General features: G+C 32.7%; 5 protein-coding genes across 8 annotated transcripts; 2 read left to right on the forward strand and 3 right to left on the reverse strand.

The window, feature by feature from the left end:
* The first annotated feature begins 10,658 nt into the window (after positions 1-10,658).
* LOC115889721 (flotillin-1) lies at positions 10,659-25,481 on the forward strand. 3 transcript variants are annotated; one of them, XR_004051492.1, is made up of 11 exons: positions 10,659-10,913; positions 10,983-11,058; positions 11,116-11,206; positions 11,263-11,526; positions 11,650-11,658; positions 11,783-12,079; positions 14,539-14,725; positions 14,788-14,918; positions 14,977-15,141; positions 22,536-22,631; positions 25,067-25,481. XR_004051492.1 is itself a non-coding variant. In XM_030909788.1 (10 exons), exons 1-10 carry the CDS (start codon positions 10,862-10,864, stop codon positions 25,085-25,087), a joined length of 1,293 nt encoding a protein of 430 aa, XP_030765648.1. In that variant the 5' UTR covers positions 10,659-10,861; the 3' UTR covers positions 25,088-25,090. The 3 variants fall into 3 exon arrangements, 1 of the variants encoding a protein (XP_030765648.1); XM_030909788.1 differs by lacking the exon at positions 22,536-22,631 and having other exon boundaries at positions 25,067-25,090; XR_004051493.1 differs by lacking the exon at positions 11,650-11,658 and having other exon boundaries at positions 10,660-10,913.
* An 11,410-nt stretch (positions 25,482-36,891) lies between these two features.
* On the reverse strand, positions 36,892-45,655 carry LOC115889730 (sulfhydryl oxidase 2-like). The gene is made up of 4 exons (XM_030909794.1): positions 44,511-45,655; positions 44,212-44,459; positions 37,189-37,689; positions 36,892-37,093 (listed from the first exon to the last, which is right to left on the reverse strand). Exons 1-4 carry the CDS (start codon positions 45,488-45,490, stop codon positions 36,906-36,908), a joined length of 1,917 nt encoding a protein of 638 aa, XP_030765654.1. The 5' UTR covers positions 45,491-45,655; the 3' UTR covers positions 36,892-36,905.
* A 444-nt stretch (positions 45,656-46,099) lies between these two features.
* Positions 46,100-47,742, reverse strand: LOC115889731 (ataxin-3-like). Its single transcript, XM_030909796.1, has 4 exons — positions 47,491-47,742; positions 46,917-47,374; positions 46,646-46,849; positions 46,100-46,452 (listed from the first exon to the last, which is right to left on the reverse strand). Exons 1-4 carry the CDS (start codon positions 47,512-47,514, stop codon positions 46,341-46,343), a joined length of 798 nt encoding a protein of 265 aa, XP_030765656.1. The 5' UTR covers positions 47,515-47,742; the 3' UTR covers positions 46,100-46,340.
* Positions 47,743-47,848: 106 nt separating this feature from the next.
* LOC115889732 (cold shock domain-containing protein E1) lies at positions 47,849-113,899 on the forward strand. 2 transcript variants are annotated; one of them, XM_030909797.1, is made up of 14 exons: positions 47,849-47,936; positions 57,424-58,121; positions 71,471-71,687; positions 76,820-76,961; positions 81,591-81,770; positions 88,462-88,661; positions 91,605-91,812; positions 91,906-92,132; positions 96,810-96,952; positions 97,011-97,203; positions 100,621-101,192; positions 104,170-104,361; positions 109,789-110,056; positions 112,321-113,899. In XM_030909797.1, the coding sequence occupies exons 2-14, from the start codon at positions 58,022-58,024 to the stop codon at positions 112,487-112,489; spliced, it is 2,811 nt and encodes a 936-aa protein (XP_030765657.1). In that variant the 5' UTR covers positions 47,849-47,936; positions 57,424-58,021; the 3' UTR covers positions 112,490-113,899. The 2 variants fall into 2 exon arrangements, with proteins under 2 accessions (XP_030765657.1, XP_030765658.1); XM_030909798.1 differs by having other exon boundaries at positions 81,591-81,767.
* Positions 113,900-124,210: 10,311 nt separating this feature from the next.
* Positions 124,211-134,564, reverse strand: LOC115889734 (protein crumbs-like). The gene is made up of 4 exons (XM_030909799.1): positions 134,421-134,564; positions 134,222-134,362; positions 126,826-126,957; positions 124,211-124,568 (listed from the first exon to the last, which is right to left on the reverse strand). The coding sequence occupies exons 1-4, from the start codon at positions 134,461-134,463 to the stop codon at positions 124,504-124,506; spliced, it is 381 nt and encodes a 126-aa protein (XP_030765659.1). The 5' UTR covers positions 134,464-134,564; the 3' UTR covers positions 124,211-124,503.
* Positions 134,565-144,179: the final 9,615 nt, after the last annotated feature.

The following is a 144,179-nucleotide window of genomic DNA, read 5'->3' on the forward strand; positions in this document are numbered from 1 at the left end:
TTCTTATTAAATTATCCACGTTGTCTTGGGGTATGTTTTCCCATTATGCTAAAGCTGTGCTACCTTCCCGTTTGGGAGGTGGGTTCAAAATTGTACCTATATAAAACACCAAATTTTAGTTCAATGTAATTACACAATAAAACACAGATTAACAAGACAGACGTTTATTCAGAGTAGGGTAGCTCATCATTTGAAACAATACAATTTAAAAATGGTTTAAATAATTATTACAATAATATAGGAAATTAAAATGACTATATTATAAATTAAATATTTGCAACAATTGATAATCCTGGTTACCCGTTAGATGACCAGTTAGTGTAACCTAGACTAAAAAAATTACCTACTCTACTAAAATTTAATATATATGAAAAACGGGGTACCCACGATATAAATGATACTTAAATTACTAAATAAATGGTCTTTACTAAAACTAATCAGAAGCAACAAAAAAAAATAGGTACAATATTTATTAAGTACGCAGGAACGAGAGGGAGCTAATAAAGAGTTTGGTACTTAGCTTTTATTCGTAAGGGTCCCAAAAAAAATCCCCTACGCCAGGATCTGCCGCACAACCAGAAGGCCCAACCACGTGGCTTCCCCTTAGCTGATCAATTGGTTTGAACAGGAACCTCGCTAGCCAGTCGTGAAAACCCTCGTGGAATCAAGTTGGTGCGTAAAAAGAAAAACCAGACCAAGGTGCCTAATTTAAAATTAATCCAATAAAATTTGTCCCACGTGATAATTAATAAACCAAAATTAACTTACCCAAACTGTGGGCGATTTCCTTGGAAATAATACAAAAGATGCAACGCTATTAGTTTCGTCTCAATCCAGCCGTAGCTGTATGATATAAATAATATCAATTAAACGTAGAAAATTATTAACCTTTCCCAAAATCAAATGAAAGGATTTTTCAATTCAATTAAAATAAATATAAGAAAATTAACTCCCCTTTAAAATATATAACCGTAACAGCTGCATCAATAAGCTGTGCGAGCTTTCCTGGATTGTTTCGACGAGCTGTAACCCTTCTTTTGAGTTAGTCCCACAAGTGTTCGATAGGGTTTAGATCTGGTAAATAGGCAGGCCAGTCCAAAACTATGACACCTTCCGTTTCAAAACATTCTCTAGTCACTCTGCTGGTACGGGAAGGTGCACTATCGTGCATGAAGTTAAAATAATCCCCAATTGCAGCTCTCCAAAGACTAACGATTGATTCTGGCACCAAATCAACATATCTCCGACCCGTTAAAATTTGTTGAAGTGGTAAGAATGAAGTTTTTTCTCCTAGTATAATACCTCCCCAGAACATTACAATTCCTCCTTTATATCTTGGTACAGATTAGGCAGCCTGAAGTCTCGCACGTCTTCCTGGAGCTCTAAGAACCCGAATTCGATGGTTATCTGATCTTAGGCCAATTCTGATCTCATCCGAAAAAAGAACATTTTGCCAATTCTCAGTTGTCCAGTTTTGATGTTGAAGGCATCAATTTAGCCGGTCAATTTTATTTTGCCGAGATAACTGTGTGATCCGTAACTCTCTCCTACTGTAAAACCCTCGTGCACGAAGCCTTTTTCTTATGGTTTCAACTGAAATGTTCACACTTGTAGCTGCCAGAAGTTGTCTTTGTAGCTCTGGATGAGAAAAATTGGGATTTATTCTAGCAATTTAGCACACAAGGCGGTCTTGTTGTTCAGTTGTGACTCTTTGAATACTTTGTCTGGGCCTATCCTTGTGTGTTCCTAATTCCAAGTACCTTGCATATGTTTTCGATACAACACCCTGGGTAACGCCTACTATCTCTGCTACGTCTCCCTGGAGCATTTTTTGTTCGGTGAGAGCAATAATTCTTCCCCTCTAAACATCTGTTAATCCAACATAAGGCATTTTTTAATTTTTTTGGATTGAATGAAAATTACCGGACAATCGTGATTTTACTACTGATCACAAAATTCAAAAGAAAATAAATTGCAGAAGTCGTTTATTCTTTATTATCATGTTTATTTACAACAAAAAGCCTTATCTTAAAGTTGTATACCAATTTGTATCCTTGCAAGAAATTTAGTCAGAAATAAAGAGCGATTCCTTATAAGTTTGGTTGTGTGTAGTTCGACCCCAGAAACACGCCCATGAGGTTTTTTTGCGAAAAAAATGTTGACATTTTCCCGAAAATATTGAAAAACTTTTGAGTGCCGCTTGTTCATTTTTCGTAAATTTGTTTATAGTGCTTCGAGAGAATGCATTGTTGCCACCTCCTACGTTATACACATTCTGTATGTCTATGTTACTGTAAATGTCCGAAATGCGGTAAAACCTAGGATAAGCGCGCTAAACCTAGGATTTGCCAGAAGCATTAACTAATTAGGTTAGCCTGGTTATTTGAAGGGTGTTAATGCATTGGTTAGCCTGGTTATTTGGAGGGTGTTAATGCATTGGTTAGCCTGGTTATTTGGGGGGTGTTAATGCATTGGTTAGGTGGTTATTTGATCGGGTTGGTTGGTTTTTACTACCACTTGCTTTTGGTAAATCCTAGGTTTTACCGCATTTCGGACATTTACAGTAACATCTATAAGTTAACATTTTTAAATTTCTACCAAAAAATACTTGAATTAATTTTAATCTCTGTAGATTTTTTAATCACTGTAGAATACTATTAAGTATAGTGCAACGTCTACTTTATTTGAAATACCTTTTTGACAGTTTAGTAAATTGAAATAATCAAACTAAATAATGAACAATTATAACAGCTTTTCAGCAGTTCAGAATCAGCCCCTTCTATTATAGGCAAATGTAAGATAAACCTGTAAAAATACTTTTATTATTCAAATAGAAATATCAATTACTTTGGTGTTTATTCACTAAAACAAGAGTGTGAGATATAAAAACAGAGGAGTTTAAATTTTCAAACAATTAATCCTTAATAATTCAGACGCGTAAGTTTAGAGCTGTCAAGAATCGCAATGAAATGAAGTATTGTTAAGTGTAGAGTTGCGGTTTTTGGTAAAGTGATAAACGACGCTCTAACCTAATTACATCGATTTGCTATCTGTTGGAGTCCCGTTGTCTAATGTTAAGTAAGTTTTTTACTTTTAATTTTAATTTTCCAAGTAGTTTATTATAAATCATTCTAGTCGATGTGTTAACACTGGGCGTCGAACAAACTGAGATTCTGGTAATTGCTTGGTATTTGCGGCTGATTATCGGTTATTGCCGGCGGCTCTGAAAATGTTATGTCATTATTTTGTTTAAAATTTCAAAGTTAATTAACTCGGTTATTATCAATAATTTATTTTACAAATAGTAAAGAGAAAATATGTTTCTTTTGGCCAGATCTACTAGTGATGTGTCGGTATTTGAGTAACGCGATTTTGGAGCGGTATTTTTTGTAACGTCGTGTCGCGCTCCACAACGAAACAGGAACCTGTTACCGAAGAACGACGATCATAATGACGACAAAATTATAAATTATTTATAATTTGCAAATAAATTATTTATAATCGCACTTGAAGTTAGCTCGAACCGTAGTAACCGCATAGCGACGTGTTTAGCTCCAGCCGTCGCGATTTTGTCGGTCGCCAACAGTAGTATCTGTAACTGGTATGTCCGTAGCGCCGCGCGATCTCGATCGGGACGTGTTCGCTCTAGCCGTCGCGCTCCTAGAGTTGTAGTTCCCTGTCGCGAACAGAAGTAACTGCTGTAACTGGGCATCGACGCTCGACCTCGGCGGCGACCTACTTCGCGCTCCAGCCGTCGCGCTCCTAGAGTTTTAGTTCCCTGTCACGAACAGAAGTAACTGCCGTAACTGATTATCGACGCTCGACCTCGACGGCCACGTACTTCGTTCCAGCAGTCGCTGGAGCGCTTCTAGGGTTTCGGTTTTGCCTGTCGCGATTTGGTCGGTTACTATTGTCGTTGGTACTCCCGTCGCGCGTCGCTAACGTTACTTTCGAAATAGCGATTTTTGGTATGTATACTAGGCATGGTATAAAATAGTGTTGTTTGAAAGATGAAACGCAAAAGCAAATAAAATAAGATAAAAATATTTTATTTGCTTTTATACATTTATATAAGTTTTACTGTTTATATCTATTTTTAAGGTTAGGTTAGACCAATAAACAATTTTTTTTGACAGTGGTTTGGACTTTGTTCTTGATTTTAACATTAAATATATTATATTGCAATACACATAAATATGAGCCGTTCATTTTATTTAAACGAAAATTGACAAAGAAAAAAAAATAACAAGGAATGTCATCGTTTTTCTAAAAATGAGATCGAGTGGCTATACACAATTATAAACTCGATATTTGGAAAATGAGTGGCGGATAAAAGTTACATTAATCTACAAATATAGATATATAAGTTAGATATATTTTTAGCGAGGACCGCAACATTTTGGAAGTCGGAACTTCGGTTACAAAATCGCGGTATTTTTCTGGAACGGTCGCTATTGTAACGCGACTCATGTGGAACCGGTATTCCCATCACTAAGATCTACCACCTCTTAAAATACTTGCACTTATTTCTGGAATTTAAAAAGGCGTTCATTATTCTGAATATATAGGGTGTCCCAGAAATAAGTGCAAATATTTTAAGGGGTGGTAGATCTCGATAAAAGAAACATATTTTCTTTATCGTTTTTCAAATAAGTCCAAAATAACGGAGTTATTTTATTTTGAAAATTTCCAAAAAAAATATTTTTTGCTAAAATTTTGAGAACCACTGGATCTTTTCTGGATTTTCTATCTTGTAAATTTAATATAATACCTATGTTGCCATATTATCAAGAAATTATGTTTTTTAACTAAAATTTTCAAAAAATTTCGAATTTTCAATTTTTTTTTTTCGAAAATAACTTCATAAGCGTGTTTCTGAGGTCGAACTATACTACCAGTTAAAATACCTGCACTTATTTTTAGCAGTTGGTCAGGAGAACGAGCGACTCAGGAAGGAGCAAAATGTATTAAAAGGCAAAGTTAAGGGTCTCGAGGATCAGGTTCATGTGCTACAACAAAAAATAGATAATGAAGAACTTCAGAAAAAAAGTTGTAATGTGGTCGTTGTTGGGTTACCAGGCAGCCCTACTGATAACTTACGAAAAGTGTTCCAGATAGAAGTGAGAGTGCTTGATACTAAGGATTGTGGAATAGACGGAGAGACGAGGAGAATCTATATAAATGAAGACTTGCCAAAAACGACAAGAGACTTATTGAAAAAGGCCAGAGAGTTGAAGAATTTTGGTTACAGGTATGTTTGGTGTAAGAATGGAAGGATATTTGCTAGAAGGGATGAGGGCGAAACTTTAGTTAAGATTAAGGATTTAGAGTGCATTAATAAATTAATGAATAATTAATATAACAATTTATGTTTTTTGCTGTGTACTTTTTATTTAAGAATGGATTCACTTAAAAAAATTAAATTTGGACACGTAAATGTTCGTTCTCTGAACCCTTGTATAGATGACATTGAGGAACTGTTAATGGAACATGAAATAGATTTTTTGGGAATAACGGAAACTTGGCTTAATCATAAAGTAGATAGTAAACTGGTGGATATTTCCACTCACAAATTTCTTAGGCAGGATCGTGGCTCTGGGCGGCGAGGAGGTGGTATTGGAGTTTTTATTAGGGATTGCTTGGAACATCGTATCGTTCAAGAGTATTGTAATAGTGACGCTGACTTAGAACAGTACTGGGTTTTGCTACAACTACCAAAAATTAAAATGATAGTTGGTATAATTTATCGGCCGCCTAAGGGTAGTGTTTCTAATGCACTTAATAATTTGGAAACATCGCTCTTTAGCATTTTACCTCAATGCGATGAAGTGATGCTTATGGGCGACATAAATATAGATATGTTGTCTGAAGGTATATACCAGAATCAGGTTAACGATATACTCAATGCCTTTCAATTAAAACAACTAGTAGTATCACCAACTAGAATAGTCGAAAAAGTAGTACGCTTATTGATATAATAGCTATGAGTAATATTAATTTGTCTGCTGGCGCACCTGTCCACGTAAATATGCATGATATTACAGATCACCAAATGATATTCCTTAATCTAGGAATAAACATAAGTAAAGAAAAAATTAAATTTCATTCTTATAGAGATTTTCGGAATTTTGATGAGACTGAGTTTAATAATGACTTGCGTAGATTAAGTTGGCAAAGAATGTTTCATACTAATGATAATGATAATAAAATTGATATTTTCACTAATTATATGATGGGTCTCTTTGAAAAACATGCTCCCTTTCGACGAGTAAGGTTGACAAAACCAAGAGCACCATGGTTTAGTACGGAACTTCGTCTTTTGAAAAAAGATCGTAACCGTGCCTTTAGTCGGTATAAAAAAGCATTAAGTCTGGAGGATTATGCAGTTTATAAGAGAGCTAAAAATAAGTTTACACAAGAAGTGCGAAGAAGTAAATATGAATATCTCGAAAATACTCGAAAAAGTCTCAGTATGCGTGAAATATGGCAAGCACTTAATAACTTAAATGTACATAAGCGCAATAATACTAAAAAAATTCCAGATAATCTTAAAGATGTGAACACAATAAATAGCCATTTTGTAGACTCTATAGAGGCTCTGAAATGTGTGACTGATCCTGTCACTGTTAACTTTTACAATAATAACACATTAGCGCACGTGAAAACATTTCAGTTTGATAGCATTAATGAAGCAGATCTGCTTGATGCCCTTGCTAGCATTAAAACCAATGCAGCAGGCTGCGATGGTATATCTCTATTAATGGTTAAATTGTGCTGTCCTTATATTGCCCCTACCTTGCTCATATTTACAAATTGCTGTTTAAATAATAGCTATTTTCCGATTAGTTGGAGGGTGCAAGTCTGCTTTTATTAGATTATACTAAGGCATTTGACACCTTGGGGCATGACCTTTTACTGGCAAAGCTTCATTATTACAGGTTTTTGGAAAATGTTGTGGAATTGGTTGGCAATTATTTGTCTAATAGATGCCAGTGTGTAGTTCTCGATGAGGCTCAGTCGGATGCTTTACCGCTTTCTAGGGGTGTACCTCAGGGTTCCATTTTGGGACCACTCTTGTTCCTTATTTACACCGCTTATTTGAAAAATAATGTTGTGGATTGCGAACTGCATCAATTTGCCGATGACACGCAAATATATGCAACTTACACTGCTGAAAATGCAGCAGCTGTTTACAATAATATTAATTCTGCTCTTGAGAAAATAAGTAAATACTCATTGAATCATGGTCTTCAGTTGAATCTTGGCAAAACTCAAATGATTTGTTTTGGTAGGGTACCCTTAGCAAAGGGATTATCTGTTAAACTGAATAACGAAATAATCCATCCATTAAAAACTGTCAAGAATTTGGGTTTGGCTCTAGATTGTGATTTGAGATTTCGAAATCATGTCAATTCGATTGTGCAGAAAAGTTATACAGCATTGAGGGGATTGTATAGGAATAAAAATATTATGAGTCAAGCATTGAAACGTAGCCTATATGACAGTTTGGTTCTTAGCCATGCCAACTATGCTGACATTGTCTATGGTCCTTGTCTTGACGTGCACTCCTCTTCCAGAATACAGAAGATTCAAAATTGGCTTGGCTTAAAGAATTGAAGTGGCTTAATATGTATGAACGCCGTAGACTGCATTTGGCTACCTTTGTACACAAACTAATTAAATTACAGACACCATTATATTTAAAATCTAAATTAAAACTGCGCCAAACTGTTCATAGCAGAGACACTCGAAATGTTAATCAGTTATATCTACCTCAATATAAGACCTCTTTATATCGACGATCATTTACGTATTCTGCGATCTCGTTATATAATTCCCTGTCAAGTGCTTAATAGCTAAGTCCCTCGGTTCATTTAGATCGGGGTTCAGAGATTTATTATTCCATAATGTGAGTTGAGTATTCTTTTTGAAACCAGCCTCTCTCTTCATCAACACCAATACATGCCTGTTGCCTTATGTTATTGCATAATGGACTTATAAGTATTAATTGTTCTCTATGTGTGCTCTATGTGTTACACTAATAGTTTTGTTAATGCTTTATATTTTTTATATTTTTTTGTATTTTTCATTGTTTTTTTTTTTGTTATTATATTTATACATTTGATATATTAATTTAAGATAAGGTAGTAGATATTGATATTATTTGTTAGGTTGTACTGTAATGGTACTCGGTTAACTAAGCAGTTATTTACTGAACTTCGCCGAGGATTATTAAAATAAAGACATATTATTATTATTATTATTTCTGAGACAACCTGTATAAGTGAAAGACAGAAAAAAAATTACTCAGACCGAGACCTTCCGAGTTATATCATAGATAAATGAAACAAGTTTAGATTGGAAAGTGCCCATAAGGACAATGTAAACACTATTTGGGGCTATTCTTGCAACGGTCGCGACCCAAAACTTTTGAAAATTTCGGAGCGGTTCGGCTTTTTCCGGAATTATATCGCCAAATATTGTTTATTCAAATTTATTATTATTTTCGTTTAATTATATAAATAAAATACAGTGTGTTGCATACAAGAAACTTTATTTTATATAAGGACGCATGTATGAAATACCTATGAAACATTGGAAACCGACGTTATGCCACGATCATGTGCCACGATCCACGATCGTTTTTGCAGTTCACAGTTCACAGCACATTTTTTTAAGTTTTTAATGCCACTTTTTCACAATTATCACCGGTTGGAGTAAATAAAACTTGAATTAAACTCACAAGATAGCAATAATTACTTTGAAAATGGACGTTATAAACATTTTTCGGAATTTCTTTTATGAGAGCGGTTTAGATTTTGAAAGATTATTATGATTTTTGAAGATTCTGACTTTGACAAGAGAAAATTATTTCTGTTTTTGTTTGCCGTTGTCCTTAGCGACCGCTATAGCAGCGCCAGATCGCGTATAACGGTCGCGACCCAAAATAATTTCACGACCCAACATTTTTACGGGCTTTCCAATCTAAACTTGTTGCATTTATCTATGAGTTATATTTCGTCTGTTTTTAACTTATTTCTGGGATACCCTGTATAGGGAGATTATTCTCTCTGGGAGTAAATTCTCTTAATACAGTAAATCAAAGATATATTTGTTTTTCCTAGGAAACATGCTTCGGTACATCAATTGATAATAAATTGTGCCATTTTTGATATAACAATTGCTACCGTGTCGCAAATTTGATAAAGAATGTCAATTTTGTGCAATGTGCAGTTAAGCAAATTTTTCCTGGTATTTTTAGTAAATCAATCTCAAAAAAGTATCTAGAAACTTATTGAAAGCATAATACTGTCGTACAAAATTATCCCAAGTAAACTTATTTGTTTTAGGTGCTCATTCTCATTTCCTTAACGTGGATATCAGTCGACTTAGTTAATAGTAATCAACGGCATCATGGTAATCAATCGACGCTATTTATTTCAGTTTAAAAATGAGAAGAAAAAGAAAGGCAAATATAGATTCTAAAATAGACATGGACCATTGTATACCGTTTATCTTCATTATTTACCTCACCTCATCAATCAGTGAGAAAATGTCAAATAGGTAATATGTAAAAAGCCATCCTTTTTGTTTTAAAAAGCCATCCTATGTGCAGAACTTATTACATTATAGATATTTTTCAAAAACCTGTCCATTTGGTAATTATCACTTAATACTCTAAACGATTGAGAAAAAAAATGGTGTCAGTGTGGCTATTGAAATGAATATCACTGAAAATGGGTGTTGCACTGTTCCCTATATGATATTTAATTAAAATTGACGTAAAAAATAGTTAAAAATTAATATTCAACAAAAAGAAGTAAAAATGTTTTGAGACGCGTTATTCATTTCTGCGCAAATTTATTTATTAAACAATTTTTATTGAAAATATATTTGTGAATTAAATACTGGTTTTTAATTTTGATAAGAGTTTTGACACTAATTTTTGATAAATCAACGATAAATGACAGATACATAATAAAGACCATATAGAGACTCTGATAGAGATCGACCCGACAGAAAATATTAGCATTTAAAATTCCAATAAGCCACCTTGACGCCGAGTTTTTGGTTTATATCGTATATACACTTATTACCATACTGTATAGTCGAATCATTAATATGGCTATGGTAAAAAGGGTAAAACTATTTGCAATAATCCTTGATTAATCACTCCAATTTACAGATAATTTGAAAATAGGATACTAAAATAAAATCCTAAAATTAATCAAACACGGTAGGCAACCAAATATACAAACAAATTTACTGCATTTTTAAATATATGTATACCGATTTTTCAAACCCACCGGCATTGAAATTTACGAATATTAATGTTATTCATTATAAATATGAATCAATAATAGTTCCATTTATCATTTTTATGAACTATATAGTATTCCATGCTAGTATTCTGTAAAAATAATGAATGTTTATCCAAACAATTGAAATCAATAAATAACCGACACACCCCTCGGCCCAGTTACCATTGGCGTAAACAGAAATCATTAATAAAATATATTTTTTAAATACGTGTTAATGTATACTCTAAACAAGATAAGAACCTGTTTTTAAGTAAACAAGTTCGTTAAGATTAACTGCATTTTTAAGTATATTAGCTTTTTTTCTTTATAGATTGTTTTAATTAAAATATTACTGATACTTTTGTAAATCCAATGGCATTCACATCCATATCTACGCCGCTGGTTGCATCTTGCATTTCTGTCATTTGAATATTTTTAGATAATTTGTGTTTATCTATTTGTTTTTTTTTTCGTTGTTGTTACCGTGAAAATGTTGTAGAGTAGCATAATATTATTTGAATGATATTTGTCTTAAAAAATAAGTTTGTGAACATACAAAAATGACGTGGGGCTTTGTAACTTGTGGACCAAATGAAGCTCTAGTCATTTCAGGTTAGTTGCATTTAAAAATATTAAAAAATTAAGAATTATCAGGGTAAATATATACAAGTACCTTTTTAGGATGTTGTTATGGCAAACCCCATTTAGTGCCTGGTGGCAGGGCATTTATATGGCCTGGCGTCCAAAGAATACAAAGGTAAATATTCAAGAAAAATACTTATGCAGCAAAATTTCAGAACTCATGTTTTTGTAGAATTTCTTTAAATACCATGACACTAATCGTTGATAGCCCCACAGTGTACACTAGCCAAGGTGTTCCAATTTCTGTCACTGGAATAGCTCAGGTAATATTTCATAATAATAAATAATTAAATATTTTAATTGTTTTAACTCTTAAAAGGTTAAAATCCAAGGACAAAATGAGGAGATGCTCTTGGCGGCATGCGAACAATTTTTAGGAAAATCCGAACATGAAATCGAACACATTGCTTTAGTTACTTTGGAGGGGCATCAGAGAGCTATGATGGGTTCCATGACAGTCGAGGAAATATACAAAGATCGAAAAAAGTTCAGTAAACAAGTGTTTGAAGTGGCTTCCTCTGATTTAGTGAACATGGGCATTACAGTTGTTTCCTATACAATCAAAGATATCAGGGATGAAGAGGTATATACAAGTTGCCACTAGACTATTTAATTACAAATATTTTAACCCTAAGTTAAGCTTATTTCTCTTTTGTTTAATAATTCTTGATATAGTTCTTTTCTTTTTTCATATTTGACGACAAAGGGTGCAAAGGTATGTGATGTGTGTGGTGTGTTCACATTTCATGTGCTTTCACTAATCTTATATGCATTGTTTTGTTAATTAATGTATAAATATATAGATTTATTAGATCAAAAATTCAATTTAATAAATTTAGGGATATCTGAAAAGTCTTGGCATGGCTAGAACAGCGGAAGTGAAGAGAGATGCCAGGATAGGAGAAGCAGAAGCTCGGGCTGACGCACAAATTAAAGAGGCCATCGCAGAGGAGCAGAGAATGGCATCGGTGTTTTTGAACGACACAGAAATTGCCAAGGCGCGACGAGATTTCGAATTGAAGAAGGCAATCTACGACATTGAAGTACAAACGAAAAATGCTGAAGCAGAATTAGCTTATGAACTACAAGCTGCCAAAACCAAACAGAAGATCAAAGAAGAGGAAATGCAAATATTGGTAAGTAATTGGACATATTTCTTCTATACAGGGTTGTTCAACCTATTTGACACGGAGTATTGTAGCCAAATGATTAGATTTTTAGAAATTGCGAGTCATTGGAGTCAGGATTTTATTTTCAGCCCCTTACAATAGATTAACATTTCGTTTTTAATATAATTAATCATTTTTTCAGAACTAGTTACCAATATGTATTACTTAAATTCCACTTAAAAAATATATTTATATTCATATCCATGAGAAAAAGAAAGAAAAAAAAACTAAATACATCTGTATATTTAATGTAGTTACTTATTAATGAAAGTAACACCAAGACATCTAAAAGACTGAACGCTCCTTTCACATTAGATGTAAACAATTGTTCACTTATAACCATTTAATTTTAGTTATATTTTTAAATGTTCTATAATTTAAAAATATCTGTAATTACCTGTGGTAAAAATATTATACTTACATTATAATTAGAACTTAGTTACAAGAACTTAATACGCAAGAAAAAGAAACTAAAAATTATCCTAAAGCTTCTAGATAAGATGGATAATATCTTTAAGATGGATTTAGCAAATGGATAAAAAAAATAATTTAATCTATAATAAGTTTTAGAGGCCTCAGGATGCTGTTCTATTTTACTTGACAGAAGAAGTCTTGGTAATCTCTTCCTATATCCGAGAAAATTAGTAGAAGGTGCATGACATTGTCGATAAAAAATGTTGACTGAATGATGATGCATCATAGACACATTGACACGTCTTTGTAGTTTATATTAACAATAAATATTCAAAATTAATGAAATTTCTAATAATATTTATTAAATTTAATCTCATATAAGCACAAAACGAATAAAAACTTAGGATTAACTGGGAAAAGCTAGTTAAAATTCCACATTAAAAAATTATTTTTAAATTTGAATACCTTGTACCGAAAACTAAATTGAATAAGAGAAAATATGTTACCAGTTTCCTTTCTAAAACTAATTAAAAATAACCAACAACAATATTTTGCAGCACCTAAGAAACACCCAGTAATATACTGTCATACGTAATTTATTTTGGGAAACTAAATCATGGTTTTCGGGAGAGTTAGGCAACCAAAAGGGTATTTGTAGGTTAATGTTGGTAATGAAACTTCGTAGTTATGAAGAAAAAAGGCTAATAATTGTAACCTACATCATATTTTTTTGGAGCAATTTGGAGCATTGGTGCATTTGGAGCAATTGTATTAGCTTACCTAAAATGTGATTTTAGATTAAGCAGTTCTTAATTACATTAAGGTGTTGAATTTTTTTTATGGTACCAGGGAACTCAAAACTAGAATTACCATGAGGGAAAACAGTTGAAAACATTGTACTTTCTCAAAGTACCATCAGTTTTTAGCTAATTTATCACCAGCGTTAAACGCACTAATTTTATTTAATCAAAATATTTTAGCTTCAGCTAATAATCTTATAAGCTCGAACATTTCTTATCAGGGATTTAAAATGGGCCCGTTTTTATTCAAAAATCTTCGATTCTGAAAATATGGACTATTAGAAAGAATATGAGTGAAATTAAAATTTAAAAAAAATACTTCCGATATTTTGATTTTTTGCCACTATTGGGAACTTCTGCATCACTGTGCATTGGTCGACTATTAGAGCTACAATTTAAAATTATTTTCAAAAAGTACAGAGTGTTCCAAATACATAAAATATAGTAAAGTTGTATTTTTTTAAACGCAACACCCTGTATATTATTGCTTATTTAGTTTCTCCGGTTAAAATAAAACTAAATTTGATTAAGGTTTACCGCATTTTAATCTTACCGTTTTTGAAATATTTACGATTTTTTGAAAAAGTAGTAACAATTTTAATGTTTCATTTCTCTAGGAGTATTTAACTTTTTAAAACCAAATAATACACTGAATTTTTTTACTAAATATTGTGTTGCAATAATAAAACCAATACTAGTTTATACGGCACACCTTGTATATTTTATGTGCATCTGTTGCACAATTTAATAGTCTATTAAATTTTATTACACCATTTTTATCTATCTGTTCCGGTTTTTGTAGAAAATGTATATTATTATATTTCAAATTTTATTAATCAATATTTATCAATATACCCATAGGATCTTGACATTTTAGATTATTTGTTTATTAATATACTGATTTCTGATTCAAATCCACATTAATTTAGAATAATTTATTAACTAGCACCTAGCACAATTAAGTATGTAGTTTATTAATATTTGGGCGGAAATAATGGTGGTATATTTAACTTAACTTAAAAATACTCTCTTACATAGATTTAAATAGTTTTTTTTCTAAACAAATGAGCTAGCAATATTATCGTTTTTAGCATCTGCACATGTGAATTTGCTTCTTGTTTCACAAAAAAATCTAAAATATCAAAATTCCTTGGGTATATTGATAAATAAGTTCAAATTTATTATCATTTTAAATATATTTATTCTTTTTAGGTGGTGGAAAGGACACAACAAATTGCAGTACAAGAACAAGAAATGGGACGAAAAGAAAGAGAACTGGAAGCCACTGTCAGACGCCCAGCCGAAGCTGAAAAATATCGCCTAGAGAAAATAGCTGAGGCGAATCGCAAGAGACTTTTGCTTGAAGCTGAAGCAGAAGCGGAAGCTGTGAGATTGAAAGGTAGTTATCGAAATAATTCACTAACATTTTTGATACCTGTCATTGTTTTATTTAAAATTCAGGTGAAGCTGAGGCTTTTGCCATCGAAGCTAAAGCCAAGGCCGAAGCTGAGCAAATGGCGAAAAAAGCGGAAGCCTGGAAAGAATACAAAGAGGCAGCTATGATTGACATGTTTTTGGACGTCTTACCAAAGGTAAGGCAATGTTTTAAGGTCTCAAACAAATACGCTATAATTGTGATTATGTTTTTAGGTAACGGCCGAAGTGGCAGCTCCTCTTGCCCAAGCTAAGAAGGTCACCATGGTATCGACGGGTACTGGTGACGTCGGCGCTGCCAAACTGACCGGCGAAGTGTTGGACATTGTCAGTAAAGTGCCATTGTTAGTTAAAAATATGACTGGCGTTGATATTACCAATGTAAGTAATATAAAACAAACTTGCCACAATTATGAATTAAACGTGGAACTAATATTTTTAACATTAAAAGTGAAGTTTCGATTAAGATATACAAAAAGGCTTGAAGCCATATGAATAATAAAGATCTCTTCAAAAACAATTCTCTGTGTATTTCGCCACTTGCACTGTAAGAAAATCTACAAAGTAAAACAGTTATTTTTTGTAAACACCGCTGAGTTAATCCAACGGAGACCAACTTGTCAGCGGTGGTTTACAAATAAAACCCCCAAATGTGCTGTAGCGTTTTTTATAAAACATTACCACTGCGAACGGCAGCTTTTCATCGGAGAGCAGTCGTGGATAAGGTATTTCACTAGAGAGAAAACTAATCAATAACAATAAACAAAAAAATATAGATATTGGGCGCCAGGCATGTACAGAGAAAGAAAACACAGTTGTATATTACTTAAAACTAATGGCTATATTTATTCATGATGAATTCTGATGGTAAATAGCATTGTACAATTTTAATAATTATTATAGTGGTTAAATACTATTACAAGGCGTAATGTAATGAAACCTAAAATCTAAATCATATTGTAACTACTAAATTGATATAAATGTTCTTAATAATCTAACCACTAAATATAGTCTGTACAATATTATTTAAAATGTACGTTATTAAGTTAAGACTGAAAATTGACTGAAAACCAGAACCTAAATCTACACTTAGATGTTCTTGAGGCAATCCTGTTTCGAAGAGTAGCAGCGTGAGGTGGGCTCATATCTCTGTACTGTCTGTCGGCGATCCTGTTGGCCAACACAACAAAAGGGGCCAGAATGAGGACACCATGAATCAATACAGCCGTAGCTACTAACTAGGCTTAGAAATGGGAGCGAAGCAGCATGGGGCTTATGCTGTATCCATACTGTGGCAATATGGGGACACTACCCGTACCTTGGAACACTACTAGGACCTTGGATAATGTCCGTAACTTGGACCATAACCTTGGAAACAGTCCGTCCATAAGATAACGGTACAGGGGAACACTACCCGTACCTTGGACACAGTCCGTCCTAAGGCCCTAAAAATACGAAAATCTTGTTTAAAAAACCAAACAAGGTCTAATAAACGAAATAAACCTACCTCGAAACACTTCCGAGGGCTCAATAATAAACAAAAGAACTGTCCTTTCTTCCATTTAACATTCTGGAGGACAACAGCAAAAGTACACCAACGTGTCAGCAAAATACAAATACGAGTTAAGGTGGGTCAATCCAAAACTCTACCCTAAAAATATTCAATAATAATATCGAATCTATAAAAGATAATAACTCATCTTTACCTGTAGCTTCGAAATGGCAGCTGATTCAGATTTTGCAGCAAGATTTAAATTGTCATTTCTAAAAGCAGGATTTGCAACCGTGCCGCAAACCGGCCAAAAACAAAGTGAGGTTAAAACGCAGAGAGGCGCCTTGAAGGGATCTTGACAGCGCGCGCCTCCACAGAACAGTGAAACGATAGCAGGGTTGGCGACTAGGGAACGTAAAAATTACGCCAAGCGTGCCAAATAAATTATCAGGCCTGAACGATACGGAATCCGGTGATGATAGGCCAGATATCATATATTATATATAAAAAAGACATGTAACGAACTAAAAACGTTACAGTGCCTACCTTTGAAAAAGAAGACTAAGGAAGGAGCATAATGCTATCCATGTATTCATGCATGGTGGGCGGAAAAAGCACTCTAGGGTGGGGATCCTTGACAGTTCTGTTTGACGATTCATTTGACACATTTGAATTTGATTTGAAATTTTGTGGGTTTATCAGGCTTTACGGAGCTTATTTTATGTTATTTATTATTTATTCTACTACTGATAGTTGTATAAAGGTACTAAATATAGATGGAAACTGTGGCAGAACTTAAATTAACAGTGACACTATCGCGATTTAACGAAAAAGACTCTAAAATAGTTGGTTGTGTAGTGTGCGGTAGATCTCGGCAAAAATGTGTGAAATAATGGAACAACTTTTCGCTAGTAAGTGACTATATAATTTACATATGTGTAGTAAACCGATCATTTATGAAATTCACTTAAATTAACTAATCATATATTTTTTCTTGCATTTTTGCTTTTATTTACTACTTGTCAAAGATTAGATGCCAAAGAATTTAGATACGTCAATTTGACTTACCTGCTTCAGTAGCGTATCGGATGTTTATGGTTATAAATAATTATTATAACTTAACTTTTTTTATTAGAATTTTATATTTTTATAACAATTTTAATAACTACCAACATTTATTCACAACGTAAAATAAAAAAAAATTATTGAGTCTCTCCCACGTCTACCCTAAATCATAGTTTTACATTTTTTAAATAAAATTAGAACGGCACTGATAAACCGGAATTTAAGTCGGCCATATTTGAGGCCCATCGCGGTGGACCTAAGATTTTTGTTATATGTTCCTTCCTTAGTCTTATTCAAAGGTGCCTACGGACAAAAAAAATCCTTAACGTTTCGGGAAGTATATCTCTTCCCGTCGTTGGAAGCAAAAAAACACAAAGAACAAAGAAAAAGACTAAAATATAACTATTCAAGAACACCTTAGTTTTTTTTTTCCAACAGATACGGTCTATTAAAAACCGCTGACGTTCTGTTAAAATGACATTATATCAAGTTAAACTTCAAAATTAACAATTAACTACCACTACCAGATAAAAATTGCTATATGAGGTGAAACCTTTGAATAATATAATTATATAATATATAATAAAAAGACTTAGGAAGGAGTATATCAAAAATCTTAGATCCTCCGCGATGGGACTCAAATATGGGCGACTTAAATTCCGGTTTATCAGTGCCGTTCTAATTTTATTTAAAAAGTGTAAAAACTATGATGAAGGGCAGACATAAATTTGTTGTTTTATTTTACGTTGTGAATAAATGTTGGTAGTTATTAAAATTGTTATAAAAATATATAATTTTAATAAAAATAGATAAGTTATAATTATTTATTAACACAAACATCCGATACGCTACTGAAGCAGGTAAATCAAATTGACGTATCTAAATTCTTTGACAAGTAGTAAATAAAAGCAAAAATACAAGAAAAAATTGAAAACTTACAATGGCTATAATTTTAAAACCAAAAAAGATTTCAAAAAAATAAAAAATACCGTTTCTATAATATCGTGGGGGAATACATATGACGTAATTTTTGAACCATCCCGACCTACCCCTTAGGCGGCACCCCTACTCACTTGAAAATCTTAAATGGTAACACCTCCCACTTTTGGCGCCTTTTTGGAAAGCCCATGAAAAATGCTAAACGATGATCATAAAGTTTTTAGGGTGAAGTTGAAAAACTACCCCTAACACGAAAAATTAGGTGGACATTAACGAAAAAAGTGATTTTTTCAGCATAAGTTACAAATTGGGACCCAGCTAAATGAGGTAAATAAGGTATTTTTCAAACCACCCCGACCCACCCCTAGGTGCCACCCCCTCACTTCTAATTTCATCAATGCCATTTTGAAACCATTGCCATTTTGAAGCTAAAAAAAATGTAGATAATAAAAAAGGCAACACAAAGATGTTTCACTAATCGTTCAACCTAATTTTGCGATAACGCAAATTCTTCCTTATCATCTATTTTTTCACTTTCAACAAACAGGAATCTTAAAACGACATATCTTTGCGTTTTTACACTGTCTTCTATCGATTTTCAATCGTTTGCAAATTTGGTGGTATTAAACCTTTATTTGATTCGCTTATTTGAAAGAAAAATTGTTTATACTGTGGAAGAAAGAATTCAAATAGTTTTTCTTTATGGTTCTGAAGGTATGTGCTATTTGAGGCCCGTGCTTTCAATGAGAGAAATCCGGACAAAAACGTAAGTCACGTTTATGTTAGAGATTTGATTCTAAAGTTTCAAGAAACTGGATCGGTCAAAAATAAAAAAAGGACAGGGCCCAGGGTACTGAATGAAGAAATGCAGATGGAAGTTATTGGTCAGGTATCGGTCAATCCAGAAGCATCAACACGCCAGTTGGCATCAATCACAGGTATACCTCGAACATCTGTCAGAAGAGTATTGAAAATGCACAAATTCCATCCCTACAAAATGAAGATTCTGCAAGAACTTGGCGGCGACGATCCAGATAGAAGGATTCAGTTCTGTGAACTATTGGCCGAGGAAATTCGAAGGGAACCTTCAGTCACTAAAAATATTTGTTTTAGTGATGAGTGCTCATTTTTTTTAAACGGAAATGTGAATAAGCAGAACTGTAAATACTGGAGCGATGAAAATCCGCATATTGTTGTTGAAGGACACACCCAACATCCCCAAAAGCTCAATGTTTGGTGCGGAATACTATGCGATAAAATTATAGGTCCATTTTTCATCGACGGAAATGTGACTGGTGATGCTTATGTGGAAATGCTGAACAATTTGATAGAGCCAGCCATTGTAAATGAGGTTGAAAATCAAAGAGATTTGGAAGGAAATTTAACTCTTAATGAAGACCTCATACACTTTCAGCACGACGGAGCTCCTCCGCATTATTCTATTGTCACAAGGCGGTGGTTGGATAGATATTATCCAAGGCAATGGATTGGCAGAAGGGGTCCAATCGAATGGCCGACGAGGTCACTTGATCTCACTCCTTTAGACGTTTTCTTGTGGGGTTACACTAAATCCATAGTCTACAAGACAAAACCAGGTTCGCTGCAAGAATTGCGGCAGAGGATAACTGAAGCATGTCGAAATATTCCGAGAGAGACTTTCCAAAAAGTGAGAGAAGAATTTGAAAATCGTTTGTATTTTTGTATCGAACAAAACGGCTGTTATTTTGAGCAATTGTTAAAATAAATTATCATTTTAAATTTCTTTCAAATTGTCACACCTACATTTCTTATTACTACTTACCAGTAATTAAGTTGAAGTCTGTATGACCATCGTTTAGCAATTTCAATTAGCTTTCAAAAGAAGTGTCACAAGTGGGGTATTGCTATCTTGAGATTAGAAGTGAGGAGGTGGCATCTAGGGGTGGGTCGGGATAGTTTGAAAAATACCTCATTTGCCTCATTTAGCTGGGTCCCAATTTGTAACTTATGCTGAAAAAATCACTTTTTTCATTAATGTCCACCTAATTTTTCGTGTAAGGGGTAGTTTTTCAATTTCACCCTAAAAACTTTATGAGCATCGTTTAGCATTTTTCATGGGCTTTCCAGAAAAGCGCCACAAGTGGGGGTGCCGCCTAAGCGGTATGTCGGTGTGGTTCAAAAAAAACGTCATATGTATTCCTCCTCGATATTCTAGAAACGGTATTTTTTATTTTTTTGATATCTTTTTTGGTTTAAAAATTATAACCATTGTAAGTTTTTAGTGGCCCACCCTGTATGTTGTAGAAAGTAGTAGTGTAGTCTTTCTTAAAGCCCTGAGACTGTATGATGAGTTATAACTCGTTATAACTCAAGAAAGGGGAACACACAATAGATCTATAAGGTCGCGGTGATTAACTCCCCTCCTAAACATTCCCTGTATGTTACGCTCAATAGTCGAATTCGGGTAATGCCCGAAAAAATACGTAAATCTAGTTTTGAGCAAGGAATATTTCCCAAACCCGAAAAACCAACTAACCAATGAATTAACACCCTCCAAATAATCACGCTAACCAACTCGCCAAATAACTAAACCAATCCAACCAAAAAGAGTGAAACCAATGCAATCAAATCACACTATAAGCAAAAAAAAAATAATCGAATAAAATTAATTTTTCGGGTTTGGGAAATATTCCTTGCTCAAAGCTAGATTTGCGTATTTTTCTCGGGAATTGCCCGAATTCGACTATTGAGCGTAGTATATATAATATAGTCACTTACTAGCGAAAAGTTACTCCATTATTTCCCCCGATTTTTGACCGAGATCTACCCCACGTTACACAACTATTTTACAGTCTTTTTCGATAATTCGCAATAGTGTCACTGTTAATTTAAGTTCTGCCACAATTTCCTTCTAGATTTACTACCTTTATACAACTAGCAGTAGTAAAATAAGTAATAAATAACATAAAATAAGCTCAGTAAAAACTGACAAATCCACAAAATTTCAAATCAAATTCAAATGTGTCAAATGAATCGTCAAACAGAACTGTCAAGAATCCCCACCCTAGAGTCCTTTTTCCGCCCACCATGCATGAATACATGGGTAGCATTATGCTCCTTCCTTAATCTTTTTATTCAAAGGGTGAAACCAAAAAAAAAACCGTGACAATTTTTTTGAAGAGATGAATTCACCACAGAGGTATAGACATTTTTTAATAATAAAGATATTTTTATAAAAAAAATTGTGTCCTAAATTGCTATTTTCGAAATACAGTGTGGTTTATTTTACAGAAAAAATGTTTGAGGCACTGGGATAAACTATTTACTTTTTACTTTCTTTTAGTATCTAAGAAAAATATAAAAGCCCTTATATTATAGAAAAGCAGTTATTCATTATGTACCATACAACAAAAAAGGTGTCGCAGTAACCTTTGAAATGATGATAGATTATATAGATACATTATGATCGAAAAAAAAAACGGCGTCAGCGATGATTATGAGATGAAGATCGCTGTCATTTTATATGGGAAATGTCATCGATCGTCATTTCTCAGCCAACTTGACGGTTTGTTTTTTTCGATCATACGGTATTATTCCCTCAAAATATTATTTTTATAGCATACCTACCTACAACCACAAGATTATTTCTACCCAATCATTCTTTTTTCTCTATTACAGTATAATTTTTGACAAGTTTTTAAATCAATTTTCAATAAATGACATAAACATAGCGTGTTTATCTGTACAAGAGTATCATAGATTCTGCTGTTTATTTTCGATATTTCAGTATTTCTAAAACGAAAGTAGTAATTTAAGACATACATTGCAACTAAAAACTTTTGATGATCCAGAGAACTTTTACTTGACATATCAAAAAATTAACGTAATTTCCATAAGTTTTTTTAGCTGCCATTATACAAAGCATGCTTCATAAACTTTTTGATCATATTTGTATGATTTTTTTATCTAAAAATTATCTGAGATATTTAGCTTCAATTTTTATGTGGTATTATTGCTTTTGTTTTATTTTATATATCGTTTTTTTTTTTAAATTTTACAAACAAAAATATTTTTGCATGTTTATAGTCGGATTACGATCTTTGGCAGTTGACGTTGGAGGTGTAAATTCAAAATTATCTATAAAATTAAACTATTTTTATATAAGCAAATGAATTTGTATTATGAAAAAATATTAAGCCATTGCTCAAGGATTGATCCAAAGCCAAAGGTTGAATTCCGATCATAATTTATGTTTGCACTGGCATTATCACAAACGCATATTTTCATTCCTCATTTACAGGTAGTTAAGAAATCAAATAGAAGCATTGGCGATTTCTGAATCGACTCGTTCATTTAAAATTATCATTAACACGTCCATAAAAACACACTAAAATAGGTACTAACGTTACGTATTTTAATTTTATTTTAAATGCTGATAGTTAATTGAAACGATGTCGATGTAAATATCAACCCAGTTTTTTGTGGCATCTCTAAAAATTATGATTTTGTTTACTCAGGGTTATGTCTTGAAAATTTTATTCAGTATCTGCAGTTTTTAAATGCAATATAGAAGAAATCCCGAAAGATTACTTGTTCAGATATTTGACATGGTGTATGGCAATACTGACACTTAAAAAATATATACCTAAGCCATGGAAACAAAAATGCGTTCTGGGATATTTAAAATATTAAACGCACGCTCTCCAAAAGTGATCACATTTGAACCATCAACATTTAAAATAGTCAAATAATTTTAATTCATTTCACATTTCAAATGTCTATATTTTATGTTCAAGCCCTAAAGTTCCCAACCACGATAAAAAATGTCTAAATGAAGAAATCTTTTGGATTTCTACTATATGTATATGAGAATAACTATAGAATTAACTAATGTACAGTGTGTCCAAACTAAAGATGCTACACACATATTTGTCCTAACTAAGTTTAATAGAGGGCGAATTTGAAAATTTTGCATTTTTTGACTCCCCTCATATCTCGATTATTCTATAATTTTTCGAAGCGATGAAAACTGTGAGTCCAATAGAGTTTTTCACATAGAATTCAGTGACGTTAATAGATTTTCGCTTGGAGCTGTCACTTTTGAAATATGACTCAAACTTATTTTTTTAAATGAGATACCCTGCATATTATTCTTCTATTTTGCTTTGTTATGAGCTTCTAAAAATATAATATACTCCACACTTATTTTTTTAAACAACTTACAAAAATGCATTATTTAACTTTATTATTATAATTATTTATGCATTATGCATATACCGGGTGCGTCTCAAAAGTGGCTCACCCCCATAACTTTCTTATTTTTTCGGATAAAAAAACGAGATTTGGTATGTTAGTATATGACATAAATTCGGATTGATTGACGTATTCAATTGTTTTTGGTCACTTCTTGTTTCACTGGAAATGACTAAAACTTTTGATTTTTAAATGGTACCCTCGGTGTTTTTTTACTTTATTTGATAGAAAATGACATTCTGAATAGAATGACATATCATATGTCAACTTTTGACATTCTCGCTTAATAAAAAATCGTATTTTAAATTTCAATCAAGAGTACCATGGCTATGTTAAAAACACTAATTCTTAATCAAGGAGCCTTGGAAAAATAAATTTGATCGTCGTAAGGTTTTTAGTGCCTTGTCCTGGCCAGTTAGAAATTGCCCAAATCATATTTTTAATCATATCTCAATTTTTTCAAATGAAACGAGGGTGGCTCATTAGCATATTTGGAAAAAGCATTTTTTTACGAATAATTTGATACCACACACTTGGTATTTTGAGTCAAATTTTCGTTACGAACCGCAAGTTATAGTTTCAAATAAATCGTATGCGAAAATGTTAAAAGTTAATAAAAATACCGAGGGTGCCATTTAAAAATCAAAAGTTTTAGTCATTTCCGGTGAAACAGGAAGTGACCGAAAACAATTGAATACGTCAATCAATCCTAATTTATGTCAAATACTAACATACCAAATCTCGTTGTTTTAACAGAAAAAAATAAAAAAGTTATAGGAGTGAGCCACTTTTGAGACGCACCCGGTATATTAAAAGCATTATTTAACTATATAATTAACTAAAATAACCAAATAATTTATTTGGCGTCAAATTTTGGTTATTGGCGATTCCACGCTAGTTTGTGTGTGTAGAATTATTGCACAAGTGCATCAAATATACTAATAACTCTGGTTGACAGTTTGGGTTAAATAAAAGTTGCACAAGTTCATTTCCAAGGCAGTTTATTAAGTAACTAATAGAAACAATAGAAAGCAAAATTATCTGGTTAATTTAAATTAAATAAAATTATAATACTCTTTTAAAATATGTTGATTTTTGTTAAAAAGTAAAATAATACATCTTTTTACCTTATTTACGAAAATAAGTATAGAGTATATTCTATTTTTAGAAAGCTCATAATAAGGCAAATAAAATTAAAAACTACAGGATGTCCCATTTAAAAAACACAATTTCTGTCATATTTCGAAAATGACAGCTCCCAGCGAAAAACTAGTTACGCCACTGGATTTTACGTAAAAAACACTATGGGACTCCCCTCTGTATATCCACCCTATATTTCAGGAACTAAGTGAGTTAGAACAAATCCGTGCAGGGTGTGTAGCATCTTTAGTTTCATAAAAAAGTAGCATAGTGATGTATAAACCGCATTACACAATAAGAAAATAAGACACCCTGTACACTGTAAACATTATTTTAATTATCAAATTCAATCTATGAATTAAATATCAATAAATATCAGCAACGTTCAATTGACATTCGGTACATAAAAAACAAATTGTATATTTTGATTCTTTTTAGACGGTGAAAGTGGCATCATAGGAGCAAAAAATCAGCACATTCCAAAGATGTGGATATATATAATGAAATAAATATAAAAATATTTTTATGGCTTAAATTCTAAAAGAAAATCTTCAAGGCGAGATATAAACTGTTTTCTAAAGTTTGACTCATCTCTGGTTTTTCTGAATGTGACGTGTCGATATAATTAGTGTTTTATTTTAGCACGTAAGCACTCTTGTTTATTGTTACCACAATATTATTTTTTTACTCTATAGCATAGCTTTTCTAGTCAAGCTAGTATTATTTGCGTGATGTAAAAATGGATTTATTGTTTTTAAGATATTAGATTTGATAAAAATGATTGTCTTAAAAAAATAACTTGATATATTTTTAAAGATTATTTGTGTAGTAAATAAATATTGTTCTTACAAAATGGTCTTTCATTACTCCATAACCCTTATTACAGTTGGGGGTTGGAACTTTTGGTGTTCCAACAGCAAAATAAAACACTAATTCACCATATTACACCAACACTCTTTACTTCTGAACTGGACGCGCGTTTCGCTAAACATGTTAGCATCATCAGCAGATGATTAAAACTGTTTTAATCATCTGAACATGGTTAGCGAAACGCGCGTCCAGTGCAAAAGTAAGGTGTGTTGCTGAATTAGTGTTTTATTTTTCATAACCCTTAATTGAATGTAATAATTAATGGATATATAATCTGTTCAAAGAGAGGATACATGACAGTAACAGTTGCGTCGGTCATTTTAATTTTCGCAAGAAAATTCTAATTAATTCGCAAGAATTCAAATAATTCGCAAGAAAATTCTAATTTCTGTCATTTTTTTGGATGTCGTCTTTCATCAAACTTGAATTTGGTGTGAAGTTTTATTACGTACTTATTACCAAATATGACACGTTGTCAAATATTACAATTATTGACATGAACAGTATGAACACTTATGTACAACCTTATAAAAATATTAAGAATGGTGAATATTTTTTAGAATTTCGACTAATAGAACTTGAAGCAAGGTGAAGCGTGATTTTTCCTGAAATCAGATACTATCCAACACACTCTAATATACAGGGTGTCCGCGTCCTATTTAATAAATATAGTTTATACCAATAACAAACATTTGCAGTGTGTGGCTCTTTTGATAATACACAATAAAACTTGATTATGACCTTAGAATTCTTGTTTATTTAATAAATTTTCTATCTCGAAAAATATAATAAAGTTAATATAGCTTGTTAAAGTTTGGACAAAATAAAATGCTCGTACAAAGAAGCAATCTGTATTAATGGCCAGCTGACCCGGCAAACGTTGTTTTGTCATATAAATATTTGTTATGGGACAACATTCATTTCTATTCACGGAGTTGAAAATTATTGAATTACAAATATCGTGCTATTAAAAAATAGGTGTTTATGGTAGAAGGTTGAAAATTTAGAGTTCTATGTATTTTTTAATGCCACATCATAAAAAAATACAAATTAAAAATTTAGTTCAAAAAATAAAAAAAAATTGGGGTGGACCACTCTTATCACTTATCTATTTTTTACCTCTAAGTGATAAGGGCGGGTAAAAAATAGATAACAACCTAATCTCAGACCTACCGATATGCATATAAAATTTCGTCAAAATCGGTTAAGCCGTTTCGGAGGCGTATGGTATGGTAACTAAAACTATTAAAAAAAATTGGCGCCAGGAGGCACGTATAGCCGCCCATACTGAAATATGTTAATATCTCGAAAACTGCGACTTTGGCTGATTTTGATGTTATTACAAATTTTGTTGCAATATTATTCCTTATCTTAATTTGAAAACCGCGTTTCGCTAGCTACTGTAATTTTGGAGTTACGATTTTTTAAAATTTTTAACCCCCTCCCATACCCCCTTACCAACCCCCCACCCCCACCAAAAACTAATAGCTAGATTCTCGGGTGCCACAGTATTTTTGTGCCAAATTTGGTTAAAATCGGTTCAGCGGTTTTTGAGTTATTGTGTTAAGCCCCCCACAGACTACGGTTAATCTCATTCTTTCGCAACGCCGCGATCCGAAACTTAAAAAATTAACAAAAGGTATATCACACAGCCACCCCTAGATTTTTTCAAATAATAAAGATCTACTGACGCAAAATCATAAAAATTAAAATATATAGGAAAATCTTTGCAATCAAAAGCAACCTTAATAATATTTTGAAGATATATAAATTCCCCATTAAACACCGGAAAAATATACTGGGTGTTCCATTTAAAATAAAGGAGTAACTTGCTTTTAAAAGTGACTAATGTCATACTAATTTTGTCTCACCCTGTATAACTTTTCGGGTCAAATTTTAATTTGGTTTAACATACAATGGTTACACAAAGTCAACTAAAATTTAGGTACCTCTTATCGTAATTTAAAATTTACTCTTCATTTTCCGAAAATGTGAAATGTGTCAAAATCCTTAGATTTTAGGTATATGCTTCTTTTATAAAACTCACCTTTATTTTTTTCTTGGAATGCGAAAATCAATTATTATATAGGGGGTTCTATTAGAAAAAAACATAACTTTGATGTGTAAATTTTTTTGGGGACACCCTGTATAATTCTATATATTTTTATAAAATGCTTTCAGTTAACCTACATATGATGCCAAAATTTCATTTCGATATAAACTACCGTTTTCATTGGAGCTTCCGCGGCGTATGAGAAGATTATACCCGATAAATAAGATTCACCCCGTATGTTAAACAAATTATTAATATATTTCTTTAGAACTCAAATTCTTCATGAATCTAAATCTAATATATAAAATTCTTGTGTCACAGTTTTAGTTACCATACTCCTCCGAAACGGGTTAACCGATTTTGATGAAATTTTATAATCTATCTATATTCATTAGATCTGAGAATAGGTTGTTGTAATACCCGAGAATCCACCCCAATTTTTTCTATGGACAGAATTTTTTATTCTTATTTTTTATGATGTGGCATTAAAAAATACATACAACCCTAAATTTTCACCCTTCTACTATCAACCCCTATTTTTTAATAGGGGTTGTCTAAGGGGTTTTAAAGATCGGCAAAAAAAAAAGTTTTTTTAATTTCACTCAAAATGAGTTATTTGGGTCATAAATGACCTAAATACAAAATATTTTCATGGTGTCTGTCTGTCTGTCTGCCGTCTGTAAAGCCCCCCACAGATTACGGTTAATTTCATCCTTTCGCAACGCCGCGATCCAAAACGTCGTGAATATTTTGCTAAAAACTGATGTATGTGGGGCAAAACCGTCGTGTCGCATCGTCGATAAAAATTTCTGCTGCCGCTTGATTGAACGACGCGACGTACAGTGGAACGAGCTTATGGGAGCTGTTGGACATGAGGTTTTCTTCTCAACACTTTTAATCCAAAAGACGAAAAAATGATTTTTATATACCGTAATAATGTATAAACAGAACAATTTTAAACTTTAATGAAAGAAAGTGGTTGGCTCGTTACAAACCATCTACAGGGTGACCTAAAAATATAGTATGTTTTGGAAAAATCTTACATGTTTTAAATGCTTATAAACTTTGCCAAACTGTCGTGGAATGTTTTAGTTTTGATCCTTTTAAAAAGAAATAGCTTTAGATTTTACCACTGAAATCTAAGACTACTGATAGCGTGTTATAAAAATATGGTAATTAAGGGCTTACATATATTTTCCTATTTAATATAACTTTGCTAATATCTTCGATTTGAAAGAAGATATCAAGATGCGGTTTTCACTGACTTTTTAAGCTTTCATTACTCTTTACTATCAGCTAAAATGGCATATACCATCGCATTTATTTTTTTTTTAAAAACGCGCAATGTTTGTTAATTTGTAAGACAGCGCCCCCTAGCATCTACGTTCAAAAGCTTACTATTATTGTTTATATGGTATAATATAGAGTAAGAAACGGTCTTTTAAACGAGCCCCCGTTAATTGGATTCCGTCCATCCAGTCCGGAATTATTAATACTTAAATAAAAACAGATCTAACCTTCCCCCACCACTTTATTTTTGCAGATAGGGGAAAATGGTTCTAACAAAAAATATTCAGAATTTACTGAAGATTATGAAGCTAATATTTATAGTACCCCTTATCTCGGCAAAGTTGTGTAAAAACTCCATTTTCTTATTTTTTATAGCAGTTGCGCCCTCTAGCGGCCATTCTACAAATTTGAAAATAATTTCCTGCATTTTCTCATGGTCTCTTTAGTTATGAATATTTTTTCCGCAAGCCTCACGGCTAAGACTTTCCGAGATATAGCCGAGAGCTATTCTTACTGGGACACCCTGTACAATAACTTTATTATAAGCAAAGAATATAACAGTAAATCAACGCACTAGAATATTTTTATTACAAACAAAAAACTTCAACACTGCACTTTAACCCTCTTTCGTTTTCCAATAGTTTATAAGTTTTCCATATATTTGTAGCACCCTGTATCTGTTTTTGATTTTAGCGTCATTTTGTATTTATCCAATTAATAATTAAATATTAATAAATTTATAAAAAAATAATTATGACTCTAAAAATTTTAAATTAATTTATTGGAATTGAAAAGGTTTTTGATTTTAGTATAACATGTATTAGTAATATATTAAATGGAAATTTTTAGAGGGGGGCAAGCTGGGGCAAGATGTTAAATTAGTTTCGTTATTAGAAAGGCTTAATCTACCTTGTGATATATATAAAGTCTTGGCCAACTTTGGTCATTTTTTATTTTTTACATACACATTTTTTGCTACTAAATATAGTATTTGGCAAAAAAAATGTTTATGTGTCTCTTATATACAATTGTTCTCCCAAACTTTTGTGACTATATATATCTTTTATTTTAAAGTGAAAACAATCGTTTGCACTAATATGTATGGTTAAAAAAATTATTAATATCTTTGCCAGTTTTTATAAAACTAGGTTGTTTCACAAGAAATGAATACCATAATTAAGTCACTGTAATACTTCATTTGAAACTTTTCAAACAGACATATAATTAAAAATATTTTTTTGAGTTGGATAAAATATAACGGTCTGGACTTTAAGTAATTCAAATCTTCTACCAAAATTATTTAATTTAAAATTTTATTTTTAAGTCAATGTCCAACATTTTATATTGGGTCTTTCCACCGTGCGACGGTTCGACGCGTGGCGGTCCAACCTGATAGTGTATGGGAATTTCGTTCCAGATCGTCGGTTTTTTTTGCATTAGCGGAGCATAGAGGAGATCGACAGCAATGGTTCATATTGGTTCCATTCAATAATAAAACGAATCTTCTGGTGCAAATTTTAAAAAAAATAAATCCTTCGTTTCAATGGCCACTCTTTAACCCAAATGGATCTCTGTTTCTTTTTCCTTTTGTTTATAACCGAAACCGCATCTGCCACTGCTAGCAAGTGCTTTCTTTTCATGACGTAACCAAAAAACGTTGTCGTAGCTCCCACAAAACTGAACTGTCCGAATTACCTGATAATGTGGGGGAAAAAGAGTTCTGCGATTCAAAACGTCGTTTTGAATCGCAGAACTCTTTTTCCCCCACAAAAAATAAGAATAAAAAATTCTGTCCATAGAAAAAATTGGGGTGGATTCTCGGGTATTACAACAACCTATTCTCAGATCTAGTGAATATAGATAGATTATAAAATTTCATCAAAATCGGTTAACCCGTTTCGGAGGAGTATGGTAACTAAAACTGTGACACAAGAATTTTATATTTTAGATTTAGATTCATGAAGAATTTGAGTTCTAAAGAAATATATTAATAATTTGTTTAATATACGGGGTGAATCTTATTTATCGGGTATAATCTTCTTCTCATACGCCGCGGAAGCTCCAATGAAAACGGTAGTTTATATCGAAATGAAATTTTGGCATCATATGTAGGTTAACTGAAAGCATTTTATAAAAATATATAGAATTATACAGGGTGTCCCCAAAAAAATTTACACATCAAAGTTATGTTTTTTCTAATAGAACCCCCTATATAATAATTGATTTTCGCATTCCAAGAAAAAAATAAAGGTGAGTTTTATTAAAGAAGCATATACCTAAAATCTAAGGATTTTGACACATTTCACATTTTCTGAAAATGAAGAGTAAATTTTAAATTTCGATAAGAGGTACCTAAATTTTAGTTGACTTTGTGTAACCATTGTATGTTAAACCAAATTAAAATTTGACCCGAAAAGTTATACAGGGTGAGACAAAATTAGTATGACATTAGTCACTTTTAAAAGCAAGTTACTCCTTTATTTTAAATGGAACACCCAGTATATTTTTCCGGTGTGCAATGGGGAATTTATATATCTTCAAAATATTATTAAGGTTGCTTTTGATTGCAAAGATTTTCCTATATATTTTAATTTTTATGATTTTGCGTCAGTAGATCCTTATTATTTGAAAAAATCTAGGGGTGGCTGTGTGATATACCTTTTGTTAATTTAACAAAAAATAAAGATTGTAGAGTGAAATACTCAACGGTAATAAAAAGATACACGTTTAAGACATATTTTAATTTTTACAGAATTAAAACTAGATATAAACCTGTTACATATGTTTTCTAATAAACTGACCATACTGTATATGGTCAGTAAATACTTTTTTGTAATTACATTTAATTGTCTCTTGAAAAAAACTGTATAAATTTTTAAAATAATTAAAATATATATTTTTCTTACTTTTTTTTAAGAAAGTTGCATGAGAAGTATAAATTGAGTTTTAGATGAAGTAAAAAACCGAAAAACAATTAAATAAATTTATTAACAATGTCATATAATTCTTAAAAATCACAAGAAATGTATAAAATGTGTTAAAAATACTAATAATGTACATACATACATATTTACAACCTTACTTTGGTGTATATTTTAAACTTTTGAAAAAATAGACTCTTACAAAGAATTATGTTGATAATATGAAAGAACCAAAAAGACTTGAACCATAAATTCCTAAAAATCTTCTAAAACAGAAAAAATATCACTTTTGTCAAAGAAAAATACAATTAACAATCTTATTTAGTTAATAACAATGGAAAACGTGTGAAACAGAGATGTAGGTACTAATAAATCTATAATAAAATTGAAGACCACGATTTTAGTTCCCACCAGAAATTACTTGGACCTGACAAATATGGAAGGTTAGTAACAAATGTTAGTATATCAGTCTTAAAATTAGTGTTAACGGTTTTTTAGTATGTCATAAAGTTTCTTTTTTGTAAAACTAAGAGATTCAGATAAAAGTTAGTTAGTAAACTACAAAGAAAAGGAAATAAGTCAAAATATATGTCATGCATGTTAAAGAAAAATAATATCAAATCTACGGAAATCCATTAGGGTAGAATACCAGAGAACTACTATTAAATAAACACTAAAGAAAATTACTATTATGTACTGATTTTAAAATACAAAATAATGTTTAGATAAAACATAATCCATTTTTCGCATTTTTTTTAAATTTTGATATCTAATTAAGTTGTCTAGTTTGCAAGCCTATTTTTGTTTGTATTTGTATATTTATAAAGAATATCAAGAATAGTTCGATATCTGAACTTGACATAGGTCAAGTGTACAGGTCACATCTACTAGCCAATATATATCTCTGTAAATTATTAAATGTAGATTTTTTTTAAATTGTATGTCCTAAATCTGATCCTTTAGTGGAATATACAATTATTCAATGTATTCTGTCCAACAAGAACATGACAGTGACAGTTGTGTGTATCATTTTAATTCACAGGCAAATTGCATGGTACAAAGAAAACAAGGTATGATTGATAGCGGCCCCAATTTCGTTCAGTTTGCGCATATAATCTGTGACGTCATATGCATACAAAAAATATCCATATTGTTCAATTGTCACTAATAAAAAAAGACCTAAAATAGGGAAGAATTAGGACATAACCCCAAAAGTTATGTCGAATCATCGAGCTTGACATTTGAAAAATTATTTTCACATTTATTATGTGTCATCTGTTTGACAATTCGAAATTGGCGCGCGGAGCTTGCCGACCAATGGTGCCGTTTATCACCTATTATGTAGTGACCAACCTGCGCAATATCATATCTTGTTTTCTTTGTATCATGGGCAAATTGTATTTAATATATTTGTCATCTGTTGAAATCGTCCGTCCCTCATTGGACAGACTTTTTAAACTTAAAACCAATGAAATTTCATCTCCATTTGTTGCGATCTTTTTGGTACACACTGTATAATACTTCAATACAGCACACTACAGTGATTAATATTAGCAAATATTAAGAAGTTATTATCTAAGGTCACTTATTATTAACAAACACCAGTATCTAAATTGTTTTTTTTTGTTTTTCTGGGTTACAAAGTATAAGCATACTTTCGTTTATTTTTAAACATACGGTTTTTAAACAGATCTCTGAATTAAAATTAAAATAGGTATAGATAGGTATAGTCTGTTGGGCATAGGAAATCCTATTTTTTCCCATTTTATTTCACGGAAAAATGTATTTGAAACTTTTTAAAGAACTCCTTATAATGAAGCAAGTTGTTCCTTTTGAATGATTTATAGGAATTCGTTCTTGAGTTATGAAAGATACAAAAATACTAAATTAATAAAAAAAATAATACCGCCCTAATTAGAATAAAAAATATGCCACCTTCAAATTCAATCTTTTAATGTCAAACTGAATTTATTGTTTCCAAGAATAATAATTTTAAAAGAAGTTAATTTGTTAAAATCGTAATAGACCGTAAAGGATTTATTTTCTGTATATTTCCCAAATGCGTCAGACTATAAATGCAGAAGAAGAATTCCAACACGAACAGTTATTAAAGGATATAAATATAAAATGAAGATTAATATTGATGAGGATCATGGAGAAAAAATAAATGAAAATGAATTAAATATTCTGTTTATTTTAAGTGGAATATGCAAACCAAGTAAATACCAGAATACTTGAAGAAATAGTCGAAAACATCGTACTACTGTTTGGCGAATTTGAAGAAGCATATTTTAAGTCATTTAAATATTCCAAACACCAAGAATTATTGGACGGGGATTTTTTTATCCATTTTTTAACTATTAAAAAGTACTTAATTTGGTGAATTGTCTAGTATTTAATAAATAAATATTCTCTCTGTTTTAAGTGGAATATGCAAACCAAGTAAGTACCAAAATACTTGAAGAAATAGAGGAAAACATTGTACCACTGCTTGGTGAATTTGAAGAAGCATAATTTTAAGTCATTTATTTAAATATTCCAAACACCAAGAATTAGTGGACGGGGAGTTTTTTTATCCATTTTCTATTAAAAAGTACTTGATTTGGTGAATTGTCTAGTATTTAATAAATAAATTTTCTATTGAAGCAGTGTGTTTACTTATCTATTTTTAAAAGATTCTCACATGTTTACAGTGTACTTTTTCGTTACTTTACATAGAGAATATAACTGAGAATATTTTTGACAGATTTCTGTAGAGGAAAATCGTAACAGATTTGTCATATTGTGACATAACCTCTGATTGTTATGTTTGTTTGATCAGCACCGCAAAATTTTAAATGTATTATTGTATCTCTCATAACTCAAAAACGAATTCATATAAACCATTCAAGATGAACAATTTGCTTCATTTTAAGGAGTTCTTTAAGAAGTTTCAAATATTTTTTTCTGTAAAATAAAATGGAGAAAACGTATTCATCATTTTTAAAATTTACATGGGATTTCCTATGTCCAGGTCGGAGCGGCGATGCAACACAAGGTATATTAATACCTATTTTAATTTTAATGCAGAGATTGGAAAATAGTTCAAAACTCCAAATTATTACATTTGCTAACAAATCCAATTACTAGGTAATTTTTTATGTAGAAAAGTTTTGTTATATTTATAATTCTGTAATATGTAAATTTGCAATATTTATATTTAGACCCTCATATAACTTGTTTAAATACCAGAAAAATATTAGGGCAACATAATTATTTTTTACGTCCATCAAAAAATATTTTACTAAGAATCCATATTTTTGAATTCGTTATAAAATACTGCAAAATTAAACCATTTCCACAAAAAAACTTTTTATAACAAATTGTTAAACCACTAAACAATAAACCATTATGTTTTTATCACCTGTTTTTTACTTATCTTTTAGCAATTAAAAAATGTATTGCTATTAATAAATTTGAATTAATTTTGTCCTTCATTACTTGGCATTGTTAAGTTTTGTTTTTTGATTTACTGATAGCAAGTGACAAATGGATTCTTCACACTAATAATTGTTATATCAGCAATAAATTTAAAGAATGACATTGAATATGACTCAATCAAGACAAACTATTGAATTAGTCATGTTTTCTAATAACGTTTGTGTAATAACTTGCTAAATATGCAGCAGTAAAAAAGAAAATTACATTTCTGTAACCAATTAGTAGTATACAGTGTGGTCTAAATATTTTATGATTAAACCAGCTTTGAATATGTAATGACAATAATAATTTGTAATTGGAAAGTACATTAGAGTTTGAAAACTGTCAACGTTCATAACAATATGTCTAAAATTTTGAAAATTATAGCATGAAAATATACTACGCCACTAAGAAGTTTTATGACCAAATAATGGTTTCCGACGACTAAATGATTACTAAGATATTTACGAAAAAAGATTGATATTAAAAAGTTTGTCACCCTGTATCTTGAAAAGAAAGACATTTCTTGACCTACATATATTTATATAAACTTTAGGTCTTAAAATCACTCAAAGAAAAACTCTGTGTATTATATTTGAAGTATCAGCTGTCAGTGAAGTTCATGTTATGAAATCATTTTTGTTTATTCAGTTTAAAGACAGTTGTTTGCACTAAGATACTGTCACCGTCAAATTGTGTTATACACTCACTAGCCCAAAAAACGTGCACCTTAAAATTTTTATGTATTTTAAAGTTTAATATTTTTTGTTCTAGTGGGCAAATCTTGATGATTTTTTAAGCAATTAGCAGCTAAATTATTTGACCTGTTAGTATCTCTTTCTAAATTAAAAATGAAAGTTCCCATCTACCAATTATACGAGGGAAAACAAAATGTTTATATATTGATGAAAGTTTAAAACACCCTGTGTAATATGTTAAGACAGCAAGGAGTTTAAAAATAAATTTATCATCTAGGTACATCTTTTCTAGATAGTTTTGTTTTGGTTCATTTTAATAGCTTTATTTTGGTTGAAGATATTCGCTTTTGTGGCAATTTATCAATATTCAAAAATCTTATGTCGAGAAGGTCTGCTTTGGGACCACAACTTACTAAGTCGGTTGACTAAGACCAAAAGCAAAGGCGCGGTTTTAATGTAAAAATTACGAAAAAATGTTAGTGCCATCTTCAAAAGTGAATATCTCCAACAAAAATAAAGCTATTGATATGGATCAAAAAACAAACTATCGAGAAAGGATATACCTAGATGATGAAATTATGTTTAAATTCCTTGCTCTCCTAACACATTCCACAGGGTGTTTCAAACTTTCACCAAAATATCAACGTTTTTTCCCCTCGTATAATTGGCACATAGGAACATTTTTAATTTAGAAACAAATAATCATAAAAAGTCATATAATTTAGCTACATAACACTTGAAAAATCATTCGGTCCACTAGAACAAAATATATTAACTTTAAAATACGATATGTGTGATTGTTTTTCGTGCCGGTGAGCGGTGAGCGTAGTTTAGATAGAAATTGATAAGAAAACATAATAATAAAATTTGGTTATTTTAAATTTTCTAACCATGTATATAAAACAAAAAAAGGCTTACTAAGTGCTAGTAATTCTAATAGGCAACTAATAAATAGTTCTCCGTGTTTATGTATAAGAATAAGCTACCTAAAAGTTAAGGCCCAGAATAAACTTTTTAACATACAAAATTGTTAACACAGAAAACAGAGGAAGCATAAAAAGTGTCTTATCTTTTGCCGGTGCTAAGGACGCGTCGCCACCATCCGTCGTACCGTTTACTAAACTTTTCCTAACAGGTCGTGCTTGTATCTGTACAGCTTCCTCTTGTAGCCCCTCTTTAAAAACATATTTATCAGTACGACAATGAAAACGAACGCCGCTACGTACAACAAAAAACATATGCTTGAATCTAAAGAGCTAAGTAACCCACCCTGCGTCGAATTGTAGTTTCCGTCCAGACCCATGTGAATAATCCTGGTGTCGGAGCCCAAGTATCGGATGTTTATGCTGCTGTACATGTGCTTCAGGTATTTCAGGACTTCCGGCTCGTTCCAGGATCCGTCGGGCTTGTGACAGGCCGGGCAGTTGTCTTGTGACGGGAATTGGATCTTGGGAAATTCGGGATCTTCGGATAAGTCGCCCGAGAGGCGCTTGTTGACTTCGTTGTGGGCCATCCAGAGCCACAGGATGGAGTCGTCGAAGGAGGAAACGTTTTGAAGTTTTCTGCGCTCCGCCATTTCCTGGAAATGCTTGCTGCAGTCGGCGCAGCCGAAGAAGTGTTTGATGTAGCCGTGCATGGCCTCTAAGGCTAGGCGGGGATTGTCGCCTCTTAGGCCTTGTTCGTAATCGGCAACGTTCACCGTTAGGTAGTGGAACAACTTCCACATGCCGCAGGGAAATCCTCGATATTGGCCTGAACTACCTTTACAGCCTAATAAAAGAATGCAAATATTAAAACCTTTGTGGTGGGCTCGTTAATGGAAATAGCTGGATATTTCGCCACTGCAACGGAAACTTTAAGTGCCATATCGTTTAGAATCCATCGACACAAACTGCAGTGGCTCTTACAGTGCAAAAATATTGCCTTACCTATAAAACATTTGACATTTAGTTGGCGATAAAGACGACTGTGTCGGAAAAGTGTTATTAAAACAAGAGGAAATTTACAAAAAAAAATATTTATGTGTTTCAGTAGCAAAATACCCACCTATTTCACGTAATACAAATAATATTAGTTACAACATAAAATTTCAAGCATTCATAATCTGTCCAACAGAATATATGACAGTAAAGCCACATACTCACTATGCACTAATACGTCGATTTGATTCGTCCATGCGTTCATGCACGCATAGTGACTATGATGCGGTTCGTCGACGCGATGCTTCAATGCTGCGATTCGTTAGTTCGTTTGGAAATTCGTCCATTGTGTCCGTGGTATCTCTTTTGATGGTTCGCCCAAAAACTTCATTCATTCCGCCGAACCGCCGCACAACCTATCGCACTGACGCATTGACGAACAGCATCAGCGCATAGTGAGTTGGACTTAACAGTCATTATATAGTTTGTCCAATAAGTCAGGCAACATTTCGACAGATCACATTCAAAAAATGATAGCAAACACAATTTATTTGTAAATTTAAATGACAGGCAAAACTGTCATGGATTCAGTGGTTATACCATTTAAATTCAAAACTAAATTACATTCTGTTTATTTTTGGTTTGGTTTGGAGTCCTCTGTCGAAATCGTTCCTACTCTCACGGGAGAGAACTTTAAACAATCACTCCAAAGGTGAGTTTATTTGCATCCGTAACGCATCGTCAGTCAATCTAGCATAAACCAGTAAAATGGCAGCGATGGACGACGCATCCCTCATTCGTCGTTTTTATATAATTTCATTGGTTTATTTCAAAAATTGCAGCTTGTACTTAAGCCGCGGCTATACGGTAACGACTTGCCTACGCGGTAGAGTTTGCGCAGTAAGATCGTACATTCATCGTTATTTTTATTCAGAATTTGTGGCTCTGCTAACTCGCTAAAACCGTCTACACGTATGATATCACCGCACAAACTGGTTTGCACAAACTAAAATCTTAAGCAGCGCGACATTTGCGCACCCCGCGCTTTTTTGTTTGTGCGTGCTACCGTTTTACCGTCAACACAGAGCGAGTTCCTGATACAAACAGGTTTGTACAGGTAAGCTCGTGGTAAAGCTTGTACGTGCAGCCGGCCCTTTAAATATGATTGGAGTGACACAACGACGGAAGACACATTAAGGACTAGGGTTCATTCATAAAGTCATTGTCCCTAATTATTGAGTAGCGTCATCAGGTTCATCCTCAATTTTAAAAAATATTGCTATATCATTTTTTTTAGTATCTTAAATAACATTGACTTGCAGCAACTCAATGTTATTTATAGACTCAAATTGCATGCTAATTTAAAGCAAATGAATGTAGGGACATTTCTCTGTCACATTTTACATAATTACAATATACAAAGTTTTCACTGATTATTTGATATTTATAATTAATTCAAGTAGATTTATGACCTAGTCCTTAAAATATAACCTATATTCTGTGTTAATTCTGTCTTGTGTTTAAAGCTCAAAAGAATAGACGCAAACGATAAGATCATTTCACTCTAATTCACATTTTTAATACTCTTAAGGCATTTTTATAATTTTTTTAGCTAAGCGTATGAAACTGCGGTTGCCCACAATAGTTCTGGAAAGCTTAATAATAATTGTTAAAACAATAAAACAAAACACTTATAACTTTGTCTTCACTTACAAGAAGCTTAACTTTTCATTAGCGTTCAATTAAAATAATTCCCTTCTGATTCAGTCAGATTATATTTATAATTATAAACGTTTTTTTTATTTCACATTTACTTGTTATTATTTATCCACCATTATATCATAGTACATATTATAAGAAAAAAGCTGATTTTTGTTAAACTATGATTATATCCCAACCCTAATTAATCTTTAAAAAAGAAACAATATAAAATTTATTAAGTTCATTAAAATTAAATGATCAGCCCAACTCTAGTAGGTTAATGTAAAATAACTGATTTATTATACAGGGTGGTCAGAACTGTATTCCGGAAACTTCGGCAACATATTCTGCAGATAAAAATAAGTAAAAAAGTTCATATAAACATATGTCCTAAAATGCTTCGTTTCGGAGATACAGGGTGTAGAAGTTTCATTTTTATTTCCATTTTTTCCAAAAAATTTATGAAGTAACGTCAATATTTGGATGAAAATTTGTGTATGGGAGTTTTTTGACAGGAGAAATTTGATTTTGATGTCAGTATGACTCCTACTTGTAGAGGGCGCCACATACATATTTTTTAACTGGTTTGAAGAGTAATAACTTTTCGTCGGTACCTGTATAAAAGTACTGAGTAAAAAAATATACATTTCCGACGTTTTTTACCTAAAAAAGGTCTCTTGGTAAAAATCGCTACGAGTAATGGTTCTCGAGATATTTGAAATCGAAATTATCAATACCTGTCATTATAGACATAAATTAAATATGTTGACTAAATAGTTATTAGACTGAAATCATATTTTTGAAATGTTTTTGTGCCAAAAGTTCAACAGAAACTGTTTTATCATGATTTGTTCGATGAAAAATTTATAATTAATTTTAAAAAAATAAAATGTTCCCAAATTTATCATTTCGGTCAAATTACTATCTACTCGACATCTTTATTTTTTGTCAATAATGACATGTACCTACTGACTATTTCCATTCTAAATATCTTGAGAACGGTTGCTTGTAGCGATTTTTACCAAGAGATATTTTTTACGTAATCTCTGACAGTAAGCATTTTAGGACATACATTTATATGAACTTTTTTACTTATTTTTATCTGCAGAATATGCTGCCGAAGTTTCCGGAATACAGTTCGGATCACCCTGTATATCCAGTGTAAAATTGTGCAGTAATCTATCATGCAGAAATATAAGAGTAAGCAATTTATTCCCCGAGTTGCTCAAAATTATCTAAACTTTATGTATATTTCCAAAATAGAAGAAAAAGATTAAACGGCTTAGCCCTCAACAACTCGTAACCGTATACACCAGTGTACACCAGTGCAGACACACACACTCACACACTCACACAACAACACCTACACTAGTGTACACTGATGTAACTGCCTTCAGGCTTCATCAGTACGGTAAGGAATCAGGAAGCGATGAAACCGATCCCAAAACACAAAAGTTTTTCCAAAACATATACAAAATTGATAGATTAGTTTCAACATAATTTGATAGTGCTGGAAATATTGAAAAAAACTATTCAAAACAATCTTAATATAGCGACATACATAGATATAAAAATTTAAAGAAAAGCTTAAAAATTTTGGTAGAATATCATAAACAAAAATTAAACTGATGCATGACTCTTTTCTCCAATTAACGGTAGTTATAAGTGCCCTCTACACTTAACATTTTACCTGTTCAGTCAAAACGTATCAAGCAAAACATTGTGTGTATCGAAAAAAATGTCGTTTTGCCTAAACTGAAAACATATATAAATATATTTTCAAAATGTAGTACAAACATATAGAATAGAATGTACGAATGTACAGGGTGTCCCATTGTCTTGTGTTTTGCAGGGTTTGTCATTTATAAGTAGAGCTACAAAGATGCGGTTTTCACATCACTGTGCTCCTTTTTTATACAGGGTGATATTGAAATTGTTGCATTTTTCTACTCCCCTCGTATGTCGTTTATCTTCTCTTATATCCTTTACATCACTTATACCGGGTGCGTCTCAAAAGTGGCGCACCCCCTATAACTTCTTTATTTTTTCAGATAAGACAACAAGATATGGTATGTTAGTATATGACATAAATTGGGATTGATAGACGTATTCAATTGTTTTCGGTCACTTCCGCTTTCACCGGAAATGACTATAACTTTTGATTTTTAATTGGCACCCTCGGTATTTTTTTACTTTATTCGATAGAAAATGACACTCCGAATCGAATGACATATCATATGTCAACTTTTGACATTTTGGCATATGGTTTATTTGAAATTGTAACATGCGGTTCATAACGACAATTTGACTCAAAATACCAAGTGCGTGCAGTAGCGTAGCGTAGGCCCCGCTGCACCCGCAACGGCGGGGGGGCCACGTGATTTTGGGGGCCCCGCTTTATTTGTTCTTTTTTTACATTTTATTTGTTCCTATTAATTTATTTTAATTTGAATCATATTTTTATTAGAAAAATTCTATTTATGTTTATTTATTTTTATTATTTAATTTTCTTTTAGTACCTAAGTTTTGTTTTATGTTGATTTATTTTGTAATGTTTTATTTTTTATGTTCCTTTATTATTATTTTTTCTTATGTGGAAAACGTTAAATTTTTGTTTTTATATATTAAATGACTTGATATACCTACATAAAGCTATATTATATTTTTTAGTGTTTTTTTTATTTTAATATAACACTATATACTATACACTAACATACCAAATCTCGATGTTTTATCTGAAAAAATAAAAAAGTTATAGGGGTGAGCCACTTTTGAGACGCACCCGGTATTACTCAATGTTTGACATTTTGTATACTATTCTGCTTTTTGGACAATTTAAAGCTTTCCAATAGTATTTTTTTTTAATCTCAAGTATTTATTGGTCTATAGATAGTGAAAAACTAGATTTGGGTAATATGTGGTGTATATATCAACTTATATTTTTAAACTGTTTTAGAACTAAAATCGACGGGGACTTGCTGTATAAATTCATATTTTAATTAAAGAAAATCTTTTATTGTTAAAAAATTTTCCCATAAAATTGATAGATGCGTCACAAAGTTAAAAAATTTGAAATTTGAAAAAAGACCTACTTTGAATAACGTGTAATTCTCTACAAGAATATATTTCTACTCAACCAGTCCAGAAACTTGTTAAAAAGTTAAAAAAATCCTAAGCTGGAAAAAAAATTTCCCATGTTAATTAATAGGCAAACGGAAATTTCCAATGGAGCATCTCTTAATAATAATATCAAAGGTTAAAACATTTTTCATTTTTCGAGAGCGTCGCCTTTTTCTGCTTTCGCATTTTTTGCCCTCCCGGAATAGCGCTATAAAAATCTGGCAACCTTAGTTATGATTGATAAAACAGCAGGTAAACATTCCAGTGTATACACTAGTTCTTAATCTGTCTAACCAGACAGGTAAAATGTTATAGACGGAGAGCTGGCTACATAAAAAACCTTATCATCGTTACATGGCTAATTTTTTGTGTGAAGTATCCTTTTGTGTAGCCATTATGAAATTGTTATGTCTGCTAGCGATCCCGGGGCTTAAAGCGGGAGCGGCCAATCAAAAGGGTGAAATTTTGACACTAAAAATATTATAAGATACATGAGTTATAATTGCGAAAATAGCTTTTATTTATTATTAAGAAACATGTAAAATTGTTGACAGACATTTTTCTCGTGGCTGAAATAATGGCAGACAACGCGAAAGAGGCATAGAATTTTGACCAAAGAAAATCATCACATACATGCATGTCGATTGGTGGAATGTCATGTTTATTGTTAATTAATCTAGAAAGCCGTATGCAAACGGGCAGACAAAAAAATCGTTATTGAAATAATAAAAAAATATATTTATAATATAATCGTATATATGATTTATCTATACTTAGATGGATGAGGCGGCGAGCGTTCCCTGAAAGCGCTAGAGTAATATCGCGCTTTTGATACTTGTCTGCAGCTGATTTAGCCACGATCTTTTTATCTACCCTTTTGCATACGGTTTTTGAAATAAATAAATATGATACTTCACCAATCGACATGCAAATATGCCATAATTTTTTTTATTCTTCAAATTTAATTTTTTAATAATTTTTAAATTTTCATGCCTCTTTCGCGTTGTCTATCGGCATTTTAGCGACTGGAAAAATGTCTGCCAACAATTTTCCACGTTTTTTAATAATAAATAAAAGCTATTTTCGCAATTATAACTCATGTATCTTATAATATTTTTAGTGTCAAAATTTCACCCTTTCGATTGGCCGCCCCCGTTTTAAGCCCCGGGATCGCGCTGGCAGACATAACTATTTTATAATGGCTACACAAAAGGATACTTCACACAAAAAATTAGCCATGTAACGATGATAAGGTTTTTTATGTAGCCAGCTCTTAAACTATTATGTATGTAGATGGGGCTTTATTTTATTAAATTTTACTCTTCCTTCTCATTAAAACATAACATACAGCACAACTACATTAATTAACAGTTCTTATACAAAATGAGACACTTAAACCTTAAGTTTATTTATAGGCATATTTTTATGCAGAGTGATATTTTTTAAAACTGACTCATAATTTAATGAAAAACAAAACATAAAACTGAACCACACCGGTCTAAAAATATTAAAAACGCCTACACTTTATAAATCTATATTTGACTTAACTTACCTAACCAATGTTTTGGACTTGAGAATACCAATGAATTTTCATTTTCAGCACTATCAACTAATTTGGAAAATTCGGATCCATAAACAGTAGGGCTTGAGTTCACATAATTATCAATTTGATTTAAAAAGGCCTTTCCGTTCCTGCCAAAAGGAAAATATTTTGCCAGGACACTAATATACTTTTTTAGAGCTTCTAGTTTTTCTCCAGATATTTCTTTCGATCCACCGATCTCACGTTTTAATGAATATCTAAAATTGAAAAATAATCATTAATACTTCAACAAAATAAAATAGGAAAACCTTAGTGCAGTTTCTAAATCCATCTGGAATATTACATCGCCCATTTTTTTCACTTTCTTTATTAATGCATCATTCTCTTGACTCCTTTCGTACAAATCAATTCCATCTTGCCTACCTGCAGTTAACAGAAGATCGATATGTTTCTGTTTTAAGGCATCTTTAATAGCTTCCTTCAAACTCTCGACATCATTATTAAGGGTTTTAACATGTTGAACATTTTTGTCTCTTCCTATAAGATAAATAGAGGGATAACTGGTAGTTTTTAGAGATGTTACCAAATCAGTATTATTTGCAGGACTGTAATGTGTGACTATATTTGTTGTCTTGTGTAAATCCATGGCAATTTGTGGACCTAATAGTGAATTATGCTCTTGAATAATCAAAATAGAATAAAGAACATCAGAAGAAGACTGGGCAAATATTTTCTCAATATCACTTGAAATATATGGAAGTAGATTTGGAAAATGCCTTCCTCGACCTACTACCTGTTCTTTTATAATTTTTCTCAATAAGTCATCTCTATGATCTTTTGCAGTAACACCTCTGTCCAACGAGAAACCATAGTTCTTCTCCTCTTCTTGAAATCCTTCTGGATAATAACGTAATGTAGGGTAAGCCATTATTTCGTAATCCCTACACACTGGATGATTTTGCTCGTTTGAGCAATCCATTGCTGCTATGACAACTAAATCCTTCCATCCTCTCACGTCTGTAGCAAATTCCTTCCATGAAGGTGCAAACTTTTGACAAAATCCACACCAGCTGTTATAAAATTCCACAACCCATGCCTTATTACTATTTATTATAGCATCTTTAAAATTATCTACAGTCAATATCTCCACATCATCTTTTTGGGAATATAATCCTTGTTCTCCTGTAAATCTTTCATATTTACCTATTGACGCACTCTTACATAAATCTAAGCAAAGTAGTGTTATCGCAAATATAGTAAAGTAACTATAAAAAGTTGTCCACTTCATTTCTATCGAGTTTAAAGACCATAAAATTTCCAATTGCACTGAATTCTACAGTTAACGTACATACAACTCTAGAGAACTAGAATGTCGTCAGAAACAAATGTAAAATGTTTATAATTTATAAAAAACCGATATTTAACTCAATTATCATATGTAATCATGTCAACATGTCAACTTTGACAATGGCTATAGAACAAAATATATTTTCATTTTCTACATCTGTGGTTTTTTTACCAAATTTTGCTGATCTATGGTACTTTTTTGATTGATTCTGCGGCCTCAACTGCCAGGGCTATACGGCCGTAATATATAAGATCAAGTTTATGAGTTGAAGCCGGCTGCGTATATCTTGAAAAGCACCACAGATTCGACTATTAATAAAAATATAAAAAAAATCATATATAAATTCCAGTTTATTTATCTTTATTTTATCTTATACATTTTTTCAAAAACATATTTATTTTATTTTTAAGCTGTGGATATTTTTAGTTAACAAAAAAAATGAGAACGAGATTTTTTATAATAAAATATTTATTAAAATATAAAGAACTCTTAAGTAAACTAAAATTATTTTGGCAATTACCATTATTTTTAAATAATAAACTCTAAAAGAACATTAATAATAGCTTTTTATTTTTAACAACTCAAAATATCACACTAAAAGTATTGGGCTTTCATACTTTTCTCTTTCAAACATCAGATATTTTAGAAAATTAATGTATTAGTAAAAACAAACAATTGTATTACAAGTCAGTGGGACGTAAGTACATCAAGAGACTCCAGTAATAGGTTTTATAAAAATTGTTAAATATTCAATAAAAAAATACAATACGAAATGTAAAAATATAAATAATTAACACTGCAAACTCATACTAATTGCTTTCCTTAAAAGTGAATCTTCATCGTCTTCTTCAGGAGAATTATTGGCAGTTTGTAAACTTAATCGGAGAGCTTCCTGTAACTCTCTAGGAACAATGAAATAAAATAAGCTTTACTAGAAAAAATTTGTTCAGCATCTACAGGTAGAAAGATGCTGTCTTAAAACTATAAAAAAGACTACTAAGAATAACCCTCTTAAATTACCTCTAACTACTTAAAATTCACTATTTTAGAACTTCCCTAGTCTTCAAGAGCAATTTTCATTTAATAATTCCTCACCTTTCATCAGTATCTGGACTATCAGCAGGGTCACTATTATCTTGCAAACTAAGTCTTAAAGCTGCTTGAACATCCGAGTCACTTTCATTTGAGACAGATGCTTGGAAGGGATCTGGTCTTGCACCTCTCCGAACAGGGTTATTTTTAAGAACTTCGTCAGCTGTACATTCAGGTAGAGTTCCAGACACTATAAATATTGAATACCTGCAATATTATGTTTAATCGAGACCTGTTGTAATATTGTAACAATTATCACTAAAAAAATACTTACCCTTCATTTCTCAACTGAGCTAAAAACAGTGCTAAATATGTATCTGAAATTAATTCAGGCTTAGACAGTAGAGAATTTAAATTAAACCACTGGTTTCCTATTTTTCGGATTGTAAACCAGTGATCCCTATAATTACAAATAAAAGCCTGCTGTTGACTAGGATTTTCTAAAGCTGATTTTGCCCTTTCATCTGTACTACAATAAGGCACTAATTCTAAACCCCACACTTGTAAAGCACAACTAATGACTTGAACTGAGAAATATCCACTATCATCCATATTACATGACGGCTGTTCAAGAAATTTACGGTATTGTTCAGTATCGACACCACCTTCAGCCATTTGTTCACGTTCCTCTTCGTCTAGACGATTTGCCAGTGTTCCTAAATCGACAGCAGTAAAGTAAGAACCTTGGAGTAACGAATTTAGGCAGTGTTGAGCACATAGAGATCCATCTTGCTATATATAATATAAAAAAAGAATTATTAATAAACATAATTTCATACCGTTCATAAACAGGAATTGAGCACAAGTATTTTAAATACATAAATATTACTTGAATTGATTAGGCTCACCTTTTCATGAAATATTGTCTCCATGTTTATTTACCATAAAAGGCAATTAGAAATTAAAGTAATAGAAGTTCAATAACAAAATATATTGATTTGATATTTAATCAAGTGAGTTCTTTCAGTATGCAACTTAACATTTTTCTTTGAAAATTAATAAAAATTTAGAAAACCAATAACACCAATAAATAACCAATTATTATTTTTGTAAATTAAGGTGACATTTGACTTTGACATCTCTTCTGTCAAACTGATTATGTCAAAAACTTATAAACCAATGAAAAGTGGAGAAATTTCATTCTCTCTCTTTCTATTGACCAATCGCAACGCGGAATCCCTGTGCGTTTTGTTTTTCTCCAAAGCATGGTTGCTGAGTTGACGAACTAACGATGTTGACTGACCATGTTGACATTCAACATGGCGGCATGTCGTCAGTGCTGTGCTGTGTCGTGGTGAGTTGAAATTTTTAGAAATTTATTTAACAATACTGGCAACTTTACTCTAAGAAGTACGTAAATCAATTTCCTTAATTATGTGCTACAAATTAAGCTTAAAACTGTTTCTGTAGGCTACGTAATTATTCTGAAAATCCGATCGTGATTCTGGTTTATTTAACCCTTACTATTTTCTATTTTATGCCGCTGATTTTGTTAAGCATAACTGGTTTGACAGAAAAATACTGGCGATATTTATTCAATTCAACCGTTTACGATAAAAATTCATAATTTTATCTCCTTATTGTTTCTTCTTTTTGTTCATTTTGCTGTTATAAGCAAATCAATAATTTGACCGTTGCTTTACCCCTTGCCCCAAATGCGAATTCTAGTTTGCTCAGAAACTAGACATTTCCTCCGAATAATTCAACGAATGTATTGTATTTGTTTATGTACTATTTAAAGAAAAACGTGATGAGAAAACATGTTTATATCAGAGGTTTTAGAAAAGAATCAGTCTAAAAATAACACGCGATTGTCTAATAAATTAAGGATTACGGATGATGTTGGGAAGTGTAAACCGACTGTTAAAGAATTTTAAGCATATTATTCTTATAGTAAATTATACATGTTGTTGGTTGGGGTCGTTATTGTAGCAATTCATTCATATGCTAGTGGAATATTTATTGTCCAAAAGATTATTCTAAAAATATAATTGAGTTGTTTTCTAAAGCTTTGTTTATTTTGCCTAGATTTTTGAATAATAACACATATGTTTGTCAAATGTTTGAGAAAGTAATCAGTTTCATGGGTGCTTGCTAATTTAATGTCTTCTTTGTTTAAACTTGGTAAATTGTAGTACATAGTATATAATTACACTAAACAAAAATAAAAATTGATAAAAATCTTATGTTGATAGTAGGTAGGTAGTTTGTTCTTTTTAGGGGATCCTCTAAAACATACACTTAGAAATCAATACAAATATGTATCTATTGTTCTCTAAATAAAGACATTAAAGTAAATTAAAATTTATAGGGAGAAATTTCTTTATGACTGTTTATCTCAACACTAATCAAATGGTGTCCTATCTAGTCTCTGATCTTACTGTCCATAAAATAAGATTAATATCTTTTCAGGATCACATATAGACCTATTATTAATCCATCCCTTGGGTTATAACTATACTACTAGTTTTAGTAGCTTGTTTATATTAGTGTAAAACAATTTATGAGTAATGAGTATTCAGTATTTTTCACAATCATCATCATTCTCAGCTTCTTAACTATTTCCAGTTATGGTGTAGTCTCCCTCACATATTTAGATACTCTCTTTGTAGTTGGGTTCATTGTTGTCTATGTTGGCTATGAGGTCCCAAGTTATCCTTGCTAATTTCCTAATGTCATGGTCCCATCTCAGGTTTGGTCTTCTTCTAGGTCTCTTAATTCCTTGTGGGTACCATGCTGTAATTTTTGTGGTCCATCTGTTGTTCATCCTTCTTGCCAGGTGTTCTGCCCATTGCTACTTGAGGGATTTGATTCTGTCAATGACATCTATTACCTGGGTCTTTTGTGGTATCCACTCTCATCTTTTATGGGTTTTCTTGGTTATTCCCAGCATATTTCGATCCATTGAGCCTTGTGCGACCTGCAGTTTCCTTATGATGTTCATTTTAAGTGTCCAGGTTTCGCATGCATAGATCATGACATGACTGGTAGTACACATTGATCAAATGTTTTCTTTTTTAGATAAAGTGGCATTCTAGATTTGAATAGGATTGAGTTTCTTCCATAAGTACTTCATGCTAACTTAATTCTTTTGTTGATTTTCGGTAGTAGAGATCCCGAGCTGTGTATTAGTTGTCTCAAATATAGGTATAAATTCTTCTACTATTTCCAGTGTTGTGTTATTTATTAGAATCTTTTCCTGTCTACTAGTTCGTTGTACGTTACTGTAGTTTAACCCGTATATATAGTAAGGTATTTATCTGTAGTCCAAGGCGGATTATTATTTTATCATCTTAGTAATTATAGATACCTACAAGCTCAATAAAATGGTTTTAATAAAATTTGTCATGTTGATTTATGGGTTCAGTTAGTTAGTTTTAGTAGCTTGTTTATATTGGTGTCAAACAATTTATGAGTATCTAGTAGTTTTCGCAATATACCCTACAATTTACTGCAAAATTAGTATTTTTTAAATCTTTGGGGAAAATAAAACTCATATGCTCTCTTATTTTAATTTTTTTAATGTTCGCACCATCATACCTAATATACCTAATAATGGCAGTTTTTGTCTTGTCATTTTAATCTAAAAGTAGGTTGTATTTTTCGTCATTTATGGATGTTGTCTTTTTTATGATTGTCTCTTGGGTATACTTTCCTTTTTTCATAAGACGCAAATGTACAGGGTGGCTCGAATTCGACGCTCATCACTGGGATTTCGGAAACCATAAGAGATACAGGATCGGTTAAATGGAGGGAAAGTTACGCAATTTGATGCTCAATAAAATGCCGTATTGCATTTTTATTTTTTTTTGCATAAAATATTCTGGTGATGGAATTTTCTCTACGAAACGTCGGCAAATATCAAAGTGACTATTCGTATATATAGTGTTTTAAGAGTGATGAAAGGATTTAATTAAATTGGAAAAAAATCAGGTCCATATTTAAAAATATTAAGTTGATGATGGTCGCCAGAAGCCGAAACGTCAGAGTCAATATTTAATCACACAGAGCTAGTTATAGAGCAGAAAAAGTGGCCATGAAAATGTGTTTTTCATTTTAAGTTGTCTTAACAAATAAAGCCAGGAAACAATAGAAAACAAAATTGAAAATTCCGTCTTTTTTTCGAATATATTCGGAATTTTTCAAAATGCATTACGGCATTTTATTGAGCATCAAATTGCGCAACTTTGCCTCCGTTTAACCGATCCTGTATCTCTTACGGTTTCCGAAATCCCAATGATGAGCGTCGAATTCGAGCCACCCTGTACATATACGTATACACGTATAAACGTATAAAACATTTAATTTGTATAGTAAGAAAATATAACATTTTGACAGACTAGAAAAATAGTTTAAAGAATTAATAATTAAATAGAAAAAGTAAAAAAAATTATACGATAATTTTTGGATCGTTCATACGAAAATCTATCCTGTAAAATATTTTTTGAAAGTAGATTCTTTGTTTCTAGAAAGTTGACTAATTTTTGTCATTTTTTAATAAATAAAATACCGGCTGTTTCTGAACAGTCCACTGTAACTTTTCTGTTTTTACAGATAAATAAACGTATATGACATAAATCAGGATTGACTTTGAATCAGGTTTCGCCCATTTTCTTAATTTATTCCATAGAAAATGACATATGATAATGTGAACTTTTGACATTTTCCCTTAAAAAATCGTATTTTAAATTTCAATCTAGTGGCTGTTTTAAAAACCATAATTTTTAATCAAGTAGCCATGGAAGAATAGATTTGATAGTCTAATGTTTTTCCTGTCCTGTTCTGGCGGGTTCAAAGATGCCCAAATCGTATTTTTAATAATAACTCAATTTTTTCAAATGGAACGGGGGTGACTCATTAGCATATTTGGAAAAAACATTTTTTTACGAATAATTTGGTACCACACACTTGGTATTTCCAGTCAAATTGTCGTGACATTAAAGGCCATGGCACTCTAAATTCAAATTCTTTTTTTTTTAAATTGAAAATGTCAAAATTTGACATATAATATGTCATTCTATTTAGAATTTTATTTTCTACCAATTGAAGTAAAAAAAATACCGAGGTTGTTATTTAAAAATCAAATGTTATAGTCATTTCCGGTGAAACGAGAAGTGACCGAAAACAATTGAATACGTCAATCAATTCTAATTTATGTCATATATTAACATACCAAATATCGTTCTTTTACCTGACAAAAATAAAAAAATAGCCGAACTACTTTTGAGAAACACCCGGTATAGGGGTTGGCCCGACAGATATCGATTGACAAAGACCACTTCACGCCGTTGTTTTTTTTTTATCATAGATTCCATATAATCGAAATAAAAACGGACTAAGAGTTGGCTTCCAAATGATTTTCATTTTAAAAAATTGTATGGTGAACATCATCGATCGTCATTCCGCCTTTTTTTATCGACATGACAAAACAAAAAGTAGACATTTTTCTTTTATATATTTTACTATGATTTGATTGCAGATCAAAATTACTTATATCGTTTTGAGTAACTAATTTTAATCTGTAGAAAAGAAATATTTAGACGTTTTAAATATTATCTCAGACAAACAACCAAACAGAAAATGTATTCGAAACAACGTACACTTCAATTTTATTCATATGAATAGGTAACAAGATTATACAATATATTTTTAGCTTACAAATACATGTATTTCTATTTTATCTGGAAAATTGAACTTTAAAAAACCCGATCGTTATATTCTTAGATCAAAACAGGTTTTGAACATCGTTTACAAGTTAATTGGCTCTTTAATGGTATTTAGAAAACGAACTGTATTAAATAAGTAAAGTATTAGATTTTCAATATTGTTATAAGTGCTCTACTAAAGGAAAACTTGATAATTACCTACTTAAGTATAAAATAATATGGGAAAAAGCAGCTGATAGTAAAATGTATATTTTTGCTACTATTTTTTAACTTTATTTAATTAACTTTATTATCTATTGTAATTATTTTTAGCCTTCTACCAATTTTTAGTTACTTAATAGTGGTGGTAATTATTTTATCAGTTTTATTTTTATTATACGTACGTATAAAGTAGGGGATTTTAAATTCAGAATATTTTTGTGGTTAGAGAAATAAATGTCCTTTTTTACAGCAATATATTGTAGAAAAACTGTTTCCAATGAGAAGATAAATGATAGGGTCAGTTTTCTATCGTTTTAATTCACAAGTAAATTTTATTTACTGTAATTTTTGGATGTCAAAATCTTTCCTGCCTTCATGGACAAATTTATCTACTTTTCTCAGACTCAGACTATCGCAAATTGCATAATTTTGAGATGATCACATTAATTTAATTATCTTTGTAAGTCTGGAATTTTAAGTCTATTATTTACACCAAAAAAACGCAAAAGTGTAGCGAAAAAAATAAAGCTTTAAACTAGTACAATGCTTCCTTCACCTTTAAAAGGCACATTATGTAATTAATGATGATGATGAACATCTTCTCAATCAAGTATTTTGCTTGAATTGTTGATTATTTGGGTTAGGTTAGGTTGCTAGGGTTTGGGATCCTGTTTGATCCCTCATTCGGAGGCCCTGGGCCTATAGCGATACCCCTGTATCATTGTACCAAACCTTCCCCTCATTCTTTCTTTGCGTTAAAGCACTTCTAGCTCTTTGCAAAGTTCCCGATGTCGCTGATGTTGGCTTCTGCTGCTTCCTCTAGATCCTTCAAAAAACCTTGCCCTAAAGTTTTAAAGCGTCGGTATTCCAGTGCCGGACAGTGGCACAGCAGATGCTCTATGGTTTTTTCTTCCTCTCCGCATTCTCTACATTAGTCGTCGGAAATCTTCCACCTCATGAGGTTTACCCCTGTGGGGCAGTTTCCTGTGACGACACTTACAATTATGCGTACTGTGTTCTTTTTGTGCTCTAGTAGTTTTGCCTTTTTGCGATCTACCACTGGCCGCAGTCTTCGAGCTGTAGCGCGGTCCTCACGGTGTTACCACATCTCTTGCTGCTTAGCCATGATGGTAGTTTCTATAGCTTCCTTCAGTGTGCAGATCGCCACAAGTTGTGGGTCATCTGCCACGGCCCCTCCCCTGGTCTCGCTTTGGCGAATCTGACCGCTTTTTGGTTCCCACCACATTGCTATGGCCTGGCACCTATAGCACAGATTGGTTCCGCCTGGACGTAGCCAGGACAGTGCTTCTCGGCAGTCCATCACAGCTTTCGATCTCACTGATTGCATGGTGATGCTTCTTAAAGCGCCCAAGCTCTCAAGTATATCACCATATCTCCTATTGGTCTAGCAGCGATTTTCTCTCGTATAAAACTGGCCGCTTTCTTTATAGCGCAAACGTCTACTTGTAGAATATTACAGCCATCCGATAGCCTTATGGATCATCATATGTCTAGTTCCTCTGAGGCGATGCTTATACATGTGCCTCCTGAAGCATCTGTGTAGACTGCTGTCTTTTGAGTGTTCATTACTAGGTTGCTTTTCCATTCTTGTCGGGATGCGAATCTTTATTTTTTCTCCAAAATCATGTTTGGTGAGCATATAGTCCGTTTTCTGGTCTAGACTCGTTTCCCTATCATTGGCAATATCCTCGAGTGACCGTAATTGGTCCGTAAAGTGAAAATCGTCGGTAGCTCTTATTAATGAGGGGTAGTCAAGTCGACCGGCCGGTACCAATTCAGTGCAAGACGGACGACCGTCTTGAGAGCTGACGGCAGTTTTCTATGCGGTCTTCCGTTTTAACTGACATGCAAAACTGAGAAGTAAAACGTTATGTGTAGACGGGGCTTAATATCAAATCAAATTTGAATTAAGTTTACAGTATTGCTTACGCGCTAGAATTGTAGTATTACTTATGCCAATAGAACTGGATGTAATGGCAACAGGGCATTCTACCTCCAATCTGGCATATTATCCATGTATGTCATATTATCCGGCATGTATCCTTGTGTAGTCTGTTTACTTAAGAACCAAATTAGTTTTGTTTGAGGGGCCGCAGAGTTTATTTGGTATTTGGTGACAATGTCATTGTTGATATCACACGTTAAATTGCAGTTCTTGTCGTCTACTAATAAACGTAATAGTTTGACACTTAATACTAAGTTAAAAATTATAAATCGGATTGAGAATGGTGGGAGAAATACTAATTTTGCGTGCGATTTTAATAAGGGAATAAACTCTACGCGCCAGTGCCAAAAACAAAGAAAAACTTTTAAGTACATACTTTAAAAAGAGTAAAATTTTAGAAACCTACAATTACGTTACATTTAAAAAGATATAATTATTGTTTACGAAGGGTCACATACTACACATGAGGGGTCCAGGGGAAGAACATGATAGGCGCCATTTTACTAATTCTGGTGGTTATCAAGTTCTTTCCCTGTAAGTATATTGTTACTTGGCATACGTTATAGGATTTAACAGCTCTGCCGAGTTTATACAATTTTTAGGGACTAATTAAACCTACTACTATACCGGGTGCGTCTCAAAAGTGGCTCATCCCTATAACTTTATTATTTTGTCAGATAAAAAAAAACGAGATTTGATAAGTTAGGATTTGACATAAATTCGTATGTTGACGTATTCAGTTGTTTTCGGTCACTTCCTGTTTCACCGGAAATAACTAAAACTTTAGGTTGTTAAATGGCACCCTCGGTATTTTTTTACTTTATTCGATAGAAAATGATATTCTGAATAAAATGACATATCACATGTCAACTTTTGACATTCTCGCTTTATAAAAAATCGTATTTTAAATTTCAATCTAGAGTGCCATGGCTGCGTTAAAAACACTAATTTTTAATCAAGTAACCTTGGAACAATAGTTTTGATCGTCTAATGTTTTTCGTATCTTGTTCTAGACGGGCCAAAGATACCCAAATCGTATTTTTAATCATATCTCAATTTTTTCAAAGGTGACGTTATGGTGTGGGTGACTTATTAGCATATTTGAAAAAAGCATTTTTTTACGAATAATTTGTTACCACACACTTGGTATTTCGAGTCGAATTTGCTGTCCTCCATTCGCGAACTTCGTGTTCCGGGCTTTACGCCCTGGGGCTACTCGAGAACGGTTCTGAAAGGAGCTGTGCGCGATAGCCCAGTGCCTCCATATGGCGCGGAACAGTTCTGGAACTTTATGACTCAACTGAATGGAGTGAGAGTATCGCGTTCTTGAACAGTTCAGAGCTGCTCAACTGCGTGAAAGGAGGACAGCAATTGTCGTTATGATCCGCATGTTACATGACATACATACCTCAGTGGAAGGCGTCAAATAAATCATATGAGAAAATGTCAAAGTTGACATATGATATGTCATTCTACTCAGAGTGTCATTTTCTATCAAACTAAGTAAAAAAACGGTATTGTAAAAGCCTAAAATTAAGAAATTGGGATTTGTCATGTTGTTCCCATGGGCCCTTCAAATGTACTCTGAGAAATACAATATATATATGGGTTTATCTGTTGCTTCTTTGAGAAAGTATGTAACCTATAAAAATTAATACATATGTGTTAGAACCAGGGTTGGAAAAAATCATGATATTTTTAAAAAAAACAAAAAAATCAGATTTTATTGATTTTAATTCAAAACAATATATAAATCAGATTTCCAAATGACTAGGACTTATTTCCAGTTAAAGTTCTATCCTAAATGGCTAAATCTATACCTAGATACCGATAACATTAACAATTATTCTAGGTGGCGTGTGATTTTTCCACATCGGTCACCAATATATTCCGCAAAAAAAGTCGTCGTTTTTTTCAAACGTCTCAAAAGTATTAATTTTTGTCATTTTAACACCTAAGCAGAAAAGTAAAGCACTGTTACGCCTAAGCACAAAAGTACAAAAATATATTATTAAACTGATATTAAGTGTCAAATTCATCGAGTTTACAAATTGTTGCTCGATTACTGTTTATATTATTTGCAATGTTTGAAATTGATTAAAAAATTATTTGTAATGTTAAAAAAAATAGTATGTTCTATTCGGAGAAAAAATGTACTTTTTGTGCCACCCTGTAACGTCGGAATAGCTTTACGATGGTCCTTCAAAGGTACAGCATCGTCAAAAAAAGTATAATTTTTACTCTTAATAAAACAATACACTATTTTTCGGAAATAGTCTTAAGTCGAGAATGAAATTAGTATGTATTATCTAATGCCAAAGTGTAAGGTACTTACTAACTTAACTGCAGATCAAAATGTCGGTAGGAACTTGGAAACGTACAACCGTTTCAAAAATAAAATAAAAACATAATTTCTGTGTGAGAACGATAATAGATTCTCGGGGACGAAGATAGTCTCTATATTAGAAGTACCTAGTTCTGCACTAGACTTTGCGAATGATATGTATTGGAATTTTTGTCACTTTTACATAAATGTTAAAATAAATCCCTGCGTTGAGCGGTCTAATGGATTCAGACGAAATAAGTTCAAAAATCGGTCCAACAATTAAATTCATGAATAGATAATTTTATATAGTTTTATAACATTTACAATTATTTTTCGATTTATTATCTGTTATACCTGTTATAGAAATATGTTTTACAGTTTTCTAGGACACATTTTTATAACTTTTACAGTTATTTTTTGATTTATAATAAAGTTTCAATAAAATTATTTTTTTTAATTTAAATCACATGATTAAAATTAAAAAAATCACTTGATTTAAATCATGCCAACCCTGGTTAGAACCCCGTTATACGCGATTTCCGCTTTACGCAATTTTCTGTGGAACGTGTCTACCACGTAATTATAGTATTTTCACTAATATACTTATTTTTGTTTGTTTCAGCTTGTGTAACTAAGAACCTCCAAAATTTAGTGTAGAAAATTCGAAGTAACCTGCGCTCTACTCCCTGTGTAACCACTGGCCTTATGGACAAAAATCTTTCGAGCATTGCAGCACAATACGCACCCAGCACGCATTGAAGACATCTGAGGATTTTTATTTAATTTTTCTGTTATCACACTCCATACAAATTTTGAGTGACCGCGAAAAAACGTAATTTTTTGATACATAACTTTATTGAACTATTTTATTTTTGATTTTTCTTTTTCGTTGCCAATAATATATTATTTTTTTTTTGTCATTTATTATCGAATATTGTAAAAGGACATTGTGGACTTGTGAATTTCGATTGATTTCAACGTGTACAAATAATAGATTTTGTTGAGAACACGTGTGGTCGCAAAGGGCGTCAGCGACCGACGATCACACCGCTCCACACACACACACACACATCCAACATCCACACGCATACAAGCACATCCATTTGATTGTATTGTGGGGTATTTGAGAAATACCGAATATATTTATATAACCATTCTGTGATATTCACTACACTTAAGAAACGATAAGAAGTGAAAAGATTTAAACCAAGAAGCACTGAATGAACATGGCCAACAATCCTCAGTGGAAGACGTTCCAGCCGCCCCCCGATACTTTGAACCAGGACTCTATAATCGATTTCAAAGCTATGACAAGTAACGGTAAGTCGGAGTCGTTCATTTTTCATGTTGTAGTGGTAAAAACATTCGGTATTAACGCTGACAGGGTTGGGTAACGACACGTAGAAAATGAATTATCTATACCTTGTATAGTGTGACCAACGGATTTGAAGCTACGGCACAAATTAACTATAACAGATGCGAAAGAACACCGAATTACGCGTTCAGGTTTCTGTGACCTTCAGAAAGAGTTCATAGAGAATCCGCATCAATGTATAGTTTGGGTTATTATTTGTTTGGGTGAAAATAATCTGCACCAATATGTTATCGAGTCATACAAAAAGGTCCACAGACTTTGAGACATACGAAAAATCAAGTCCATTTAGCGTGTGTCGCAATTTTCACACCTTAAAAAAATAGTTTTTTATAGCTATAGCAACTGCAGCGACTATGAAAAAAGCTGTGTGATTTTCATAGAAAATAAGGGCACCTGTAATTCATTTGAGAATGTTATAAATCGCTAAAAGAGGTTTCAAATCTCTTGGATTTCTATTAATATTAAATAAATTTTATTAAAAATTGCACTAAAATTGTTAGTATCATTAAAAACAATTCAAATTCAAAAATTGTATCAGTCACCTTTAAGTGCATTTAAGGTGAATATTAAAGTAAATATAAATACAGCTCATTCTAAGCTCTACTTATCTTTAAGAAAAATTTAAATCATTGTTGCAATTGGGCCTTAATGCCATTTCGAATGAACAATAGTATTAATAATGTACATTATAATAATAATAAATTTTATATCATAGTGTGTATTAAAACTACTAAAACACTTTTAAATTGGTATTATATTAACAACTTTTGTTTTTTAATCCAAAAAAAGTTACCAATTTTCTCAATCAAAATATTTGTGGTCCTGAAAAGGACCTTCGTTTTCCCATGTTCGTCAAGGTAGGTAATGGGTAAGCGGTAAAAAAAACAGGATAATGAAATTTAAAAAATTACAAAAATTGTTCAAAAGTGCCTCCCTCTTGCATTAAACAATAACCCAAACGATCATAAAATCCCCTCCTCACATTGGATAACATATCAGGGGTGACAGTGTCAAAGGCATTAAATATTTTCTGCCTTAACTGCTCCAAGTTTTGAATTTCTTCATGGCCGTAAATTTTAGATTTTATTTACCCCCATAAAAAGAAATCATTCACCGAGAAGTCAGGTGAAATTAAACGTCAGTCTAAACAAAACTGTCATTTTTGAAAACTTGTCAAAATTTGGACACACGCTAAATGGACTTGATTTTCCTAGTCCTTGAGTCTGTGGACTTTTCTGTATAATTTCACAGTAATTTAATAGATTGCTCGTCATATTATATCAGCTCGTAGGAGATTAGGAAAAAAAAAGATATTTATAGTATAAAAAATTAATTTATTTAACAAAATTTAATTAAAGATGTGACAAAATAGTTACATTTCTATTGGTTCTATCGGACTTTTTTCGACTATATAAATCTTTATTTTTTGTAAACTTTAATGCATAAAATATTTTCAATCTAATAAATAATTTAATGATGTAAATAAGAGGAAATTTCTCACATGGGTGGTCAAATTCTATAGTTTCATTTATATCAAACAGCCTCTGAATGTTTTCTTCAGTGCAAAACTCATCAAAATTTAATATAAATAATTTTTCCAGCCTGTAAATAAAATGAACAAATTTTTCTACTTTCATGATCAAAGGCTTTTAAATGGGTAAATAATTTCGAGTTATCCAGAGATTCGGATTCTTTTGCAAATTTTAGACAAATATCACATTGATGTATTTGAAGACCCTTTTTAATGATGTAGTCAAACATAATTAAAGGCCATTTTGAGTTGAAAACATTTCTCAGAGGCTGTTTGATATAATGAAAACTATAAAATTTTACCACCCATGTGAGAAATTTCCTCTTATTTACATCATTAAATGATTTATTAGATTGAAAATATTTGATGTATTAAAGTTTACAAATAAAGATTTATATAGTCGAGAAAAGTCCGATAGAACCAATAGAAAGGTAACTATTTTGTCACATTTTTAATAAATTTTGTTAAATAAATTAATTTTTATACTATAAATATCTTTTTTTTCCTTATAAATAAACACATTTGCATCCCATTTTAAATAAGATATACAAATTACCAAAACTTAGAAATAAGAGTTCAAAAGTTCAACAAAAATCCTACACGCGTTTTTAAAAAGAAACATATAACCACGCACTATGTTATTCCAGCAAGCGAATACGACACAGCATAGGTTTCCGGACTAAACGACTGGTGTATTTACACCACTCAATAGGCGTGTCGGGTTTGCCGAGCGGTTTCCGATGCAGTCGCTTTCTTTCGCATCTGTTATAGGTAATTTGTGGCTACGGGGTATCGGCAGGGGAACGCAGTTGTAAACAAAACACGCCCCATTTCATTCATAAAATAGGCATGGGCGTACGGTGTTTTATGAAAATAATGTGTATCATAAATATAATATTCAGATTAATAATTTTTTTCAAAAAACTTTATGCTGTTTGAATGGTTACTGTTGAGTTAGCAGATAAACATTAAAAGCTTTTATTAAAGCTCCCTTAAATATTTTGAATCATTTTATTATTATGTGTTGTTAATAGATATAATAGAAGAAATAATTTCAGCTGGGGGTTGGAACCTTTGGTCTTACACAGCAAAATAAAACAGTAAATTAGCACAATACACCAAAACCAAGAAGGTCGTTTCTTTTTTTTTTTTTTTCATTTTATCGGGGTTAGTTTCCAGCCTTTTTTTATCTTCTGGGTGAATTTTTTTATAGCCGATGCGCTAACTCCGGTATAAAGAGATATCCGCTCAAGTTTACGTTTACGCGGCAACTTAAGCGAACTCTCTGTAGCTTCTTCGTCGAAAACCCTATTATGAACACAAGGAAATAAACTAAATGAGATTTCATCCACGTTTATTTTTATTTATTTTAGTTTAGCTAAAATATTTAGGTAAAATGCGTGTTTTTCATTTTAGCCAATATTTAATTTTAATAAAATACCAGAATACCATTTTAATAATTACATATATTATTATTATTCCACTTACCTATATAAATTAGCTATTATTTCTCTTGTCTGGCTAGGTAGCGTCTTACCCTTAACAAATTTATTCATTTTAAAGCACAAATATACGATCAAACTTAATATTAATAATTAAAAACTACGAACGAAAAACATTATAACAAGATAACAAAACAATAAAACACAACTTAACTATTAAATATACGAAAAATATAGGAATAAAATTTAGGATAACCGGTATAAAATAATGAAAGAAAGTAATAATGATCAAAAGACCGTGAAGTTGGGGATAAAAATAGGGAATAGGAAAGGCGTAAAAGCCATGGAAACCACGTGGTAACAAATCCTGTGACGTACTCTCGCCAATCATGTTCGATGAATAGGCGGCCATGCGCGGCGAGGCCGGTTTGCCAATGATATCGTTGAAAATCTTCACCTTCCCCCATAATAAATAGGTTATACAGAATGAAAGAAATAAGTTATTAAATAAAACATATCGAACAATATGAACTACGTTAAAATTCCTTAGTAATATACGTCAGAATATATGCTAAACACATTATATATAATAAAAATATATGAAATTTATAGTTCATGTCTGGCAATTTTGCAATTTTATAGATAAACGTGGTAATATCGATTTTTTTTTTCTCGCATTCCTTCCGTAGCTTCAGATCCGCTGGTTAAACAGTATAGGCTTGGTGCATTCTACGCCAGTGCTGCCACCATCGGAGAATATCGAAACAATCGATATATACAAATACACAGGTTTAAATAGTGAGTCTACGAAAAATGTATTATTTAATTATTCTAAAAATGTTAGGAAGTATAATTTGTGAAAATTCTAAAAATGAAAAAGTAAATGTTTTGATACGAGGCATGTTTTTTAAGTAAGTACCGTTTTGGAATTAAAAAAAACGTGCAAAGATATCGCAATAATTTTATTCTTACATGAAAGCCTGTACCTTAATCTACTTTTCTACATAATTTCCGTGAATATTGAGGCACTTGTCATAACGTGGCACCAGTTTTTCAATACCCTCCTCATAAAATTCTGCCGCCTGACTGGTTAACCACTGTATCACAACTCTTTTGACTTCGTTATCGTCTTGAAGACGCTGACCGCCAAGGTGTTATTTCAAGTGCAGGAATAAATGGTAGTCACTGGGCGCCAGATCAGGGCTGTATGGAGGATGATCTAGAGTTTCCCAATTAAAAGATTTGATGAGATCTTTGGTCCGATTAGCCACATGTGGACGGGCATTGTCATGCAGCAAAACAATACCCTTACTCAACTTGCCACATCTTTTGTTTTGGATTGCACGGCGCAGATTGTTCAATGTCTCACAATAAGATGCTGCATTGATTGTCTCATTGCGAGGCAAAAACTCCACTAGCAATACTCCTTTTCTGTCCCAAAAAACTGTGCACATGATTTTCCGGGCAGAAATTGTTTGCTTAAACTTCACTCTTTTGGGTGATGATGAATGTCGCCATTCCATGGACTGTTGTTTCGATTCTGGTGTGACGTAGGCCACCCATGTTTCGTCACCAGTAACAATTTTGCCTAAAAAATCTTCACCTTCATTGTAGTACTGCTCAAGGAAAGTCAATGCACTGCCTAAACGTTGGGTTTTGTGCAAATCCGTCAACATTTTCGGAACCCAACGTGAACACAATTTCCGGTAATTCAAGTTCTCGGTCACAATGCGATACAAAACACTACGAGAACATTGAGGAAAGTAGTCGCACAATGATGAAATTGTAAAGCGTCTGTTTTCTTTCACCTTTTTGTCCACTTTCTGCACCGACTCTTCATTAACGACCGAAGGACGCCCACTCCGTTCTTCATCATGCACATTTGTGCGGCCATCTTTAAATGCTCTCACCCATTTCCTTACCATTCCATCACTCATAATGTTTTGTCCGTAAACTTCACAGATCTCACGATGAATATCGATCGGTTTTACGCCTTTAGCACTAAGAAATCGTATGACAGCCCGTACTTCACAATCGGCGGGGCTCACGATTGTCGGAGGCATCTTAAACACTCAATAAACAACGTATACAATGAAGAATCAGACTGTACTGGCGTCTGAGCATAGACAAGAGATGTAGGTAACCAGCGCGCATGCGCGGAACGCCGACCGTAGCGCTGCGGCGGCGGAAAACGGTACTTACTTAAAAAACATGCCTCGTATCTGCAGAAGGCCTAACTTGTATTATTCCAGTTAAAAACACTTTTTAGATGAGTTCAACTACGGTAACGAGTATAGTTTAATCACCGGTTTTGCTAGTGGCGCATAATTGGGGCTATTTTGGCTATAACGAAATTTTTTAAAGGTACATAATTATAATTTTAGAAGATGTTCATAAAACATTATCTAGTTGATTAAAAAAAGTATACCATTAATATTGCAAATTATATCTTATCCTCTCATAGTATATCTCTATTTAATTTTTTGATTATGTAACGAGCAAGAATTGGCTATAACTCAGTAATTTTGTCTAAAAAATATATTATAGCTTATATCGCTGAAAAGCTTTAAAAATGGCGCTTTTTATGAAGTTATGGCCAACTATGGTTTCCATTTAAAAAAAAAACATGTTTGTGTCATATGTCAAAAATGACAGGCTTTAGAAAAAATCGGAGAACACAGACTCATTAGGGATGAGATTATCTACAACTTTTGTCTGAAAACTTTTTGTCTAAAAGAGATTATAATGGAATTGGACAATTTTTAAAATAGCCAAAATTAGTTTTTTTTCGAAATATCTAGTAAGCCATAAACTTTTTCAAAAATGTGAAAGGCGCATATTTATGACCCAAAAAACTGCAATTCTTTCTCCATTTAACCGACTCTCTATCTCCAGTAGTTTCCGAAATACCCATAGAGAATATCGTAAGAAGCTCACTCACCCTGTATATTTCAAGACTAAAGTGTATAAAGTCGAAATATTTTAGATAGGTCAATAAAATTTTCCTAGATTTTCAGGATCCCGGGATTTAATATCGGGATTTCAGGATTAAACATACACCGGAATCCCGGAATTTCGGAATCCCGGTTTGGAAACCCTAACCACAAGTATCTGCGAAACCGTTAAGAATCTTTAAAAACTTTGAATACAAAAAAGTTCATATTTTAATTTTCCATCTAACAAAAATATAATTAAATTCCATTTAAATAAACCAAGAAAAAATATTTTATAATTTAGAAAGTTTGGCGTAGAATTTTGAACACCCTCTGTGATTTAGGATTACGATATTTATAGCAAAATAAGTACATACTTCCTAATGTTAACTAGTATGATTTTGATTATAGGAAATTTCTTGTATTTATAATAATTTTTTCAAAAAATGTTTTAAAATATATATATTTTTTTATTTATTAATATATCTGAAACTATGAACACATATTTAATACTATCTTAGGATTATGTAAAGCGATTAAAATGGAAGCGAAAAACGCAATAAGCATACCAATAACAAGCGTACGCAATAAATCATACCAATCTACTTACTTTTTTGAGCCACCCTGTAGAAGTTAGTTGGATCTACAGATGCCTGACGCTCTGTTGCAGGACTCTATACAAAACTAATTATCTACGTGTGGACAAATAGAAAATATTGAAAATTAGTTGATGTAGAAAATTAAATTTCTACATGTGGAAAATACGGCAGAATATGTAAAATTTTCAACCGATCCAACCCTGACCACAGTTTATTCAGTACTCAGTAACTAATACTAGTGGTATATGAGCAAGCTGTGATATTACATTCACTTCAAAATGTGTTCAGGAACAATTTGACTGAAATAATATGTAGGAAACAATAAAATATTACATTCTTAAAGTTCATTGAATACTGATAATTACACATTTAACCATAATACACCAAAATACTATGACCCGATTAGATGTTTCTACTGTACTAATTGTAGCAAACACAATGCAGATGATTAACCAGTTTAATCATCTGTTGATGATTGAAATATATTTAGTCAGAACATGCTTAAAGAATGATAAGTTGTATTTTGTTGTATTGTGTACTGTTAAATGATGTAATATTCTCTTAACAACACCAACAGTCGCTATCTAAATTGTATTTTTATGGTGATATATGTATAATTAGCAAATTGGTTAATTAATACTTAATTTAATCAAGTATCACTTAATTTTAAAATACTCTTTCCCACATTGATTTTTCAAGAAAAAATCTAATCTCTCATTCGCAAAAATAATATTAAATATTCACAGTATAAATATTTAAAAAATAACTTTAAACATTTGCTTCAAACCATCATTTTTTTTTATTGCAGTACAAAAATTACTATAGTACTATATGGTGGAAAGAAACGTCGTCAGAGATGGCTTCGAAATGAAGATCGCTGTCATTTTGTATGTAAAATTATATGAGGAATGTCATCGATCTATATTTCCAAACCAACTAGACACAGTTTTTTTTCGATTATACGGTTTTTGATAGCAACCCAAATATGTACTTGGAAGTCAACTTTGTTTGGAATAATTGAAAGATTATCATTATACTGTTGCAATGATCTTATCTTTTGAAAGAATATACATTTAATTATTAAATTAATAAATTAAATTTAATCTTGATTTCACGATATCTGTGGAATGCGTATTTTCAGTGCATTTTACTTAAGAAATGTTTGAATGTAAAATTATATTGTGAATGTCATTGATCGTTATTTCTAACCAAACTTGGCGCCATGTTTTTCCATCATACGGTATATTACTTGAACAAAACGTGTAAAGGTGTTATACAATTTCATGTTTTCAAAGGACCAATTATAGCACTGACTAGTTTTAACTCATTAACTTTTTTTTCCATATTGTAAAGCAAAGTAAGCCAAAATATTTTCACCCAGATAAGAGACGATTTTGACTGGTGGCATCCAAAATTGACAAAATAAACAATTTACATTTTAATTAAACTGTCACTGTCGTCTTTTTACACTTATTTTAAGACTCCATAGCAGTAATTTATGATATAGTCTAAGAGCTAGCAACGTTTTCGAGAAAGTATTTTAAGACGTCTCGCTCTTTGATATATCTTTTACTGTGCTCTCTTACTGCGCATCGGAAGATGATCTTATATTTTTTATTAATTTAGTCCTATAAATTCTAGTATTGAATATAAATCGAACATGTCTCCATAGCGCAGTGCGTAGAGTTTCCGACCACGAACCGATGATTCAGAGTTCGAATCCGGGTCAGGTCCAAAGAGTTTTTTATTTTATTTTCGTTTATATTCTGATAGTAAAGTATTAAATAATTCTGGTAATTAAATAAAAACAAATATTTAATACTTTACTATCAGAATACACACGAAAATAAAATAAAAAAGTCTTTGCCCTGACCCGGATTCGAACTCTGAATCATCGGTTCGTGGTCGGAAACTCTGCGCACTGCGCTATGGAGACATGTTCGATTTGTATTCAATACTAGAATTTAAAGGACTAATAAAAATATAGGATCTTCTTTCATTGCGCAGTAGGGAACGCAACGTTTACCGGCAGCCAGACGGGCCGCATGCTGTTCTAGAGAGCATAGTAAAATATATATCAAAGAGCCAGACGTCTTAAAATACTTGTTTTTCCGACGTTGCTAGCTCTCGTACTAATATATTCAATAATATATTTATGTATTTTGTTTTGTAACTTAGGCTAAGTTGATTTTTCATTTTCATCAACTTCAATGGTTTAAAAAAATATTAACTGATTTCTGATTAGTTTTTAAAGTAGCTTTCTCTAAAAATTAAAATTGGATTTTTACTTAATACCCTATAGAGATAATCGAGATTATATTAGAAAATATCTCTTTTTATTGCAGTTTATATTTCTCTCTTAGATATGTATTTTGATAATAATCAATTTTATTTTTAATCTTGTTCATATCATTATACTTTTTTTAAATATAAAATAAACAATGACAAGTTTTCTGTTTACTAAATATTTAACTTGATGTCTTTTGGAATTTTTATTTTTTTTATACAGGGTGTCCCAGAAATGAGTGCAAGTATTTTAACAGGTAGTATAGTTCAACCCCAGAAACACGCCTATGAAGTTTTTTTCGCTTCGGAATTTTTTGATTTTTTTTTGGATTTTTTTTAGTTTTTATTTAAAAAAAAATAATTTCTTGATAATATGGTAACATAAGTAGTAGATTAAATTTACAAGAAAGAAAATCTAGAAAAGGTCCAGTGGTTCTCAAAATTTTAGCAAAAAATCATTTTTTTTTGGAAATTTTCACAGTAAAATAACCCCGTTATTTTGGACTTAAGCTAGGTTGACACGGGTAGTGAAGCACGATCGTGTCTCACACTTTCGTGAGCTACGAAAGTAACAAAAAGCCATTCGTGAAAAACGAAAATCGTCCAGCGATCGTAGGCTGTTTACACGGCAAACGTGCCAGTCTTCTATAAAGTTCCTTTTGTGGAAGGTTGTACACTAATGTGCCAATTACGACATTAAAAGACGAGTTAAAATAATTGTGGCATTCATGTCAATATCTCTTCACAGAGTTGCCAATATTTAGTATTTTACATCTTTTCGTCAGACATTTCTAATTTACTTGCGAGTCGTTACTGTATATAAAAATTGAATTTATATTTATATTAATTATGGTTTTGTTATGCATATGAAGTTAATTTTTATAATCATATACTAAAATGTATTAAAAAAAATGTAACAATTAAACATTCGAACTTTTTTTAGCAACAAAGATTATAATCGGAAGTCAATCAATATTTTCTAATGCGAGAATAGTGCAAAATATGCCTTTTTTACCTCAACTTCCTCTGGGACTTCTCGATTTGGTTCGTGAAATATCTAACACGTTTGATTTGCTTATTCACGATCGTGGCGTCTTTCGTATTGATTAGTTTCTAGTTTCTATTCTTCTTTTACGAATCTACTGTTGACATGAGGCGTGATCCACGAAAGTGTGGGCCACGACCGTGCTTCACTACCCGTGTCAACCTAGCTTTATTTGAAAAACGATAAAGAGAAAATATGTTTCTTTTATCGAGATCTACCACCCCTTAAAATACTTGCACTTATTTCTGGGACACCCTGTATTTTTAAAATAATCTTTGCAAATAAAATACCTACCCCCTTACTCTTGCAATAATTAACATAAAGTTTCTGCATCGATCCAATTCTGACCAGTAATAGCTTAGGAATTATTAATCAGCATAACTTTTTCCCTTCAACTCTTATTATACATAATATATTTTTTTAAACATCTAGACTTAATATTTCGGAAAGTATTGATCATATTATATAGCCAGCTATAATATCTAAAGAAGCAAACTTTCTTTTTAAACTTGGGGAAATTCATTGTATAAATAATGAAGCCACAAAGACATTTTATTTACGTTCTCGTAAACGTTTACGACTTTATATTTAATAACTTATTCTATGTGAGAACATATACGTAGAAACTGAATAATATTTCCATTATTTGGATTATGTAGTTTTATTATTTAGGTGGAGATAGAATGCAGCTGAAATTGCTCTTGGTTAAAGTTCAATATCACGGATTTCATACCACTGCATTTTCTTAGTTTAAATATTATTTCTATAAAACAAACTAATCTAACTAACAACATCTAGAAAGTTCAGTATTTTCAATTTTCAAATCAACTTGGGTTCTCTCTTGGTTTTTATTGTACATATTTGGTTTGTGATTGGCAGATGTCAAATGGATAAAAATACATGTACTATAATAGTTAACTAAACTAACTAGAACAACCGAGTAATAAACATTACTAATAATTAACTAACTAAAGTACTCGCGTAATGAACAATCAAGAGATAGAGCAGTCTACACAGATGCTTCCGTTTCTTCAGGAGGCACAGGTATCTTCCCAGAGGAACCAGACATTCGACGATCTTTAAGGCTGTCGGATGGCTGTAATGTTCTACAAGCAGAGATTTACGCTATAAAGGAAGCGGCCAGTTGTGTACGAGAGAAAATCGCTGCGAATCGAGAAGCACTGTTCTGGCTGCGTTTGTGCTGGTTGCCAGGCCACAGCAATGTGGTGGGCAACCAAAAAGCGAAGAAACTCGCCAAAGAGAGAACTGTCTAGCCCTAGCAGTCTATTAAGCTTGACCAATCAGGTTGGTTAGCGTGGTTATTTGAAGGGTGTTAATTCATTTGTGTTTGTCAAAAACTCTAACGTGATTGGTTGGGCTTAATAGTTGCCTGCTAGGGCTAGACAAGTGCCAAAGAGTGGGTCAGGGGAGAGGCCGTGGCAGATGACCCACCACTTGTGGCGATCAACACACTGAAGTAAGCTATAGGAACTACCATCAAGGTCTAGCAGCAAGAGACGTAGCAACACCGTGAAGACTGTGCTACAGTTCAAAGACTGTGGCTAGTGGTAGATAGCAAAAAGACAAAACAACTACTAGAGCACAAAAATAATCTAGTACTCATAATTGTAGGTGTCATCACTGGAAACTGCCCCACGGGGGTAAACCTCGTGAGATGGACTATTTCCAACGACGACTACTTCAGAGAATGCGGAGATGAAGATGAAACCATAAAGCATCTTCTGTGCCACTGTCCGGCACTGGAATACCGACGCTTTTAAAACTTTAGGGCAAGGTTTTTTTGAGGGACTAGAAGATGCAGCAGAAACCAACATCAGCGACATCGAGAACTTTGCAAAGAGCTGGAAGTGCTTTAACGCAAAGAAAGAATGTGAGAAAAGTTTGGTACAATAAAACAGGGGTATCACAATGGGCCCAAGGCCTCCGAGTGAGGGATCAAACAGGATCCTATACCTCAGCAACCTAACCTAACCTAATCATAATAATTAATTTTGGTGTAAAATCGTTCCATACATACCCTATCAGTAGATAAGCAATGTATGTTCTGCGGCAAAATCCCATGCTTTTTCATATGAAGGTCCATCCTGTCTTTTTTTGTACAATTCAAGGTCACAGCAGTTTGGAGCATCTCAGTCTGTCTGTCTGTCTGTCTCTGTCTGACTCTCCTTCCTCCCCCCACCATATATACAGACAGACAGACAGACTGAGATGCTCCAAACTGCTGTGACCTTGAATTGTACAAAAAAAAGACAGGATGGACCTTAAGAAAAAGCATGGGATTTTGCCGCAGAACATACATTGCTTATCTACTCCTATCGACAAGAGAAGTCTTGGGTCTGAGTATTTACATATATAGGAGAGAATCGCTAACATTTGAATGTCAATGTAAGAAAGTATACTAAGTCATGTTTAAATTAAAATTGTATCTAAAAATTTGTGTGAAAAGTGACAATCCTTCGTCTAATTCGGATAAACTACAGAATAGACAATTATATAAACAGACCATAATGTACAAAATGTATGTCACTGCACTTGCATGCACGTCTTGCTAACCATGCATCATCAGAATTGATTAAAAATTAAACTGGTATATTTTAATCATAAACCGGTCAGTTTAGTTTTAATCACTAACTAGTGATCCTCTTACGTGGTTAGAAACACGAGAGTCTATAGTGATATATGTACTAATAATAGACTCTTTTGGTGCGTTATTGTTGATTTCTATAATTTATCTTAGGATAATTACTTGAGGGGTTGAGTTAAGAAGGTTGTAATTTATTTTTATATTGGGTAAAAATGCTTTTTAAATGGTGTAGTTTAAAATGCAAGAAAATATATTTTTAAAATATTTTTTTGGAAATGATTTGTTTATCTGGAAACGGTCTATCCTTTTTTAATCTTTCTGCAATTACTGTTAATTTTTGACAATTTTTGTGTCAATCTTTAGTAATGATGACGTCTAGAGATTGACCTCGCCAAAATTATCATCCATTGTCATTTCCCAGCCGTTTTTGACGCCGTTTTTTTTTCGATCATACGGTGATTCCTAAATGCTTTTGTTTTTGGCGTAAATTGAGATTTCACTAATTCAATTTCATTATAATGTAGTGTGGTTATAATGCCCAATGTCATATCCCATGATCGAAAAAAATAGCATCAAGTTGCCTTGGAAATGACGATCAATGGCATTCATCATATAATTTTATATATAAAATGACATTGCTTATTATTTTCTAGCCAACTGCGTTGTCGATTTTTTTCAAACTACGGTGACAGTTTTACTTCATATTAATTTAAGAAAAACTGTATTTCTGGATTTTCTGGAATTCGTCTATCGAAATCATAATATTTTGTTTCCGGACAGAATATAATTAATGTTAATCTAAATACAATAAATAAATATTGACATACTTGTTCTAATGTGATCTTTTTCGCAGGTAAAACCTCTCAATCATCCCCATTCAATTTCAATCGTTCGGGCACCAACTCGCGCTTCAGCCAAGACTTTCCGTTGCTGGGCACCGAGAAACCAAGCCCAAGTCAGATGCCCTACAGCAATGGATTGTACGGTTCCGCGAGTGCCACTCATGCTAGTGCCAGGAACTTTCCACCTATCGGCACCTTCTCGCTCGATAGCAACAACGTATTTAACAGGTACGTACCGTCAGACAAATAATATAAAGAAACAAACACGGCTGTACCAAACGAATGTTCCAAAGATAGTATATCGAGACGGTCTTGGGACAATATTTACATGTCTAGGAGTGATTTACATATTTCGGAGGGGGAGTATAATAGATCCTTGACAGTCCTATTTGACGATTCATTTGACACATTTGAATTTGATTTGAAATTTTGTGGATTTGTCAGGCTTTACTGAGCTTATTTTATGTTATTTATTATTTATTCTACTACTGATATTTGTTTAAAGGTAGTAAATCTAGAACGAAGTTGTGGCAGAACTTAAATTAACAGTGACACTATTGCGATTTATCGAAAAAGGCTAAAATAGTTGGTTGTGTAGCGTGCGGTAGATCTCGGTCAAAAATCAAAGGAAATAATGGAATAACTTTTCGCTAGTAAGTGACTATAATATACTACATACGTGTAGTAAACCGATTATTTATGAAATTCACTTAAATTAACTAATTATATTTTTTTTCTTGCATTATTGCTTTTAAAAAAACAACGGCGAATGCAGGGAAAATGGGGAAACACCAGAACACTTTGTTACTGCATGCGCCGAGACGACAGCCATTCGTGCCATAAAGTTTAGTACTATCGGAAATCGAGAACTAACTTCTGTAAAACCGTCTCAGATACTTGCCTCTGTCTGAGATGAGTTATAACTCCTTAAAACAGAAAAGGAGACACAATAGATCTGTAATTTTTTGGTGATTAACTCCCCTCCGATCATAGACTTAAAATAAAATATAGACTACACTATTTACATCTCAACGCGGACAAACAACCTTTTTTGTACACATGTTTACTTCTGGGTACAGTCGACCGAGCCTTCCTCATCCAGCCTATGTTGTCACGTCTTTAATATTATCAATATTTTTTTTCTTGTTATACACATATATTGAGATATTAATACTACAGTTTAATAAAGTAGGTTTTAATATTCCATAGATGTATTAAATAGTCCTTATACTACTAAATTATAAGTCGGATACTGTTTAATAAGGATAAGTTCTTTACAATATGACAACACCGATTAGAGGCGAGGGAGCCTATTCATTCATTTATTACCTTGTAGTACGTGTCGCACGTGTGCGGTAAAGCTTTGTTGCCGCTATCTCCCCGGCTGTATTAACGCATTTTCTTAGCTTGTAGTCCTTAAGTATTTATTTTATTGACTTTTTCTGTTCAAAACTATAAAATATGGTTCGCCAGTGCCAAATTTGTAAGAAATTTGACTTAAATAATCCATTTAAGTCTTGAAACGACTTTTTGACCGGTAGGCAACTCTCAATTTACCCATTGGCAGTCAGTGGCGTTGTTGTAGAAAGGCGCTTATTTAGATAATATTTTAGTAAAATGTAAAATCTGAATTTTTTCTTTTACATTACATTATTTACTTACTTACATTGTAACAAAATCATAATTATAACCCTGTTAATAATTAATAATGTTTTTATTAAAAATATATTCCGGTTTATTCTAAAATTATCTTCAGAATCTAAAATAACATACAAGAATTTTAAAATGATATTACATTATGAAACAATATTTTTAATATACCGGGTCGTCTCAAAAGTGGCTCAACCCTATAACTTTTTTTATTTTTTCAGATAAAAAAACAGATTTGTATATTAGTAGGTATATGACATAAATTAGGATTTATTGACGTATTCAATTGTTTTTGGTCTCTTCCTGTTTCACCGAAATGATTACATCTTTTGATTTTTAAAGGCACCCTCGGTATATTGCTACTTTATTCGATAAAAAATGACACTCTGAATAGAATGACATATCATATGTCAACTTTTGACATTGTCGCTTAAAACATATCCAATTTTAAATTTCAATCCAGTTTTTTCAATCCACTAAGTTTTAATCAAGGAGCCTTGGAAAAATAGTTTTGATCGTCTAATAGGTTTCTTGTCTTGTCTAGGCCGGTTAAAAGATGTACAAATCGTATTTTTAATCATACATATGTCAATTTTTTCAAATGGAACAAGGGTGACTCATTAGCATATTTGGAAAAAGCATTTTTTTATGAATATATTGATACCACACACTTGGTATTTCGAGTCAAATTGTCGTTATGAACCGCGTGTTACAATTACAATTAAACCATATGCGAAAATGTCAAAAGTTGACATATGATATGTCATTCTATTCAGAGTGTCATTTTCTATCGAAAAAAAAGTTATAGTCGTTTCCGGTGAAACAGGAAGTGACCAAAAACAATTGAATGCGTCAATCAATCCTAATTTACTTCATATACTAACATACTAAATCTTGTTTTTTTATTTGAAAATATAAAAAAATTATGGGGATGAGCCACTTTTGAGACGCACCCGGTATAATAAAGACAGTACCGAGTTAAATAAATGTAGTTTTTATTTTATCCACTTCCTATCACCTTCCTTGCTTTAATGGAACAGATTTATGTTTTCTCTAATTTACATAATAAGACATCACTTAACCAGAAAAAAAAATTACAACAATCATATTTTTTTTTTCCTCTGCCTGTCGCCGATTCTATTATATCTGTGGAATAGATCCTGTTTTGATTAATATTAGGGGTTGTAAATGTTTGACTAAAATTATTAATTTATTATTAATTTCAAAAATTACCTAATTTCGATTATACAATTTCTTCTATAACGTGTATTTTATTATTTTTATCCTTTTTTGGACTCTAAATTGTTTTTTCTAAACTTTTATTTAAAAAACCTGTCCTAAATCTTAATAAAATATAAAAAAGTTTAAATACGATATATTTTTAATTTAATTATAGCTTCATTAAAATAAAAAAATTACCCGGCTATGATACGGAGAGTTCAGGTGTACTTGAGAAACGAAAGACAGTGTTGTGTTTCTCGGCAGAGTCGTCAGGGAACGACCGTTACGACAGAAACAACCTATCTATCGCTCGTGTCACACTCGTTATAACCTTAAACAATAACACAACAATAACAAGACAGTGTCTGACCGCATGTTCCAGCTATTTATGAATGAGATGCTCAGTCTATATTTTATTTTAAGTCTATGCCTCCGATACTTTCTACGTAGGGAATGTCATTGATGTTCATTTGCAAACCAACTGGACGCCGTTTTTTTTTCAATCATACGCTATTAAGAATAAGTCTAAATTCATTTATACTAAATATTCGAAAATCTCATTTATACAATCATCTTAACAAATTCGAATGGTGTAATATTATTTTTATAAGATAAAATATATATCATACTTTTATTATTGTGATGTAACTTGTATGCTATAATATGCACCGGATATTGTTTTGTGTTTACTTTATGTTTTCTGTTTACCGCTGTTTAAAGTATTTTTGTAATTATTGTTTATGTTAATTTGAAAAATGTTCTGTATCTCCTTAACGTTGGCAACAAACCAATAAATATGTACGTACATAAATACTTATTTAAACTACTACTACTGGTCATATATAACGTATTGTTATACAATACAGCGTGTCTCTGAAAATTTGTCTAGAATTTTATTACAAATTCTCAATACAATAAATAAAATGTTTTACATCTACTTGACACTAATAAGTAAATATCTAATACCGAAATTATCTTAAAGTACTTATTATTGAAGAAAAAGCGGTGTCGCGGTGGCTTTTGAAATGACAATAGGTGATAATTTCTGTTTGGCCGATCTCCATTTTATTTATTAAAAAGTGATATGTATTACATCTTAATATTTTTTTAGAAAAAATTAAAAATTTTTTAGACAAAAATCTGTTTTCAAAAAATCATTTTTACTGTATTCTTATACCGGGTGCCTTTCAAAAGTGGCTCAACCCTATATAACTTTTTTATTTTATCAGATGAAAAAACGAGATTTGATATGTTAGTATATGACATAAATTAGGATTGACTGACGTATTCAATTGTTTTCTGTCACTTCCTGTTTCACAGGAAACTTTTGATTTTTAAATGACACCCTCGGTATATTTCTACTCAGGGATACAGAAATTTATTTTAGGGGGGGCCCAAATAAAACCCGAAATGACTACAACTTTTGATTTTTAAATGGCACCCTCGGTATTTTTTTTACTTTATTCGATAGAAAATGACATTCTAAGTAGAATGACATATCATATGTCAATTTTTGACATTTTTGCTTAAAACAAAATTGGATTTTAAATTTCAATCTAGTGTTAGGTTGTGTTAAAAATACTAATTTTTAATCAAAGAGCCTTGGAAAAATAAATTTCATCGTCTAATGTTGTTCATGTCTTGTCCAGGTCGGTTTAAAGATGCCCAAATCGTATTTTTAATCATATCTCAATTTTTTCAAATGGAACGAGGGTGGCTCATTAGCATATTTGGAAAAAGCACTTTTTTGCGAATAATTTGGTACCACACACTTGGTATATCGAGTCAAATTATTGTTATGAATCGCATGTTGCAATTTCATATAAACCATATTCGAAAATGTCAAAAGTTGACATTTGATATGTCATTCTATTCAGGGTGTCATTTGCTATCGAATAAAGTAGAAGGTAGAAATATACCGATGGTGTCATTTAAAAATCAAAAGTTTCCTGTGAAACAGGTAGTGACAGAAAACAATTGAATACGTCAATCAATCCTAATTTATGTCATATATTTATATACCAAATTTCGATTTTTTTATCTGAGAAAATAAAAAAGTTATAGGGGTGAGCCACTTTTGCAGAAATCGAACTTTGATAGAAAGTTATAGTACAAGACTTTTAGGGGTTGGTATTCCAAAGCTTTGAAAGGCCGTAGTGACGCCGTATTTTTTCGTTGGTATGGTATTGTAATCAGTTGTTTTATGTCTAAGGAAATTTGATTATTAAAAATACCATGAACCAGTTTATATCATAAATTACTTTTACATAAATTTTACCACAAACCACAAGATATCTATTTTTAAGTGACATACGATTAAACTGGCACAACACCACAACAACATTTACAGTACATGGAAGTTTAATTGGTACCAATTTTTAATTTCTACCTAAATCAATATTGGTAGAGATTCTAGTGATTTTTAATATTTGAAATTATATTGTATATATTATATTGTAAATTTATTGGATTGTTTAACTTCTTTTCAGTTCCGGCGATAGTTCTATGAACACGTCTTCTTCAAACATTTTCTCGAATGGAAACAACACTAGTAGCAATAGTTACAACAATGATTCTTCAAACTCAGCCAATATGGGTACACGAGAGACTGGAATAATAGAAAAATTGCTGGTAAGTAGATTTAGTAGGCTATTTTTGAGTTAACATGGCGGATAACTGTCACTAATGTCGTAGATACGATTATTTATGTATAAGGAAGTTGTATATTATTATATACAACTTCTTTTCTGCCGTGTTAAGCTCCATACTTACTATTCGCTAATGCGGATCGTCAATGCGGTTCGTTATGAATTTCGTCCATTGTGTTCTTTATATTGTCAAGGTGTATTACTGGTTGCATAACTGCATACTGCTAAATAATCGCAACGTGCATTGAGGAACCTGGCGCATTCGCCAGAAAGTAAAAGAAAATTATAGAATTCTTTAGAAAATTCCAGAAACCATCGCCAGGGGGTATATAAGGCCCGCGCTTTGACAGTTGAAAAAGTCTGAAGATAGTCTGAAGTTTGAAAATACCGCGAAATACCGTTAGAGTAATAGTAGTTGCATAAGTTGTGTTGTAAATAGTATAAGTGGTGTGTACAGAGTGAAACAAATAAATTCGTTAAGTATTTTATCGTGAGTTTAAATAGTGGACCCACGGAATCCGTAACAATATTTTTTTTAATGGTTTGCCCAGAAACGGACATGCCACCAAATCGCCGCCAATGACGAACCGCATCAGCATATAGTAAGCATATAAGCGCATCGTAAGCCCATAAGGGCATAGTAAACTTTATACGGCTGTGTGAAAATGAAATGTTTTGATATCTAGTTTCTTAGCTAATATAACTTTTAATATTAAGTCTAACAAAATGACACTTAAAGTATACAAAGGACTTTCCGAATAAAGAATGAATTAGTGAAAAGAAGGAATAAAGAATGAATTAGTAAAAATACAATTTGTCGATTGCAGTCAGGGTCGCAATATAATCTAATTTTGCTAGGTATAAAGTAAAGGCCAACTCTATTAGGTTGCACTGCTATTGTTTGTGCAAATTTAATTTAAAGTGAATGCTCTTCTAACTCAAAAACACTGGTGCTTACCGGTTTTGTACTATATAAATATTTTCCTGTGTTTAATATTAATGTAAACGGAATACGAGGACAATATAACGTCGTCCTGTTCAAAAAATTGATATAAATACAGAAGGCTGGGCAAGTTTATTTGAAAATTAAGGCTCGTGTAAAACTAATGTCAGCGTTTCTATGGCTTTTTACCTGAAAGAAATTTTCCTATCCAACAAAAACACTTTCACGGGGTGTATATCTCCCCATCGCCAGAAGCAAAAAAAAAAGAAAAACACTTTAAAATATCTGAATGTCACTATTTCGAGATCACTTTGGTTATCACAGACATTTGAAATAGGTTTTTGTTTTATTGCTAAGGACCAAGGGGATCGGATATACTTCCTAAAACGTTAAGTTTTTCTCTTCATTATAAGAATTTATTTCCTGCTAATAAAGCCGGTCCTACACGATGCTTCCAAGTTGGAACCAACATTGGACGCATCATTTGGTATAAGCTTCGACGATATTACGATTCACGTGGCGTGTCTCCTACACGATGTGGCAAATGTTCATGTGTCCAACGTTGGAAGATATTTGACACATCGTGTGGGACCGGCTTAAGCCACTGATAAGCTAGTTTCCGCTCGGATTTTAACGCAGTGGCATTTTGTCCGTTTCTACAACTGGGTAACATTCAGAATAATTTTATAGAGTTTTTAAATGATCAATTTTTCAATCAGATCTAGAGGAAAGGTTTTTTCTGCAGTATGTTCCCGGATTGTCTTTGTAAGAGGAAATGTCTTTGTAAGAGGAAAAACATTTTTGTTATTGACATTTGGAGAAAAATGCATTCTTTATTAAAATTTTTGCTTGTTCTAAAGTGGTTAATTCCGTTCATACTTTTCCAAGTTTCCTTACTGTTTTACGGAAAATTAAAAAAAAACATGTAGAAACGATTGAAGTTCTAAAAATTAAAAGGCGTTTCTATTGCATTAAAATTTCGTTTTATTAGCATTACTTTAACAAAATCAAACACTAAATCACCACAATACACCAAAACATTTTTACACTGGACGCGCGTTTCGCTAACCATGTTAGCATCATCAGCAGATGATTAAAAACCAAACTCATGTTTTAGCGAAACGCGCGTCCAGTGTAAAAGTAAAAGTGTTTTGTTTTGGTGTATTGATGTGATTTAATGTTTGATTTTGCTGTGTAACACCAAAGGTTCCAACCCTCAACTGTAATAGCATTATTTTGTTTCATTAGCATTAGAACATTAATTTTTTTGGAGAGACGAATCCGCCACTTAGGTATAGACATTTTTTCCTTTCCTTAGCATTAAACTAAATAAATTTTGTGCTTCTTTAGCATTTTAAAACAACAAAAAAAATGACGTTAATTAAAATTCTATCAATAACAATCTATCAAAGAATGAAAACGACATTCTATTACCATAAAAACGCCTTTTAATTTTTAGGAAAAAAATATGGAAAAAAATCAACTAAAAGGCAAATTGCATTTTTTCCGTGCCTCTTTCTTTTAAGAGCGTTTAGACTCTCAGATAATTTGGGCAAACCGGTTTGCGCAAGCCATTTTGCACAAAATTTGCGCAAATCTATCTTTCGTTTACACATACAGTTTGTTTGTGCTATTTTTCGGACGGATTTTATTTAAATAACTTCACTACAAATTACGTTACTGCAGTAAAATCCGTTTTATCAACTTAATTTGCTTTTTATTGTCATTATTGTTACAAATCCCGCATTTTTCATAAGCTTTTTACGCAAGTACAATATAGTACTGACGTTAGGATGTAAATACCGTATTATCGAAAAAAAAACGGCGTCCAGTTGTCTAGTAAATGACGATCGATGACATTTCCCATAAATTTACATGTAAAATGACAGCGTTCTTCATTTCATATCGAATATGCATTATACTGCAACAAAACCCATCTTATCCGAATTATTTTTGTGTTTTTATCTGTTTATTAATTAAATATTAGTTTTTATTTCTAGAAAAACGAGATACAAAACAATGATTCCACTCAATGGACACGTTTTTTTTGTAAATTAACGCTTCAAGTATTTGCTAAGCCCTCGGCCACACAGAAAGGGTTTTTTGCGTTTTTTTCGTGTCGGGCGCTTTTTGCGATTTTACCGTTTGAAACGTTTTTTTTTCTATTTATGTCCATTAAAAACACGCAAAAGAAGCGGCAGGTCTGCAGTTTCTATCAAGCTGTCAATTAGTAACGTCGCAAGCTTTTGGATCCTCGGCCCGTTCAACAATCAATCCTGTGAGAAAGAGATAGGCGAGATCGGCACGGTTAGCGTTGAAGAGACGAAGATAAAAGATATGCTGGGATTGAATCGTGGACGGGCCGGGGCATATATTCGGCGACAAACACAATCTAGTGCTAGTGGTGTGTGTAAAAATAATTATTATTATTTGCCATTTATTTTACGAATTTTAGTTTATTTGTGTATAGTTTTTTTATGTTGTAGTTTTGTGGTTACTTGTTGTAATTATAATATAATAAATAATTATAATTATATAATAGAATAGTAAATATAACTAGTTGCAAACGCAATTTTAGGACGTGATTTATAAAACTTTTTGAAGTGAAACTTCTTTACGCGCGCTGAGAGTAAAAATTCAAGGGCGTGACATACGAGCTAGCGAGACGGCCCTGACACGAGCTAGTTGTAACGAAACGTGTTAATGGCTTAGAAATACGTAGTAACGCGACGTGTATTTGTGAGCAGTCCTCGTGTTGATCAAAAATAATGATATTTTAATACAAATTTGAACACGTAAAAAACTATTTGTTACACGTAAAAAACTATTTTTTACGCGTCAAAAACTATTTGTTTCTGTTAAAAATCCTTTTTTACGCTGAAAAAAATGTTTTTTAAGTGTAAAAAAACTATTTGTTACACGTAAAAGAACTGTTTTTTACTCGTAAAACATTACTAGCTACTTGTAAAAAAGTATTTTTTACGCAAAAAAATATTTTTTGCTTTTAGAAAACTATTTTTTACACGTATAAAACTATTTGTTACTCGTAAAAAACTATTTGTTACGCGTTAAAAAAACTTTTTACGCATAAAAACTATTTTTTACGCGTAAAAAAATATCCATTTTTCAACATTTCAAACTACACTTTTTCTAACATTTCCTTCAAATTTTTGAATTTAATAGAATCTTCCTAAACAGTAGATGTTCTCTATAAAAATATTTTTAGATAATAGGTACCCTAAAATGAAAAAAATGCATATTATTTAATTTATTGTATTGTTAAATATTACGTCCGCCTATGACGGGGTCGCATCTTAGAAATCGCTAAAGACGCTACAGAAAACAAATTGATTTGTTTTCATTTGCGTTTTTTTTGCCGAACGCTACACGCTTTTGGTCGGGCCACTCCTATTATATAATCCTGTTATTTTGTTTTAGTCGCAAAAGGCGCTTCACGCTAAAAACTCAAAAAATGCTTTCTGTGTGGCCGGGCTAAAACAGTGCTTATTATCCCCAAACAACATTTGTGGGATAAGGCGGGTTTTGCAACTTGACGCCTCAATTAAACGCTCCTTTTATACATAATTATGAAGTGACAGTTAACTGTCATTTTGATTGAATTTGCTGTTTAAGCGGAGTGTTTTCTGAGTTATTAATCTTATTTTCCAGCATTCGTACGGATTTATTCAGTGTTGCGAACGCCAGGCCCGTCTCTTTTTCCACTTCAGCCAGTTCAGCGGCAACATCGAGCATCTGAAGATCGGCGATCCGGTGGAATTCGAAATGACGTACGACAGACGCACCGGCAAACCGATTGCCAGTGCCGTAACAAAAATCGCTCCAGAGGTAGTAAGTAATTATATATTTGGGGGAAGGCTTGTGCATTATTTTAATTGATCGGGCCCGATCGTTTGAAAGTTGGAACGCTTACGCCGGAACATTTGAACTACTTTTGTATTTCTGTACGCTTTGGATTTTTTTCTTTAATGAGGGTTGATTTAAGTTGTTTCTTTTAAGTAAATATATTAAAGGGAAATACAATTAATGGGATTGTTTATAAAGTAGAAGGTATTGTTATTGGCTTAGAATGTTTTTGAGTACGAGCTAATCGAAAATGCATGATATAATAGCGGTGAAAATCGCAATCGTTCCGCACCATTGATATTGGTCCTATATTATAAATATACCATCCTGGACACTTCATCTGCGTGGTCTGTATTTTAATGCATGCGACATAGATAAGTATGAATGACCAGATGACAGACAGAGAGACAAAATAAAAAGCGGCATACAGCGTTTAGTTTTTACGTATGTAGAAAAAAATAAACTATTTTAAACTTTCATGCATACTACTGAAATGAAGATAAATATATTTACGCTAAATATAATCTATTAAAGCTGTAGTAAAATAAGTAACTAACTATTAGTGAAAAATAAAGTTCCAACCCTAGATGCAACATTTTTCATTAAGGCCAACTTGTGCGGTTTAAAATTTTGATGCTAAATCCAATCCTATCAATGTATCAACCCAACTTATCTCTTTTTAATACATTTGATGTTTCATTAAGCTGTCTACATCACTGTCTTACACGTTAAAATCTAGACCACGCAGTTTCGATGACCAAATCGGTATATGACCAGTAGACAGACAGAGAGAAAAAATAAAAAGCGCCATGCAGTATTGCCGGTTCGTATATGAAATAATATATTAAACGAAGATAATATATCTAATGTATTTATTAATTCTCAATTGTGTTAGACAGTTGGTTTACAACTTGGATTAAGAAATCTGCAGTCATTCTTTACAAATGTCATAGGAATAAATATTCATTTGTTTGTTTGGATTAGTCAAAAATAGTGCTAGTAATCGTATTTTAAGTTGTAAAGCTTTGTTTTAAAACTACGCAATGTCACGGGCTACACGCCATACAACCAATAAAATTTGTACTGAATATAGTACAAATTTTATCAGCTGTCAATTTTGAGACTTAGTTACTAAACTATCAACAATGATTGTTTGTCTTGTAGTTTCGCCAGTCACACAACGTAGTTCTGAGACCGAGGCTTAAAAAGAATCTTTTGCGGCTGTAGAAAAATGGGTAACTAATTGTGGACATTATGAAGGCCTAACTCTTGATGTAACATTTTTCGTAAACGCTTACTTGGCCGGTTAGAAATCTTGATGCAAAATTCGGCAATACCGCATAGATGAAATGCACCAACAGAACTTTTTTTTCTTTTTAATACATTTGATTTTTCATTATGTCCTCCTCACTGTCTTACACGTTAAAATCCAGACCACGCTTCTAAGGTGAACTGATCTGTATATCGTCCTCTTAGATTAGTCTATGCCGATTTTCTTCAAAGTTGATATTTTCAGACAACTATATAATAAGGCCTTGCGGATTGAATGCAGAACTAATCTGTCCTGTCCTATCGTGGTAGCTCGTACGCGGTTAAGAAACCGACATAACTTTATAGCGTTTTTTAAACAACTACCACTGCGAACGGCAGCTTTTCATCGGAGAGCAGTCGTGGATAAGGTATTTCACTGGAAAGGAAACCAATTAATAACAATAAACGAAAAATATAGATATTGGGCGCCAGGCATGAACAGAGTAAGAAAACACAGTTGCATATTACTTAAAACTAAAACTATATTTATTCATGATGTTCTTTGATGGTAAATAACATTGTAGAATTTTAATCATTATAGTGATTAGTTTATGTTGAAGAAAGTTATGTCAAAAATAATATTAAATACGTTCAATGAAAGACTATGGAAAATACAATATAGATAGAGCTATAGAAAATATAAAAAAGGTAGCATTACTTTAATTAATTTGTTAAATTTTATACGATATTAAATCTAAGATGTTGCAAGTCGTAGATTCTAGAATCGGTTCGGTTATTCGTCTGTTAAAATAACGCTATTTATATATAGAAAGTAATACTATTACAAGACGTAATGTTCGCAAGGAAACTAAGATCTAAATCATATTTTAAATACTAATCTGACATAAAAAAGTTAACCGCTAGATGTAAAGTCTGTACGATATTATTCAAGATGTATATTATTGTCTTAAGACTGAAAATGTAACACATGAAAACCAGAACTTAAATCTAAACTTAGCTGATTGTTCTTGAGGCAATCCTGCTTCAAACAGTAGCAGCGTGAGGTGGGACTCGTATCTCTATACTCTCTCCGGCCAATGCAACAAAAGGAGCCAGGATGAGGACACCATGAACCAATACATCCGTAACTATCGACTAGGCTTAAAAACAGGAACGAAGCAGCATGGAGCTTACGCTACATCCATGCTGGAGCACTCTATACATAAGAGAAACCATCCCTACATGGGACACTCGTCCACAGGACATCTGTACATAGGAACACTACCCGTACGTTGGAACACTACTAAGACCTTGGATAATGCCCGTACCTTGGACACAGTCCGTATCTTGGACCCTAAAAATACGAAACTCGTGTTTAAAACCTACCAAGGTGTAATAAACACAATAAACGTACCTCGAAATACTTCCGAAGGCTCAATTATAAACAAAAGAACTGTCCTTTCTTCCATTTAACATTCTGGAGGACAAAAGAAAACCAACGTGTCAGCAAACACCAAATACGAGTTGAGGCGGGCCAATCCAAAACTCTACCCTAAAAATACGCAGTAATAATATCGAATCAAAAAAGATAATATCTTATTTTTACCTGTAGCTTCGAAATACTAGCTGATTCAAATTATACAGAAAGATTTAAATAATTGCAATTTCTCTAAGCAGGGTTTTGAAGGTGACCGTCCGGCCAGAGGCCAGACCAAAAGTGAAGTTAAGCGCGGAGAGCGAAACCTTGAAGCAATGTTGACAGCGCCTCCACAGAGCAGTGAAACGATAACAGGATTGTTGACTAGAGAACGTAAAAATTACGCCAAGCGCCTCAAATAAAATATCAAGCCTGATCGATACGGAATCCGGTGACGATACGCCAGACATCATATATCATATATAAAAAGATATGTAACGAACTAAAAACGTTACAGCTTAGGTTAGTTCTGCATTCAATCCACAAGGCCATATTATATAGTTCTGCCTGAAAATGTCAATTTTGAATAAAATGGACATAAGCTAGTTCTAATCTAAGGGGACAATATACCGTAAAAACATGGTATGTTGCGTTAAAGTTATTAATGAAAATCTAGCAGAATTAGCTGAAAAAGTTTAATCCTGACCACTGAACATCAGAAATGTAAAGTTCTTATAAATAGATGTGTACAAATCCCTCAAAAATTTTTAATAAAACATTAATTATTCATTTTCAAATTTCAAACCTAATTTACTAAATTTTAATAGAGTAAAGTAATTTTTAGTATTTCGTAACCTAAAACACTTTCAAATTAGCGATAAATGGAAAAGAACTATAGTTTTTCTAAAAAAAATTAAGATTTCTAAGACAATATTATGAATTAGACTGTGATCAGTCTCTGAACTGTTTCGTAACTTTACTTGCCAGGCAAAGCTGTTAAAATAAAATCGCATTTCTATATTTTCATATCTGTGTGTTCTTTATCTTATCTATTCTTGTAATTCCTGCTCATTTAATTGTTTATATACAGTATAAAATCAAATGATACAAATATAATAAATATAGTTGTATTTGTAACTTTCTATAACTTGAAATGGTTGATTTTTTACTTGCATCTTGTACGTAAGTAAAGGAAAATACCAATACGGACAGTAAAATTTGTGCATGTAGTTTGCTTGTTGTTATACACATATTGCTTTTATATTATTTTTTGAGTATTTTTTAAGTAATATCTTTCTTTAAAATAACATATATATGATCAAAATATGTAATTCAATTCATAAAGATTCAATTTTATCATGGCACTCATTATTTGTTTCTTGCACTCGTCATATATTAAAAGATTCTTTTATATACAGGGTAGCCCATCGAAAACGTTCCGCAAGGCATAACGGCCAGGGTAATTTTTTTTTCAGAAAATTCAAATACACGTCAATTTTGTTTGTGAGGGAGACAACTTTTGCCCCAAAAATGATTGCAAAATCTTCAGCCCTCTAAGCGGGGGTGTCATCCGAAGGGGGGTCAAATGGCAATGAAAAGCGCTTTCTATTCTCTATATTTTCCCGCTTCGTTTTTGAAAATCGGTCTAGTCATTGAGAAAATATGAAGGATTGAAATTTGAAAAGTTTATTTAAACATTTATCAGAGTAAATGATGAGGATAAATTCCTTCGATCAATTTGCTGTTTTTTGTTATTATTTCTAGATGTTTTCGCATTTTTTCACTTGCCACAAGGTTGAATGATCAGGTGCAGTAGTTGCTAGATAGCTGTTCTGTGTCTTGTGCGTTGAATTTCTCAATACCGTTAAACTTTTTAACAATTATGGTGTACTCACTTGCAGAAAAAGTGGAAATAATCGAACTTTATTTTAAAAATAATGAATGTGGCAATCGGGTTGCGCAGATATTCAATGAACGCCATCCTAACAAACGCCTTTATGGCAAAATTGTTCGCGAGTTAGTAGTAAAATTTCGCGAAACTGGTTCCGTTATGAATAAAAAGAGGCAGAGGGAAAATCCTGTAGTAAATGAAGCTATGGAGGTATTCGTATTAGGCCAAGTTGCCAAGTACGCTGAGTACAAGAAAATTAGCCAATGAGACCGGCGTAAATCGTACAAGCGTCCAAAGGATATTAAAAAAAGTTCCACCCGTACAAAATTCAGTTGGTACAAGAACTCAACGAAGACGTTTTATAATAAAGTAAAATAAAGTTTATTTTTAAAATAAAGTTCGATTATTTCCACTTTTTCTGCAAGTGAGTACACCATAATTGTTAAAAATTTAACGATATTGAGAAGAACTTCAACGCAGAAGTCACAGAACAGCTATCTCGCAACTACCGCACCTGATCGTTCAACCTTGTGGCAAGTGAAAAAATGCGAAAACATCTAGAAATAATAAGAAAAAAACAGCAAATTGGTCGAAGGAATTTATCTTTATCATTGTGCGCGTTCAGGGACGGTCAGCGGCTGAGTGGCTGAGTAAAGCGGTTCCCTAAACGGTCTCTTTTTACACACAAAAACAGTCAACCGCTGAGCAAAAGTCTCAGCGGTCAGTCAGCCGCTGTGTTCCCTGAACGCGCACATTTACTCTGATAATTTTTTAAATAAACTTTTCAAATTTCAATCCTTCATATTTTCTCAATGACTCGACCGATTTTCAAAAACGAAACGGGAAAGTATAGATAATAGAAAGCCCTTTTCATTGCGGTACCACTTGACCGCCCTTCCCATTTGAAAAAAATTGGGGGATGACACCCCCGCTCAGAGGGTTGAAGATTTTGCAATCATTTTTGGGGCAAAAGTGGTCCCCCTCATAAACAAAATTGACGTGTTTTTTGGATTTTTTGAAAAAAAATACCCTGGCCGTTATGCCTTGCGGAACGTTTTCGATGGGCCACCCCGTATAAGGGTGTCCATATTTTTACTAATTTCTGTTTTGGTTCAATAATTTAGAGAAAAATTGCATGCTCACATTTCGTATAAATCTTTACACAGGGTATAAATAAATTTACGTACCAAACATTTTTGAAAGTGATTGTTTTTTTTTTAAATAAGAATGGATTTTCGTATACAGTTATTTGCTTATATACGGCGAATCAAAACTACGTTATTTTCCTTAATCTCACTTTAGACAAATCCGTGTTTCACATTGACCAGGAAAGGCAAACAACGCAACATAAATAAAGCAAAATATTTTATTAATAATAATTTCAATAATTTACACCGGAATTTTATGCCTTAAAAGCAGGGTTGGAAAAAATCATGATTTTTAAAAAAGAAAAGTCAGATTTTTTTTAATTTAAATCAGATTTTTTTTATTTTAATTCAAAACAATATTTGAATCGGATTTCCAAATGACTAGGACTTATTTCCAATTAAAGACCTATCCTAAATGGCTAAATCTATACCCCGATAACGATAACATTAACAATTCTACGGGGCGTGTAATAAATACCAAAATACAAAAACAATATCACAAATATTTATTATTTTTCAGGAGACGCTGGTTATTTAACATAATTTGACACAAATAACCTTTAATTTGACAAGAGTTTGACAAGTTTCAAAAATCTTAAGTCGAGTTCATACGCATCTGCGACCGAAATGAATCAATAAGACTGGTTAAAAAGAACAAAAGACGACGCATGACAGATTTATATATAAACCCTTTCATAGTTAAAACATTAGATATTTTTTTAGTGAAATAATTCTGTCATTGTTTATCAAAATCTTTCCCGAGTCGTAAAACGGAATATAGTAGGTAATGACTGTTCACCCAGTTTTAAGCAAATATTATCTTTGTGAGGAAATAATATATGAAAAACCCCTCTTATTTTTCGACAAACAATCATTTCATGGATTTTCGTAGATTGCGTCAAATTTATTAACTCATCAAATTTAATAAAGATACAATCAATTTAACACTTAAATGTTGTTATATTCCAGGTAATGAGTGAAGAGCGTGTAACCGGTACCGTTACGACAGAGGTTAGGGGCGAAGGCTCGGGGGGAGACACTATGGGCAGGATCAGCTACGAGAATAGGGGCGAGTGCTTCTTCCTGCCTTATACGAAGGACGACGTAGAGGGAAACGTAGTTTTAAGGTCTGGAGATAGAGTTAGTTTTCAAATTGCCACCAATAACAGGTACTTTCATAATTCGCTTTATTTAAACCTTTGAATAAAAAGATTAAGGAAGGAGTATAATGCTATCCATGTGTTCATGCATGGTCGATGGAACGAGGACTCTTGGGTGAGGATCCTTGACAGTTCTGTTGACACATTTTTTCTTCACAGTTTGTTGACGATTCATTAGACACATTTGAATTTGATTTGAAATTTTGTAGATTTGTTAGTCTTTACTGAGCTTATCTTATGTTATTATTTATTCTACTACTGATAGTTGTTTAAAGGTAGTAAATCTAGAAGGAAATCGTGGCAGAACTTAAATTAACAGTGACACTATTGCGATTTATCGAAAAAGACTGTAAAATAGTTGGTTGTGTAGCGTGCGGTAGATCTCCGTCAAAAATCGAGGGAAATAATGGAATAACTTTTTGCTAGTAAGTGACTATATAAAAAAACGATCATTTATGAAATTCGCTTAAAATTAACTAATTATATATTTTTTCTTGTATTTTTGCTTATATTTACTACTTGTCAAAGAATTTAGATACTTCATGTCAGTTTGACTTACCTGCCTCAGTAGAGCATCGGATGTTTATGTTAATAAACAATTAACACAAACTTAACACTTCACATAGCTTATCTATTTTTATTAGAATTATAAATACATTTTTATAACAGTTTTAATAACTACCCCACGTCTACCCTACATCAACCTACATCATATTTTTACACGTTTTGAATAAAATTTGAAGGCACTGATAAACCGGAATTTAAGTCGGCCATTTTAGGAGCCCGTTGGGTTCGATATAAGATTTTTGATATGTTTCTTCCTTAATTTTTTTATTCGAAGATTTAAACAATTATTTTTGTTACTAAATAGGTTGTCTGGTAACTATCAGATCAATCAGAACACTGTAATAAGGAACAGATGTCATGGTAATCACTTTGAAACACCTTTTTTGTCATTTTTATTTGACTTTATTTGATCTTTTTTCTATGATATTAAGAAGCCGTCCTATGCTGGAAAATGCGACCTGTAAGGTCTGTTAGTAATGTTCTATGTTCTATACAGTGTGTCAATTTTAAAACTTCCCACTGTTAATATCTTTCTTGCAGTTAAAAATTTGAAAAATTGGAAAGACACCTCAATTTTATTAGTAAGGGGGACACTTTAAATGAATATTTTTGGCCTTTTTCTTTCAATCCCTTAGGAGGGGTAGATGTCACCCTTACAATCTTAAATGGGAATGGGGGTCAAGTGGCACATCGTTTTAAAGGACATTTAATTCTCTTCTCAGCGGTATCCTACTTTGTTGCTTTTTATCCAGAGATTTTCTAATAATCGCATTTCAAAGATGCAGAAACAATTAAACATGCCTGCATTGAGATTTTGGTTTTTAGGCTAGTGTTTACACAAAAATTATTGCAGAGGATCTCCTTGTAGTACAAATGATTAGCAGGTTAGGCAACATGGAAGTAGCCATTACATTTTTCTAGAAGGTCGAAATCCGAAATACTAATAAACAGAAAACATCATAAACATTAACGTTTCCTTTCTCAAATTCGAATGAGTGGCAACCTCTAATCAGTTTCACAGGAGGAATTGTTAACATAACATTTAAATTGTTAACTCCAGCTCATTATTTTTTTCCGGTCCGACAGTGGTTAAACGAGAGATTTGCAGGTACATGGATTGGCAGAAGGGGACCAACTGAATGGCTTTCAAGATCACTTAGACTTTTTTTGGGGGGGGGGGGACATCTTAAATCCATTGTTTATAAAACACAATCTACAGAATGCCAAAACACAAATCAGAATGCCAGTCAATTCCCGGTGAAATTTTCCGAAATGTTAGGGAGGTGTTTGACAGACTTTATTACTGTTTACGGGAAAATGGACAACATTTTGAACAACTTATAAGATAGGGCGTAAGTGGTGTAACCTAATCTTCTAAACATTTGTACTACAAGGAGATCCATTGCAATAACTTTTGTGTAAACACTAACCTGAAAACCAAAATCTGGCACGTTTAATTGTTTCTGCACCTTTGAAACCCGATTATTCGGAAACCTCTGGATAAAAAGCAATAAAGTAGGATACCACTGAAAAGAGAATTAAACGCCCTTTAAAACGGTGTGCCACTTGACTCCCATTCCCATTTAAGATTGTAAAGGTGACATCTACCCCTCCTAAGGGGTTGAAAGAAAAAGGCCAAAAATATTCATTTTAAGTGTCTCCCTTACAAATAAAATTGACGTGTCTTTCCAATTTTTCATATTTTGAACTGCAAGAAAGATATTAAGGGTGGGAAGTCTTAAAATTGACACACTGTATATTACACACACATTTCCACGCTACCTATGAGGTAGTGTACTCGGCGCGTTTCTTTAACGTGGTTTTCCCGGTAGGCCTATTACACTAACGTTTTTGACGAAGTTTTATGGGAATATAATCTAATCTCTAATTCTTTGATTCTAGTTATTGATTTCTCTTGATATTTTAGTCTGATTCATAACTTTCGAATTCAGCTTCAACAGTCATGTATTCTTTGATTTCTTGTTCTCCTCCTTCTTGTTCTTCGTGTATGTTCACAAATTTCTCAAATGAACATGTCAGCTGTCTCTTCTACATCAACATTCGAGCAAGACTGACCTATGCGATTAGTATATGCTGCTGAACAAAGTAATCCTACTTATCTGCATTCACATTTAGCACTACAGCTTTTTTTGCAGTTGCAAAGAATAGTATTAAGGAGTTTTCCCGAAGCAGGTAGCAGTAAAGTTTGAATCGGTTCCAAAATACTATCAGTTAATTTCCAACCCCAGTCTTCTGGGTTCAATTGATTACCTAGCCATATTTGAACCTGATAGTAGACTCGATGCAAGTGTTGCTGAGCTGAAGCCGATGTCGGAGGAAGACAAGATACGTTTTTTTTAATACCTCCTTCTCTTTTTCCACTAGGGGTAACTTGGGTGCGTGCCACGTTCGTCTAGAAAACCCCAAACATCCTGTCAAGTATCAAGGAGTGGTGTGTTCTCTGAAGGACAGTTTCGGGTTCATCGAGCGCGCGGACGTGGTCAAAGAGATCTTCTTTCATTTTTCCGAAGCCAAAACCAAAGAAGAGCTCCGATTGGGCGACGATGTGGAATACATCATTCAAACAAGAAATGTAAGTCGAGCGTAGACGTTTTATGTTATTAAGAGTTTAAAATCAAAAATATGTTTTTTTTTAATTCGAAAATTTTCTAATGCCGTTTTTTAGGGTAAAGAAGTTGCTTGTAATATAACCAAACTACCTCCTGGCACCGTTATTTTCGAGGACCTGAAACCCGACACCCTCAAAGGACAAGTGACGAAGGCGATCGACAAGAATTTGAGGTCGACCAACGAGCCTCTACCGGGAAGGATCACTTATAAAGTGGCGGATTCGAAAGAGATCAGGGAGATTTCGTTTAGCGAAAAAGATCAAATGGGAGATTTTACTTTAAGGTAAGATTTAAATAAAAATGCATTTTGATACCCTCACGACTATAAACCATTTTTGCGTCAAAATTGTTCTAGAGAAGTCTGACGTAATCAGTTCACGAATTTCATTTTTTACTTTAAAATTTTAGTTTAAGTTGATATACTTTATCTTACACACACCAGGGTACCTATTCTTGAGTTTCAGGGTGTAGAACTCCCGAGAGAAGTGGGCGTGGTAATCATAAAACTGGTAGTTTCCGTATTCTTGAAAAATATTGTGGGAGGGAGTAAGAAACTGGGGAGATGCTTGGGAGTTAAAAGTTCTCTTACTATACAGCGAGGGAGAGAGCAAACCTAACCCAACTTACCCTATTTTATTACTATGTTTTTTGTTTATTCGACTGTTACAGACTTAATATTTATAGATAAAAATGTTTCTTTGAATGTGTGTAAAAAATGTTTTATACAGGGTGGATAGAAATTTAAACTTGTCATTTTTAAAATTAGTAAATGTGCATTTGTTTGAGAACCAAAATTAAGGGAACTAAAAAGAGAACATTTATCTTCTCTTAATAAAAATCAATAAAGTTTTCTTATGTATAAATTACGGTTATAGTGGAATATGGATAAAAACTCCTAAAAGTATATATATGTTTTGAACAATTTCAAATTTAGATATTAGTCGTTTTTGTTTGTACCCGCTGTATTAATGTCCTTAATTTGAAAATAATACGTCTCTAAATAAAGTTTCTGTATTGACTAAAGTGCAAGACAAGCAAAAAATTCTTTTTGTTGATCTTACGGGAGGCACAAAGACTTGGGACACAAACAAATCAACCTACATTTGCAATCGTTCGAAATTTTACGTTTTAAAGGAAATTATATCTCTAGACGCGAAGTACTCAAGCCGAAGTCGCTGACCATAAAATAAGTAAGCCGCTGACTGTCAAGATTTGCTGTAATTCTATTGGTTGTACAAACCGGCAACGCTGTTCCCCGATTGTACTTCCTCCCTTATAATCCTCGGTGCGTTCGGTACTTCAAGAATACGACATTTCGTTTTCGGGGAGGTCGAGTGAGGGAGCATTCCCCGGGAGCTCCCAGGGACCACTCCCTTCTCTCGCTTTCAAGAATAGGTACCCAGGGCGAAAAACGGGTACCTTAAAATTTTAATCTATTTTAAAGTTTAATATATTTTGTTCTAATGAACCGATTTTGATGACTTTTTTTGTAGTTATTTGACTTTTTAGTACCTCTTTCTAAATTAAAAATGAGTTTCCATCCGTCAATTATACGAGAGAAAACAAAATGATATTTTGGTGAAAGTTTGAAACACCCTGTGGAAACTGTTAACAAAAGGTTTTTTTGGGGATATGTTAAAGACAGTGTTTATAAAAAACTCGACCCACTATTGTCGATAACATGAGAGCTGCTTTTCGAGGTAGAACTGCACGCCTTTTAAAATGAAAAGATCCTTTTGAAAATACAATCATTTTATGCAGTTAACAGGAAAAGAAGCATTTGGAGCATTTGATTTCATCTAGCTAATTTTTGTCACATAATTATACGTTTATATCTAGTTTTAATTGTGTAATAATTAAAATATGTTTTAAATGTGTATTTTTTTTTACCGTTGAGTATTTTACTCTAGAATCTTTAATTTTTGTTAAATTAACAAAATGTATATCACAGCCACCTAGATTTTAATCCTAAAAATTAAAATATCTAGGAAAATCTTTGTCTGAGGGATAGGCAACCTTAATAATATTTTGAAGATATATAATTTCTCCATTGAACACCGGAATAATATACTGGGCTATTTAAAATAAAGGAGTAATTTGCTTTTAAAAGTGACTAATGTTTCATACATACATACATACCGCCATTACTCGCTGACGAGTATTTGACACGCATCAGAAGATGGTCACGCAAGGCGTTTTCTTTCATGAGCTTTCCTGGACTGAAAAGCCCGATACGTGATATTATCTGTCTACCGCACTCCAGACATTCAAAAATCTCATTGCTTTGTTGCCTCTTTACTTTTTGGTTGTCGCTCTTAACTGACTTTACAATTCTTCTCCATTCCGTTCTATTGTGAGCTGCCTCTTCCCACTCATTCTGCTTGTTAATTCCCTTTAAGTTTTCGTGGAAAATATCCCTGAACCTTTTGAGTTGTCCACCCGGCCTCCTCTTACCGTCTACAAGCTCACCGTAAATCAGAGATTTTGGTATGCGGTTTTCTTGCATTCTGCATACGTGACCAGCCCATCTTAAGCGGGACTTTGTAATCATGACTTCAATACTCTCGCAGTTAGCTTTTTCAAGGACCGATACGTTTGAGATATGATGGAACCATTTTATTCTTAAGAGTTGTCTAAGGTGTCTCTGTTGCAACTTGTTTAATGCGTTCATGTGTCGACGGTACGGCACCCAGGTTTCGCTTCCATATAACATGGTGGGAATTATTATCGCTCGGTACACCGCAAGTTTCGTTTTTGTGCTCAAGCCATGATTGTAGAAAACCCTGTCTTTTAATTTCCAGAATGCTCTTGAGGCGCTTCTAATCCTGTGCTGAATTTCACAGTCGATATTGGTCTTTTTCGAAATCAAACTGCCGAGGTAATTGAATTCCGCTACATATTCCAACAGCTCATCTCCGATTTTTATAGCATTGTTGTGATCTTTCGGGGGAGTGCACATGATTTTAGTTTTATCGATGTTGAGCTTAAGTCCCAAGGCCTCGTATGCCCATGTATATGTGTTCAACATTTCTTGCAATTGCTGTAACGTATTTGCAACTAGAGCACAGTCATCAGCGTATTGAAGTTCTGTGATGAATTTTGTACGTGTTTTTGCCCTGAGTCTTTTTATGTTGAACAGACCGCCGTCGTATCTGTATCTAATGCCCAAACCTCTCTCCTGCAGTTTGCTGTCCACTATAATGGAGAGCGCTGCCATGAATATATTGAATAGGAGAGGCGCTAAGACACATCCCTGCCTAACGCCTGTGTTTGTTAGGAAGGGATCGCTCAGGTGATTCATGATATGACACTCTTGATTTGTTGTTGTTATGGAGGCTTTTACACACTGTAAGAAATTTGATGGGTACTCCGAACTTTTTCATAATTGCCCAAAGTGCATCTCTGTTCACAGAGTCGGAGGCTTTTGTTAGGTCGATGAATGCAACGTAAAGTTTAGACTGCTGCTCTTTTACTTTTTCCTGTAGTTGCCGGATGGAGAATATGGAATCGACGGTACCGCGGTTGGTGCGAAAACCCGTTTGCGACTCTGGGAGGATTTTTTCTATATGTGGGTGCAGGCGGTTTGACATAATTTTTGTAAGAATTTTTCCTCCGATAGCCAGTAGTGAAATTCCTCGGTAGTTTCCGCAGTCTGATGCACTTCCTTTGTTCTTAAATATATTCACTATATTCGCATTGCAAACGTCCTGAGGTACCTCTCCGCTTTCCCATATGACATCAAGGAGAGCCTTAAGATGACCAATAAGTTCTTTACTTGCACACTTATAGATTTCCGCCGTAATCGCGTCACAGCCAGCTGATTTGTTGTTTTTAAGCTGTTTTATGGAATCCTTTATTTCCTGTTCTGTTATTGGAATGTCTAATACATCGAGGCTGTTATACTGAGGTATTATGTTGAGTGCTTCTATATTGGGTTTGTTTTCTTGGTTAAGAATATGGCTGTAATGCTCTTTCCAGCGGTTTCTGATTTGCTCTTCCTCTTTTAGAAGTTCGCCATTTTGTGCCATGATTGGGCATCTTGCCTTCTTAGTTGGACCGTACACTTCTTTTACAGCCTCGAAGAATTTACGATAGTCGTGATGCGTGGCATACTCCTGAATCTGACTAGCTTTTTGCGACCACCAGTTATCCTTTAGTTGGCGCAGGTTTCTTCGGAGTGTGTTGTTGACTGCCTTAAAGTTGTCTGCTAGTCTTGGATTTTGTGGATTTGCAGTGACAATAATGTTTCATATTAATTAATGTTTCATATTAATTTTGTCTCACCCTGTATAACTTTTCGGGTCAAATTTCAATTTTGTTACAATGGTTACTGTAATTAAATATCAGGCTATACAAGGTCAACTAAAATTTAGGTAGCTGTTATCGAAATTTAAAATTTACTCAAATTTTAATTTCAACTTTAATTTTTACAAAATGTGAAACATGTCAAAATCCTTAGATTTTAGGTATATGCCTCTTTAATAAAACTCACCTTTATTTTTTTCCTAGAATCCGAAAATCAATTAATATATAGGGCGTTCCATTAGAAAAAACACAACTTTGATGTGGAACTTTTTTGGGGACACCCTGTATAATTGTATATATTTTTATAAAATGCTTTCAGTTAATCTACGTATGCTGCCAAAATTTTATTTCAATATAAACTACCGTTCTCCTTGGAGCCTCCGCGGCGTATGAGAGGCGCCACCCTGTATATTACTGTTATATGTCATTTTAAGTTAAAACTTTGTATTGTTTGTTTGGTTTTTTTTAATTTTCATCTGTCTGTGAAATGGTATATTCTCTCACAAAATAGAGTATATTATGACTTAGTTTAATTGATGAATAATAATAATAAAATGGTCTTTATTTCCAAACCAGTAAATAGAACAATTTAATTATGTATAATGACAGAGGATAAGTAATAATCAATAATGTTTAATAAGGAATGTTTTAATAGATATGGAGATTGGGTCAAATTTCAAATTGCAACTGACAGAAGAGACGCTTTGGATCGTGCCACTCACATAGTATTGCTGGATGAGAGTTTTGCTGCTTCTGGAGAGAAACGGGAACAAGGTGTCGTTGCCTCATTAAAAGAAGGTGAAACAACGAACAAAATATTTTCACTATGGTGATTTATAGCAAATACTTCATTTAGGTTTTGGATTTTTAAAATGTGTCGACCGGGAACCTAGATTATTTTTCCATTTTAACGAAATTTTGGATGTGAACAAGACAAACGAACTTCAGGTGGGTGATGAATTCGAATTTACGGTAATTCAAGATCCAACCAACGCATACTCATCAACCTCTCACAAGGACAACAGGCAGAGTGCTATTAGAATGAAATGGTAAATATGATTCAAATTTTAAATACTATACAGGGTCCGGCAATAGTGCGTCGGGCATCTCTAGCTCCTAGAATAAAAAACTTTGGAATTTTGTTTAAGTGCAAATCTAAAGTATATTCCAGGATGTATTTCAGGAAAATATGTTTACTTCTATAGGGTGGCTCAAAAAAGTGTGAGTGGATTGGGATGATTTTTTTGAATGGAACACCCTGTATATTCTTGCATTTTTGGCTTCCTTTCAGATCACTTTACATAATCCTAAGATATGAGTAAATATATTTCCATAGTTTCAGAGATATTACTAAATAAAAAATATATTTTTCAGCCTTTGTTTAAGAAAATTATTAAAAATACAAGAACTATCCTGAAATCAAAACTATATTAAGTATTTACTTTAAATGTCTATCTATACTTACATTGCTTTAAATAAATATCATAAAATTCTACGCCAAACTTTCTAAAATATAAAATAATTTTTCATTTTTTTAATTCACGGTTTTATATTTCATATGGCATTTTCCATAGTAAATTTTTATCAAAGCCACCCAATTTTTCTCTCGGTAAGTTTAAAGTTTAAAATTATGAAATAATACTGCGTGTATTTTCGAAACAATTAAAAATTTTGAAATACTTTAAATACGAAAAATGTTCATTTCTAAATTCTCCATTTAATAAAAAATAATATACAGGGTGTTCCATTTTAAAAAACGAAGAAAAATTATTTTATATTTTAGAAAGTTTGGCGTAGGATTTTATGATATTTAAAGCAATGTAAGTATAGATAGACATTTAAAGTAAATACTTAATATAGTTTTGATTTCAGGACAGTTCTTGTATTTTTAATAATTTTTTTTAATGAAGGTTGAAAAATATGTATTTTTTATTTATTTATTAATATCTCTGAAACTATCGAAATATATTTATTCATGTCTTAGGATTATGTAAAGTGATCTGAAAGGAAGCCAAAAATGCAATAATATACAGGGTGTTCCATTTTAAAAAAAAATCATACCAATCCACTCACACTTTTTTGAGCCACCCTGTAGGAGTTAAAATATTTTCCTGAAATACATCCTTGTACATACTTTAGGTTTACACTTAAACAAAATTCCCAAGTTTTTTATTCTAGGTGCTACAGATGCCCGACGCACTATTGCCGACCCTGTATACTGGGTGCGTCTCAAAAGTGTGTGACTCACCTCTATAACTTTTTTATTTTTTCAGATAAAAAAAAGCATGGTATGTTAGTATACAGGTTGTTAATTTGTTCATTACTCGCGGCAAGAGCTTTATGGTCGAAAGATGGCAACTTCGGCCCGCTCGTCGACAGACGAAGCAGAAAAATTAATAATGCATGGGTTCTCAATGGGCAGTGTTGCCATTCTGTTCCCCTATAAGTAACTGTCGAGTTAACAACATGTATGACCTAAATTAGGATTGGTTGACGTATTCATTTGTTTTTGGTCACTTCCTGTTTTCCCAGAAATGATTACAACTTTTGATTTTTAAATGGCACCCTCGGTATTTTTATACTTTATTCGATAGAAAATGACATTCTGAATAGAATGACATATCATATGTCAATATTTGACATTCTCTTGTGGCTCATTAGCATATTTGGAAAGAGCATTTTTTTACGAATAATTTGATATCACACATTTGGTATTTTTTTTGCCATGAGAACCTGTCCAACAGCAGCAATGGAGGTCATTCTAGATCTAACACCACTGCACATTGTCATTGGTAGATATGCCAATGCGACAATGATTAGAATGGTCACTAACGGAATTAGTACTGGGAGAATTGTCAGATCAGGGGCTTGGAACACCCTCAAAAAGGAAATACCACTCCTGCAACTCCCAGTGGACGATATGCCAAGAACGTACAACTTTGACAAACATGTCAATGTAGTATTGAGCAATAAGAAGGATTGGAAGAGCGAAACGCTTGCCCATCAGTTAAAAGACCATACCATAACTTGGTATACTGATGCTTCCAAATCCAATACGGGAACAGGGATCGGAGTGTTTGGGCCGAGAGCTAATTACTCCGAACCAATGGGCCCTAGTATCCTACAGGCAGAAATCTACGCTATCGAGAGATGCGTACAACTTATCTTAGATAGGAACTATCGGACACAAGAAATAGCCATCTTATCTGATAGTCAAGCAGCGTTAAAGGCGATCAACTCAGTATCAATCGATTCGAAATTGGTCAAAGAATGCTTAGAGAAGCTGAATAAATTAGGCAAAGAAAACAAAGTCCTCCTACACTGGGTGCCTGCTCACCAAGGGATAGAAGGCAATGAAAAGCAAATAATCTAGCTAGGAAAGGAGCGAACACTCCACTAACTGGACCAGAACCGTTCTGCTTTCCAAGTGGTAACCAACTCAAGGCGGAACTCAAGAACTTGGAAGATTCCATCCGCAACCTGGAATGGAAATCTTGCAATGGTCTAGGACACTCGAAGAAGTTTCTGAGGGCTTATGATCAAGAAAAATCACAGATCTTCCTGGGTCTGAGTAAGAACGATCTTCGGATTGTCACTTTTTAACAGGACACTGTCTCCTCAATGAACACCTCAGTAGATTGAAACTAAGAAGAAACGGCGAATGCAGATTCTGTGGGGAAGATGGTAAAACACCAGTACACCTCATCACTGAGTGCGCCGAGACGACAACCATTCGTGGCATGAATTTTGGTACGACTGATATTGGAGATGGAGAACTACCCTCTATAAAACCGTCCCAGATACTGGCTTTTGTCAAAGCCCTGGGACTGTATGATGAGTTATGATTCAAGAAAGGGGGACACAATGGACCTGTAAGGTCGAAGTGATTAACCCCCCTCCCACTCATTCTAAATTCTAAAATTCTAAATTTGGTATTTTGAGTCAAATTTTTGTTACGAACCGCAAATTATAATTTTAAATAAACCATATGCGAAAATCTCAAAAGCTGACATATGATATGTCATTCTATTATTAATCTGTTATTTTCAGTCGAATAAAGTAAAAAATACCGAGGGTGCCATTTAAAAATCAAAAGTTATACTCATTTCCGGTGAAACAGGAAGTGACCGAAAACAATTGAATACGTCAATCAATTCAAATTAATGTCATATACTAACATACCAAATCTCGTTTTTTTATCTAAAAAAATAAAAAAGTTATAGGGTGAACCCGAAGGTGAACCACTTTTGAGACGCACCCGGTATAATTAAAAAATAACACCGATTTCAATATTACCACTATTTATGGCATTATTATTTTTGCATTTAATTTTTTTAAAATAGACTTTATATTTCATGTTATTTGAAACTTCTTTACGCGCGCTATGAGTAAAAATTCAAGGCCGTGATAGTTAGTAAGATGTTTCACTTCAAATTTGCACACACATTTTTTTTTTAATGTTATAGGTTGCCTCCGGGAACGGTTCAATTTGAAATCAAGATTGACAGCGATTTGACAGGAGCCATAACCAAGGAAATCCCAGTGAACAATTGGCCCAACAGAAGTCCTACCAAAAACCAAAGCTTTAACGGATGCGAACAAACTGAGCCCGGACTGATAGGCTACGCAGTCAACGGCATCAAAAAGACAATTACGTATTATGCCAAAGATTATGATATTAAACATCAACCGAGGATCGGAGACAAAGTTAAGTTCGATATACACCAAGTCAAGAGAACGAAGGAGTTTATAGCGGCCAATATACAAGTGACGCAACCCGCAGTACAAACCAACGGTATCAAACATAATTTAAGGAGCAACGGGCAGGTGTACCAGGGCTTTATAGCGGCGTTGAAGGACGGTTTCGGCTTTATCGAAACCATCGAGCACGACAAGGAGGTGTTTTTCCATTTTAGTAATTTCGAGGGTGACGCCAACACTTTGGAGCTGGGACAGGAGGTCGAGTACAATTTAGGCACGAGGGGTAATTCAGGGGGTTCGTGTTCTTCGGCAGAAAATGTTAAAATTATTTCTAAAGGTAAGGTATTACTATAGCATAAATAAAGTATATACGATAATCGCAAAACAATTTCCGATGCACGTTTCCATCAACTTTGGGTGAAAAGCTATGGCAACAGCGCTGCCAGATTGCGATGGATTTATGAGATGAATCTTAATTTAAAATTGAGAAATAATATATTTATTTATATCATTTTTTAAAGATTTTTACGCTTTATTTTTAATTCAATAACTAATATTTTAGTAATTAATTGATTTATGTGTTTTATAGCTTATTTTACTTAATACATATTGGCAAAAGCTAGTCCATTATGAAGATTATTCTAAGCGTTATTTATTTATTTATTGATTTACATCTTACAACGCAATAAGTGGTAATAACAAGTAAGAGGGTGCTATTAATGCACAAACTAATAATCACAGAATTTAATAAAAACTAAGGTAGGAATAACTGTGAAAGTGGTATAATGTGGCTTATCAATCAAACTTACTTTTCTGACTACAGTCAAGAGTAATAAAGGACCTTATTGGCACGTTATTGTTCAAAATAGTTTATCAGGGAAGCTGCAAGCTCTTTGCTTCGACTGTTTAAATGCTTCAGCATATTTTCAACACACAATTTCAAGAAATGCGATAGAAAAACTCGAAAATTTAGTTCTTAACAGAACTGTTTGTGGCTAAAAGTACAATTTCTCAAAAAAGTCTATGAAAATACACAAAAAAACGAGAATTACTCACAAAGATTCAACAACACGATATTATACAATATAATGACTGACAATAGGATAATTGTCAAATAATAAACAAAAACGCTGCTGAACACGGCGCAATGTGACCAACATAGCGGTAATAAAATTCGGTTTAAATTAATTTTTGCAGCTTTAATCTAAATAAAATTGTTCTAATTCAATCATTTGCTCTATAAAGTAAAATGAAGAACTGTTCGGTATCTTAAATTATACAACAAATTTAAACATTTTTGCCAAAATTTCATTTAATCTGGTTTGTAGACTTTAGTGTCTATGCCGATATGATTGATGACGTATACCGGAAAATATTTTGCGATTACCGTATAAGCGATATCAATTAAACTTTTAGTTACATAATCGAGGGCGCGATTTTTAAATTTATTGTTGCTAACCATGGACATATTCGACTCCGTCCTGACTCAAGGATACTATATAGAGATAAGGATTGTTCGATTCCTATCCTCCTGCACTGTCAGTTTTTCAACGTCATCTAATGACCCAGTTGCATTTCGCGCCAAAAGTTTTAGACAGTGACAGTTATTTTTGCATTTGACGGACGAGCGCACAGTGCGTTGGAAGATAAATTTAGCGGGACAAAAGCGTTTGGTTAGAAATAAGCCAAAAAATGTGTACTGTAAGAATAAATAGTAGACATTCCAATTGATATAAAAATGAATATTCTTTGTATTTCGATACATTTTTATCAACCAAATTTGGTCGTTTTCTGCTCAGCAAGGCAGAGATCATACGAAAACAAAATATTTACAAGTGCTTATACATTTTATTCCAAAGCCAAATTATGTTGAAGATTGCCAAAGGTATGTACTTTTCTACTGTACGTATATTATTTGTTAAAATTCTTTGTTCTGCAGATATCAAACTTTCATTTTTTTTTCAAATATCGATATATTGAATGATGTAGATCTTTTGAGTTACCAATTGTTACCAACACAGGTAGTTACAGTCACAGGGAGTTCAAGCTTAACAGGTGAATGCCCAAAAAGTTTCATTTCAATCGGATAGTATAAAAACAAATCAACTCCATCAAAAGGCGCTGAGTTTATAAAATTGTCTTAGATACTTACTATATATGAATTTACAATTACCAAGTGTTAAAATTAAAATTAAAATATCTATCTTAATTAATATTTTTAAAATAAAATATAGAGGGTATCACAAGATTACAAAGTAATTAAAAAATAACTGCTAAAGAGTTTTTTGTAAGTATTTCACCTGATATCATAATTTTATGTATTTGGCAATAGTTTACAATACGGTTTTTGTGTGTCATGGACGAATAATATCATAGTTTTATTATCTTGTATTTATTTATTAATAAATTAAGTTGTTAATAAATAAATAAATTTAACCATATAGTTGCTATATATTAGACCATTTGCTACGTTCTTAGATTTTAAGTCCCAAACATTGCTCTTGAGATTTTGTCCCGCTAGAATAACCATCCGCCGCACTGTGGAGCGCTGGTGACGTAGCATTCCACGGCGACTACGACAGCGGCGATTTGACGCGATCGAACAGTCCTTTAGAATATATACAGTCCTTGGTCCTGACTAACTGGAATCTAAATTTCCCGCTGGGGATTCAGGTGATAGCTCTGCTGTAGAAAATGTCATGTTGCTACATTTATTTAATTATTTCCTGACATTGTCATTCGTTTTGACACTTCAGTTTTGTATTACGAGTTTTTGGTTTAAATGAATTGACTTTAAGCTTACAAATTTTTACTAGCAGACCTTGCAGTCGAACGTTGTTCTTTTTAGAACTTCTTTTAGTGCTTCTAAGTGGTAGTAGATAGCTTAATAACCAATGCAAAAAACTCATCGCATCCTTATTAGAATGTTTTGAACGGGAAATGGGTAGTAATGGCCCTTTATATCTCTTAAGTGCTGTTAAGGAGGTGAGTTTGGTTGATGTAAATAATAACAACTCTTTATATATTTATAATTGATTTATTTTGGTTTCCTGAAATATTTTGATTAAAAGAAAATATGAAAAGTGGGCAACGCTGTGCCAGTCAAGCTTAATCACGTGACTAAAAGTTTAATTGGTATGAACTATAGTAGTGTCACTCCAAAATATTTAGAGACTTTAGAAATGCGCGGCGCAGAAACTATGTGGCAGTAATATATCAAAGAATTTGACGAAGAGTAGCGTTACTAGTTTATTTATCTCATAAAATGACTTCAATGTAGTGTTTTGAACATAATACCATGTAATATATTTTAGGTACAATTGAACTACCGGCAGTTAATGGTGAGTTACTGGAGGGATTGATCGTTAGACCGTTACGATCGGTAAATCCAGACCAGCAAGAATATTCCGGTTTGATTAAAATTAAAACTGAAAACCCTGAAGAAGGATCGCAAGAATATGAATTTGGCATTATGGGATTGGTTAACAAACGAGAATTGCTTCAAGGTAAAACTAACAAATATTTTTTACAATATATTATAAAAGTGTCCACACTGTTAGAAGCAAAATCATTGATGAATTATTAATTCATACTAAATTTATAAGGGTGAGTCTTAAATAACTGCAAATGGTTTCAGGGCTAGTAGATTTCGATAAAAGAAGCATATTTTGTTTTTCAAATAAGTCAAAGTAAAATAACTGAGTTATTTTACTTCGAAAATTAAAAAACAAAGATTTTTGGTTTAAATTTTGAGAATCACAGGATCTTTTCTCAGTTTTCTTTCTTATAATTTTAATCTACTACCTATATTGCCATATTATCAAGATATTATATTTTTAAATAAAAATTTAAAAAAAACAAAAAATTTTCAAAATCCGAATTGGTAATTTTTTTCCCCGGAAAAAAAATACTCATATGAAAGGCGTGTTTCTGGGGTCGAAATATACTACCTTTAAAAATATTTGCACTTATGTAAGACTCACCCATAATGCATTAGATTGTTACCAGTTTTTTTTACTCTTAAATATAATTATTTCTTGATGTTGTCCATTGTAATATCTGCTGTTTATTAATATTTTTATTTTTAAAGATATTTTTAAACAGAGTTTGCTAACAAATGCATATATATTTTATGCCAAAGTTCAATAACGAGATATACCGATTTTAGAAGTCATTTTAGAAGTGTGGTCTGGATTTTAACGTGTAAGACAGTGATGTCAGCTTAATGGAAAATCAAATGTATTAAAAAGAGATAAAAGTTGGGTTGATACATTTCTTCTATGCGGTATTGCCGGATTTTGCATCAAAAGTTCAAACCGCATATGTTGACGTTTATGGAAAATGTTGCATCTAGGGTTGGAACCTTATTCTTCACAATTAGTTACTCATTTTACTACAGATATAATAGATTAGATATATTATCTTCATTTCAGTAGTGTGCATGACAGTTTTTAAAAAGTTTATTTTTTTCTACACAAATTTTTCCAACAAACGTAAAAACCGGCAACACTGTATGCTGCTTTTGATTTTATCTCTCTGTCTGTCAACCGGTCTTTTATATTATTCTGTGTCTTACACGTTAAAATCCAGACCACACTTCTAAAATGACCAAATCGGTATAAAGCTCCGTCTACACATAACGTTTTACCTGTCAGTCTTACCTAATCAGTCAAAATGTATTAACTAAAACAATATTGTATGTTGACGAAAAAATTGTCCTTTTCACGGAAGCTCGTCTAGATAACTGACGTTCAGTTTTACAACAAAAATGTCATTTCGTTTACACTGAAAAAAATATTTAAATTTACAAAAAATAATATGGATATATTACAGCATCTTTGACAAGCGACTTTTACCAATCTAATAATATAGCATAGTTTTACAAAATTGTGTTTTTGTAGTAAAATTCCATAGTTTTTGTTTTCAACTTCGCAGGTAAAATTTCAGTAGTACACTAGTTTTTAATCTGTTTTACCTGACAGTTAGAACGTGATGTGTAGAGGACCAACTGCCGTAAGTTTTTAATCTTCCGATTTATCTGACACGTCAAATTGACAGGTATAACGTTATGTATAGAGAGTACTTAATATTTAAATAAATAAGATATGAGTTAGAGAAGATCTTTTTAATTTTTTCTTCATTTTTTCTTCTCTGTATGACAGCATGGCAGTACAAATGGTTACCGCAATAGCCGAAAATGTACAGACCATGATTATCCAAATAATAATAAATATAACATGCTACATATTGTTACGGATTCCGTGGGTCCACTATTTAAACTCACGATAAAATACTTAACGAATTTATTTGTTTCACTTTGTACACACAACTTATACTATTTACAACACAACTTATGCAACTACTATTACTCTAACGGTATTTCGCGGTATTTTCAAACTTCAGACTATCTTCAGACTTTAGACTTCAAACTTCAAACTTGTCCAACTGTCAAAGCGCGGGCCTTATATACCCCCTGGCGGTTGTTTCTAGATTTTTCTAAAGAATTCTATAATTTTCTTTACTTTCTGGCGAATGCGCCAGGTTCCTCAATGCACGCCGCGACTATCCAGCAGTACGCAGTTATGCAACCAGTAATAATACACCTTGACATTGCCCCCTTCTCAAATTTGATCGTCCCGATCAAGGTTTCCTGTCTGGTATCTCTTCAATCGATCCAGATGAACTACTTTCATCTTACTTCTAGGGCTGCGTTGAATCCGGTACACAACATCATTTATCCTCTTGATGACTGTATAAGGACCTTCCCATGCTGGAGTTAACTTTGGGGACCTTCCTTTCTTGCGCTGTGGGTTATACAACCATACCCTATCGTCCTGTTGAAATCCCGTAGAATTAGCTCTGAGGTCGTAATGAGCTTTCATCCGGTCACTGGCTAGCGCAATCTTACTTCTAACGGCCTTATGAATGTCCAATAATCTTTCCTTCCTAGCGATTCTTTCGAACGACAGTCCAACGCTATCCTGTTCCATTTCTTCCCCAGATCGAGTACTTGGTCTTTGTCTAGCTGCGCAAATCTTACAACGTTGACACCATTTCTTAACATCTTCGCAATAATCCACCCAGTAAAAACGGTCTCTCAGCTTACTCAAGGTCTTGTTTACTCCAAGATGGGCTCCAGTTTTACCACCGTGAATTTCTTCCAATACCTGGGTGACTTTCTTCCTTGGTACCAGTAACTGAGTTGTTACTGTCCTGCCATCCGCACTTTCCCACGTGCGCTTTATCAATCCATTCTCAATCACCAGTGAATTCCACTGAGCCCAGAGAGCTTTGAAAACGAGCCCTCTGTCCGCAATATCCTGCCACGGTGGTCTCTCGCCGTTACCTTCCTTGAGCCGTAGTATTGCTCCGATGTCTGGATCTTCCATTTGATCTTTCCTCAACTGTATCGTCGTCCATTGTTCGTCAGTTCTCAGTTTAAAATTCCTTACTCTGATAGTGCTTTCGCGATGTTTCATTTTCTTGCCCAAAGTAGCTCGTCGTCGATCTGGCTCGTTGTCGATAATTTGTACCCGTCCTACACGGCACCAACGGTTTTCTCTAGTTTCCCGAACACAGTCTTTCTTGGTATCACCAGGTATCATCACAATTTTCGATGATCTTTCTTCCATATTTCCTGGTCTCTTTTCTTTAGATACAGAAAATTCCTCATTTCCGATTTTCAGGATGTTTCTATGGTGATCAAACGAAAAACCATGTTGACTGATCACATCCATACCCATGATAAAATCATCTTCAATGTCTGCCACTACAACGCTATGCCGAAACTTCAAATTCCCCTAACTCCAATTCCATGAAAGCCTCTCCCCGTACAACGTACATTTCCCCGTAACTGTACGTAAATACACTCTTCTTCTAAGAGGCATCATCTTCAATCCTTGCACTGAGTTAGTCCGCACCAACGATACCATAGCGCCTGTGTCCACAGTCATTCGAATTCTTCTACCATTGACCTTCCCGTTGATCACCAAACTGTCAGCGGTTTTTCCTAGACTCCTAACGGAAAACATCCTAGGGGCTCTGTTTTCTTCAGCCAATACTCGCTCATTAGTGTTGATTTCCTGGTGCCTATGTTCTCTCGATGGTAAACGGAATCGCATTTGGACGCGGCAATCCCGTTTGATGTGGCCATTCCTGCCATATCTATAGTAACTTATGTCCTGGGATCTTCCGATGTGCCGATGTTCTCTTAATGATGAACGGACTGGCATTTGGATGCGACAATCCCGTTGGATATGGCCATTCCTGCCACATCTATAGCACCTAATATCCTGGGATCTTCTCTGGTTCTCTGTCTGGGTGTTGTTGACTCTCTTGTTCACTAGTAATTCACATAGTTTATTAAACATCTCCTCCAAACGTATGTGAGAACTCTTTGGCTGTTCCTCAACCGATACCGAGCCTATCTTCGGTTTAGGAATGGCGCTAAATGCAGCTTCTATTTCCAGCACCCTGACGAGTACTTCGCTGCTGGTAGAAAATCGGGATATTTGCAGCGCCCTCTGCAATTCGTTGTCCCTCAGTCCGCTAATAAAGCACTGAGCAGCGAGTTCCTCCCTAAACCCTTCCGGTGCTTCTGGGTATGCTAGGTGTACCAGCCGACGTAAGTCTGCTTCAAATTCCTGCAGACTCTCTCCGGACCTCTGCAGGCGCGTCTTGATCTGGGCCTGGTAAAGTTGACGTCGATGTTGGTCGCCATATCTTCTGTCCAATGCAGCAACCAAAGCCTCATACTCCTGCTGTTGGGCTGCAGGAATAGTTTGTAGCAGTTCCAGGGCAGGGCCACGCAGCGCGATGACAAGTGCCGCTGCTTTATCCTGGTCGGTCCATCCGTTGGCAGCGGCGGCTGCTTCAAACTGGCGGTGGTACATCGTCCAGGTGGTTTGTCCATCGTAGGTGGGGGCCTTGAGGTTCGCAGTCCCAGGAACGCCAGGTGTCCTTGCATGTGCCTTGGTCTTCTGTATGTCCATCTCTAATTTTTCCATTTTCTGTTGAAGGCGCTCCTCCAGATCTTCTACGACTTCTTGGAAGTGGGCCTCTTGTCTTCGTTCCGAATTTTCGAGACTTTTCTGCATGCGGTCTTGATCTTCAATTTTGTCCTTCTGGCGACGTACTTCTAAATCTTCAACAATTTTCTCCAACCGTTCTTGTCTAATTTCTTGATTTTCTAGAATTTTCTGAACACGGTCCTGTTCTTCTTGTCTTTCTCTATGACGTCGCTCCTCCAAACGAATTTCCAAATTTCCTATTATTTTCTCAAGCCGGTCCTGTTCTTCTTGTTTTTCTTTCTTTTGACGCGCTTCTAAACCTTCTAACATTTTTTCTTGATTTTCCATAAGTATTTTCTGTAGGCGGTCTTGTTCCTCTTCTTTCTCTCTTCTCATATTCTCCATAAAATCGCCCAATAATTTGCTTACTTCCTCCATTTTCTTCGCTTGCTCCCTTGTACCAACCATAAAAATACTCTGATTCGGTCTAAAAATCTTCCAATCCACTTAATTTCTTCTTAAAATCCTCTTGAATCGCACTTCCGACACCAATTGTTACGGATTCCGTGGGTCCACTATTTAAACTCACGATAAAATACTTAACGAATTTATTTGTTTCACTCTGTACACACAACTTATACTATTTACAACACAACTTATGCAACTACTATTACTCTAACGGTATTTCGCGGTATTTTCAAACTTCAGACTATCTTCAGACTTTAGACTTCAAACTTCAAACTTGTCCAACTGTCAAAGCGCGGGCCTTATATACCCCCTGGCGGTTGTTTCTAGATTTTTCTAAAGAATTCTATAATTTTCTTTACTTTCTGGCGAATGCGCCAGGTTCCTCAATGCACGCCGCGACTATCCAGCAGTACGCAGTTATACAACCAGTAATACACCTTGACAATATTTTCACAGTCGGCGACCAGGTCCAGTTCCAAGTCGACTCGACCCACAGGGCGGCCAACATCGTAGCCCTGCGCAAGAAGCTGCGCGCCACCGTCGACGCCATCAAGGGCCACTTCGGCTTCCTAGCCTACGAGGTGGATGAGGGCAAGAAGCTCTTCTTCCATATGACTGAGGTGAAGGACAACGTTTCTCTCAGCGTAGGCGACACGGTGGAATTTGTTCTGGTCACCAATCACAGGAGCGGAAAGTCGTCGGCTTGTAATGTTGTCAAAGTGAGGTAAGCCAAAAGATTCAGACAATCATTTTTATAGAGTGACTTACGTCATCAATATTTATATGTGTTAAGGTGGATTTTCATGCATCCGTCATCTGTTGATCGCTTAAAGTGTTTTTACTTCACTGCTTATCCGAAAATTTTTAATTTCTGTTGTCCGTCAACGGAGAAAGTTGAAATAAATTTAATTTTTCTACAACCTTACTTTTTTTGTTGGCAAATTTGGGACATTTAGCGCTATTGGGAAGTGGTTATTCTCTTTCCAGTTTATATATAATTTTACATTTTAAAGATTAGTAAAAAATTAGTAATGACTGACCGTAATGACTGGTATAGCCAGAATTATTAGTGCTCTGTGCAGCTTCAAAGGACGAAAGGCTGCAAATGTCACAAATTGTATTTATTGCTCGTGTATCTTCTATTATTACACCAAACAAAAAAAGTAAATAATATGGGATTCTTACTATTGTGGGACCCAATTGTATTTGATCCCTCGTATTTGTCGCCAAAACGAAATTATCAACAAATTAAAACAATAAGTAAAATTAACGGAAATTGTTATGGAAATGAAATTGTTAAGTGTCATAAAATATTTTTGACCAATCACAACAAATTCGCATTATTCGATAAACGGGCATGAAAATGCAATAAATTTAAACACTACGAAATTTTCTGATCAATAAAAGTCTTGAAATTCAACCAATAAAATCAATATCGTATCGTAAATTCAATAACATATCGTATCATGTGCGGATATAGGATGCTTAAAAATCCTCCTTTATACTGAGAATTTTCTAATGGATTGTCTGAGACAGGGGACTATTTCATTCCTGAGACCAAACAAAAATAGACAAACTTTTCTTGTAGTTTTATTCACAGTGTTACCAATTAATAACGTAAGATGCTTTTTAAGTGGGTGTATTTTATTATAGAGCCTTCTTCAAAACGCTTGGTACATACCATATGATCCAAAGAAAAACGGTGTGAAGATGGCTTGGAAATAATGATCGATGGCATTCTCCGTATAATGTTACAGATAAAATGACAGGGACCTTCATTTCCAAGCCAAGTGCGAAAATGCAAGAATAAAAACATAACTACTAGTAAACTTCAGTCAAACTAGTAACAGATATTAGAATAACTTACTAGTAAAGAGTTGTTTCCATGTTTTTTGTTGTTTGAGAACGATCGCACGCGCTGAAGTAACTATTTTTGAAGTCTCTTTCTAGGATTCAGAATAATCTCACTGTAATTCAAGCTCTGACACAATATCTTTCCAAATTTGTACACTTTGCATAAACCAGTTATAAATACCAGTTATAAAATAAAAACAGAGAAGCTTAAGGCTCCAAAAATTCAAATCAAAAAGGAAAGGGAACATTTATTTTGTTGAATAAAGTTACCATTATTTTTTAAATACTTTAATTAACAAATTCTAAAAAGTCAGCTTAACGTCAAAAAATAGAGATCGAAAATTTTCACAGAGGAAAAAAATAATCGTCATAATTAAGTAACACAGAAAGTTACAAAAATATTTCGATAATTTTGTTCATATTTTGGGCTAGACCCTAGACTATTACCGTTTTCGAGCTGCTTAGTTCTGAGTAGTTCAAATGTCCCATATAAAAATAAAAGTTATAAATGACTTATTTGAAAGATTTTTGGCTCACCCTTCAAAACTAGTATTCAGTTATGCAGAAATGTAATAAGAGAACTTCGTTTTTGGTAATTATTTTTTTTGTTAAGTCCGTTTAATTTTTTTGTTAAGTTCGACGCCCAGAAACGTTACAAAAATATTTCGATAATTTCTTTCATATTTTGGTCTAGATCCTAGACTATTACCGTTTTCAAGCGCTTAGTTCTGATTAGTTCAAATGTTCCATATAAAAGTAAAAGTTGTATGACTTATTTGATACATTTTTTATTCACTCTTCAAAACTAGTATCTAATTATGCAGAAATGTAAAGAGAACTTTTTTCCTCTTGGTAATTATTTTTCTTTGTTAAGAGTGATGTGCAGGCATGCCTCGAAAGGTTACAAAAGTATTTCAATTATTTCTTTCATATTTTGGGCTAAATCCTAGATTATTACCGTTTATGTCTGAATAGTTCAAGTATCTCATATAAAAATAAAAATTATGAATATGGCTTATTTGATAGATTTTTCTTTTCTCTCTTCAAAACTAGTATCGAATTATACTGAACTGTAATGAAGAGAATTTTTATACCTTTCTTTTTCTTTTGGTAACTATTATTCCTTTTTCACAGTGATGTCCAAGCACGCCCAGAAAGGTTAATAAGCAGACTGAGGACCATCTCCTTGGACGACGCCGGACCCAAACTCCTGGTAGTCCGCCAGCCCAAAGGTCCAGACGGTTCCAAAGGCTTCGCCACCGAGTCCAGAACGCAGCGATTACCCGGTAACGTTCCCGAATAACCGGCCGACGCCGATTCATCCTTTACATCCAGCTCTCAAAAGAAGAAAAATCTCTCAAAAAACGCAAAAAATTCTGTTCTAAGCTAAAGTAGTCCTTCTCTTTTGTATCTGTCAGAAAAAGTGTTGTCGAACCTAGGTATATATCTGTAAGTCTTGCGGAATGTAGGGAGTACACTGCTCCTTTGCCGTTTCTTTTTTTTTTACTGTGAATGGCGTGAATAAAATAAGATGTTAACCGAGAAACAAAACCCAAAACAAAAGCAAGAAAATAAAAACTTATCGATTTTGAAATGACTCTACTTTTGCGGGGGGAAAGGGGGAGTTAATAATAATAATAATAACTCTTTTAAGTTCTTCGTTTCGATCATTTCCATTCAATATTTAGTCGTGTAGCGAAAAAGGAAAATATATATCTTTAAAGAAAGTGGAAAAGCCAAGTTTGCTGTGCTTTTTAATATATAAAGAGAATTTTATTTCTATACCCAACTCTTCTCACTTTTATTCTGTACTAATAAACCTAAAGTATTCGATTTCGGTTTTGGATGAAGTACAATTATTATTTTCTGTGAAAAAAATATCGTAATAGATGGTTGAGAATTTCGATTACTTTTATTTTATTAGTGTTTGTACAGAGCGTTCCGTTTTAGTTTCAAATCAGAATTATCTCGCTCATTAGTAAAGATAGAACCCTTTTTTACGAAACTGAGCTGTTTTTTATGAAACCCAAGATACCACAAGCAAAATTAATATTATTAATTATATATTATAATATTATATCTATAATATTATAAATATAATATTAACGTTATGCTTATATTAATATAAGCATAACATTTAGCTTATAAAACAATAAACTTTTGATTTCTAACCAAAATTTCTCTCGACGGATGATAATCCAAGACCAAAATGACATTCTTCGCAAATGTTGAAGTATAATTAGTAGAAAAGTCAAAAGTTTATTAACTCTTTCTACTAATTGAAAATGTCTACCACTAATTTTGACGTTCTGAATGCTTACATTGAAATAAAAGGAATGAACTTCTACATTAATTTAAACTACTAATTTATTCCACTAATTGCGAGGTTCTGAATGAAGCTTTACCGTTTAATCGATGTTTATCGTAAAAAATTAAACGACGCGTCTCATCAATAAAAATTCGATAAATTTGCAAGAAGGCAATGAAATCAGTGGCCGGAGGGTTTTGCTTTATAAAATATATTGCTGTTTATTTAAATGTTTTTGTCGGCATTCTTTTCATAGACACAGATCCAGTAGACGTACTTTAAGAGCTTAGTTACGCCACATTAATGTACTGGTTCTGGATACAATAGTTAAACCATTTCTAAGATACTTTTACTATAGCTACTTACTCGCTAATTTTGAAGCTACCTATTGTTAATCGATATCATTCGAAAAAAAAACATCCCTAATCATATGTATCTAGTATAAAAACTGGTTTTACGAAATTTAAAGAACTGAAAACATAATATTCCATATTTTATATAGTAATTTTGCAATATTCAGCTAATATTCGGGTTATTAAAAAGTGAAGGTGCCCGGTGGCGTGGAGGTACAGGCTCTCGTCTACCAATCTCAAGGTTGTGGGTTCGAATCCTACACCCGGCATTTCATCAGCCGACTATTTTTATTAAAATAAAAATAGTATGTGTACCTAGGTCGACTCAGCCTTAAATGAGTACTTGGGATTCACAATCCTGAGGTAATAATAGGCGGTTGAAGCATCGTGCTAGCCACATTACCTTCCTTGTATACAGAACAGCTCTAGTATGGCAATCTGTACCTTGCTACTCCCAAGTCGTTAAACGCTATATACGAAAGCTATTATTATATTAAAAAGTTAAATGAAAATGTGAATACAAAAATTAATTTCGATTGTTATTTATATATTGATAGGTATCGATAATTTTGAAACCACCTATAGTTCATTTGATAACGTCAATGACTATCGATAGTTGTCAATGACTATCAATAGTTGACTTATCGATAGAAAGAAATTCCATCCCTAATAATTACACGACATTAAACAAATGTTCAGAAATTCCATTTAAACAATATATATATACATACCAAAAAGGATTGTTTTGTATGTTGTTTAAAAAGACAAACTAATTTCTTAACAAATACACAAGGTATCCTATTTAAAAAACCTAACATGACCAATCTCTCAGAAATAGAAATAATAAGGAAAAAATAACTAAATTCCTTTTTACCGCTTTGATAAGTTCTCAGACAAAGGATATTTTCAAAATCACCCTGTATCGTAGAAACTTACCATTTTGTCTGCGCATCTTTGGTTTTATTAAAAAGTAGTTTCGGTTATTGAAACTGGAATGTTCCATTTTTACTATTAAGCAAGGGAACTCTCATCTGCAACTAAAATGGGTCACTCTGTACAGTTGGGCAATTGTAACTAAGTAAAACAAGAAAAAGAAAGTAATTTAAACATCGCTTAAATAAAAAAAAACAAAAGAAAAAATATATATTAAAAAAAAGATAATCCATTGACAAATATATGAATACAATGAATTTATTCTTAGATTACAGAGTTAAGGTATTAGATAATAAAAAATATGACTAGAAAGACTGCAAGTAAAAAAACTGTACAATGTAAGGTTATTCTCGTTTAGTTGTGAAATTGTTTTTTTTTATTAAGAAATTATTTAGATGAAAGTCATAGTTTGCAGTCAAATGTACAGTACCCGCAACATCTCGCTTTTTTAAATCATTATTCATTATTTATTCGACGTTTTTTTTTAAATTGAAACAGTGAAGTTGCCAAGATTTATTGTTATCTAGTTTAGTTGCTATTAGAAAGGTAAGTTTCATTAAAACAACATCGGTGTTTGGTGGATTTTGTGTGTATATAAATTACTTTTCGAGTGTGTCTTCAAATGGAAACTTTCAAATTAACTATAGTTCATATCAAGTAAACTTTTAGTCACGTGATTAAACTTGACCGGCACAGCGTTGCCCTCTTTTACATATTTTCCTTTAGTTTAAATATTTTAGGAAACAAAAATAAATTAATTATAAATATATAAACAGTTATTCTTTATATTAACAAAACTCACCTTCTTAACAGCACTTAAGGGACGTAAAGGACCGTTGCTACCGCTTTCCCGTTCAAAATATTCTAATAAAGTGATGTGATGATTTTTTTACGGCTGTTAAGCTCTCTTGTACACTTCGCACTAAATGACGTTCCAAAAAGAACAATGTTCGACTGCAAGGTCTGTTAGTAAACATTTTTAAGCTTCACAATGCTATTTATTTAAACCAAAAACGCGTAAAACCAAACTAAAGTGTGAAACGAACGACAATGTCAGGAAATAAATAAATAAATGTGGCAACTTGACATTTTTTACAGGAGGGCTACCACCTGAATCCCCAGCGGGAAATTTAAATTCCAATTAGTCAGCCCGGCGCCGAATATATCCATGGTTGGCAACAATGAATTTAAAAATCGCGCCCTCGATTATGTAACTAAATTGATATGAAATATATATGTTTATATCAAAAAGGGAAACTAATCTAATCATATCATTGGGTGCATTTGTGACCATAAGTTTTGACTAATAAGGAATAGAATATGAACATTCAGCAAATATATACAGTAATTTTTGAATAATCCTATGTATTTGAAGAAAAACAATGTAATTTTTTATACAATTTATTATTTTTGATTATTTCAATATTGCATTGTAGATATTCAAATAATCAAAACTACATTATTAAAAAATAGTTCAAAAACATTATCAAACTTCTAACCATTAAACATATTTTTAATGGAGCGATAACAGTGACAGTTTATATATTTTTCCAACTAAAGGTGAGATTACATGGATCCGTCACGCGTCGTCCGTTATTCCGTCACTCAACAGGTTCAAGTATAGTTCCCACACTTGAGAAAACAAATCAAATGAAAGTTCTCAAAGCTACCAAATTAATTATCGATTAGATTATCGTCAGAACAAAGAGATTACAGAATTATAAAATAAATAGAAAAACTTATTCAACCAAAGCGTGCAATTTTAAGTACAAAATTTAATATTTCTTGTGATAATGTCTGGTGTAAAATAATAATTATTTAAATTAATGTATGAATTAGCATCAAATGCCCTTATAAAAGGTCTCAATTGATAAAAATTGGTTTAAAATACGTAATAAACATTTCCAATAAACAGTACCCAAGTTAAAATACCTATCTGGCCATCGAAACTACGTGGTTTGGACTTTAACGTGTAAGGCCACTATTACACTATTAAATTTCTTTGTCAAAGATTTTATTTTATCAATGAATTTGACAGTGTAATATGTGTGATTTTATAAAATATTGGGTAATAACAATGTCAAATTTTTTATCAAATATCTTTTACAAAAGATCTTTGGACAAAGAAACTATATAGTGTAACAGTAGCCTAAGACACTGATGTAAACAGCTTAATGGAAAATCAAATGTATTAAAAAGAGATAAAAGTTGGGTTGATACATTTATTCTAGGCGGTATTGCCGGATTTTGCATCAAAATTCCAAACTGCACAAGGAGGCATTTACGAAAAATGTTTCATCTAGAGTTGTAACTTTATTTTTCACAATTAGTTGCTCATTTTACTACAGCTGTACTAGATTATATTTAGCTTAGATATATTTTCTTCATTTCAGTAGTATACAGGAAAGTTTTTAAAATAGTTTGTTTTTTCCTACACACGTAAATACTGGCAACACTGTATGCCGCTTTTATTTTGTCTCTGTCTGTCAACCCGTCATTCATATTTATCTCTGTCGCGTACATTAAAATACAGACCACGCTGATGAAATGACCAGGATGGTAGGAATATGAAGAGATAATGAAAAATCTGTTATGTCGAATTTTCATTGCTTTTATTTTCTGATTCTTCTTTATTTATAATTAATATTTATTATATTACACTTCAACGAGCATTAAAGCTAGTCTCTATAAGGTTTTTAATCTGTGCCTGTGTTTAATTTAAATATTATAAATTTAACGTTTTTTTTAAATGATGCATTAACATCGAAAAAATCGAAATATAGTTTTACACATATTATAAGGATATGATATTTTAATAATTTATTTGCTTTTAATTAAATTTTATACATTGTAAAGTATTATTTTAATATAGACTAGCATTAATTTTAGTCATAAAACTAAAAAAAAAATCTTATGTAACATAAATTTATATAAAATGAGTTTTTTATCAAGCGTATAATGGTATTCATCTAAGGTGTATATATTTCAAAAAATGTTTGTATATAAGTTATCGAAATATTAGTTTATATATGTGTATTTTTCTGAAATAATCATCTCGATTCAAGTTAGAATATAGCAAAGATTTGATCTATTTTGATATTGTTTTTGCAACGTATTTACAATATATTTACACTACATGAGGTTTCCTTTGAAATTGAAGACATACTCGAACAAAAAGGTAGTTTTATGTAGAATAAAACTAATTAGAACGAAATTGCCATTTCAAAAAAAAACACCATTATTTAACTGGTCGACTTTTCTACATAAGATTTGTTTATTATGTGAACTAGGTATAAGGATTTAGCTATATAAAATCATACTAGGTAGCAAAAGTAATAACTTCATTTTCAGTAACAATTTATTATCTCTAACGTAAATTATTGAGAAGCAAGTTAGATGTTAGGTACCTCTTAGGTTAGGACTTTTTTTTAACAAATTTAATGTTAACACAGTCACAGCATACAGGGTGGCGCCCCTCATACGCCGCGGAGGCTCCAAGGAGAATGACTGTATTGAAATGAAATTTTGTGAGCATATGTAGGTTAATTCCGAACACTTTTTAAAAATACAGGGTATCCCCAAAAATAGTTACATAGGTATCAAAGTTGTGTTTTTTGTAATGGAACACCCTATATATTAATTAATCGGATTCTAGGAGAAAAATAAAGGTGAGTTTTATAAGAGAAGTATATAACTAAAATGTAAAGTTTTTGACATTATCAACATTTTCTAGAAACAACCAAGAACAATTTATAAATTACAATAAAAGCTACCTAAATTGGAATTTATCCGGTATAGCTTAATATGTAGTTAAATTAACTATTGTACTTTAAATCAAATTGATCCAAAAAGTATACAGGGTGAGACAATATTAATATTGAACATTGCTCTCCTTTAAAAGTATGTTACTCTTTTATTTTAAATGGAACACTCAGTATATTATTCCGATATTCAATGGAGAATTCATGTCTCTTCAAAATACTATTAAGGTTGCCTACCCCTCAAACAAAGATTTTCCTAGATATTTTAATTTACATGATTTGATCTGAGTAGATCTTTATAATTTGATAAAATGGTGGCTGTAATATGTCTAACGTTACTTCAACATAGTCAATTAGTCCAACTTTAACAACTAATTATCATTTTGTGTCAGTTAAAACAAAAAAAATTCTCAGAAATTTACTTGAAAATGTAAACTTATCTACATCAGAAAAATTGATATAGTTCTATTATTAGACTATATTAACTATAGTCGACAACATGAGAAGAAAATTATTGTAGCTGCTTTTCGGTAGAACTCCACATATATAAAATGAAAAGGTCCTTTTGAAAAGACAATCATTTTATGCAGTTAACAGAAAGGAAGCATTTACAGGCATTTGATTTCATCTAGCTAATTTTGTCACATAATTATAGTGTGTTTATATCTACTTTTAATTGTGTAATAATTAAAATATATTTTAAACGATGTATCTTTTATTACTGTTGAGTATTTGCTCTACAATCTAATTTTGTTAAATTAAAAAAAGCAAAATCATAAAAATTAAAATATATCTGGGAAAATCTTTGACTGAGGGGTAGGCCACCTCAATAATATTTTGAAAATATATAAATTCCCCATTAGACACCTGTAAACTATACTGGGTGTTCCATTTTAAATAAAAGATGGTATTTGCTTTTTGAAAGTGACTAATGTTTCATATTAATTTGTCTCACCCTGTATAACTTTTCGGGTCAAATTTCAGTTTAACATACAATAGTTACTGTAATTAATATCAGGCTATACAAGGTCGAATTAAAATTTAGGTAGCTGTTATCGAAATCTAAATTTACTCTTCATTTTCACAAAATGTGAAATATGTAAAAATCCTTAGATTTTAAGTATATGCTTCTTTAATAAAACTCACCATTATTTTTCTAGAATCCGAAAATCAATTAATATATGTATAGGGTGTTCCATTGAAAAACACAACTTTGATGTGTAACTTTTTTGGGGACACCTGTATAATTCTATATATTTTTACAAAATGCTTTCAGTTAACCACCATGTCGCCAATATTTCATTCGATATAAACTACCGTTCTCGTTGGAGCTTCGCGGCGTGGCAAGGAAAGCGCCACCCTGTACATCCATTTTCATGAATCTTTTTTTTAGTCTGAAAGCAAATACATTTCGTTTTATATTGGAAGTTTATCTGTAAACGATAGTTTAATGAAAATTCATAGGTAGTTTAGGTAAATATGATCTTGTAGATATTTGGCGCTAAGATTTTTGGTTAATTTCGGCAGTTTAAATAAATGGATATTTTATTGTGGCGCTTGTAACGGCGCACTAGACTTCCATGTGGCCTTGCTTTGTGTATTTTTGACCCTGTGATAGTTTAGTCATTTTACTCTGAACCTAAGTCGAAATCTTTTTCGTGTTGACAAACTTTTTTTAACCTTGATGCCAGTTTTCACATTTTTATATTATATGATTTTGGAAACATGTTTTGTTGTATTTAGGTTTTATTACATTATTAACTATTAGTTATATTTGACATTATAGTATCTATCTATCGATTGACGACGATTTTTTCTCAAACTCTCGACACGTGTTGATGTAGATTACTGTGATTCAGTTTTTAATTATGTATCGATTACGAGAAGGCAGAAAAAAGAAGTGAATGTGGATTATCTCTATTTGTAAAATTGTTTCTTAGTGAAGAAAAGAAAAAAGGAATAAAGTGACATGATTATTATACAGTCGTTTTATTATAAAACATAAAAACTGTTTCTAAACGTACGGATAACCTCTCATACATTGCGGACCCTCCAAAGAGAGAACGACAGTTATATTGAAACTAAATTTTGTGAAGCATATTATGTTGGTTAATTTTTTTAAAAAAATCTACAGGGTGTTCCCCAAAAAAATGCACATCAAGTTTTGTTTTTTTTTGTAATGAAACACCTTATATATTAATTGATTTTCAGATCTAGGGAGAAAAATAAAGAATTTATTAAAAAAGAAGTATATGTCTAAAAATGTAAGATTTTTGACATTTTGATATTAAGATTTTCTAAAAATGAAGCACAAATTTAATTTTACACATAAAAGCTACCTATAAATTTACCCGCTATTGCCCAATATACTAAGGGCTGTGAGGTTAGTCTTGGGTCGAGATTTTTCGTATGTAAGTGTGCGAACACACAGTGCAAGCAGGTTTTACTGGCAGTCCGCGCCAATCTGGGTACCTATTCTTAACATCGTTCACAACACATATATGCAACTTACGTGTATTGTTATAAACAGGTCTCCAGAAATAAGTGCAAGTATCTTAAGGGGTGGTAGATCTCGATAAAAGAAACATATTTTCTCTTTATCGTTTTCAAATAAGTCCAAAATAACGGAGTTATTTTACTTTGAAAAATTTCAAAAAAATATTTTTCTAAAATTTTGAGAACCACTTGATCTTTTTCTGGATTTTCTTTTTGTAATTTAATCTACTACCTATGTTACCATATTATCAAAAATTATTTTTTTAAATAAAACTAAAAAAAACTAAAAATTTTTTAACGGCTAATATAGTTCAACCCCAGAAACACGCCTGAGTTTTTCGCTAAAATTTTCCAAAAATTCCGAATTTTCTTAAATTTTTAGCGAAAAACCTCATAGGCGTGTTTCTGGTGTTGAACTACTATTACCCGTTAAAATACTTGCACTTATTTCTGGAACACCCTGTATATGGGTACATAGTAGCGCCGCGCCGCCTCGCGCGCATAACCTTGAAAAGATTAAAGCGTGTTATCAAATCGGCTAGTTCACAGTGAGTGAGCGCCGTCAACCAGCGTTCATCGGCGTTCACGGTTTTACCGGAACGAATTTATTTCTGCTTTGCACGCGCCGACGGCTTTACAGAGAAACAATAGAACTGAAAAGTTGTAAAATTGTGTTTTTATGATTTTTTGCTTTTGCTAGTAATATTAATTATTAGAGGAAGGGGGTGTTAATATGAAACCCCATTTTGTTTCTCCTACACAATATTTTCCTCTATAGAAATCTTTCCACCGATCAAACCGGGCCATTCTGTGCAAAACAAAGCAATTTGATGAGGATGCTAGAACAAGAAAGTACTTTGTATATTATAGACGATATTTGAGCGAGGATGGATGTTATAGGGTAAATACTATTTCCTTTAAGAATCTGGAATCTATGTTTTTTTTGGCAGTGGCAAATATTGTAAGATACAATTTCCATGCGGAATGTTGCCTTGAGCATAAGTCTACACCTTATAAAATGCCTCTGATGTTTTAAATATAAAGAAATAGAATAGAAGGAAACGTTTCAAAATAAAAATATGCATAAAACAGGACTTGCCAGCTGGTATCCATCATGACAGTTATTATAAACAATTTGCAAAAAAAGCACTACAAACAATTCCACTATTTTATAATCTTAGAAATATTCAGAATACACTCAAGATAATTCATACTTACAACTGAAATATATTATTTATTTGATAGTCAACTTACGACTTAAAAAAAGCTAATAAACGTGCTTACATTTAGTATTTATAGATTTGTATTCAGTTAAGATAAAAAATGAAAATAAAAAATATCACTTTTGGCCAGGTTTATAGACCAAATACCCCTATGTGTAGCGCCGGCGCGGCATTTGAATATGGTTAGGTTAGGTTAGTTAATCAGGTAAATTTCCTCTTAATTAACTACTTCCGAACCCTGCTCGCGTCTCCGAAAAAGCCATATAATAATACACGTGATGCATATACGCAAAGTTACGCATCACGTGTATTGTTATATGGCTTTTTCGGAGATGCGAGATGCGAGCGATATTTGAAGATGCGAGTGGTCAAGAATAGGTACCCAGAGACGGCGCTGGTTGCCGGAAAGCAGAAACCTGCCTCCACTATGTTCGTGCCCTAAGAAGAGTACAATGGCGTTTATAATGTAATGAACAAAGAGAGAACAGTAAACACGTTGCATGAAATAAACCGAGAAACTGTGCACATTGCTAAGAGACGTGGAAGGGGATATAGCAGATTTGTCGCAGTCGACCCAATCAGTACCTCTGTCAGTACTTAAAGTTCTAGGGAAAGGTGTACATCATGCTTTCAGCTTCCCGATTTAATTACGTCTCGGAATACTTTATTTGTTTATTTATTAATTAACGAGTCGTTCTGATTTACCCTATAGTTAAAAATATTCTTCAAAATAAAAAAAGTTCCAATATCTAAAGGGGTTCTTAAGTTATGGCGTGTTAAAAAGTTGAGTCTGAGTATATGTTTATAATTCCATTTCAGGTGCTCAGAAACATATCTAATGATTTTATGTAGTTATCGTTTCTAAAATAAAGTATTTTAAAAATAAGCGGTTTGCGATCGTGGTTTTACTTTACTTGATAGGGAAAAGCGTACTAGCAACGCCGCAACAGCACACCGTCGCATTTCTCTCACTCCCACTTAATAAGATCCCTATATCGTTAAATACGTAGTCAATAAAGATTTATTTATTTATGCGATTTATTTCCACACATGTAAGTACCGACCCAAAAATAACAATTGCCAGAACGGTATAGTTAAAATAACTATTGTAGGTACTTTAAATCAAATTAAATCTTGACCCAAAAAGTTATACAGGGCAAGACAAAATTAATATTGAACATTGGTCACATTTAAAAGCAAATTACTCTTTTTTTAAATAGAATATTATTCCGACATTCAATGGGAATTTCAAGTCTTCAAAATACTATTAAGGATGGTTGTCCCCTCAAAGTAAGATTTTCTTAGATATTTTCATTTTTATGATTTAGTGTTAGTAGATGATGACGTTACTTCAACATAGCTGTTAAATTAGCTCAACTTTAACAACTCGTTATCCTTTTGTGTCAGTTAAAACATAAATTCTCAGAAATTTGCCGAAAATGGAAACTTAACCTACATCAGAGAGAATTGGTATGATTCTATTAACTGATGACTGAAGTGTTCATTCGCCAATTAATAGAATACTTAAATGCTCCTGATTTATCCAGTGGACTTTTTTATGGGGATTTGTAAAAGACAGTGTTTACAAAACTCGCCCAACTACTGTCGACAACATGAGAGAAAGGATTGTGACTGCTTTTTGAAGTATACTACACATTTATTTGCATCTTAACATGAAAAGATCTTTTGAAAAAAGAATCATTCATCATAAAAATTAATATATGTAGGAACCCTTTTGTCTAAGGATCCTACTTTAATAAGCAGCCTTAATAGTATTTTGAATAGATATATAAATACTGAATATCCATAGACCTCCATTGAATATCGGAATAATATACACTGGGCATTCCATTTAAAATTAATAAGTAATAAATAATTAGGTTATATAAAGTTATAAATAATTGCATTTAAAAGTGACCAATGTTTAATATTAAATTTGTTTCACCCTGTATAGGTCTCTCATATGCTTCTTTAACGAAACTCACCTTTATTTTTATTTTTTTTTCTAGAATCCGAAAATCAATTGATATAAAGGGTGTTCCATTACAAAAACCACAACTTTGATACTTAAATTATTTAGGGGAAAACCCTGTAGAACTATATTTTTAAAAATGCTCTAAAATAACCCGTTTGTAGATTATTTCATATAATTTGATTTCAATATAAACTACCATTCTCCTTGGAGCCTCCGCGTCATATGAGAGGCGCCACCCTGTATACCCTTAAATAGACAATTTTAACAATTAAATAACAATACACTCGTATGGAAAGATGTCTCCCAGTCTTCCTGCCCCTGGAACTGGACACGCTGCAACAAACGAAAACATAAATACATTTTATATCAGGAAGTTCAAAAAACGAATAACTTTTAATTTGTTACTAACTGGCTCTTGACCTCTTAACGGTCGTATTTCAATTTGTTATCTTAGGAGGAAAGTAGAATAGATCAATTTGACGGTGGAAAATTACTTAATACTACGGCTAGTCCGTAGTATTGTTTATTTTAAATAACTTTGTTTTATGTTATTTTATTGAGACCAAATTGTATTCAGATATTATGTATAAGTACGTTATTGAACACTGTTAGTTTCATTTAATTTTTAGTGCCAGATGTTTGACATTTTGATAAGTTTTGGAAAAAACGTCCTTCACTAATTAATTTTTTTTTATTATTTAGTGATGTATACAGGATGCACCAAAAAGCCCGCAACAAATGCGATTTTTTGTTATAGAGTTGAAAAACATAAATGCGGAATATCTTCAATATATCCAATAACAAAAATAAAATAATCAATCACATATGTTAATGTCACGCGACAGTATGTTACTAAAATCTTTGCTAAAATCCTAATTTAATATGCTAAAAGTAGGGTTGAGTGAACTCCACCAAGAATAATATCTAATACAGTTTCGTTTCTTTATAGATCTGTAAAGAATCAAAAAATAAAATTTTTAAGATACCAAAAATCTATAAAGTTATTCACATGAAAAACTACTATTTTTTAAAAAAAAATAATCGAAGAACTGATACTTTTTCTCCCTGTAGATTTATGACACTTGACGAATGACTGTCAATATAAATATATGCATGTATTGTATGTGCCTTTGTACCTAAATACCATATAAAGGAAAAAATTGTGTCAGATCTTACTCTGAGGTCAGAGATGGGTTGGAAATGAAGTTCTTAAGATCGTTGTCATTTTGTAGATGAAATTTTATAGGGAATGTCATAGATCGTCATCTCCAAATATCCGAGCATTCCTCTCTACTGTTTTTTTTTTCAATCATGCGGTTGTAATGTATAATATATAGGTACATACACAGGGTGGTCCGAACTGTATTCCGGAAACTTCGGCAGCACATTCTGCAGATAAAAATAATTAAAAAAGTTCGTATAAATATATGTCCCTTAATAATCTAACCTAACCTAACTAAAAAACCTCGTAAATGCATATTTTTGTACTCAGTAGTTTTATACAGGTACGGACGAAAAGTTATTACTCTTCAAACCAGTTAAGAAATATGTAGGTGGCGCCCTCTACAAGTAGGAGTCATATTGACATCAAAATCAAATTTCTCGTGTCAAAAAACTTCCAGACACCAATTTTCATCCAAATATTGACGTTACTTCATAAATTATTTGGAAGAAATCTCGAAATAAAAATGAAACTTTTACACCCTGTATCTCCGAAACTAAACATTTTAGGACGTAAATTTTTTACTTATTATTATCTGCAGAATATGCTGCCGAAGTTTCCGGAATACAGTTCGGACCACCCTGTATATAAAAATAATATTTTAAACATTGCGGTATTTTGTCACTTGATTCTACGTTTTGCTCATATATAGAAGCTTTTTATAATATGCTGCCATGACCAGGGGAGGATCCAGAACTCCGGAGGGGGGGGGCTAGACACAAAACATTACTCAAGTTCATGCCCGAAGTCGTTTCTGACATACTAAATTAGTAGTATCGTATTAAGGCGCATTCTCATGTACGACTGAACTGTCTACATTCAAAATAAAATGATAAGACAACCAGAGTCATTTAATTTTGAAAGTATATTATTTTTCTGCCATTTTTTAGATGTCGAGGACAAGGTATAGTCTTTCCAACGACTCAGGGAAGATTTCGACAGACGGCATCAAAAAGATGAGAAAAACACCATTTATGTGTGAATAAAATGACACATACACAAACAACGGTCACTGTCATGTATACTCTCGTTGGACGGACTATAGACAGAATTTTACGTCAATGAAATAAAATAAATATCTTATTTCAGATAACATAAAGGAAGTGTTGAAATAGATGGCTTATTTTAACCATTGTCACGATTCAAATGTTATTTATATATCTTCACAGTCGTTTGTTATTTTTGTTCCAATTTTTTTCTTTATATGAGTATGTTTGCGTAAAGATCACGCGAAAGGTTATCATCCGTCTAAGTTGTTTGAATTACTTTTTTAATTCAATGGAAGGATGCGGTTATGCGCTTCCTTCCATTGATTGTGTTTTGGTGAATTAGTGTTTTATTTTACTATAAATGAATAAATTTATATACCTCTGTTGCATCTCATGCCGAAGAAGCCGGTACCTTCACACCGACATTTGTACCCTGGTTGTTGTGAAATCTGTATGCAGGTACCGCCGTGTAAACAGGGGTTGCTGACTTTACAAATATCTTTCTTTTTACCTGAAATACACCAATATAGATAATTAGCATCGTAGTTTAAACCAAGATTTTTTTACATAAAAACATTTGAAACAACAGTTGAGGGTTGGAACCTTTGGTGTTATACAGCAAAATAAAAACACTAAATCACCACAATACACCAAAACACTTTTACGCTGGACGCGCGTTTCGCTAACCATGTTAGCATCATCAGCAGATGATTATAAACTAAAGTACAATCTACAAGTTGAGCGTTTATATACTCGCCCAGTGGGCGTGGCAAAATCTAGCCAAACTAGCCCACTGAGCGTAACAGCACAAAATATACACCATACAGAAGCGACAAAGAGATTTGCTTCAAAATTTTTAGGAGGGGGTAATGCTGGTTAACTGTCAAACGTGACGTCAAAGAATTATACACCAAAAAAAAATTCACGACCGCAGGTATAATTATTTCTAGATATTATGCATAAAAGACTAAAAAATATATTTCATAATTATTTATTTATTTTTAATTCTAAATAAAAATACTGATTTAAATCCCTCTAGTTTTTAAAAATGAAATAAACCTGCCTTTCATCATTTTCTATTAAAATCTAACAATTTTCTTTCAGTGTGAAACGCTGTTCAAGGCGCACGGATGTCAAACGTAACGTCACGCAATTAGTTCCCATTTGACCAATGCTATTCAAAGCTCTTTGTCGCTTCTGTATGGTGTATATTCTGTGGTAACAGTTAGATTTCCGCCACTAGAGTAGTAGGAACAAAGAACTTGAAGGAATTGGACCGTTGTCTCTGTTCATACTATCTTTACATTTGTTAATTCTGATGCTTTCATATGCATCTAATTGCCTGTAATTTGAGACTTGTTTAATTAATTTTAAATTATTAAGATCTATACAATGTTCTTTATCAACAATATGTTCGGCAACGCAAGATTTATCCGGTCTACCATATCTTATCTGAGCTAAATGTTCTTTAAATCTAGTTAATATTGATCTTCTAGTTTGCCCAACATATTTCTGATTACAATCTTTACAAGAAATTTCATAAATACCCGACCTTTCCAGTGGAGGTGTTTTATCCTTTGGATTACCTAATAATTGTTTATATAACACAAGTTTATAATTGACATTCTTAAAAATTCCTTTTAGACCACGGGATAACTCTCTATCAAACGGTATCGAAAAATATTTAGACGTATCTTTCTCCACTTGAAAAGTCGAATTTTCAGAAATCATTAACCTATACTTACGTTTTCTAATTAATTTATCAACTAGTGAAGGAGAATATCCATTACACTCAGCTACATTACTAATGTAATCTCTTTCTATTTCATATCTTTCGTTGGAAAGTGGGAAACTAAGAAATTTAAACTAGCCATTTTATGTTCAACACTATGATGTGATTCATTAGGAATATATCTGCGTGTGGTCGTATTTTTCCTATAGATATCAATTGTTTTGGTGTATTGTGGTGATTTAGTGTTTTTATTTTGCTACATAAAAACAACAGATACTTTCTTTAATTATGTTATTTTTTAAATATAAAATAAAGTATTTTTTCCATGGCTTATTTAAAACGAAGACTAAAAACTCAGAAAGTCAATAATTTATTGCTGACAAACCCCATATAGCACGTCCAAATGAAATTACGTTTCTACAAGGGAGACACATGAGAAACAACATATGTTAAAGTGAACCTAAGTGTTCATCTAGTTCTAACATATACATATGAGATACACGCAGGTTTATATTGATAGAATTGTGTGATACAGTGTTTACTAGTTGTATACCGTATGCACTCAAGATTCTAAAGAGTTTTTGTAACGTAACAAATAATTATTAAAATGATGAAATCTGACGTCGGTATATGAGACATACAATGTATAAGTCATATGTATGTGTGATACTTCGTATCATAGTTGTGCCTATAGTACACACACCTTGTAAAAACGTGACGTATACACATAATATAAATATCTATATAGACACTTTGTAATAGTGTACTGTTGTGTCTACATTCTAGCATGAAATGAAGGTGTGCGCATGCGCGGATAGCCTCAGCGTAGATACACCGACCAAGTGTATCTTATGTGTCCCTCTCCTTTCTCCTTTCTAGGAGTGGTATGTGTTAGCAGCCATTATTGTTTTATCATTCGAAAGCTCTATATATATGTTCTGTTTGTGTGTAGTTTAAAAGAGATTTTACGGTAAGTACAAGTTTTTAATTACCTTGTTACACCTTCCTAAGAGTATTATTAATATTATAGCAGCGACTCTTCCCTTACTCGATACCCAATTTACCAAATTTTGACTCCAATGAATGAAAACTCCAAATATTCTCGTATAATGATAAAGAGGTTAGCTGAGTTAGCTCTGCAATATATTTTTTTTTAATTTGGAAATAATAAAAATCTAAATGGACCAGAGAAAGAAAGATTTAAACACTTCAAAGAACTTCTTACACTGATATTCGGTAAGTTATTGAATGGATCGATATACAGATATGTTTAATATTCAATAATCAGTTTCATATAAAATTTAAGGGTGAGATTGTTAATCTGGAAATAAAATACACCAAAGTCCAACAGAGTGCTCGATGAATGAGTATGCTAACAAACCAACTGCTTGGAAGGAAAAGAGGAGAAAAAATTACTACTTAAACGAGGTCCACCAAATCGTGGCGATATACCAGTGTTTACCATTTTAGTATGTTGTTATACTGTATAGGTACTTATATTTTTAATACATTTTGATACAAATTCTGTTGTTTTAAAGTGTTTTCTTACTTCTGGTTTCTGCAGTGTAAATAATAATTATTATTGTGTTATTTGCGCTATTGCGTTCCATGATATAAAGAAATATAAGAATTTTATTTTTTAACCACTTAATCCATTTTATGGAAGAAAAATGGTACATTTAATACAAAACAAAAATGGAACAATTTTAAGGCTACTTCTCTTGAACTTACGATTGAGATACTTTTGGAAAATACAAAGTTTTGCATTCCTAATTTTCGTTCTAAAAAGATATAATTGGTATTATTGAATAAATATTTCTTAAAAAGAACGAAAAGTTAGGCATCAAAACTTGTATTATTTCCTAAATTCGTTCATAAGATGTAGTTTTATCTAGCACAAGATGTATATACGAAGCAAAATACATACGTATACACGCGGTAGTCACAACTGCAATGTGTAAACATAGTTTAAACGTAATACACAAGCACTGTGTATCCTACGGCACACTGTGTATCCCTTACTTTGTGTATACGTAAATGCTATACTGTGGCTACATTGTGAGGCGGACGTTTAACCTTTGTGCATACGTGTTGAACTACAATGTGTAAACGTAGCATATTTACATCGGGGGAATTGTGTCACCCTGTGTCTACATCTAATAATGTAAACACATCGTAAATGTGATTTGATATGCTGTATGGGACTGCAGGCAAATAAAGACTTTATAGCATAATTAAATATGCATTAGTTGATGACCTTTAAATAGCAAAAGGATTCGTTGATTAAATTGTAATTTTGGGTTTTGCTGGAAACTACACAGAATTACCTAAAATTAAGTTTGTGCTTAATATATAAATTACTGATTTTGAATTCATATAATCAGGGGTGCTAGAGATATAAACTCTAGAAATCTACATACTCATACCTATAGTTTATAACCTGTGCAACGTGTCAGGGAAGATTTCGGCAGACGACATCCAAAAAATGACAGAAAATACAATATACCTGCGAATTAAAATGACAAACAGTGTTCTATGAATTTAAGAGTACATTGCTATTTCCTATATTTTTTAGAGGTGGTGTGTCGAAATTATATATTCTCTCACTAGAAAAACTATATATTTTCTACATTAAAGGTAGTAAATATTATGACCAAGTAAAACATTGCAATGAGGTACAACTTCGAATTATCTTTAAATGAAAAGTAGTATTGTTTAAAATATTTAACAAATTCAGAGTCAAGAATTATACAGGGTTGTTCACCACACACGACACGGAGTATTGTAGTTAAACGATTAGATTTTTACAAATTGTAAGTTTTGGGTTCGTTGAAGGACTATTAGAGCTACAATTTAAAAATATTTTTACAAGATACAGGGTGTCCCAAATAACTAAAAAATATCAAAGTTGTATTTTTTTAAATGGAATACCCTGTATATTATTGCATTTTTAGTTTCTACGATTAAAATAAAGGTAAATTTGATTAAGGTTTATTACACTTAAACCTTACCGTTTTTGAAATATTTTGTAAAATTGCAGTATAAATTTTAAGGCTTCATTTCTCCGAGGGTATCAAAGTTTTTAGTACTAAATATTTACTGAAGTTTATTTATTGATCAGTTATTGTGTTACAATAATAAAAATTATACTCCCTTATACAGAGTGTCTAAACATTTATTTTAAATAATTACTAGCTTTAAACGGCAATAACTTGTTTAATTTAAATGGAATACCCTGTATATTTTATGGGAATCAGATGCACAATTTAATTGTCTATCAAATTGTATCATACCACTTTTTAGTTATCCCTTCAAGTTTTCGTAGAAAATGCATTTTCTTATAATTTAGACCTCATTTATCAATATACCCATGGAATATTGACATTTTAGATTGTTTTTAAAACAACAAATGTACAAAATGTACAAGCTAGTAATATTATCGTTTTAGTTAAAACGATGATATTATTAGCCCATTTGTTTGCAAAAAAAACTATTTAAATCTTTATAAAAGAGTATACCATTAATTAAATATACCACCAGTATTTCCGCCCAAATACTAATTAATTACATACTTAATTGTGTTCGTTAATAAATTATTCTAAATAAATGTGGATTTGAATCAGAAATCAATATAATAATAAGTTATGAAAATGAACGTCTCTGTTATAAATAAGCATTTGTCAAAAAATGAAATATCATTTTTAAGGTGTTAGTTTTTTTACCACACTGTCTAATACACATAAATAATTCAGTTTTTTAGTATTTGGAGCAATTATTATTAATCAACGCAAATAGCCAATTAATGTAGTTTGAATACTGGAATCATATTAATTGGTCCTCTTTAACAAATATTTAAACAGTTTTTTTTAATTTTTTAATGAAATAAACGAACTATATTGACAATATTAGTGTCTGTACTCTGTAAAAATTTGGTACATCTTTAAAAATAATCTAAAATGTCAATATTCCATGGGTATATTTGATAAATGAGTTCTAAATTACAAGAAAATGCATTTTCTACGGAAGCTTGAAGAGATGGTGTAATACAGTCTGATAGACAATTAAATTGTGCATCTGATTCTCATAAAATATACAGGGTGTTCCATTTAAATTAAACAAGTTATTGCCGTTAATAATTATTTAAAATAAATATTTAGACACTCTGTATAAGGTAGTAACATTTTTATTATTGCAACACAATAACTGATCAATAAATAAACTTCAGTAAATATTTAGTATTAAAAACTTTGATACTCTCGGAGAAATGAAGCCTTAAAATTTATACTGCAATTTCACAAAATTGAAAATATTTCAAAAACGGTAAGGTTTAAGTGTAATAAACCTTAATCAAATTTACCTTTATTTTAATCGTAGAAACTAAAAATGTAATAATATACAGGGTGTTCCATTTAAAAAAATTCAACTTTGATATTTTTTATTTATTTGGGACACTCTGTAACTTGTAAAAATATGTTTAAATTGTAGCTCTAATAGTCCTTCAACGAACCCAAAACGTACAATTTGTAAAAATCTAATCGTTTAGCTACAATATTCCGTGTCGTATGTGGTGAACAATCCTGTATGAATAAATTTAACACAGAATTTATATTGTTACACAAAATTAAGTCAGAATTTTTAATGAAAACCCCGAATTGAGTTTTTTATTTAAAAAAAAAAGTTAAATATTTTATTTTGTTCCATTTGTAATATGTTATAACATTTTTATTTTTCGAGATGTCACAGTTTACTGGTTTAACTAGATGTTTTAAATGGGACACCTAGTATATTAATAGATTTAAATTGATTTAAATTGATTTAAATTTCATTAAATTTTATCAAAATTCAATAGAATACGCATTTATTTATGTTAATATAATTAGCTCAGTTATTTTTTTATTTGTTATTTCCAGGTTAGCCATTTAAACATATGATTAATTTTATATGATATATCGGGTGCATCTCAAAAGTGGCTCACCCCTATAACTTTTTTTATTTTTTTTTGGTCACTTCCTGTTTCACCACGCAAATAAATGCAACTTTTGATTGTTAAATAGTACTCTCGGTATATTTCTACTTTATTCGGTAGAAAATGACACTCTGAATAGAATGACATATCATATGTAAACTTTTGACATTTTCGCATCATATGGTTTATTTGAAATTGTAACATGCGGTTCATAACGACAATTTGACTCGAAATACCAAGTGTGTGGTACCAAATTATTCGTAAAAAATGCCTTTTTCAAATATACTAATGAGCCACCCTTGTTCCATTTGCAAAAATTGAGATATGATTAAAAATACGATTTGGACATCTTTTAATCGGCCAGGACAAGACACGAAAAACATTAGACGATCAAATCTATTTTTTCAAGGCTCCTTGATTAAAAATTAGTGTTTTAACACAACCATGGCACTCTAGATTGAAATTTAAAATCCGATTTTTTTAGGTGAAAATGTCAAAAATTGACATATAATATGTCATTCTGTTCAGAATGTCATCTTCTGTCGAATAAAAATAAAAATATACCGAGGGTGTCATTTAAAAACCGAAAGTTGTAGTCATTTCTGGCAAAACAGGAAGTGACCAAAAACAATTGAATACATCAATCAATCCTAATTTATGTCATATACCTACTAACATACCAAATCTCGTTTTTATCTGAAAAAATAAAAAAGTTATAGGTGAGCCACTTTTGAGACGCACCTTGTTATATATTTGTGAATCAGAAAAAAACATAGAATACAATTCCAATATACAAGGTGTCCCATTTAAACAAATATAATTTATATCTACCAATAACTGTGATATTTGACAGAGTCTGGCATTTTTGGTAATACCACATATTACATTTGGTATATAATGTATAAACAAGAGTAATTCGTAATAAAACTTGACTAAAAAGCCTTTTGAAATTTGATTTTTAAAGAATGTTGTACCCCCAAAAATAAAAAAAATGTATAGCCGGTTAAAAGTGGGACAAAATAAAAAAAAACTATCATTGTACATGCTGCTTCCAAATTATGCATGCCGGTAAATTACCTAATAATGCCGCTTGGCATTCTTGTATCGTGTCATATCTGTAATCGGAGATGCAACCATATCCGCAAGTGCACTTCAGATCCTCTATTAAGCACCCTTTCTTCGTCTGACTCGGATCGCAACTTAAACATAGTTTGAAACCTGCAACAGGGCAAAATATAAACTTGCATTTTTCCCCTTCTAACTGTATCGAACTGACCGAAAACTAAAAGAACAATTGCCAGTAAATTATGCACATGCATTATTCTTGTTAGGAAATTTGCACGAAATGAGGTGGAAACGCTTCGTTCAATCGCCGGGAAAAAACGTCTAATTGCATTTATTTTTGTACCACACTGCTGGCGGCCGAGAGTGTACTATTTAAATCATTTTATTTGAGTGTTATTCTACACTTACATGCCTTACATTATTTCTTCGAGTAACAGACAGTGGTGTGCCGTTATTTTAAATTCCACTGTTTTGATTTTATTTCGTTCAAAAAGATCCTAATTATATTGCTTGATATTTACTTTTTGTTTATGATATATTATTGGTGTTTGTTTTATCTTTTCAAATTATTTTTGTTAAAAAAATTGCTTTATCCAATAATAATATACCGTGTGGAAACAAAATAGTTGCATGAACTGTCATTTGATCGTCCTTCTATCGCTTTAATTTAAGTAACGTCAAAATTTGGATAAAATTTGGTGTCTGGGAGTTTTTTAACATGATAAATTTGATTTTGACGTCAATATGACTCCTACATGAAGAGGGCGCCACCTACATATTTTTAACATGTTTGGAGAGTAGTAACTTTTCGTCTGTACCTGTATAAAACTACTGAGTAAAAAAATATACATTCACGATGTTTTTACGTAAAAAAGGTCTCTTTCTCTATCTATATTGGAACATTTCAGGTAAAAAGAAAGATATTTGTAAAGTCAGCAACCCCCGTTTACACGGCGGTACCTGCATACAGATTTCACAACAACCAGGTTACAAATGTCGGTGTGAAGGTACCAGCTATTCGGCATGAGATGCAACAGAGGTAATTATAAATCTATTCATTTATAGCAAAATAACTAATCACTTATTCACCAAAACACTTTACGGTTAACACTGGAAGTACATTTTAATGGTTCTTGAAGTATTCTGAATCGTAATTATCAATACCTGTCATCGCTGACATAAACATGCAGTTGACTGAATAGTTATTAGACTGAAATCATAAATTTGAAATGTTTTTGTGCCACAAGTTCAACAGAAATTGTTTTATCATCATTTTTTCGCAGAAAAATTTATGATTAATTAAAAAAATAAAGATTTCCCAAATTTATTATTTCAGTCAACTACCTATCTACTCAACATATTTATTTTTTGTCACTAATGACATGCATTGACTATTTCCATTCTAAATATCTTCAGAACGGTTGGTGTAATTATCTTGAGAACGAATTTTTTATGTAAAAAGTAACGGAAATGTATATTTTTTCACTCAGTAGTTTTATACAGGTTCGGACGAAAAGTTATAACTCTTCAAAACAGTTAAAACACATGTAGGTGACACGTGACACCCCCTACAAATAGGAGGCATATTGACATCAAAATCAAATTTCTCCCAACTCCCAAACACCAATGTTTATCCACATATTGACGTTGCTTCAGAAATTATTTGGAAAAATCGGAATAAAAATGAAACTTCTAGACCCTGTATCTCCGAAACTAAGTTTGAAAATAGATGGAGAATATCTTAACCATCTAAGATTCGCTGATGACATAGTCCTAATTGCCAATAGTTCTGAAGAACTACAAGCACAAATTAACGAACTAAATACAGCCAGCAATAAAGTAGGTCTCAAACGTCTCAAAGTAGACAGAAAATACATTCTACTGTAACCACCGTAATAACAAGGCCGGACAGCTGTGACGTAAAAATCTCGTGACGTCACCAACTGGAGGCGCAACTTTATTTAGCAGCGTTGATAATTACGCGATAAAAGTTCAAATTGTGGATCTTTTTTCACTCACCAGATAGGCCAGAAGTTTTAAACTGTCTTTTTACGAGTTTTTAAAAATATTATAGTATATAAAAATAGTTTTAATAGAATACGGAAAAAATCATACCAGTCAATAAATGTTTATCTCTCACTTTTTATCAATCAAATTTAATAAAGGAATATTTTAAGTTCACAATAGTGTATAATATGAGAAAAAAACAATAAAAAAATAGATGTTTTTTATAGTATATATTATGCATTTTATCGATATTTTACGCTTCCTGTGGACAATTCTCTGAAATGGGACATACATATCGAAGCTTTGTCGAAAAAATTGAGCTCTGCCTGTTTTGCATTAACGTCTGTTTCTAAGGAGCTTAACTTGTCAGTGCCTAGAACTGTTTATTATGCACTTTTTGAGTCGCACCTCAGGTATGCCCTTCCATTCTGGGGTGCGTGTTGTGCGACTCAATTTGACCGTATTTTCAGGCTCCAGAAGAGAGATGTTCGATATTCACTGGGACTAAACAGCAGAACTCATTGCCGGGACTTTTTTAAAAAATTAAAAATATTGACTCTTCCTTCCTTATTTATATTTGAATCCGTTTGCCTAATACGTAAACATGTATCAGCTTCTCAAGAAAGGCCATCTCACACTTATCCACTCAGGAACGCGGAGCAAGATCTTTATCTACCTACCCCACGCTCAGAGTTAGTTAAAAGTTCAATATTATACAACTCGAAAAAAATGCACAATCACCTGCCATTTGAAATCAGATCCATAACATCATTTTTTTCATTTCGCAAAGCATTGAACTCTTATTTACTACACAAGGCTTTCTACGCCGTAAATGAATTATATTTTGAAAATCAAATTTGATCTTGTAAACACTGGTCTAATGTTTGCTATTGCTATATTTACTAATGCCATCGAAATGAATTTATTTAGAGGTCATTGATATTTTACTATAAACTAGCTAAATATTTTTGAATATTATTTTTATTTTTGTTCTTTGACATTATAAACATTTATAAATGTTTATTTTAACAATAAGACTGACAATATTATTTGTATAATGTTTTGTATTATCTTTTGTTTGTTTGTTTGTGTACCTTGTTTTTTTACTTTGTTTGTTAGTTTACCTTTGTCTACAAATTGAAAAATTTTTTGACAATAAAGGCATTTATTTATTTATTTATATTTATATTCCTAGACTGGGGCGACGGTGCCGCGCGGCGGCGCCTGTCGTAGCACGTAGCGGAGTGGTATTGCCGCAGTTGAAAGTCATCGATTTATCGGTAGGTGTGCGGACGTGATAAGTGGTAATTATAATCGATAATAGAAGGGTGAAAAAAGTTATGAATCTGTAAAAAGGGGTGTTTAAACTATAAAGTGGTTATAAGTGTATGCAATTATACAATTTAAAAAATATAATGCCTTGGGTTTCCAAAAGATGAAATTACTAATATAGTTTTATTTGAATATATAATTTTTAACAAAGTTTTGCAAAGCCATGTTTCTCAAAATTCACAATAAAAACATATTTTTATCAAAAATTGGATTACATTAAAAGTAATAACACCATTATTAAAATTTCCGCAATGTACTATTTATAAGTCATAAATTCTATTAGAAATACACGTCTGAAAAACTACTGTTGTTAAAAAATAATGATAGACTTGGAAAAGGAAATAAAAGAAACTTAGACACACTTACAGCATAAATAAATACAATGACGATGGATAATATGAGATGAGATATCAATCTGATGTTTTTTAAATTTTATGTTTAGTTATTATTTATTAAAAATTCGGTGCAATTAAAGTTTATATCCATTATATATAGGGAAATTGGAACAATTTCCGTTGCACGTCATCGCAATGACACCATGCGTCGTCTTATGGAGTTTGTTGGTGGTCGTATTATGATGTGCAACGGAAGTTATTTTAATTTCCCTATACGTATAAAGTGTATCAAATGCAATCAAAGTTTAGGCCTCCAGTTGATGACGTCACGAATAAGCTGTCCGGCCTTGTTATTACGGTGGTTACGATTCTACTAAATAACAAAAAACTGGAAATAGTAGAAAATCTGTGTTTTAATAAAATATTATTTCGAACTCTCAAATTTATTTTAAATTAATTGGATTTTAGCAATAAAAAAAACGACGGCTTCTACAACAATGTCATTGTCACCCATCATTATAGGTAGAAACAATATGTATTTAAAATAATATTCATGTAATAAAATGGATGTTCCACCCCTGGATGTTGATGATAGTGCACTGCGTTCTCTCATTGCTGTTGATAAGAAAGATCGTTGGCCTCTTTCTGAAATTACGAGCACAGCTGCTGATAACAGATATATACATGCAGAAGCTTTGGGCTATAAACTAAGACAAGCGAGAGATTTACAACGGGCGATTATAGGGCTCCCGTTGATGGTTATTTATAATATCTGTTGTGGGTAAAGAGGACGGCGCTACGGAGCAACAGGAACATGTGATGTGGCATCGTTTTTATCCACAAGTAGTCACGAGTTGGATGAATTAATTAGAACCTCGCTTAGTAGTGGAGTGCTTTAAGCCCTTATGGGATACATACAAACCTCGGAATTCATTTACTGTGAACGAATTTTTATAAAACTTCTTGCATTGTATTTTTAATAAGATATACAGGGTGGCCCATCGAAAACGTTCCGCAAGGCATAACGGCCAGGGTAATTTTTTTTCAGAAAATCCAAAAACACGTCAATTTTGTTTGTGAGGGGGACAACTTTTGCCCCAAAAATTATTGCAAAATCTTCAACCCTCTAAGCGGGGGTGTCATCCCCCAATTTTTTTCAAATGGGAAGGGGGGTCAAGTGGTACCGCAATGAAAAGGGTTTTCTATTCTCTATATATAGTACCTATCTCGGGAAAGTTCCCGCTTCGTTTTTGAAAATCGGTAGAGTCATTGAGAAAATATGAAGGATTGAAATTTGAAAAGTTTATTTAAACATTTACCAGAACAAATGATAAGGATAAATTCTTCGACCAATTTGCTGTTTTTTCTTATTATTTCTAGATGTTTACGCATTTTATCACTTGCCACAAGGTTGAACGATCAGGTGTGGTAGTCGCTAGATAGCTGTTCTGTGACTTATGCGTTGAAGTTCTTCTCAATATCGTTAAACTTTTTAACAATTATGGTGTACTCACTTGCAGAAAAAGTGGAAATAATCGACCTTTATTTTAAAAATACTGAATGTGGCAATCGGGTTGCGCAGATATTCAATGAACGCCATCCTGACAAACACATTTATGGCAAAATGGTTCGCGAGTTAGTAGCAAAATTTCGCGAAACTCTGGTTCCGTTATGAATAAAAAGAGGCAGAGGGAAAATCCTGTAGTAAATGAAGCTATGGAGGTATTCGTATTGGGCCAAGTTGCCATGGATAGTACGCTGAGTACAAGAAAATTAGCCAATGAGCAGGGGCGCAACTAGACATACTTTTAGGGGGGCTCAAGTCTTTTGGGGGGGCTTAGGTCACTATAAGATAAGATTCATGTGAAGTTAAAACCAATTTTATAGGACACGCTCTGGTCATCTGGGTGGGCTAAGCCCCCCTGCCCCCCCCCCTAGTTGCGCCTCTACCAATGAGACCGGCCTGAATCGTACAAGTGTCCAAAGGATATTAAAAAAAACCGTTCCACAAAAATAAGTTCCACCCGTACAAAATTCAGTTGGTACAAGAACTCAACGAAGACGATTTTGATCGTCGCTTGCAATTTTGTGATACTATGAGTAAACGAGTGGCGAATGATAACACAGGCCGACATGATTTTTGTAACACGAGTCAGTTGCAGAATTTCTTCATAAAAATATGCTTCTAATAACAGAAAAAATACTCCTGAAGCTCCTACACGTACCACTTTTCAGTTGCCTAATTACGCCTCTTTTTTGCAGGTAGTCAATTTTATAGATGTCAGGTATTAAGTCTAGGTAGATTCGTTTACATACAGGTAAATTTTATGATGGGATGATTGAAAGGGACGCATTTTGTGCACTATAATATATTGTGAAAAACATAAGAGAGTTCAGTTTTCAGTTGATTTTCGACGTGAGTTGTTCTATGCGTGTAGATAAATAGTACGAAAATGTCAAGTCAAACGCGCCGCAGTTGTAAAGTGTCTCCTGATCGATTTTGTTACATTTGTGGAGAATTTATGGTGCAATCACAAGCCAGACCATTTTCTGAAAATGTGAAGAAAGCCTACTTCAAGTATTTTGGAGTTTTGGTTGGAGATCAAGACAAGCAGTGGGCTCCTCATGTGTGCTGCGTTACTTGTAGCGTGTCGCTTGTGCAGTGGATGAAAGGGAAGAGGAAAAAAATGCCATTTGCGGTTCCAATGGTATGGCGAGAACCAACTAACCATTTTGACGATTGCTATTTTTGCCTGACGAAAACTGAAGGTTTTTCCAAAAAACAAAAGCACAAGATCGAGTATCCCAATTTGCCGTCTGCCATACGACCTGTTCTTCATGGTGCAGATCTCCCAGTGCCGATCGCGCCCTTAGACTGGCAAGGTATTGTTTTGGAAGATAAGGAAGATATTGAATCAAACAGCTCTGGAGACCAGTGTACTGATCCTACCTTTACCCCAGAGGGCGGTTCCGACAAGCCACATTTGATTGTTCAAAGCGAGTTGAATGACTTAGTGCGTGACTTGGGGTTATCAAAGCAGCAGTCAGAACTTCTTGGATCCCGGCTTAAGGAATGGAATCTGTTAGCCAATGAAACAAAAATCACCACTTTTAGAAAAAGAAATGCTCCGTTCTCTGCATTCTACAGTATGGAGGATTCGTTGTGTGCATGTACTGATATCGATGGCTTAATGCAGGAACTTTCTATAGAACATTCTCCCTGTGAGTGGCGCTTATTCATAGATTCGTCGAAATATAGCCTAAAAGCTGTGTTATTGCATAACGGAAATTTAAAACCCTCTATACCAGTTGCCCATTCAGTGACAATGAAGGAAACTTATGAAAATATGCGCATGCTTTTAGATAGAATCAACTACAACAGGTATAAATGGCAGATATGTGGGGACTTGAAAGTTATAGGAATTTTAGTGGGACTTCAGGGAGGATTTACAAAATATTGCTGTTTTCTTTGTTTGTGGGACAGTCGTGCAGTAAATCATCATTATGTACAGAAAATTTGGCCAGAAAGAAGTGAATTTCAACCGGGTTCCCAAAATGTCAAGTATATCCCTCTTGTAGACCCCAAAGACGTCCTCCTGCCTCCTCTTCATATCAAACTTGGCCTCATGAAAAACTTCGTGAAAGCTATGAATAAAGAAGGTGATGGATTTAAATACCTAAGGCAAGTCTTTCCCCAGTTGAGTGATGCCAAATTGAAAGAGGGTATTTTTATTGGACCACAAATCAGGAAATTGTTGGACGACACAAATTTCACAGACACGCTTACCAGGCAGGAACTCAGAGCATGGACCTCATTTGTTAGTGTAGTGAGGGGATTTTTGGGAAACAATAAGGATGCGAACTACGAACAATTGGTTAATGAGCTTTTAGATGCTTATAAATCGCTTGGTGCCCGAATGTCTTTAAAAATTCACTTTCTCCATTCTCATTTGTCATTTTTCCCTGAAAATATGGGTGCTGTCAGTGATGAGCAAGGTGAGAGATTCCATCAAGACATAAGGACAATGGAAATTCGTTATCAAGGACGATGGGATCCAGCCATGATGGGTGATTACTGTTGGTTTTTGAAGAGAGAAGACGCGGTCCCTCATAAAAGGAAAAAGTAAAAGTTTTTGTTTATGTTTTGATCTCGTTTCGATTGTTTTTGTACTTTTTAGGTATAAGTAATGTTTGAGGAGTGTAAACTATAAAATATAATCGGTATATAGGCTTAAGAAGTTCTTAAATCATGTTTTGAATAGCTATCTTAATATATTGAATATTGTAATATTGAATGATGTTTTATTAATGTAACAAAAAAACCTTACGTGTTACGACTTTTTTTTGCCACTTTCGTGATTAGATAGGTTCATTCTACCACAATATCCTATTGAGCTTTGTGTTACATCGAAAAAATTTTTTTTTGTCGGCCTGTGTAATAATTTCCTATTTAATGTGTGTTTTTTCGGATGAGTGTACTTTCTTTTTGAACAGTGTCGTTAATCGGTACAACTGTCGGTACTGGGCTGAGGACAACCCCAGGGTTTTTCACGAGGTGCACACACAAAACCCTCAGAAATTGAACGTGTGGGCTGGTATTTTTGGAAATTCTATTATAGGTCAGTTTTGTCAACGATATTGAGAAGGACTTCAACGCACAAGTCACAGAACAGCTATCTAACAACTACCGCACCTGATCGTTCAACTTTGTGACAAGTGAAAAAATGCGTAAACATCTAGAAATAATAAAAAAAAACCTCAGATTGGTCGAAGGAATTTATCCTTATCATTTACTCTGATAAATGTTTAAATAAACTTTTCAAATTTCAATCCTTCATATTTTCTCAATGACTTGACCGATTTTCAAAAACGAGGCGGGGAAATATAGAGAATAGAAAGCTTTTATCATTGCGGTGCCACTTGACACCCCTTCCCATTTAAAAAAAGTTGGGGGATGACACCCCCGCTTAGAGGGTTGAAGATTTTGCAATCATTTTTGGGGCAAAATTTGTCCCCCTCACAAACAAAATTGACGTGTTTTTGGATTTTTTGAAAAAAAAATACCCTGGCCGTTATACCTTGCGGAACGTTTTCGATGGGCCACCCTGTATTACAAGTTTACCCATTTTAAATTCGTTGCTTTCACACTTTAGTATTTAAATAAACACACATATACAAATGCATACATACATGATGGCAGTGGCGACTCGTGACCCTTGTGACTGGGGTAGGCGACAAAATTTTAGTTGCGTCTATTTGCCCCCCCCCCCCTAATTTACATAATACCCTAACCCAGTTTGTAAATATATGTTATCTCTGGGTTAAAAACATAACTCAAGAATATTTAGGACAAAACTAAAGCAAAAATAACAGCTTTCAACGTAATGACATAATGCACAAGTATATGTTTTTTTATCTATTACTATGGAGTCACTATAGAGTACATCATAGACTTTTATTTTATTTTTATTTATTTATAAAAATAGTTTGGGTACCTAGGTCGACTCAGCCTTAAATGAGTACTTGGGATTCACAATCCTGAGGTAATAATAGGCGGTTGAAGCGTACTGCTAGCCACATTACCTTCCTTGTATACCGAACGGCTCTAGTATGGCAAGCTGTACCTTGCTACTCCCAAGGCGTTAAACGCTATATACGGGAGCTATTATTATTATTTATTTATGCAAACTTAAAAGTTGGTAGTATTGAAAGAAAGAATAATTATGTTTTATATATTAAATTGATGAGTCGGTCTCTTAATAAAGAAAAGTTATTTATTATTATATCAGTAAAATCATCAGATGTTGAAGAGCTGTGAAAAGATCTTTTTAGATTGAAAGTAAGGCAAGTGACGATAAACGTTTATTTTTCATGGAATCTCTACTATAAATTTGAATGCATTTCAAACATGAAAATTGTCTCTCAACCCAAGTACTTGTAAATGGTGCAGTAACAAATAAAAGAAATCATATGAGAGCCTCTGGAAATATATTTCCAGGATTATTCTACTTAAATTATTTTATAATCGAAATTATCATATCTATTATTAATACCTGAAATTTATTCATTAATTTACGTTGGTCAATAACATTTTTTGTTTGTTAAATCACTATTAAATGCGTTGGAAATGTATCAATATAACAAGTTTGTTAAATCAGATGTTAAATGCGTTGGAAATATAGGATTCTTTAACTTTCGGATCCGCAAGAGATAAATAAAAATAATTGAGACATACGAGTACCTATCTGCAACCTTATTTCTAAATGTATAACAATGTTATCAAATATTTCATAAAA

The sequence above is a fragment of the Sitophilus oryzae genome, unplaced genomic scaffold (assembly GCF_002938485.1).
Source record: "Sitophilus oryzae breed Bouriz unplaced genomic scaffold, Soryzae_2.0 scaffold_845_pilon_pilon, whole genome shotgun sequence".
Taxonomy (NCBI): Eukaryota; Metazoa; Arthropoda; class Insecta; order Coleoptera; family Curculionidae; genus Sitophilus; species Sitophilus oryzae.

Coding starts and splice junctions, on each gene's coding strand:
- LOC115889731 (XM_030909796.1), bottom strand. CDS start 47,514: ATGGAGACAATATTTCATGAAAAG. Junction 46,850..46,916: donor GCTCAGTTGAGAAATGAAGG/GTAAGTATTTTT, acceptor ATAATATTGCAG/GTATTCAATATTTATAGTGT. Junction 46,453..46,645: donor AGTCCAGATACTGATGAAAG/GTGAGGAATTAT, acceptor CATTGTTCCTAG/AGAGTTACAGGAAGCTCTCC.
- LOC115889734 (XM_030909799.1), bottom strand. CDS start 134,463: ATGCATGTGCATAATTTACTGGCAATTGTTCTTTTAGTTTTCG. Junction 134,363..134,420: donor AATTGTTCTTTTAGTTTTCG/GTCAGTTCGATA, acceptor GCCCTGTTGCAG/GTTTCAAACTATGTTTAAGT. Junction 124,569..126,825: donor CGGCATGAGATGCAACAGAG/GTATATAAATTT, acceptor CGTTTGTTGCAG/CGTGTCCAGTTCCAGGGGCA.
- LOC115889732 (XM_030909797.1), top strand. CDS start 58,022: ATGAACATGGCCAACAATCCTCAGTGGAAGACGTTCCAGCCGCCCCCC. Junction 76,962..81,590: donor GAATAATAGAAAAATTGCTG/GTAAGTAGATTT, acceptor CTTATTTTCCAG/CATTCGTACGGATTTATTCA. Junction 81,771..88,461: donor CAAAAATCGCTCCAGAGGTA/GTAAGTAATTAT, acceptor GTTATATTCCAG/GTAATGAGTGAAGAGCGTGT.
- LOC115889730 (XM_030909794.1), bottom strand. CDS start 45,490: ATGAAGTGGACAACTTTTTATAGTTACTTTACTATATTTGCGATAACA. Junction 37,690..44,211: donor AAGTCCAAAACATTGGTTAG/GTAAGTTAAGTC, acceptor TTCTTTTATTAG/GCTGTAAAGGTAGTTCAGGC. Junction 37,094..37,188: donor AAACTACAATTCGACGCAGG/GTGGGTTACTTA, acceptor ATGTTTTTAAAG/AGGGGCTACAAGAGGAAGCT.
- LOC115889721 (XM_030909788.1), top strand. CDS start 10,862: ATGACGTGGGGCTTTGTAACTTGTGGACCAAATGAAGCTCTAGTCATT. Junction 12,080..14,538: donor AAGAGGAAATGCAAATATTG/GTAAGTAATTGG, acceptor TATTCTTTTTAG/GTGGTGGAAAGGACACAACA. Junction 14,726..14,787: donor GGAAGCTGTGAGATTGAAAG/GTAGTTATCGAA, acceptor TTTAAAATTCAG/GTGAAGCTGAGGCTTTTGCC.